Consider the following 126,699-nt stretch of genomic DNA (forward strand, 5'->3'; position numbering starts at 1 on the left):
TTTTCCTAAAGTTTGCTGAGATGAACTTAACTTAGACAGGTTCTTCACAGTTTTCCAGACTTTTCAGTAAGAAAGAAGTTATTCATTTCAGTAAGATAATTTGTATAGAGAAAATGCTTCAGAATGAATTAAAACTCACTGAGCTGTTGGTATCTTTTATTGTCCATTTGTGCATTGGGAGAGCAGTTGCAAACCAAGAAATAGCTGGTCCTCATTCCCCTGTGTCTATTGCAGGCATGTATCTACCTTTGGCTGACCGAAATCAAACTCAATCCTCTCCTTGCAATCTATTGGCTTATCAAAATAACCCAAACAATCAAAAAAACCCCACACTCCAACAACAAACAAACCACAGAAACAACAAACAAGCAAGCAAGCAAGCCAGCCACCCCAGCTACAATCTGAAAAATAGCCATTCAAATTCCTGTATGATTTAATGATTTAATTTAAGGCTGAAAATAACATATATCTACCCTTCAAAGGTGTATAATTTTAGCCAACATGACTATATCTGAATCATCTTGAAACATGGGTTGAAAGGACAAGAGAAGGTGCAGAAGTAAGAGTGTGTTATGGATATGGACCCTTGCACTGTGTCAAAATGCAGATCACAGAAAACACTGGCTTACACACTGCTAGGAAATAATAAGGATTAAGAAGGCTAATTAATGACAAGGATAGATACAGCATAGGCACATGTTCAGCTCTGGATAACCACAAAGGTAAGGAAGGGGTCACAGTTAATGGGATACTTGAAAACTCGTTGTCCATATTGGGGATAGTGCTAGACTGCAAGTGGAAGAAGCTGGAAGGACATTTGTCCTCCCTTTCCTATTTTGCATCCAGTAAGGACAGCCCTAGCACTGGGACACCACCATTTCACCCCTGTTTCTCAAGTCTCTCAGCATACACGTCTGCCAGACATTGGCAAATATGCTTGATCTCTGCCAACAATGAGACAGCCTCATTCAGGCCACAGCCCAAATACAAGAAGTCAGAATATTTCCTTCTCTCTTCCAACTCCATGTACTTAAAAAGAGACTGGCCTAGATTCTGGCTTGCACAGTCACTGCTTTGAACTACCCTGGCAGCACTAAAAGGCTCTAAGGCTGATGCCATTGCAAGGTCTCCACACTGGAGAGTAAATCTCCAGTGGCACCATGACTGTGAAGCATCTGCACTGCATTCCTCTTGGATGAGGAAGTGTGGATCCTCGCACTCTGCCAGTTCTTGTCTGCTGCACTGGATTCCTGCAAATATTATCAGACAAGCCTGAGCTGCAGCAATTTGTAGGACACCAACCTGCTACTCAGAGCATCAGGAGAGCTCACAGCTGTCACTGGTTGGGGCAGCACAGAGAGTAACGTTGGTGCAGTCTCCCCCCAGAGCTGTACCATCCTGCCTATGACCAATGCGTAGGATCCATAAATTAGAACTCCATAAAAACTGTTTCAAGTAAAAGCACCTCAGGAAAGCACTTCTGTGATGCCTTGGAGAGACAGCTGGGGGAGGAAAAACATGACTTGGCATTTCAACACCCTGGCATGTCTGAACTGCTGTGCAACTCTCAGAAATCTGAAGGACAGATTTGTAATGAAGCAAACAAAGCTGCACCAAGATCTTCTGAACCTGGACTGCAATATGTCCACACAGATTCTGGAAGAGCAGGAAAAGGTTTCAGCTCGGTACAGAATCATGTGGCTTGGCAGACACTGCAGAAACATTGCCTGGAAAAGTCTGGCAGAGCCAGAGGTTCTCAGCTCAGTTCCTAGACTGAAAATGACTGCTCTTCCTTCTGCTAGCGACTGATAATATCTTTATGGCAATAACAACCATTTTTTCTTACTGAGGCAACAAATTAAAAAACAAATTATAAATTTCAGCTTCTGTTAAGTCTAGAACAGCAGCAAACAAGAACAGCTCATTTTTAAAAGGACTACTAACAAGAAGTTTCAAAATTGCAGGTAGTCTGAGACTTTGGAAACCATTATTTTAGCTATCATCAGATCCCTGTATAGCATTCAACACATGGTCAAAGTTACCACAAGAAGAAGTTAAGAAATATAATGCCACTTTGCATTATATACTAATTAGCAATATGGTATTTACTTAATTTATAGATTTCTTAGTAAGTATATAATAATAAACTTCAATTGAAGTGCAACATGGTCACATTTTCTCTCCTAACAGAACAAAGCATCCCTGGAATGGAGGCAGTTTAATGCCTGATGATAACCCAGAAAGGGGGGTAATTTTCCTTTTTGCTGACTGTAACCTGCCATGACTATCAGTATCAGAACATGTTTATCTACACACAAATATAGCTATTATAATGTGTTTAGATGTATTTAGGTGTATTATAGTGTGTTTAGGTGTAGGCACATGTGTACATATGCAAGTAGTAAATTTATATAGTAAAGATCTGTGTGAAAAATACTTGATCCCTGACAGGTCTATAATGTGCTATAACATACACTTAAAGCACATCACACTGTACAACATATTACTCCAGAACCTGGAGCACCTGGGGACTGCAGACCATGATAAACTCGAACACCAGAATTCTCAAGTTCAAAATCACTGGTATGTGTTTTCATGGAAGAAAGCAAATTTAAGCAAGTACAATTCCTCTCTGGAGGGGAGGGAGGGAGCAAGAAACAACATTTTACGTATGAGGAAACAGAAGGTTATGAGAAATTGCTTTTCTGCCTGGGAACTGCATCTTTGTATTGTAACACAACATTAGTTCCCAAAATGAACTCAACCAGTTTGCGGAACATTTGGTACAGTAAACACGATGACAATAAACAACTTGCTTGAGATCACACAAAGCAAGTCAGCCATCCAGCTTCCTGAGTCCTACGACTCAGTCACGAAGTGTAGATCTGCACGGCACACTTGCTCCAGATGACTGGCTCTGCTGACTGAACACCAAGATTAATTAGCCTATGATTACGGCGCAGACATGCCTTAAACAGTTCCTAATCTTACAAAAAAACCCCCCAACCCTTAGTGCTACTGCCTTGTATTCAAAAGAGGGCTTTCATCTCAACAAAAAACAACTTGGAAAGATGATGAGGTTTGAGTGTTTGTGAAGCATTAAATTTTCACAGCAATGACTATTATAATTTTGTGTTCCCTACTTTTTTTGTTTCCAATTCCCTCTGTAAGTGATAACTTCAGTGAAGTGGCCAGTTCAGAGGTCTGTTTTTTCCAGGCCAGAGATGTTTTTACAGGATTTCTGAGGACTGTTCTTCACCTCTGCTTGCTGAGATGCCAGGCTCTTCAGAAGTTTTCTGCTGAGGGCTGAGCTGAACCAGAACCCAACATGTCTTCTAGGTTCTACTTGTCTTTCATACTTTTCTCTTCCTCTACAACTATCTCATCAAGCCATTTGTAATTAATAATTGAAACTGCTTTGGAAAAGACTGAACTGTTGGAAGTGTAGTTGCCTGTTTAGAAGTTTCTTGCCTACATACCTCTCACCTGCTCCTTAGAGCTCCCTTCCAAATCCTCTGAACACCCTTAGAGCACTGCATGAAGCACAGCACGAGGCACACGCTACCTGCCAGGGAACAGTATCTCCCTTTGGGCCCTACACAGCCTCTCATCAAACAGAGAACATAAGCAATGCTGCTAAATTCATGTTCTCTGATAAACAATCAAACAAACACAGCAATAAATCTCCCATACAAACAAGCTGCATTTCAAATATGTGAGAGAAGGGACCTAAGGGCCCCTGAATTGGCCAGTCTGCACACTCAGACTTCTGCTGGGGCAGCTGAGGCCCAGGATATTTCACACCAGGACAAGTGGGCTCAGCACTTGCTGCAGCATTACTGGGGAGCACTGGTGCTCCCCATGACTGAGAAGGGAGCCTGACGGACTAAATGAACACTGCAAATCCACAAATGCTTTGCAAATGGTAGGTGGCTTGAAATTACACAATATGTTCCATTTGGTTAGGTATTTGCTATTTATGCTATTTTCTCTGGGGTGAGAGCAGGGGATATGCTGCTTTTAAGGTCCTTTCCACAGAGCAATCAGGAAGCAGCTGCTGGAGCATAAAATTTGTTTACTCTGTGCTGAGCAAGCAGAACTTGCATGTAAAAGCAAAGCACAGACTCCATATATCCAAATGAGTTCAGCACAACACATCCTAAAGTGCAGAACTACGTACAAATAACCTTCTTACTTAGACTTAAACTAGGTAATAGTTCATGCCTGTAGAAATACATGCTTCTTATTTACTCCACTGCTTTTCTTCTCTCCTCCTTACCCATTCATCTCCCAAAAGACCTCCATTTCCAAAATAATCTGTGTTATACCAAAACTTTATCAGAGCTGTATTATGAAGACAAGTTTTCTTTCAAAAGAATGATACCAGTTGTATGAGGAGTTTTGGATTAAATGGGATCGACAAACTGTCACAATGCATCCACTGAAAAGAAGTTATTTAAAATCTCCATTATCTTCCATCTCCATTAAAATCTCCATTATCTTCCCCGTGCTAGGTAGGATAATAGGATCTAAGTACTAGTTCAGATTTTCTTCACTTCTATTGCATCTTAGGAAAAAAAATCAAAATAAAATTAAATCCAGTAAGATGTCCTGAATCTTCTTTAAGATGTCCACTGAGGACCTTTACAAGCAGAATTAGTAAAGCCTCCCTAAACAACTACAGTTACTTGTTTTTACAGAACAGCCTCAAGTGTCCCATGGAAACAGTGCAGAACATGGCTCAGGCAAGTAGAGCTGGCTGGGTAGCACTTCCTCAGTAAAGATTTGGGGCTCAGAGCCTCAGATTTGGCTTTCCAGGGGGTTGCTGCTGGTCCAGTGATAGGTGGAAGAAGAGGAATGAACATGGTCAGAGAGCTGGAGCCTCACCAGAGCAAACCAGTGGCACCTTTGCCCAAGGAGGACTCAGATGCCAGCATCAAGATAAGTGCTGCCTGCCCAGGATGCCCCCAACAGCCATGACAAGGAATAATGGGAACCAGTCACCTTGTGGGAGATTTAATCTAGCCTCTAAGAACATTTAATTTAAGATTTAATTTAGACCCTAAGAAAACGTGTCTAATGAATTCAGGCTGCTGAAGCAACAGAAGGTGAGAGCCTGGAGAGTCTCCCTCACTAAACACCATACAACCACAAGCAGTTTAGGGATGACTGAGACAGGCATTTGTATGTCTTGGGACACAAGGATGGACTAGAAGCTTTCAGGGTCCCTTCCAGCAGTACTTCTTCTCAATAACTATTTCCTGAATTTAATAATTTAAAATGAATTTAATTCCTGGGGTTTAACACTCAACCCATATATTTTGTTTTCTGGGAGATATAACTTACTGCAGTACTAACATCTGTTTAGTGACTTGATTGGGCCACACACCTCTAACTTCATTTCCTCACCGTGAAAATGGGAGTAGGGAACAAAAAACACCCTTAAAAACCATATTTCACTTCCTTGTAGAGCTAAACTTTCCACTCCCAGACCCCAGACCATGGGTTAAATTAGAACAAATGACACCAATTTTAAGACTGGGAGGCTTCAAGCAAAGAAAAATCTGCAGTTAATTTCCTGAAAGACACTAAAGATTCTTTCTTTCTCGGAAATTATAAGAGATAGGTAAAAACTCCAAATCCCAGAATTTACTGAAGGCAACATTAAAGCAGCTAACAAGAGAGGATAACAAAATGTAATCTATTTGCTAGGTCACACACACATCTAACTCTCATCACTGCAGAGCACCACTGATTCTATAATTTAAAAATTGAACCCTGCATCGATGTGAACCTCTTTACTTAATTGTTCTTTTAAAACATTAACCTGAGGCAACGGTGACTCAAAGCTTGGCAGATAATGCAATAAAGAGATCAAATGAAAAGGGATTATTTTTCTACTTGTTAATCTTACTTAAATCTTAGCTAATCAAACCACTGGATGACAAAGTTTTGTATAATACTATGTGTACTAGCTTCCAACTTCTGTTACATGCAATGGGTAAAACTCAATTTCTTAGCCAGTTCTACAGCATTACAGGTAGACAGGAAAAGACTTTCAGACAATCTTGACTGCAGACAAAACTGGGGAAGTGGGGTCCTTCTTCCCTCATGGGAATTACTACAAAACTCTTTCTTATTCACACCATTTTGCTAATTTTGTCTTCATCGGGTCCTGAAAAAAACCAATTATTTTTCTTTGATTGATAAATATAATAATTCCCAATGAAAATCTAATTTCAAGAACAAGCTGTTCACAACATAAAGGCATAGAGACCACAATTTTGCACGATGGCATATGCGAAGTCACACTTCATAGTGGCTTTTCTTCAGCTTCACTAAAAACTACACTACAATCTTCCCGTATTATTTTAAGGGGGCCCAACTATTGCATGGAAACTTTCCTTTTTAAGAAAACAGCAGCTATGAATTACACTTCAGTAAATTAATGGAAGAGATGCATACTAAGATGATGGGATAACACAGTTGTCTACAGCACAGATCCCTTCTGCAAATAGGTATTTTCACAGGAAAAGAAGTAGTAAATTTTCTAGAGGACTGAAATAGCACACCACTGAACCTAACTGCACTGAAACAAGCAGTTATTCTGGAAGAAAAAGAACAAACAAAATGGGTTTTTATAATCCAGCAAGTAGGCTTCAAATACTACTATTAAACAGGGTTGTTGCTGTTCCTGTTACCTACTAGATCTGGGTGCGTAATCCTACATTCCCTACTTTATTTAACGTAGAATGAGGAACACTGAACAATGATGAAGGAGAAAAAATTACATCTGAAAGCAACAGGTTAATACTGGGTGAATCGTGTTTCTTTTCGTATGTGCCTGTTCACTCAAGTGTTAAGTATTTTCTGAATTATAGAACACATTACCTAGCTTCAGCCCTTCTGGCAAGACAGGTACTAAATAATTTACTGGTTGAGTCGTCCACCAAGCCACTTACACAAAGTAATCTGCTATCTTGAAGCTTTCAGCAGACTTTTAAATGAGCTCAAAGAATTACTTTAGATAAAACTCAAAAACACAGGGGAGCTGCAGAAGTATACTGAAAAAAGTTCTACTTTATGGCTTATATTCTTTGAACAAGAAAACAAAATCAGGTTCTGCATTACATGTGTGTGGACAAAAGTCCATGCTACAGGGACTTGCTTGTAAAGAAAGTCAAAGCATAGAGCAAAATTGAGCAGACTGTTTAGAAGGGTCTTCTAAGGAAAAACAGACTCAAGCACTCAGCCTGAGCTTGAGGGTGTGGATTCTTCTGAAAACCTTGAAGCTACCAGAGAAGGATGACAGCAAGCTGTTGTATGGGGGGTGGAGATAGGCTTCTGTCAGTGTGCTGATGCAAGGGCTGCCTGAGGGAGCCTGAGGCACAGAGCACTAGCAGCAGCCCTGGGAAGTTTAGCAAAAGCCGACACAGAACACGGCAGCCGGAGCACAATAAACCCCTGGAGCAATACAGGGGGCACGTGTGTGTGTGTATGTGTTTGTATATCTATCTCTATCTCTACATACATAAACATTACAAGGCTGTGGGAGATGGTCATGCTGCTGTGGCAAGAGAATCATAGAAAAAAAACAGGAAACAGCCTCAAAATGGAAAGAGTGAGGCGATATATTCTTCCATCGCCTAGCTCAGAGTCAAAATTGATGTGCTCCCAATTTAGAAAGCAAAAGCAAACACAAAATTGAGTAGTGATGACAAGTGACAGTTCAGTGTAAGTAACAAAGGTGAGTGTGGCTAGAAAAAAGGCCTCATTTAAAAAGCCCAGAATGTAGAGCAGCTCTTTTCCCATGTTAATTGGATGTGCCTTTTCGTTTTTGAAACATATTTCATTGACAAACCCAATACAATCTTGTTATTCCCTATTCCTTGAAATTCATACAACCATGAGGAAAAAAATTCAGGGTTTTTTCACCACCAGAACAAGTTTCAATTTATCCACTCACTTGATCATACATACAACTGCATCTTTGTCATACCTGTAAATTCCTATGTTCACTGAGGAAACTAGGAAAGACCTACACAAGTGGGGAAGCCTCCCAGACACAAAGTCCTGTCTCAAACAGAGGACGTGACACTTGAGGCCCAGTGGAAGGCTACAGACCTCACCTGGCTCCAGTCTAAGAACTGAACATTTGAAACTCCATGTATAGCTGATCCCTCCTTGAAAGAGCTGCAACTAGAAATCAAAAGAGAAACACAGCTAAATGTTTCATTAAATTAAAGTTCCTAGTAGAACATCTTGTTCTAGAATCAAATCAGAAAAACAGAGCAGGACAGAAGAGTATCTACAAACCTAGAATAAGGAAGTGCAGGAGAAACTGCAGAGGTAAGTATGAAACTCATGTAGCAAAAATAAGCCTGAAAACATTTCCTGCTCCTTGTTTGGGGCAGAACTGTAGCCAGATGCATTAAACATTAGAAAAAGATTTACATTGAGCACTAAATAAAGCAGAACACTGCCTAAATCTGTGAGGACAGAAAAAAGCACGTCCGATCTACATGATAATAAATGTATTGGGAAAACACCAGGCTCTGTGGAATCAGCTAAACACCTTACCAAGACATCAAACATGGATATTTGTTTGATTTTTGATACGGGTTATATGATATTGAATATGACAGAACAGAGTATTAGAAAGCTGTGTTTAAAAAAATGTAAAATCAGACAGGCTTTCTACACTCAGGAATAGTACACTCATCTTCTAATCTTGCTCATAAAATGTGGCTCATTTAATTGCAAGGGTCTGCATGTCAAGAATATCATTACACGAATATAGTATCTGCCATTTATGTAACCCCTGAAATGATAAACCCAAACTAAATACAAAGTCTTTAATTATGTGGGGCTGCCTGAAGTAGGTCAGATATTTTGGCCTCTCAGCTGTATTTTTCTTTTGGAAATTCCACATCTTACCTAAACTTACGAGCACTCTCAAGACAAATATCCAAAACTGTGATTCCCACGAAGACATGCATGTGGTTATATTTCTAAATTATTTACAAATTGTAAAATTAATCTTAACAACTAATCATGTCACACTGCATGTCCTTTAATTCATGTTAGTGCTTCAAACATTTTGGTTATATAAAACTACCTAATTATAACCCTGGGGAACCATTTGTAAAGGTAGCTTCAGGAAAAATCAAGAAATTGATGTATTTTGAGATGGATTACCGACAGTGTGCTTTGGTAGAGAAATTTCAGTAAGAACAAACCGCTTCAGTGCAGATGTACAAGCACAGATAACATCAACAGCATGCCGGGTCAAGAGCCAGTCTCCAGACTAAGAGAGAAGTACTAACCAGTCGAAAACTTTAGGCCTGTATGTGTGCTTGATTTGCACACAGCCCTTGTGAATCATGTACCAGGCTGCATGCAGCATTCCCCACTCATTTTCCTTTAATGAAAAAGCAACTCATCTGTCACTGAACTGGTGCTATCAACAACTCATTTCTGTGTACCTCACTGGAAAGACATTGAATTAAAGACTTTAAGGCTGCCTCTACACATGCACGTTGCTTTCCCAAAAAATGTAGTGTGTGACCACAGACAAATACAAGTTTGTGTGAATGTGATACTGCTCAAATGAGACTAGATAAAATCCAACATGCTACGCCGTGTTTCTGTTTTCTCTAATGCAATTCAGTATTCTTTCCTTACAGTCAGTGGGAGAAATGCACCTCTTAAAGACTTTTTACGTATGTAATTTAATCAGTGCTCCTTAATTATCCAAGACATACGTGTCAGTAAAATTCTGTAGGATGCTACTGTCATTACAGCCAACAGAAGCATGTAGGAAGAAAATATGCAAGCATCAGTCTTAAAATATGAATCTATTCCTTAGGCATCAGGATCACTAATTACTATGTCAAAGATATATGCAACTGCCTATTGAGCAGAGAGCAGAGGCACAAATCTTGCCATAATTCAGCAATAACATAAATAGTTGAAATAATACATACTTTAAACTCTTCAAAAAGACTTGCATAAATTAAAACAAAGCAGAAGCTATCTCCTTACAATAATTCATGTTAAGGCTCACCAACTAACCAAACTGATATGCACCAGGAAACAGGCCACAAGGTTTCTAGACAACAGGTTGTCAGAGTGAATAGGCAGCTTGCAGAGGAATATGATTCTACTGAAAGCTCATCCTTGAAATGCATGTGTTAGTTTTGCATTTGACAAATTTCCAGGAGCATTTTTGGACACATTCTTCATGAAAGAATTCTTTTTTATATTTTAAAGAAAAACAACCTATGAATTCATAAAAGCCAATTTTGACAGATACTAGGATCATGTGGGGTTTTTTTTTTTTTTTTTTCCCCCCCCCTCCCTTCTCTCTCAGCTAAGAAAGAGCACAAATTCAGCATACAGACCACAGGAACAATACAAGTCAGTTGGAAAATCAATCTATGGTTGTATCTACTTTCACAAGCAGTGAGTTTATTATGCATAGATTTCTGCAGCAAGACATTTGGTGCTGTTCACCTCATGTCCATTTGTTTTGAGGACAGAAATTCTGGACCAGCTCCAGTCTGGTCCTGTGAACATTTGGATTGCATTAGGTATGCTGCTGGAACTTACCTTCTGGTTTATTTTCAATTTAAAAGAAACCTAGTTTGTTTCACAAGACTGCTCCATGGAATGAGTCTAAATGCCAAGCAGAGGTAAAAAGAAAACAAATTTCCAAAATGCATTAAAATACTTACGTGGATACATACTCAAACAAAAGCCAGAACAAACTCAGTCCCAGGCATTTATATCCAGAACATTCTGATTAAGTCTTCCTGCTCCCTCCTCACCCATATATTCCTTTCCCGTAACATATTTTAGGCTGTCAATGCAAATTTTTTTAGTTTTTTTTTTCAGTCTGGTTTCCCACATGTATGGGCCAGTATGTGGAATCCAGAGCAAGTCATCTCATATCAACTGCATGAATCTATTGCTATTGTAAAGTCTTGTGACAGAAGTAACAAAAAAATAGCATTCTGATTTTCCCCCCTGATTTGTGTAAACTGTTTTGAGTAGCCCTGGCTTATCCTATCAGAAATTCAGTAAATAATTAAAAAAACAAGGTACAATATGTTACAGAACATTCATTTACAGATGGAAGAAAATTTAAAATCTTTCACATAGAGACAAAAAAATATTCAAGAATAAGACAAGAATATTAGAAACAGCTACTACACATGTTATTATGGAATAAAGCATTTAACTTTGTTTTCTCCTTCACCTATAAGTGTAATAAAAGCGTGTACCTGTTCAGGGCAGAGGGGTTAGAACTGGATTATCTTTAACATCACTTCCAAACCATTTTATGACATTGTGAATACAAAAACAACAGAAGAACTTTGAGATGATTTTTTAATATTTCAATTTCATATATGTAATAAAATAAACACTAAACACCTACTGTTTATTTAAAAATCAAACACCATTTGTGTTCCAAAAGATTTTTCAATTGTAGTACCAAGAACCTTTGAAAACTTTTTTGAACTTTGTTTATCCTTTCAATTTAGGAAAACGAAGGTACATAAAAATATTACATACCTTCTGCATGCTTTTAATTTTCTGTGACCTACACAGAAGGAAACTTAACATTTCACGAAAAAAAGAAAGTTTTTCTAGCTGTGTCCTTCCCATTCCAGCCAATAACCACCATCAACTGCTCCACTACCACAAAGCAGGTAGCAGGGCAGACACATTAGAAATCCTGTAACCAATTTTCTGTTTATTGCAATGAAGCTGTGGTTTGCCTGCAAAACCATGACATCCTTGAATTACCAACTGTTTCCAGCACAAATCCAAAACATAGCCTCATACTAGCTACAATGAAGAACATGAAATAGAGACATGAGCTTTCCTGTGTGAACCCATTGTGCACTAGTACTCTCTCCTGACAGAAGACTCAGGAAGCAGGTCCCAGGACTTTACCACCTTTGCTACCAAACCCCTCATGCTTAATGACACATATGTGACAGGAATCGCTCACAGCCTTTACATGAACGCTGCTGTAACTGCGGTGCAACTGCCTCGGCTGAACTTCTCCCCGTTCTCCAAAGCTCATTCCCTAGCAAGTACAACCCTTAAGTAGTCCAGCTCACTCCCACCTCTGAGCTGGCAGTGCCCAGGGTACTTGGATCCCTGCAGATTGCCATGGACAGACTACAGAGCACAACCCCAAAGTGAGACACTTTTGATCCTGCTTTGCTTAATTGATGGTGCTTTTAAGAAGGGCTAAAGAAAGGCTACAAGAGTTCTCCTCACATCATAGATCATTCAGCCAAGTTGTTTTAAGGTGGCTTCTTCATGTCCTTTCTGTAACTACACCTAAATACACACAGATAAGTTCCAGTAGCTGTTACCAGCTTTGGGTTTGAGGACATTTAAATTAGGGGTGGATTAAACTTAGTTCTGTTTTGCCAGGTTTTCAGAAGTGGCAATGTAGCTGAAGTTGGGAAGCGCATAAAATACATCAAGATAACACTGTCATTAATGTTTTGCTGCCAGTGGAACTGACTTTGTTATATATTGCAAAGTAAACATATCTCTGTGGGACAGATCTTCCCAGTTTTCAAACAACAAATTCTATCTAGCCTGTAGTCTCAATTCCTGTTTGCACACTAGTCACAGAAACTGACTGAATTCCAGGCTTCATGTTAAATTGGTGAGACTACTGCTTAGGAAAACATTTCACTAAAGAGTGAGCAAATTTAATGAAGACATCACCAAGAAACACTAAACCATACTACACCATTCATTTTTCCAAGGCAATGGCACATCAGGTATGGAAACACACAATACTCAAATGATTAACAGTATAGAAATTCAAGCTGCTAAAGCAATTGCCATTTTTATCATAGTCAATGTCCTTATATTCCTGTCAACTTCTAAGAACCCAAGAAGTCACCTGTTTTCATATTTACAGATGTATTTTCAAAACAGAAATAGAAAAAGATGTTAAGGGAGAGGAGCTTGAGGGCAAACTAAGTTCTCTCATTTTCCTTACCATCTTCCTACAATTACTTTCTCTCAAAAGTCCAACCTTATTTTTTTTTTCCAGAATGACTTCTAAGAAATTTCTCAGAAAAAAAAAAAAAATTAATACCAATGAGTAATTGTTGATTTGGGTTTTTTAAAAATATCATTTGACCAATATTGACAGCTGTCCTCATTTTCTTTCCCATGAGGCTTCTTTGTTTATACCCCCTCCCTTTCCCTCCACAGCTTACAGGTAATTCTTCTTTTCCTCCATGTCACCTGATAATCTCTGTTCTGCTTTCACTCAGTCTTCTCCCTTTCATCTTCTTATTCCTGTCCTCTCCGACCTACCTTAGAAACAAACTCCTATTTAATCTCTTTAGAACACGCAAAACTTCTCCTCCCCAACTTGTCTTGTTTCCGGTGAACTTTCAAATTGTATGGTTGAACGTTAACAGACAGCTGCCTTCTGGTGATGGAACTGAATTGCTGCAATGACTCATAATTAATCTAGATATCCACAGGTTTAAATAGCTCACTTAATCTCATGAACCTTTTGGTAGCCCAGGCACTACACTCAAATGTCAAACTGCAACATCTTTGCTGGCAGGCAATCAAAATCAGGGAGCCCTGACCCAGATGAATCCTGAAAAACCAGGACAGTTCTAATTTAAGTGAGCTAAATCTACATGCAACTGTCTAAAACACATTTCATTCATATTTTAGGCCCAGGAGTATTTGGAACTGTGTTGAAGTATAATGCTTAATTTCATGTCACTCCCTAAAACAAGATCATTTGGGCAGCAACTGGCTTTTAAAACCAAGACTCAGAATGGCCCATGGTTGAACACACCATGTTCATTATCAGAGTACCACTGCTGATAAAGGTGGGAAGGGAGAGAAGGAATAAGATAACAAATACATGACAGTTCCCACTTCTAATTTAAACCAGAATATAATGAAAGTAAGGATTGGATCTCTCTTCAACATTGCTCAGTTGTTCCTCAAGCTATACTGAATTTGGGAACTAAAAGACAAATAGAAGCTCCATTTTGTTAGTTCTCCAGTGAAGCCCCTTTGTTTAGGATTTTGAACATTAGGCAACCATTTAATTACTGCGAACTGGTACAATCACTAAATAGACTGAAAAAAATCTGCATTACCACAAGTCGGTCATCAAATTTGTCTTACAAATTTGTCTTACTCATGTCATATGTCTTTGGCTTTATGAGATTCATCAGTTTGTTTCTTCTGGGAGCAGTCACTAGGATCAACTGCAAAACAGCTAATCTTCCACCTATAAGATTATTTTTCAGGAATGCAGAAATATATCTACCTGTATTGTGAGTTCACAGGAAGGGAAGAAAAGTTGCCAAAGGATGTACTATAATACAAAAATACAGTAAACCTTGGACATTTATTACATTAGTGTTTAACTGCTATGAATATAAAACTCCCTTTCAAGGTAGAAATGTCTTTGAGAAATCACAAAATTTAAAAAATTTTATGAAACATTGTATTTCATTCTACAGAGAAGATTATATAGACAACTAGATGGGAAAAATATTATTAAAAAACCCAAAGCAGAATAAATATTTTAAATTAGATAAACTAACCAGTTTTTACACATTCAAAGATTTTAGGCTTTAAGAAAAAAATATTTACTCTTCTGAAAATATCAATTTTTATTCTGGATTTATAAATCAAACATGGAAAGAGCTATTTAATAGTAGTATACTGTCACAGAAAAAAAAAAAAGGCAAAAACTTAGTGCAGTACTCACAAGGATTATAATTTTGGATCCTCAGTGTGCATGCTCTGTAATCATACTTCAAAATAAAATATCAACAGTCAAATCTGTAGCGAAGGTGATGAATAGTTACTTCGCTGACTCATTCCAGGTATATACACAAGTTTCAACGGAGGGAGTGCCCAGGACTGAAGACAGGTGTGATGGAGGTGAGGGGAAGGGACCAAAACCCCTGTCAGAGGTACCTTTATGATCAACCTGCTGCTGAATCACTGACTGCTGTCAGTCAAAGGCTGCAATTACCGATCCGGATGGGTTAGGACTTCATGCCGAAGCCTTCCAGCAGATGTCCTCGCAAGGCAGGCGTGTCTGGGAGGTTCAAGATGTCACCATTTAAAACAGATAGGGAGGAAACCAGACTTAAAATAGGCGTGATACAGATGTATAAACGAATTCAAAGAATACAGTGTATTCTCAAAGGCCAAATTTAAAAACATAGGCAGCACATTTAGAAAAAAGGAGTGACATCTTAAAAACTAAAAGAAAGTCACCTGAACAAGAACGTGTTTGAAGCAGCTGTTCCCACCAATGTTCCGTAATTTTTACACTTCACATGTAAACAAAACACAAGGTCCAAAAAAAGATGGCGAAAAGCACAAGCACAAGGCAAACAGCATAAAGACTAATCCTGTCCCCCTCCTTCCCCTTTCATGTTAAAACTGACACTAATTTTATTGTGCACAGAGCTTTCTTCACTACTCCCTAGTGGCAGTGACATACAAATGTCACAACGTTGGTATTCTTGGAAACATAAAATCGACCTGCTATTTCAGGGAAACTTAAAAAGAACAATTTCCTTAAAATAATCATCCTCATCATGACTCGTACAAATGGAAAGTTTTGATATCACATTAAAAATATTTGACTTGCCCTTCTAAGTAGTGAGTAATGCATGCACAGTTAACTACCCACAGACACCTATGAGAGAAGAGAATGATTCATCAAGTACTGGTCTACAGACTCAAAGCTGGGATTCTTTACCCAGGCCTATCACACCAGTATCTCCAGTCCTCACTCCACTGCCTGCTTTAATGCAGATGTTCATGGCTTCATACCCAAGAAGCTGTGTTGGGGAAAGGTGAAATCAAGAAGATGAGCATCACTGACTTCTTCAAGAGCAGACACAGAAGTGCTGAAACTCACGGCTTACTGGGAGACCAGCCAACTTGGGACATGTCAGTCACTACACTCCAGCTGGTGGAAAGAACTCCAGACTGCCCCAACTTCTAGAAAATGCTGGGAGGGTGGTTACAATAGCTGGGGTGGACTTGTCTACCAGAGCTTCTTCAGTGGCTCAAATAACTGGGACAGATTTGTCTGCCCAGTGGACCCATTACGGCACTTACAGACAGAAAGCATTGCTATGTTCTACACACTGAATTAGGTCCAAGCTAATGTCATCAATTTTAGAAACAGATTGCTCATGCAATCTTACAGGAGTAGGGATTTTGTCAGTATCTCGTCTGAATCTTCAGTGGCATGAGTGAATGCTTTTCTGCAGGCTGATTGTTCTCAATTTCAACAACAAAACTTAAAAAAGATTTTTAGCTTGGAGTTGGTGAATGACCATGGTCAACATTATAGAACCGTTACATTTCTTAACTGATGAATGCTCTCATGCCATAGAAACATCAGATAAAGCCCATTCTGCATGTAATTTGTCCTAGGAATATAAGAATCCAGGTTCCACACCCTGAACAGCAGGTAAATACAGTATTAAAGCTATTACAGTTTTTCAGCTTAACTAAGGCTCTCTCCAGCTGTCACAAAAAATACTTATAAAATTCTCTTTAACCTTTTAGTTGCACTTTACTTAAACAAGTAAACAAAAAGCACAGAAGAATTTCATGAAATCAAGATTTCCATTTAAAATATCAAAGGACAAATAGAAATGACAAACAATGGCTGGGAAAGAGCTACAGACTATTAATCATTTAAGATTACTTCACTAAGCTCTGTCTTTGTCTTGAATCTTAAGCCCTTCACCCTTCAACCACACTGAATTGCAGTGCAAGCAGAGGTTAATTCCACTGGTGCCAAATAAAGCCCTCCTATGGGAACAAACACGCATCTCAAACAAAACCATAAAAAATGGTGAAGCAATCCTAGTTGTAACCAGCTATTCCTCCACAGCTCTAGTTTTATCATGAACACATATTGCAGCCAAATCTTTACAAACTATGTCAGCAAGTCATGATTTCCCCCCTTTTCCCCATGAAAACTGTGCAAGGATAACTACACGTCCACGAAATAGAGGATGTCATTTTATTGGAGGTCCACAGGTAACTGTATCACATTAGGGAGTGGAAGAATCTTGTGGTATGGCACAACACAATACCTCACTTAAACATTTAAACAGAAGGTTAAATGATATGCAACATAATCAAATCAGTAATTCATCATCTTCTAGGCACCACTGATTAATTTAAAATAAAATTTAATAAATTCAAAAAATATAGTCCATTAATTTGTTTGTTGTACTGTCTTTAAACGAAACAGCACTTTGAAAGTCACAAATAAAAAAGCAGCACTTTCTCTTAATACCAACACCACTGTAACACATACTGTAGCGTGGCATGCAAATCCACATCTGCAGTCTTTTGTTTTGTATTAACAAATGGAATGGTAATTTTCTATCTCAAATATTGGTAGCATAACATGTAAGTGCAGATCATTCTGGCCACAGGTGTGGTAAGCCGTAACAAGTGTGTATTACAAGAGCATAGAACACAGAGCATGACACTTACATCCAAGAATCTCTCTCTTTTGTACTGTACATGGTGTTTGGTACAGGCTGACTTCCAACTTGCTGTACCCAAGCTTCAGGAAATGAGATTATTGACCTTTTCTGGTTTTATTTAAAAGTAAAATGCAGTCAGCATCAAAGCACAGCCATTAACAACCTGGTCAAAAAATGCCATAGCTCCATTGAAAAAAAAGAACTTGTCCTTTTAGTAGACTCCATTAAGTGATAAAGTTTCTATTACAGGCATGTTATGAAGCCTTACAGTGGTACTGCAGTGTCATTCCTGTTAAGCACAGATTTGTATAGACACCAGGAAATGGTGTGGTGTTCAGAAAAGCTGTTCAAACTGAGCTAAGCTTTACGAGACCACGCACCGAGTCTTCATGCAATGAGTCCTGGCTGGCTAGACTCAGGACGTGCATTGTATGGCTGTGTGTAATAGGACTTCCACTTGGCAGCATCCCAGGGGGTGATGGAGCTTCTTCAGGAGTGAGAAACTGATGGCCTTCGTGCTCCTCTTTTAATGGTATGATGTCTGTCAAACCTGAATCTGATGTGAGATTTGGCATAGAAGATGGTGGTGTCGGTTGCCCTAGAGTCAGAGTTGCACAAGGCCCACTGATAGAAGTCTTTCCTGGTAAAGGGAGCTCTTCACTAGTTATGCTTGGCTCACTCTGTAGGAGGGGGGTGGCAGCAGCCTGCAAAACGAATTTAGTGCTCTGAATGCACTGATCTTGGTCACACTGTAGAATGGAAGGGTGTCAAAATCATATAAGGCAAACAAAACAGAGAAAAAAAAAGGAGAATATGGATAAAACGGTGTGGAAAAGAATGGGATGTGAAGAGAAAAAGAAGAAAGCCATTAGTATCATTCCACGGTTAGCCACCCAAACATCCCATTGCATGCTGCCCAGGAAAAAAAAAGAAAGGCATGCATAACTGAGCCAATGTTTTGGATTATTATCAAAGTAAATCATGATATACATTTAGAGTGTTCATTCAAGGGTTCCTTAAAAAACACTAGGCAATTTTCTTCTTTTAACTGGTCTTCACATATAGGAATTAACCTACCACAGAGGTTCTCCAGAACAAGAATTCTTTTGACACAGATTTCTTACACAGTCAGTAATAAAGCTCTAGGAGTAAATTTTTTTCCCCTCACAATTTAATACATTATATATAAATTCTAGAGAATATCCTACACTACATTCCATACTCCAGAGGATGTGTAGAAACCAGGCAGCATTGCAGATGGATCAAGATCAACCTTAATTATTTTTCAGCCGTTTCTTGATTAATCCTGACAATGTGACGAATCAAGGTACAGACTACAAGTTTTCTGGCAAGCATGGTCTCAATAACAAGCCAAATTCAGAATTATATAAATCCAATGAAGCTCAGTGAGTGTTACAGAAATTTTATTTTAGCTCCACATGATTCCTAAGAACAGTTTATACAAAATTAGCCCTCATTCCTTGAGATGACAAGACAGGTATGTATTTCAGTAATGTCCAGCTAGATAAGTGGGTAGTATGGCTACTGCCAAATTAAGTTTCTTTAACTTGAATTGGCATGATTTTTGAGAGCTTCTAAGGAAAAAGATATTTAATTCATAGTGTGATCAGTTATAACATTGCAGCTTTTCAAAATCTTGTTAGATTCATTTGCCATAGTACTGTTCTGCTGGGTAAGAAAAACACTACAATCAGCAAATACAACAACAAATGCAATGAAGGAAATTTGGAGGCAAGCAAGCATAATAAAAGATATATCCAGAGGTAAGACATCCTATTCACTGTTGTTATTTCAAGTATTCTGTTAAAGCAGTATGTTATGCTCTATGACTGACCTCTTAGATTTTTATCAAATTACTACATAGCACAAATCCATCATCTGTTTAGATATTCCTGATCCTAACCATTGTTACTAACATTACAGCAATTCCCTAAAATGCCCATTTGAGTTTAGCTGTCACACACTCTCTGAAAACTTCTGGAAGACTTTTGCCTCCCTTATTGTATGATGAAAACCATGATTAACAATGCTTCCTCTGTTATTTTCAGGTTCCCTGATTTCAGCCACTGAATAGCTTAATGATGGAGGCACACACCTAACATTCAGCAAGTGTGCAAGCAGACTCCTTGGTCATAATAGATAGGTAGTATTTAAAACATATCTAAGTGGTTTAGGACTCCCAGACCAATTACTTTTGAGAGACAGAAGCTCAATCCTTACTCAGGTATGTACTTCCAAGACTTTTGCTTTCAGAAAGATAAATGGACTGACCTCCTGTTACATAAATTGAGTTCATACAAACTGCAAGCAATCCTCCCCCCACAAAATGATGAACAGCCCCAGCCAAACAACTGAAGTCGTTCCCTATCATTTCAGAGGAACTACCCACAGGCTTAAAGCCATAACCTTGCTTAAATACCTTACTAAGAAGAAAACTGTCAGCATCTTTTAAAGTCAAGCTTCCAATTAGTAATTCAATGTGAATAACTCATTCTTGATTAATATCCTGTTATTCACGCCTGCTTATTTAAATTAAAACTTCAACCAACCTTACTATGCAGATCTTAAAAATATGTTAACTGAATTTTCAAACTTCAAAAAGACCAAAAAACCTATTTTCTCCAAAAGGCAGTAGCCAAAGAACAAGTTAAATAACAAGGGAATGCGTATAACCACTGGGATACACTGAAAACAAATAATGTTAGCAGCTGACTTACTGCTTTAGTGAACCTTCAGCTCTGATCTTCAAAAGGAAATCATTAATGTGTTCCAGGCAATACAAGTACACAGCTTTGTATCAGGTGAAGATAATTTACCTGAACTCATTGTATAGTCTGAATTAATTTTCTTCTCATAGAACTCAACTGCATTTCAGTTAAATGAATATCAAAAAGATAAAGTAACCTCATAAAGCTCCATTAAATGGTGTTATAAACTTCAGGAGCTGTATATCTCTTCATTTTCCATGCACTTGTCACTTCCCTAATGGCTCTCCTTTCACTTAGAAAAGTTTCAGATTTTATTTTTCTTGTCTGTTCAACAGTGATCAGCATGAAATCCTTAGGAAAATATAGGCTGTAAAGAGCTTTCAAAAGGAAACTACTGCACGGTCCAAGCCAGAAAAAGTATGTGTGTTCTTTGAGGCTCTCAAAAACATCTGATAAAAACAACACAGAATATACAGGCAGACTATTCTTGAGTCTAAACAGCCAACACAAATCTAAAACAAGGAAATCAGATTTGTTATAGGCTTGGCGTGGTGGTTTTTCCTCGACTTCGTTATTTCACTCTTGACTGAATGAAATTTAGGGCAGGAAGTCTTAGCTGCTACTAATCACATGAATTATCCAACACCAGAATTTCAAATGAAACAAAAAAGCCTATGACTGTAAGAAAAAGGAAACTAAGCACTGAAATCTAAGTAACTAAAAATCTACTGCAAAAATTATTCCACCAGCATCTTCTTATTTCAGATATGCTGACTTTATTTTTCACTTAAAATTTCCACTGTTTCAGGGAAACAGCAGATTCTGAAAATAGGACAAGTTTAATAAGTTCTGCAAGTATGGAAGTTAAATATATGCACAGAAATTTTTAGATACTTATTTATTTCCACATAAAAAGGCACGAATTAAAGCAAATTGGACAAAACCTAGAACTCTGTGTTTATTTCACAAATAATAAATAGAAACAAATAAGAGAAATTATTTTTCTTTTTTTTCCAAAGAAAATCTGTTTTTTCTAAGCTAGAAAGAAAATACATGATAACACTGCACATGAAAATATATTTTTCACATTTCTAAATGTGATTATTTCAAAATAATCAGAATCATTTACCTTAAATATTAAATAAGCTTAGTTCAAAATTTCCTAAAAGCTAGTAATATTGAAAAATTGCTACAGTTCTCAGAAGATGGAGAAAAGCAGGTTGAATAGTCTCATAATCTTTGAATAAAGTACAAATAACACAGAGTTCAGAGGAGGCTTACAGTGGTATAAAGTTACAGGAAGGATGCTGAAATACCATATTCTGGGTACGAAGAATGGGTAAAGAGTGGAGGGATAGAACTGATGTGTGCCTGTTCCCAGTAGGTGTAGGATTTCACAACCAAAATCAGTGTACTGTGGATATTGTGCAACAACTGAGCCACAAACCCCACCAAGTCAATGGCTTCACTCTCAAGCAGTACAGTGCATGAGGAGTAGATCTATGAAGGGAAATGCTTCTGAAGCCAAACGGGAAACTACACTTGGCCCAGACACTTCAGATTGGAGACTGTTTGTTCTTATGGATTGAAAGTCTGAGAAGGCTTAGAGCAACTTGGGTGCATTCCAGGGGCATATCTTCTAAAATAAATCTAGTTCATGTGCTTTGACACCGCTCTGAGATGTGAATAAAATGCAGTAAAGATGCACTATCAAAAGAACTGCTCCTAAAACATATCTCAACCCAAAGCAAAATGCTGAAATTGACATACTTGCATGTGTCCGCAGCTCATTTTAAGTGTGAAGTAAAATGCATTAACGAAAAACCTCTATCAACCTTGACTCTGGTAATGTTGACTTGGTAAGAGTCCTGAGTTCTGTTTTGGGCATCTGGGAAGTACATCAGTAAATATACAAGGAAACACACTTGCAAAACTCCCAGCAAAATGGGGCTGCGGTCCTTGGCAATTCTGTTACTCTCATGATAGAAATACTCCTAATAAGGAAAATATGAAAAGCAAAGGAAAAAGTACCCTAGGATGATCAGAGAATGTTTCCCGAGTCAGCTGGATCTGTTTCCAGATCAGTAACAGAAATACTGAAGTGAACATGTGGGAGAGGATTTTCCTGCACATATCACTGGTAATAAATGTTGTGTGTGCACTACAGTTCCTACAAATTTCAGTAGTACATATACATAAAAAAAAACACTTTAAAGAATTTGCATCCAGGAAAGGAAACGGAGAATTAGAAACAAGGGAACTTGGTACACATGGAACTACTTACACACTGAAGAAGAGATGCCTAGGAATGTAGGAATATAAGGAAATTTCTTAAAAACAAGGAAATAAACCTGTCCTGACACAGAGTCAAACAGAAGCAAAGTCTATCACTTTATAATGCATTTGAGAATTCCTGGAGACTTCATAGTAAATATAAACCAAACTAATTCCTCTAAAAAACTTCATGGAGTAAGACAGATTCTGTGTTTCCTCCTAATGGATTACTAAAGAATGAAATACCCTATATCAAACTCCAAGAATGGATGCCAGCATTTAAGATCAAATTAAATACTACAGTGGTCCAGACTCAAGTAGCGGTGACTAACGGGTTTATGGGTAAATAAGAACTTTTTTCAGAACATAAAGAAAATAAACTTTAAAATGAAAGATAACAAATAAATTACAGAGAAAATTATGATTTCATAATGGGTGAGATACTGTGCTTCATACAAAAAAAATTCTTAAGAATAAGGAAAATACTTGGGTAATCAGACCAATGATGAGCTCATAAAAATAATCAGCAATAAAATGCAATAGGGAAATACTTTGGAAATTACCAGATCTACAGGGTATGATCACCAAGTGACCATGCTTTTCAAGTGGACAAGGATATTAAGAGGTTGGTTAATGAATTTACCAGACTAATTTCAAATTATATTGGCAAAGAAACTAAAAACACTGGGAATGCACCAGGAAAATAATTGTATGTGCTTCCAGACTTCATAGAAGTAAATATAGATTCAGCTATTAGTAAAACAAGGTAGATACTACAGAGAGAGAATGAGAAAAACCTCTTCTATAAAGATCTAGAAAAAACCCAAAATCACAGTATGGGTCCTTCAAGCACTGATTAGAGCTACGACTGACTTTCTGAGACTGGGACAAACTGGGTCACTACCACGAGTAGGGTAGATCCTGTACGAAACATTCAAAGTCTCAGAGGCAAAACTACCACAAAAACTGTTAAACACAGAAAGAGTGCCCCACAAATGGTATCCTGACTAAGAGGTAATGTATTGTGCTGAAAACCAGCGTCTGGCAAATTTACACTTAGTCTGATATTTATTTTGAACTTAACTGCAAAAATGAGGCTATGATAAAAGATTCATTAAAATAAATGAAAACAGAGTATTATACTAAGCAACCCACAGAGATTTAATGAGGAACAAGAGACTTGTTGGGTGAAGCACAAGAATACTATTTAGAAAGCCACAAGTCACTGACTCCTACAAGGAGCTGCTGAAGGAGCTGGGGTTGTTTAGCCTGAAGCTGAGGCTCAGAGGAGACCTCATTGCTCTCTACAGCTCCCTGAAAGGAGGTTTTAGACAGGTGAGGGTTGGTCTCTTCTCCCAGGTAACTAGTGACAGGACAAGAGGACATTGTCTTAAGCTGCGCCAGGGGAGGTTTAGGCTGGACATTGGGAAGAAGTTCTTCACAGATGGGGTGATTGAACATTGGAATGGGCTGCCCAGGGAGGTGGTGGAGTCGCCATCCCTGGAGGTGTTTAAGGAAAGACTGGATGTGGCATTTAGTGCCATGGTCTGTTTGACAAGGTGGTGTTTAGTCATAGGCTGAACTCGATTTCAAGGGTCTTTTTCAACCTAGCTCATTCTGTAAAAGATTTGAGGGAAGAAAGGAAAACAAAAGAGGGAAAGAATAAGAGAAGACAAGTGTGAGAGAATATGCTCATTTAAATCTTTATTTCATATCAATGGTGAGGAGAGGTATTTTAGCACACTGTGGATTAAGCAGGGTAACATCTAGACATGAAGACCTGATGTAATACATTCTGCAATAAAATCAAGAGAGACACACCACAAAGGTGCACTGAAACACACTTCAGACTTCTAATAATTTATTTCTTGTAATCAAAAGCATTAAGTTTGCTAAAACAGTATAAATATCTCTGATGATGTATGAACGGCCAAACTTCTGGCATTTGAAAACTACTATGGTCTACAGCTATGATCTACACATGCTCCTTAAAGTCAATGGATTTCACTTTGTCTGTCTTTATCTGAAATCAAAATAATACTGGCCCCAGTACCAGATATATCCCCTTCAACAGGGAAGGGAAAATAGTGTAGAGAGATGGGTAAACTAAGCTGGTCTTGAACAGTTTACAACAAAACTCAAGGGAGAAATTTTAATGCTGATAGCCAGCAGTCCTAAGAAACCAACTGGTCTTGGATACAGACCAAGAGAAAAGATGCCCCAAGAAAAATGGCATTACAGTCTTCAAAAATATTCCTTCAAACCAAACAAGATATCTTATATTTTTCAAGCTTTTTCTAAGAGGTCATTTTCAGGCATGAAATCTGCACATTTCCTAGTGACTCTGGTAACTTCTGAAGAACCCAGGCTTTTCCCAGCTCATGTGGTGTGGTGTTCTAGGATAAAAGAAGATACCTTTGAAGAATATGTGTAATTAGGGGTATTACACTATAAAATTGTAACAGCTATCTGTTGGACTTAAAGTAATACCATAACAGATTTTTCCATTTCTAGAGAGAAGCTTAGTCAATTTTCTACCAAACTGGCAAAGATTTTCTCATTAATATCTAGGAATAACGACAGTGTCTAAATTCTTGCAATGGTAAGACAATTTAATGCCATGGACACATTGTGGGTTTATGTTCCTCACACATAAGAAGCCTTGACAGTGTCAGAAAATTTGGGTAATCCCTGAAAGACCTCAGCCCATTTCTAATGTTTGCTTTCTCTCTTTTTTTTTTTTTTTTAAGCTTTCTTTTCTCTCTTCAGAGTTATCATATTTTGAGTAAAACTTACATAGAACATTACCTTGTTCTGCTCAACTGCACCTCAGAAGATTCAGACTTAAGACCGTGTCTCTAATACATTTTCTTATTAAGGAGACTAACAAATCTATTTAATCTACAAAACATTAAGTAAAACCAGCTTAGGAACTACAGCAAAATTTTTATATGAGTTTATCAGTGACACTAAAACTAATCTGTCTGGGAAGAGCTTGTATTTTCTTCTTTTGTTCAAAAGAAAGGCTGAACTATACCAGAAGGCCTCGCGGCTTCCTCTTTTTTGGCAGAGGGAGGGTATCCATAACTCATGACTTTTTTGACAAAGTATTAGAACCCATATACTGTGAAGGTATGTGGACAACAATTCAGAAATAGGCACATACGCAAGATGGTTGCCTTCAGAAAAAGATCTCCTTCCAGTTATTCTCTTCTTCTTGGCACTGGAAATCCTATCTTCCATTATGATAGCCAATGCTACCAGCAAAAACACAAAGTAAACACTATTGGCACAGTTTCAAAGACGTTTAAAAAACTTTTGTTGTAACAATCCAGTTGCCATTTTTTGTTCAGGTTCAGTGTCCTTCTGATCTTCAAAATATTTCTCCCCTAGAAACTCCTCTTTGTTCATCTTTGTTTTTTAAAATACATTACTCTATGCAAAACCGCAGTGTACAAGCAAAGAAGGAAATAGAGTATGAAGAAAGTGCCACACAAAATAACAATTAGCTAAAAAATGAGAAACCAGCGTAAGTCCGTGATACTTGAATATTCCAGTTCAAAACATAAGTAGGCGCCAACAGCAAAAGTCAAAATGCCAGTATATTCAATAAATCAACAGCGTAGAAAAGACCTTTTTTTTTTTAGCATCCATGAGCAATAACTATTACACTGTGTGAAACGTACATTAAAAAGAGCCTTGGATTTTGGGTTTTTTTTCTTTACTGTTATTAGACAACTCATTCCACCCAGTGTGTCAGCTGTATCCAGTTAGTTATTACTTGATTAGTTCACATGAAAGTGGAGAAGAAAAACATTCACAGGAATCTCGATGAACAACACTATGGGATGATTCCTACCATGTTGCTCTGAGATTGTGTGGCCCCGTACATGGTAATGCCATTTGATGGTCCTGCTAATTGCGGTGTGTCTGGCTGTATAAATCCTCTTCTGTCAATTAAGCTACAGAATAATCACAATAAAGGAAAAGTATTAGAGACATTGCTGATCAATAAAAAGAAAGAAAAAGTTTCTATCACACAACAGACCTTAATACCTCGCCAATACCTTCTAACACCCCCTTTTAGTCAAATGAAGTACTCCATGTTCTACTCATCAGTAAGGTACTTGTTCTTTGTGATACTGCCTGTATCACATGTACTGCATATAATCACATGTATTGCTACTTTTTTTTGATTTTTATCACAGACAATAGACTTAGAAGCTTACCAGCAGATACCACAAAACCAAAGAATTTTAAACCACAGGTGAAAAAACAAATGACAAAACTCACTTAGGGTACTCTGATTCAGTATCTCTTTCAAAAGTTCTTTTTTTTACCAGCTTCCACATCTAAATTGAAACTACTTAATCACAAAATTTAGCAAGAATGAAGAAAAGTTCATTTTTCTTTCTGACAGACAACTTAACTTGCCAGGTGTTTCACGACAACGACTTAACACTGCTTATAGTGCTCCACTGTGCTTACCAAAGTGATGCACTCATAAAATTTCTTATTTCTAGGAAAATGCTCTGTGGAGAAACTACTAAATTTAGGTACAAAAATCTGTGTAAGATTATAAAGAAATTACATAGAATGAAATAATGCAACCTAGTTAAAGATGCTTAAAGAAGTTATATAATTTGTTGCATCAGAATACTGGTTAGACCTATGGTGAGAGCCGAGGATCAAATTAAGATTTGAAAGTAACTGTTGAGGACATGTAAAATACATTCTGAATTTGCTAGCATAGGTTTAAAAACAATAAATGATCTTTGACAGGAGTGAGAAAAGTTTTGATTATTTACAGATGCTCTCTTCATCTGCATTCCATGCTCAAAGGCACTTGAACATTTCAAATTTTAACCTGGTAACCCACTGTTCCAGAATTTAAGGAACAAAACCAGTGACTTGGGACACAGCTGAGATTAAAAGAAGCAAACTTATAATTTACATGTTACAGTCAATAAATTTTTCCCCATGGTCACAAAATACTTCCCTGCAGAACCTCTATATATACATGTCAATGTCTTAAGTAAGTAATGCTGCTACATGGAATTTAAGAAAAAATGCACAGACTCTGCTAAAACACAGGAGCCAGTGCCAGTCTGGTCCAGCTGTGTGTTACTACTTTTATCAGCCTAATATTCTATTTCATATCCTGAGAAACATGATGTAGTTTTAATAAAGATTTCCATTTGGAGTCAAAAGAATTTGAAGAATGTCATTGAGCTTTTATGTCTCATACTTTTTATCAAACTCAAAATGGCAGAATTAAAAGGTTGGCTTCAGGCAACATCCATACAGGCAGGAAGCAGAGACAGCGCTATTCATTCTCACCAGTGGTAATCCCAAATGTGGAAATCTTTATTCTGTTTTTTCCTCTTCAGGAAAAGATGTCAGTCTCCCCTGCTGAACTTGGACTGCTTGTAGAAGAACCACCTCTGACATTCCTAACAGCAAAGCCAGAAATCTCACTCTAATTAAATACCTGAGCTACTGGACCATAAAATCATTTACTTTCTTTCTTTAATTTCTATCTTCAGATTCCTAACTTCACAATTCCAGGCAAAACAAAACATACCAACCAAGGAGTAGGCCACAAAATTATCTCCAGGCTTTTCCGCTCCTCTCTACACTGAAACTGGGCCTCTACTGTGTATATAGTACATGAACTGCCAAATCACTGAGCATTGGAGTAAGAAAAGAATTAGGTTTTTCTGGCTTATAGTGTTATTTCTCTAGTCTCAGCTCTGTATTACATTTTCCTCAAGCTGAAAAAATTTCTCCAACCTCAAATATGTAAATATTTCAGATTTCCAAAGGTGAAAATGTGTTCAGCAAAACATATTAAAGACCACCAAAATCAGTTTAATGTATATATGTCAACAGTATTAAGGTAAAAACCCTTGTTCATTTAAATACAACATTTCAGAGTGAAAAGACAAAAATCAACAATTATTTCCTCAACTCATGTCACATTTTTTAGGTATGTAAAAGTTTCATATACAGGTTGACCTTCATGCAACAGCTAACTATTAAAAATCTTTTATTGCTATAAGCTATTAACTGCAGTGGTGAAAGTTCAAACAACAAACCAGCTTATTTCCATTTCGGATGTAATTTTACAGGATTTGATCACTAACTTAGTTTAAACACAATTTACCAAGTTATCTCTTTACCACTGAAGAAAAACTTAGAGCTTCTAACGGGCATGAATCCAAAACTTTCATTTTGTTGAATAAACTCAAATGATCAAAAGAATATTTTTTCATGAATAATCACATGGTTTCATTTATGCTAACAATACTTTTGATACTCTTACCTTGGAGAGAGGGGCCCACAGAGAGCAGCACAGCAATTAGTAAAGATGTTGCCATAACTGTAGGGATTATAGTTTTCTTTACCTCTTTTATTTGACCATGATCCTTTAATCTGAAGAGATAGGAACAATATGCCTCATATGTAACACAATACAGAAAATGGCTGTGAGAAATTAAGTTTGCAATATGCTACTTGAAGAAGAGACCACAGAAAATCCATAATGACACTTTGGAAGCAATTTAAGAGTTTTGGGTGGTTATGAAGGCTGGACCCTACAAGCACATGCTTTACCCCCATACATGTCGACAACCCACAATCTCAAGAGATCAATATACTCAAAGAGGGAATTTCAGCATCTAAACATAAGGGTCCAAGATCAATTTTACAAATATTACAGCATTTTTTACAGAAGATGCTCAATTGCAAAATATGATTAAAGCCAGCAATAGAGCACTTATTTTCCATACTCCTGGGTAAGTTTTTCAAGCTGGGCAATATCACACAACATTATCTTCCCTAAAGTTCACAAATGGCTCTAAAGTATTGTAAAGCAAATGCAGACATTTCTACCTTTTACTGCATATTACATTTTCCCTTAGCTAGTTTGCTCTTCTGCTTGTGAAATACTTGAAAGCCTGGATAAAATGTCTTGCTGTATTCAATTGGGAATTTATGTTTTAAATTAAATTACTGAACAGTTTACTTGATATTCAGACATGTTCCACTGCTGCAGTTGCCTGCTATCTATCTTTCAACAATCCAGAAGAGACATTTATTTAAGGGAAGTGGGCGGAAGCACACCAAGTCCGTCTAGAGAGACAATCTTGGTGTAAACCTAACAACGGAGGAATAACCAAGTATCTCATTGGTCTTATTAACGATGTAGATTTCTTCCAAGTCAGGCTACTTGCTCTGATACTTGATGCTGAGGCACAATTCATTTTGACCCTGCTTGGGAAGTGTTTTTCTGGTTGACTGGTATTTACTGTAAAATTTGTAATTTTGACTGTGACCTTGAACAATAACAAAACATATTGGACAATACTAAAGATGCTACTTTTATATTTACCAGATACCTATAAAAAAGGTACAAAAAGAAAATTACAATGAAATAACTTAAAGCTTGCGGTGTTCTGTTAGATGACTTATTAAATTTCCAAAAGCTTTCTATACCGTTAGCTCCCTAGCTAATTTTATTTTCTCCTTCCATTCATTACACATTTCTCCTTTTAGTTAGAGAAGGACACATGAGGGCTCCACACACAGTTAAGCATAATTCAACACCAAAACAATGGAATCCTATATGCAAAATAGGCAGCTGTAGAAATGAGAAAGTGGACGTTTGAATTAATGATACATTCCTTGCCAGAGGTTTTGGACCTCAGAATGGCAAAGAGGTAAGAGAAAATAAAGGACAAAATTTTTGTTTAGAGAATTCAATACACTTTTCAAGTTTTACAGTAAGTAATTTTTGAATTAAAGAATATTTACAACTCCCAGTGAAAAGTAGCTACTGAAAAGTACTTATTAATTTCCTGCTGTATGAAATATACTTGTCTCCTCCCTCCTGTATTTTCCTATTTCAAGATAGAGATCCTATGTGTGTAAACCATAATAGACATCCTATGTATATAATGAATGCATCTTCAAACCATAACAAATACAGTCAAAAAGATTTCATCTGATCTTTTGAATCAAGCATGACCATATGACTTTCCTTCTTTCCTACTGACGTATTCACAAAATGATGCAGACATATCCGAGTTGAGAAAAACCTCCTCATTACTATTTGGATATACATATGTAGAAATTTACTACAAACTTACATCTTCATTTGTTGTTTGATTGGAGCTGATCAAATACGTATGAAAACCTGAGAGGCCAACAATGGACCATACTGAGAAAAAACACACCACAGCTTCTAGCACAGTAATTAAAAGTCAAGGAAATATATGCAAATGGGAAAAAAAAAATCCAACAACAAGTAGCTAAAATCACAAAATTCAGGGTAGTCCACAAGTCCTTTGAGATCTCTGGAGTACTTCAGAGAGGTCAGCAAAAAATAAACTCTAGGCATCTGCCTAGGCCAGGCACAGCACCACCGCTGCCAAGCACTGGGGAGTGTGTGCCCAGCCAGCAGACTGTTGGTATGAGGTGCAGTGTACAGGGCTGCACACCCCAGATACACGAATTGCAGCTCGCAGAGTGCTCTCATGTGTCACTTACAGGGAACAGCAAAGGGATACGCCCAGCGGGAGCTCCCTCACCTCCAAGGGAGCAGCAAAGGTGTGCACGCGCATGGACTGGTATACTAGGAAAACCAGTCAGCACGCAACATTGCATACTTATTATAGTTTTATATTCCTTTAAAGGAGTCGTAATTTCAGAAGTAAGACAAAGTTGCTTCTAAACTTTATAGAATCAAGCATAAAGAGGAACTTTCCAAACTTTCTATAGAAGGCTTCCTTCTATAGCTTTGGTTTTTTTATTTACACAAAATAGCTATAAACTCAGAATACATCTGCTTTGAGAATGGTATTTTCTATAATACTTAATTTTTTTTTTTTTTTAGGGAACACGAATCAACAGAAGAAAAGTCTTTGGTTTCTAGAAAAATACATAAAATTCATCACTAGGAACAAAACAATAAGAAAAGAATAGGATAAAAATAATCTGTATATTAACCATATCAACCTTTGGTGAAGTCAGTTTCCAAGACAACGTCAACTAAAAATTTTCCAGAACAAGGACACAGCCTTAGAACACAAGAAAAACACCCTTATCACTGAACCTATCAGCAGAAGAAAAATAGGACAGCTCCTCACCATTACACAGAGACACAGCCTGGAAACTGCATGGATGGAAATAAATACTTGCAATAAAAAATCCTAACATTAGTTAAACGTGAAGAGTTTTGTATCGTAGGGCTGCTCACCCCTAATAAACTGGGAGATACCTGAAGTGTCTGTATAATCTTCCCTAGGACCCGTTTCAATCAGAGTGGTTTAAAGCCAGAAAAGAGCCATTTGCATTCTGAGCAGATCTGCTCCAAAAGCAGCAGGATGACCAAAGGGCACTGCTGAGCAGCATGTTCACTACTCTCTGCCTCTCATTTCCTCCTCAGGCTGTGTGAAGTCAAACCAACACAAGACAGGAACTCTGACTCTCTGCAGCAGCCACAGCTAAAAGCAAGGAGTACGAGGGATAATGGCCAAGGAAACAGACTGCTGGCAGAGGGTTCCAAAGCAGGTAAAAGAAGGAAACAGCCCAAAACATCATGCACAATACAAACTGGGCTTTGAAAGAGTAAAAATAATAAGCAAGACAGCAGATGAGCACTGCTGGAAGGAGATTCACCAGGTAGAAAAGAATCTTAGAGGGAAAAGAGCTCCCTGCAACCTGAACATATCCCTAAAAGGATGTTCCTCACCACAATTACACTCAAAAGGGTACTGAAAAGTGAATTTCTCCCTCCACATGGTAATTCCTAATGGGAAAAAAAAAAAAAAATCCTTTCTGTTCAAGACCTCTTGGAGTTCCCCACAGGAAGGGACACACACTGACGCAAAACCAACCTGAGAACAGCAGGGGTAGTTTATGTCAAATTAAACAGAATCCACTAATTCAACCTACGTCCATTAACGGTAAAGCAAACACACAAAAGCAATTTATTCCCAATAAAATACAACCTTCTAGTGTATTATGGTATAGTATCTTACTAGAATCATGCAGCATAATTTTCCCTTAGTATCTCACACAGACAGAGTTCCTAGCAAGACTGAAATGGCCATGTTCTCTGCGCCTGAATTGACTGGTTCCAAAGAAGCATTCCCAATACTGTTTGGACAATTTACTTTTTTACTGTTACTAATTGTTATCAAGCTTTTAAATTGTCCAATGTAACACTATCAAGCCAGGCATTTCTGCAAGATGTGCTACTGAGTCTTTTAAAGCAGCACATCTCTGAATACAAATTACGAATTACCAGGCCATAGTTCCTGTACAAAAATCAAATGCATCAGCAATTACCTGTTGATTTAAAGACAACTGAAAGCTACTCTCAGTTTGAAAATAGTTTGAAAGAATTATCTTTAGTAAGAATTGACTGTAATTGTTTTAATTGGAAGCTACTGTTGCGCTACTTGGAACTGTTTGCTTGTGCTTTTTAAAATCATTTGTGAAAAAAAATCTGAACATGGCTTTGCCTAAAAAGGGAGTTTAAAGCTCAGTAATTCTACCTGATAAAGATAAGCACTCAAAAAAATGTATCTGCAGAATGTGACACTTGGGAAAATTACCTGGAAAGAGGTCCCTATGCACAAGTACAAATGACAGTTTTTTCTTCCTATTTTGTGTGCAAAAGTAAACTGTGTGAGGCACAATGGACAAATGGGAAAGAATTGTTTTTAGTGTCTTTGTGAGAGGTGTGACTGTTTATTCAGACAGGAACCATTCAAAACATATATATATATATATATATAAAAATATATATATATATATATATATATATAAGCAATGGGAAGCTTACTGTCTGTACAGAAACTAACAATTTTAAATGTCAGTTTCCCATTTTTTCATTATGCCAGCTGCTTTCTGACTCCATTCTCACTGAGTAGAAAATATACAGAAGTCTCCTATGAAGTGATAAAAAGTGCATGGAGCATTTACAGAACAGAACCACAGAATCGCTTGGTTTCCACGGGACCTTAAAGACAATATGCTTTCAACTCCTCTACCATGGGCAGGGACACCTTCCACTACACCAGGCTGCTCAGAGCACCATCCAGCCTGACCGTGAACATTTCCAGAGATGGGGCATTGACCAAATCACTGGGTAACCTGTTCACATGTCTCACCACTCTCATTGCAGAAACTTTGTTATGGCCAATCTATACCTGCTCTCTTACAGTTTAAAACCTTGTTCTGCCACTACAGGCCCTGCTAAGAAGTCTCTCTGTTTTTCTTATGAGACTTCCTTATATACTGACAGACCACAATGAGATCTCCCCACAGTCTTGTCTTTTTCAGGCTGAACAACAGTAGTCCCTGTGTATGCAATTCACTCACTGCTATGTAATTTAACACAAGTTGCTATTTGAAAATGACTTCTCTAAAAACAAAGAATAGTTTCAGGAATTGAAGTCTTCATAGAAAGCATGTTCTTTCTGCTGTTCCAAAATCTACTTTTTCTATCCCAAAAAGAATGAGCCATTTTGGATACCTTCAGTTGCAAAAGCAGAACAATTCTTGAATACTTTTAGTGAAACTACAGCATGTGTATAGTGCAAAATGTATTCATGAATTCCATCACAAAATATGAAGCATATTTCATGGACATGGAAACTACAGCTCTTTGTCAAGAGTACTGCTCTGCAAAACATGAAGAATAAAAACCACTCCAGGCTATATAGTCTCTTTCCTACCTCCAACATGTGGCAAGAAATCCTATTGTGCAGGAAATGATGAAATCATTAACTCATAAAGTCTAAAAGCACACATTCAACAATAGCAAGAAAACAAGCAAAACCATCTCAGATGTTATTTTGCAACAAAATCTACAACATGTTTCAGTGAAAGGATATCTTGCAGGACTGTCCTTCAGAGCATTGAGGAACCCTGTTTGTTGAGAACCTGTAGAAATAGAACCCAAAATTACCAGCCAAGTAAGAAACTGGACTATGGGCTGTTTTTACTATAGCTAAAACAATTCACATTTGAAGATAACCAAATAATCATAGAATAGATTTACTAATATGAATCTGAGAATATGTTGCTCAGCGGCAACAACATCAAAAAAGCCCTTGAGCTACTTATCAGGTTTAGCATCTGCAGGATATTTTCTCAGTCATACCAAATTGATGCACACATACTTTCCCATGAACAAGATTTCTGATTATCCCTGTTCTTTTCAGGCCTAATATGGAAACAAAAAATTATAACCTCCTGTTTCATTTTGAAATACTATTTTTCAACGTAACTTTTTCACTTGGAAATTTTATTCTATAAACTCAGATTCCCAACTTTCCATCCTTTGTTTTTGGAAGCAAAGCTCTCTTGATTAAAATTCTTCTCCTACTGTACCTACACAGAAGATTTTTCTAATAGGTTACTGCTGCCTCTGGGCAAATAAAAGACAATCTAGTAGCCGAAAAGAGTTCAAAAGAAGCATGAGCCCATCAACTAGAAATGCAGAAGCATGCAAAGTAAAAAAATACTTGGGTTCCATAGCCATGAGAGATTAATCAAAAAGGGTGATTTGACAATTTGCTGATTGCAACAAGTGAATTTGTTGTAGAAACTGACTTAATGTGAAATAGCTACAGGCACACAGTTTGAACTTTACTGTGTAACATAAATGATTTAAATGCATCAGGCTGAAAATTTTCCCCACAGTAAAAATTTTCCACTTAGCTAAATTCATCTGAAGATCTGTATGGAGAGAAGAATCTTATCTTGACAAGAATAAAGAAATATATTCATTATTCTCCAGACCTATCTGGTCAATTTTACTTTTTATTGTTACAAGTGGGAAGTTACTTACCTTGTATTTCTGAACCTTTCAGACAGGTTCTTAGTCTCAAGGTACAAGACTAATGGAACTTTCCCTGCCTTCTTACTATTTTTAGCATCCTTAATGGCAATGGCAGCAGATAGGTGTGACTTCTATACCCTACTTCTGGTCACACTCTTCCAAGCAGTGCCCAAAACATCAAAAGGGGAAGGCTGTCCACTGCAACCAACAGTTGAAATACTGATGCCTCGAACAGAGACAAGTAACTGTAAAGACAGGTACTACTACTGCAAATGTGTTCAACCTGGGGAGAGGGAGGAAAATCTTGCAAGACAGTACCTTTAGTAACTGATTTACAAATTAGTTTTGTTTTCTTCAATAATGTTATGTGCACATATTCTAAAACCTAGAAAGAACAAATTTCCCATGTATGCCTCAGAAGGCCACAGAAAACAAAAAGATGTATTTTATATCTCATCACCACTTAGGCCCACCAAAATTTATAAAATGCCAGCTTGCAAGGTGCATTATAAAAACAGACAAACTAAAATTTTGTCTAAATCAAGAGGCATTAAGATAAAATAATTTTGCCAGGACTTAAGTATGCCTTTGAAATATAGTAGGAAGTTCATAGTCTGAGGTCTAAAAACCAAGACTTCCTTCAGCCATGCTTACAAAAAGCAGACTGTGCCAAGAGGAAAGGCTCAGATTAAGTAACTGAGAATCCTGCTTAACAGTTAGAATCAGCTGAAGAACTGAAGAGCTACAAAACAGAACACAAATTGTTGAGTGGTAATTATTAGAAAGGTAGAAAGAAGGACTTGTAGAGGTATGGTAGGCACGGAGAGAGTGGAGTGACAAGAAAATCTTATTTGTAAAGAACTCTTTTTTGGACACTGTCAAGACTATAGCAGACAAATTTGAAAGCTAGGCTTGAAGCTCCAGTGTATCAATTAAACATCAAAGAACTAATCACATTTCATACCTGCTTCCATTGCCTTTGAGGACTGACCAATCTTTAGAGCTTAAGGATGGTTTTCTTGTCTCATTCTTGGTAGATAAACCTCCATGGCAAGAATATTTTGCAGCTGACAGGCAATTCAGCATTTAACATTTACTATACATAATCTAGAACACCTACACTATGCTTAAGTGCTTCTCAACAACACAGAGGCATAATTAATTACTCCACTCTTTGTCTAAATCATACTCCAGAGTTAGGTATGGACACTGTAAATTTAAAATCCACTAGATAAACCTACTTAATATACAAAATATGAAATACTGACATTATATTGATAACTCATATACTGAAAACTAAAGAAAAAGCACTGAAGTCCTTGTGAAATGAAGGTAGGTTAGTGTCAAAAAGAGCTTTACGTTGTCAGACTAGGAATGTTTTCAACTACTGAGGACTAGCAAAGATTGCAGAAAAAACCCATGTGTCTTTCTTTTTAAATGCAAAAGGTGTGTATGTATATACGCTCATGTATGCCCAGATAAATAACAAGCACTTAAGTATTAACGGCAAGTGTTCTTTATCCAACAATTTTCCTTTTCTAAACAATATATATATCTTATCTCTGCTTTTTTCAACTGGTATTAGAAAAGCTGTATCTTGTAGTGTGAACAAGCTGTTCATTTAGACTCCTTCAAAATTCCATATCCCAGTTCTAGCCTATGAACTAGATTTCAGAGCTATAGGAGAGTCTCTCCGTGCTGGCATCATAGTTTTGAGAAGAACAAGTAAGAGCAGGAATTCTGCCCCTTAAAATACAACTTTTCCCTGCATGTTGTAAACCATCTTGGAAATGGTTCCATTTTGGAGCACAATCTGACGCATTTTTTCCTTTAAAACATTCTCTGAATATTATCATTATCAAGTTAGCTTTATATGCTGAAATTATTATTTTTATCTGGTTTCTGTTGCAATACAAATACAGAATAAGGAATAAAAGATCACATTTCTAAAGTGGTTAAAGAAACACTCTTAAAGGCAATATCCTATATAATTAGTGAAAAATACAGGACACTCCTCTAGTGATAGTGGGTTAAAAAAACCCAACATAGAAAAGGTGTTTAAAGACAAGTCATCTAACCTGTCACCATAAACATCACCATCATCATCATATAGGAGCCAGCAAAATCAGTTAGGGGTATGGAAAACAAAAGACAGTACCCAAAAGAGTTTTGACCTCAAACACAACCCAGAATACAAATAAAAATCAGTCTCAAACTCATTAATATTTCTGATTCACTCTATTATGAATTGGTTATTCTCAGAATGTCTATGCAAAAGAAGATAATGTGTTAAAAATAGGGTTGAGAATGGTGTAAAGCTAAACAGTAAACTACAAAAAGCATAGCTCAAATCTATTTTCTAGTAATTTACCTCTTTGTCTGGATGGCAAATGACCCATACTCATAGTTAAAAAAGCACATGGAAGTTCTTTAGGTAAATGATACTACCTGTATACTTAAACAGACACTATATGTGATGCTTTTCCAATAGATCATCCACAAAACGACAAAAAAAATTAAAACAAAAAAATTAAGACTGCATTAAGGTAAAGTCAGTGCCAGGCCAATGACTACTGTGAGCAGTGCTTACTATAGACCAGAATGGGACTCATCGGGGATTGTGAAGCTTCAGAGAAAAGGCAAATAAACAAACAAATAAATAAATCCTGAATGATCAAAATATTAACTTAAAAAACTCAAGCAAATGGCTACATACGTAATCTGATTTCACCAGCATACTTACGAAGGATGACGTGGGTGATAACGAATGCAAATATAAAGACTGTCAGAAAGGACAGAGATAAAATAAACATATAAAAAAATCTGTAGTTTCTTTTCCCCACACAGTTGCCTACCCAGGGACAGTGGTGATCAAACCGTTCTGAAATGAGAGGCAGAAGAAAAAAAAATGGAAAACAATTAATAAAATGCTGTTTATTTGAAAAAATGCTCTCTGAATACTATATTAAAACTCATGATTTAACTGGCATTTGCAAAGTAGCCATAGAGAAGTTCTTACTTAGAAAAGAACAAAAAATAGAAAGGAAAAAAAGGAGTACTTGAATGAAACCTTACAGTTTTCAAAGAAATCAAAGCATGGCTGAGGTGAGTTCCTGTTAAAGTAACAGCCTTATTGTGACAAATTGTGCAGTCAGACCAGCAAGCATGTATTTATTCATTTTCACATGAAGCATTAGCAACTTAACTGTATTTGATTTTTTCAAAACAAGGTGGTATTTTTTCCCTTCAGTGCATCTTCTACTCAAAACTGGAAGTCCTGAGGTTCTTTCTTTTACATCTGTCATGATCACACCGCTGACTTATGCCTACTATCGTATCATCCATCCATTATGGAGCGTGAAATATTTACACCTTCCCACTTCCTTTTATTGCTTCACTCAAGATATTCTTCATTCTAGACCACCTATTTTTCCACTTGGAGTTGATGCTGTCATACAAGATCATTAAAAAGAGCAAGATCATTCACATCAAACATTTTTCAAATGTTAAAATTTAAACACATGGTATTAAAACTGGTAGATGTAATCTGCACGCGCTGTTACCCTTTGCACTACAGGCTCTGTCTCCTTTTTACCAAGCAAAACTCTTTCTCTTTACCTGCCTGAGAGAATACTCATGAAAGTTTACTCCCTGAGAGAAAACTTGTTCATGAGATAGGAGAAGGCCAGGGTGGATCAGAAACAAGTGTCTCCAACATGGGGGAAATGCCTCAGTGCTGGAAAGCAGCAGAGGAAATGGTTTACTCTGCTTCTCCCCAGGCAGCCAGGATCCACCCTCCGTGGCCCAGTACGCTGGGTAATGGAAACAGAGCTATTCCAAGGAAACAAACTTGCGTTTCCTAACTTTGGAGAGATTACACTGACAGAACTTTAAGGGTTTTTTTATCAAATCCAAGATCATAAGACAGATGCATTCACGCTGACTCTTTCTTTCACTCTCTGATCCTTGTCCAAATCCTGGCTTGTTTTCTGTGACTTTTATGCCTCCACTGACGTACTATCAAACTATTTGTAACTCCAGAGGAAAGGCGAGCTATAAATCTGAAGTCCTTTAAGCCCTGTATTAGAAAGGTACATCTGTGCAAGTACACCAGCTTATTTTAGTTATGGATTTACATTAAAGGCATACATTAGAGGTTTTCGTTGAAGGATGTATTTAGTATTATCTTAAAAAAAGTCAAAACAACATGTGCAACAGATTTCTGAGTTCACCAGACTTTCAGGGCTTTTTTTTTTAAAATGGTTTTGCATGACAGCTGTTTGGACCACATGTTTCTACCATTAATCTGTTTTAAATTCCAACAGGGCTATTCAAGGTGAAGTCACTGAAGTTTCTTAGGATAAGGCTTCAGAATACTTATGATTGAGTACTGCTAAGAATACCAAGAACTAAACTGGGTAGATGAAATCACTGGGTAGGTGATACTACCTTTTCTCAGTGCACTACAGTTGTATTCCCAAAATAAATTGATACTGCATTTTAAAAGCGCTTGTCTTTAAATCTGTGCTTCTGAATGTGCCCTCATATTCTGATAAATACTTTATTTAAATTCATTCATACGTACAACTCATAAGCAAACAACACCACAAAGACACAGAGCTACTGAGCCATTTTAAAAAGCAGAATCCTAGGGTATCTTTGTACCCTACTGCTAAAAAAACACATTACCTGTCTTGGAAGCTGAATTTTGTATACACAGATTCATTCTCTTCCATGCAGATACAGTAGGAAATTAATTATATTGACAGAAAGCTGTTTCCAGCCATGAAACAACATTCGGATATATGCAGACATCTATTTGATAGATTCAGATAAATGCAGACAAAACCACACACATACACACAACCCCTCTATCTATAAACTCACGTTCCTATACATACACATACACATACACATACACATACACATACACATACACATACACATACACATACACATACACATACACATACACATACACATACACATACACACTCCTTACTGAAGACTGACTCGGTGTTTTTAACCTAGCTGTCAGTCCTCTTCAATTTCCATCTTCAAACTTTCCTGGTGAACTGAAAGGCTCAGCTTTCTAAATAAATACTTTACTAACCATTGTGAAGCTAAGTAACTACTTAAGATATTTACAAAGGAGCAATGGACCAAAAATATTGGATACAAAAAACACTACTACAGTATTAAACTGGAATCAACTCTAATGAAAAAAGAGGCATATTAAAAGGTTTACATGAATCTTATGATAAATAAATTTGGTTTAATATTTCTCAGTCAGAAAACAGAAAAGCATGTGACATGTGCCACAAAACAGTATATTAAAAGGCAAGACATTATTCTACTCAGCAGAACATAAATATGTAAATGCAATTTAAAGATAACAGCCTTACAGCTTGTGAGCTGCTCTGCTTCGTTATTAATGCAGGAGAAAACTGCCAGCCCTGGCAAAATGAAGAGATAAATGCTGAGCAGAAACTTCTAATGCTGTTAAGAAATATAAATTCTATAAATCTGGAGCTGTTTCTTCTTCCTTAGAAAAAAACACAACCTAATAACTATTAATGAAGAAGTAACACAGCGTCTTAAGATTCTCCTCCAGCATTCCAGATTCCTGACAACTGAATGACCAATGATTTTGTAAAGGAAGCTCTATCTGACATCCATATTTGGACAATGTTGGCAGCAAAATTAAGATAACTTCACTGAGAAATGAAAAACTATTGATGCTGAGAAAAACTGGAATTCCAACCCTTATGAACTTAAAATGCAGAGCAAATAGAAATGCAATTTCTTGTGATGAACAGACTGTTAAGAGGTGACGACTGCAGTTCTGGCTAGTTAACATACTACTGTATTCAAAAAAACATTTGTGGCAAGGTTCATGTAAAAATATTTGAGGCAAACACAGACAATTAAAACATTGATAATATAAACTCTTGTTAATATAAGCGTATTAGAAGTCATAATGAGGGACGAAGAAAGCTGAAGCACTCTATGGATAGAAACATTGTGATATATAAACCTCCTACACTCAAGTTTAAACAAAAGCAGCAAGACATTTGCCTTCTTGATGTTACAGCTGCATCTTGTATCTACCCAATGAAGAACTACTGATAGAACAGATGGCCCCATTTCCACCATTTCAGCAGTTCCGTGAAGTCTTTTGCCTGTGTGTTGTTCATGGCTCTCCATTCTTAGGCCAAGCCTGATGTTCATTTTACCCTGCAGGGAGCAGGTTGACAGAACCAGATGAACCTAAAACTATGGCTTTCTTTTGCCTATCTCCTCAGATCACCTCATCAGACAACCACCAAAGCTGGCCCAAGTGAAGCACTGAGAACACACTGCCAGAGAAGGGACGAAATAACACCTTCAGAAGCAGCTACGTGTCAATTCAGCCTGGCTGTGACACAAACCTTACTAAAGGTTAGCAGTTACCACAACTGCAGGAAAAATCCATCCAAATTTGATTAATTTTTCCGGATCTGAGATCAAAACCTGAAGCAAATAAAAAGGGACTGGAAAAAATGCGTGAAGACTTTGTAAGGTAAAGCATCAACAAAAAGAGCAGATGAGTAAAGGGAGACTAAAAATACTGCTGTACAATACACAGAAAACCAAAGAGGTAAGAAATGTCAGGAACTGTCATTAACAGCAACAAAGACTATTTCATTACTCTTTCCCAAGTGATCAGCTTCTTTGAATTTAAATAATAACTTCTGAGGTGAGCCAGCACCTCCATAACCAAATCCAAAGGATGAGGCTTCACAAGATAATTGAGCCAATCTAAAACTTTAGTAGCAGCGAAAGAGATGGTCACATGCTGCCTTTCCTGCCACTTCATCCCACTTCCTTCTTTCACTGCGTAAGATGATGATGAATCAGGTCAGTTCAATGGACTGGCAGGAAAGAAAAAGAAGGGATTATTTTGCTCATTGATGAGTGGGAAAAACTGACTTACCAATGGGTGTGTGTTACCAAATGCTCCATGAACAGGAACAAAGAAGAGAATCATGAAAATGAGGAAAAAAACATAAAGAAGAGGATGACATTCAAATCCCTTTTGAAGCAGCAAATGACTGTCAGCATGACTCAGTGGTCTCATTAACACTCACCTAAGTGGTCTGATTAACACTCACCTAATAATCTATGCTAACTGGATGACAGAAAAACACTATACTTCAGACATCGCTCTTTTTTTACCTTCCCTGAAGCATTTATATTTAAAACTCACACAAGAAACATTAACTGTTGGATATCTCAGATAAAAACAAAATTGAGAACATTCCCCATTTTATCAAGCAATGTCTTATACATGCAGCGTTTCCTTCAGATGCCGCACCAAAGCATGTTCCTTGCTGTTCAGAACCAAAAAGTCAAATCTCTACTTTTCCACAGCACAGCATGTACACTCCTAAATACTTAAATGTTCTGCTTCCATTTTTCAATCACTACACTCCAGGAAACCATGCACAAAATGGCCCAAATGCTTTCCTTTCTTTTTCAAAACATTTAATGAAAACCTAATAATTTACAAGGAATGCAAAAGCATTTTTAAATGGAACATTTGTAGGCCAGCTTCGCCCTTCAGTTTGCAATATTTATTAACTGTTTCCTTTTTCTTTGCTCAACCGGATCACTGCACACCAGCCTACATTTTCTAAAGCTCAGCGTGAAGGTAGGACTCAAAGACGAGAAGTCGACAGGTGCAAAAATATCTAGGTCATGTTACTAGGAGATTCCAGTGAGCACAAGTTAGAATTCGTTTGGTAATTTTTCTACCCTGTGCAAGTAAAGCATTGTAGGGCAAAGGCACTCCCTCAATGCCACCATCTCTCTTGCAAACATGTATACCACGACTGGAAAGAGTCAAGATCCCCCACTATGCAAATCCTGCCTCAGCACAGAGTCACATTACAGCTCAACCAACTGGGCCAGGATTACTCAAAATTACTTTTGATAGTAGCAGTATACAACACAGGACTACAATGTCCATTGTCAAGGACTCACACTGAGTAATTATGTAGAGAGACTGACACATTGCATGTATTTATAATGATGACAATTAAAGCTTTTTGAAGGACTACGATGTTACGAAATGACCACATCTCTTCAGGCTTCTTTACATTTTGTATGATGAATAGTACTTTCAGAATTTGACTGCTCTTGAAAAGAAAACAAATGTGGTTTTTAGAAGTCCATATAAGAAATATGTTTTATTACAAAGAGTATTTTTTTACTTCTAAGATACAGCAGTCCAACCCCAACTGCTAAAATGATGCACACTTGCACAAAAGCAAATATAACCCTTACAATTAAGTCCTTCACAGTCAGTTCAAAATATCTGATAATTTAACAAAAAAATTTATATCCAATAATCATAGCATATTCATAAAAACTATCCTTAGCTCCGATGTTCAGTTTCACCGACTGAAATCATCCCTCCCAAGATGATTATTTATTTAATAATATTTAAAAAATCACCCCCACTGATGGGATTCGCCATCAACTGGCAACAGTAATCAAATACTTCAATCAATTTAACTTACACACCATACACCTGCCTGACAGTCATTCCCCTGACAATACCTTTGCTGTTACTTTTGTGGAATGAAATCTGAGTAGAAATTGAAATGAAAAAAGCAGTGAATAACAAAACATCAATTGCAAGTTACATTTATATGCACGCTGATGTTATTTTAGAACATCTGTTATGGACAATGCACAATGGATCCTTTCAATCACCAAGCTTCAGCACTTTCATACGCTGATTCCAAATCAAGACACCCCTCGAAAACCAAACAAAGCAAGCATCTTCTGGCCTCATGTTAACATCTGGGAAATACTCACCAAAAATTTACTCCAAATTACATTCTGGACAGTAATCTCTACAAGGTGATGCAAACTGAAACAGTAATGTGACACTGGGAAAGATGGGCCTCTATTAGTGAAATAAGTTAATAATGTGCATGGGTATCTACAACAAAAAGTCAATCAGAAAAACAACCACAAGGGCTACTTAACATATATTTCACTTTCATTACTGTTTAAACTGTTCCAGACAGCTAAGTTATTTGGGTGGGGTTTTGAGAAAATAGGTTGCAATGATAACTTTTTGCATGCCAATCAACTTCAATACTTGTGGACTATCGCTTTCACAAAAAGAAAATAAACATGCTTAATTTTAAAAATAATGATAGCAATTGATTTATTGGGAAAACATCCAGTCATTGCTCTAGGACAGCTCACAGTAATTAAAGTATATTGTCACATAGATCACTTCACTGCACCCTCCAATAATAAATGTTGACTAATTAAAAACCTCCTTTGACTGCATGCGCATTAATGGTGACATTTTCCAAGGCAGCAGCAGCAGTTTAGAACGGCTGCTCTTTGAGAGGTACAAAGAGTGCACAGTGAAGGACCTCACTGCTTAACAATCTCTCTTTACATACCCATTTGAGTACATACACCCTGGCATACCCAGACGAGTGCCTGACACACACCCTACTGAGGAGAAAGAGATTTTAAAACCCCAAATTCGTCCCTAGGGGAAGCATAGTATCCTTACCAAGTAACAGCATCCACAAAGTTTATGGATTCATCATTTACACAGTCAGATATTCTCTGCATCTCTGCATTTTTTCGTATGCAGACCAATGCATAAGCCACAACCTCTCTAAAGTAACCTATAATATGATTTTCTTTTTATAAGAGACTGACATATTTTGCAATCCACTGGCTTAGGATTTAGAAACCCTGACACACATGCCATACTCCCTGAATTTCCAAAGTACATCTAATTATACAAATGGCACAATCATAAATAATATATCCCTTCTGTGAGTGCTGGTGTGTACTCCATTTGGCAACTTATTGTTCTACCTTTTTGGGGCAGCCAAACAAAAAGAGTCCAAGTCATTTCTCACCTGTAAAACCTGAGAAAAATACATAAGAAAAGAAAGAAAAAAGAAAAGAATGGTCATAGCAGCCAAATTTGTGCTTTTAAGTGTTCAGCAAGAGTCATTTCAAGACAACCGGAGCTATGGTTTAACAGGTTCAAAATGAAGTGAAAATTGTACTCTATTCACTGCAGGACATGTAAGGAAAGAAATAAGCAAAGACCACGAAAAGGGAGCGAAGGCAAGAAAGAAAATAATAAGGTAATGAAGAAAGAGTGCTACAGAATAGAATTAAAACCAAGAAGCCAAAGTCCCAACACAGACATTGATTATAAAGGACTACAAAGTCCTGAGAAAACTATTCTCAGAAACATTGTGTTAGAAAAGCCAAACAGTTACAATGCCACCTCTCAGCCTGCTTTTGAAGTAATTGGGGTTCTTCAGGCTGGAAGTTGGTGGTATCTGGAGTAACTACAGGGAAAAGCCTGTCCCCAGAACACACTGGTAATTCTCACTCTGTCTTACATTGTCCGTGTTATGTGTGCTTTGGAAATTAATTTCCCATTTTGTTCAGATGTAGCCACCTGCTTCTTGCTCAGCTTTCATTATGGAAACTAAATTAAACAAAATAAAAATTACTTATTAAAACCAAACCAAACAAAAGGATATTACACAGTTGATGTTGCAATGACCAAAAAAAAAAAAAAAATAGAGCCGCCATTGGGTCATTTCAGAAGCAAGTCCAACCACTGCCTTCTTTCTAGTATTACACAGTGCCACCAAAGCCTCTCGTCAAAACACAGCAATAACTAGCTTGAGCTCGGAATTTGCCTGGTTACTTTTTTTTTTTTAAAGTCTTTACCTCTTGTTTTTAGATGCGTGTCATATTTAACTCATTTGTAATTCTTCAGCAACATAATAGTACACAAAACCCTTGAGGGGCTAACTTCCAACTGACATTCACAGAGGCAGTAAAGAAAGCAAATCAGGAATACACCCAAGGTATATGCTTCAGGGAACACTTATTCAACCAAATTTTTAAGGTATTGCATAAATGGAACAAAGTACATTTGTGTGAAAATAGAGATTTTTCTGGACACTGCTAGAAAAATACTGTAGAGATAAAGGAGTCTGAAGTATTACCATGGCTAGAACTCAAATTAGCTCTTTTCTTCTTTTTTTTTTTTTTCTTATTTTAAGCTATATGTTGTTATTTCTATCGACAAATACCACACAGACATTTATAATAAAATAGTGATGAAACAAAAATCAAACAAGGTCAAGTAACAGATATGCTTACTAAACAATTAGAAAAAAAGAGTAAGTTTTTGTAGGTACTTGCATATTTAAAATGCTGCAATAGATCCCTTACAGAATAAAAAACATTAATAACAAACACAGAATGAAAGAACCTCTCTTTCACACTGCATTTATTTGCCAAGTATCATAAGACACCTCTAGGTAAAAGTAGCACACTGTTTCTTCTGAGTAGCGAGGGCTGGCTGGAGGAGAGACTCCATTCCTGTACAACAAAGTCTCTGTAGCTGGTTTGTAACTGCAGCAAAATCTTTGGAAACTATGTGGTAAAAAAGGAATGCATGGCCATACTGGTAGTGAGCTGCTTAAATATCATATGTTCTGTTTAAATAGCATAAGTTACTTAAATGTCCATATGCCTGTAAAGTAGGACTACTTGTGCATAGGTTTAGTTAAATCACTAAGGAACTAACAAACAGTGGCACAAAAACACTCACTGCTATTAAGAGATTTATTTAGAAACTAAATAAAAGCATCAGCATATAGATAATAATAACTTAAGAGTGGTGGCAAACTGCATAACACACTCTGATTTAGTGCACACACTCAGACTGTTAGATTTCTACAGGTACATGAGCCATCCAATTTTCTTGACACCTATTTTTAATAGAAAATTAGTTGCAGGTTCTGGTAGATCTCACTTTTTGCATTCAGAACACCTGAATACTTACATGAATAACACCTACATCTAAGCAGGAAACAAAACAACTATACAGTGTACCCTGAAAAAGTCGATTTATTGTAATTCCCTTTATAAAAGCTGAGGAGAAAAACCACAGCAAATTCATTCAATTACTTTAAAACAACTCCAAATTAAAAAATGTGCAAGAGGAAATTACAATGATCATACCTATCTTATAAGCAGAAAAGACATCTCCATTATGTAAGTCATTTGCTCACTTTTTTCTGACATTTATCAGAAAAGAATATCAGAATATTTATTCATAATAATTCACATCTGTTTTTTCACCACAGCCATGATCAGAAGACTGTATAAGTTGTTTCCCTGCCATCACTAATTTTATGTTTTACAGAATAGGTTTTCCAGCTGTGGTATGAAAAGGACGCAGATTACAGAATAACCTATCGGAAAATCCTTCACACCAGTGTATTAAAAAATGAAATTTTATTTTCAAATAAGCTTCAGGTTGTACAGGGGAAACTCTTATTTTTGCTCTCTTGGTAAAGGCAACAGCTTTATGGCACTGGTCAACAACCGTATTTACAGATTATCCAGTTTGCTGAGCAATATCACAACACTGTAATGTTCACGTCACACATTTGCTAAAATACTTTTCTGAAAAATGTGCCAACTGCAATTCATAAACATCCCTATTTGCTCAATAAAAGCAAGCTCTATAGCTTTTGCAACACTTACAAAATTCTAACACATCAGAAAAATTTATTTACTGAAGGAACCATCTACAGATAGCAATCAATTATTTAGGGCTAAAAGGCTAATAAGCTTTTCAGTCCGATGTAAACGTACTCCCTTAAATGAGTATCATCTAAACATAAAACTCCAATTCTTCCAATGACTGCTTTATATCTAAAAATATCACTGCTGAATGCTGCAATTAAATCTCTCAGCTGGAGACATCATTCTACATTATTTTCTTGAATGCATAAGATCCAGGCTCAACAGTGTTTTAATCAACTGCACTAAACTGCAAATGTGAGCTAATTAACTGGAAACCACTCAGATTTGATTGGTAGGGGTTTTTTGGTTTGCTTTTAAATCCAAGCATATCTTAATCTTGTCTGACCTCCATAGAAAAGAGTAATGAAAAAGGACAAGATATTCAGAGAGAAAAAAACCCAACCCTATAATTATAAAATATGCTTAGGTCCTGACAACATGTACTTACTCTCAGAATAGCATGTTTGCCCAGTAATTTCTTGTGGATTCTGACATAAGTACTTCTAGTCATAAAACTGCTCAAAGGTAAGAACCACCTGCAGTGTGCATTTTGGTCACACAGCCCTAACCATTTGAACAGTGCCTTACAGTTAGCTACTAATGAACTGGAGAAGCAGCTCCTTGCCCTCAATTTAGTTTGGTGAAGAAAACAATTCTGAGACTCCCAAAAAGCCTGGAAAGGTCTTTGCACATTATATGTGGCCTTATTTAAGTTGGGTGCATTCTCTGTCATTAGGGCGGGTTAGGAAAGACGCAAGCATCAGAAAGTAAGTTCCCTTCTTAGACCAGCAACATCTGCTAGGCCAAGTCTCCTTTTCTACCTCCTCTAAAATTCTTAACATTTAACAGATCTTGTAGGAAAGGATGATGAACAGAGCAAGTCACCTCATGACTAATCTTGTCACTAACTCTTTTTTTCTGTCTCCTATGAAAAGTATTCATAACAATATATAAGCTACTAAATTGAACATATGCCATATCTTTTTTTTACTCACCTACGCAGTTATCACAAAGGCTGCAATGTGAGGCACGAGGTGGGCGGAAAATCTTGCAAGTAAAACAATATTTTAGTTTCACTGTCTGTCCATTGATGATCACTTCTTTTGTTCTGGGAGGGGGGCGATATCCTCCTGAACTGGAGCCATTTGCTATATCTAAATATGAAAAGACAAGATACGAAATGTTGCACATGAGCTATGATGTATGCACAAAAGTGTCCTTGTCAGCAATCTATAGCAAATTTCAAACTTGTATTTACACATTTAAAACAAACCATTTTTCCCCTTCTAATTCTTGAGTGATAAATAGCAAAGAGGTATTTCGATGCAAATAGCATCGAAAGCTGATGACCTTGATCAGAAAATTCTTAAGAGTTTCATACCCCCTAATAGTTCTTAGATAACATAGTAAAGACATGTTATCTGGTGTAGGACAGCAAAACCTGGCAGTGGCCTTTAGAATCTTCCTCTTTTTTTTTTTTTGCAGAATTCCTGTAATAACAAAAAATCTCCCTACAAGTGCTGCAGAAATTCTACAACCTAATAGAGAATCTGCATATCTACTACAGCAACAGCAGCTCTGTCATCTGAGCCTGGTGAATACTGAGATCTCTTACATATTATGATACAACAGAGCACATTCACAAAAGTATTTTACAGCTTTTGCTGTTTAGAAGTTTGAACACCCAACTCCCAGTGTTACTTCTACACACCTTGACGTTTGTTTGTTGCACAAAACCGGTTTCCAACTACCTCATTTGATAAAAGTGGTAGAGTTTTGGGTTTTATTTCTAAGCTTCCTTTTGTTTTGCTTAGGCTAAATCATTAAAGCTTGATTTTGTCCAAGCTGAGCTTTAATCTCAAAGTTCAACATATAAAAGTGGTGCCCTTTTCTAGGTTTATCTGCTCTTGTGTAATCACAATTGAATCAAACCATGGAGATGAAAAAAACCCCTAAATTTATTACACTTGGACAACAGAACAGCTAAGATAATAAATAGCAAAGTAAAATATTTTCCAATATGTGAACAAAAATACTTTTCAAAGTCACAGTCAAGTCACTTGAACAACTGTGTCTTAAGTTGTCCTTCTTTCATGTGGGGCTTGTTACTAAAAGACCTATGACTTTTATTTGAGCTCAAATTGTTAGAAATACCACCCACAATTTCAATTTCTGCCAATTACACGGTCTACAAATTATGTATTTTCCAAAAGGCCAACAAGAAAGTCTCCCACCTAGCAAGGTACTCAAACTGGCAACAACACAGCTGTGCTAGCAAAGGTGCAATTATACAACACGCTGATACAGCAGCAAATACAACTTAAAGAGTTCTCATCTGCAACATGCTCACCCATAAATATGATCCATAAATATGCATCAATAAAAGTCTTTTTGGGACACCACTGTAAACTTCACCATTAAAACAGCCAGACTTCAGCAAATGCTAATGGTGAAGCTGATGAAATGAAGGGAGCAATAGCTGAGATGGATGGGATCTGGGTATAAAGCCCCTAAACATCCATTATGAAAATGAAGTGGTGAATACTGAAGAAATAAGAGCTTAGAAACAGCCTTCTACACCCAGAAGAGGTATAGACATTCACGTGTGTTGGATACAAACCAACTCCTTCAATGGGCTTGTGATGCTTGGACAGGTCCTACAATCTGCACATGGAAGCAGGGATTATTGTGTGGTTATTGTGCGATTCCCATAACTTAGCAGTTATGCTGATTTTGACCTCAAGGCCAACACTACTTGACCAAGATTTTTGATTAAGGGATGCTACCCTTAAATTCAGTTTATTTCAGGGTATAAGCTGAAAAGATGTTCTTTGGAAGGCCCAGCACAACTGTGCTTACAGCATCTAAAGCTTTAGAGAGACATGGATATTACCTAAATCCAGAAGACAGGGAAGAATTTCTTACAATTCACATTATATTAAAACAGCTTCCGGTGACATTATAACCAATTGGCTTGTAATAGTCATGATCCTGCTAGAAATCTTTGCGCTTTACAAAACATGACATTACACCCTTTTCTGATCATATTTTGGTCAAGATAAGACTTAAACTGTGAACATAAATATAGGTCATCAGCCTTACTTAATTTTTTTTAATTGAATAAACCATTTAACACATGCTGGCATGGCATATTCATTAATAAACCAATTTCATTTGGTACTCAAATTTAGGTGCATAATTATAAAAAATACTACTAAAGCTTGAATTTCATCTAAGTGTAGCTTTGTATGCTAGAAATTCTGATGCATTGAATTTCCTAACGTAACAATAATATTTCAGATTTTTTTCTTTCACAAAATCTTATTATTCCTGAGTATGTACGTAATCATTGAAAGAATATCACTTAAACCAGTCAAGGGCAATTGTTTAGAGGAAAAATTCTCTTTTTCCTAAAGAAACATTTATTTTATAAAAGGCACATTGACTAAACCCAGTATTTCTCCCCCCCTTCAAGAAGTCATAAAATGCACCACAATTATTTCAAATGGGCTCTGACAGAATCTCAAAGAAAAATTCTGTCTTCTCTGGTGGAGAAGTGAGACTACTGTCCAGCCCATTTTATTTACAACACCAGTCTTCTAAGAGGATTTCCTCCCAAACATTTGCAGGGAAGTTCACAGAGACAGAAAATCCTAGCCCTCTGAGGCGAATTAATCTTAAAATCCAAGGGTGAAAGCTGATGCAAATGAAATCAATGTAAACATTCTTGCTGACTTTCCAAGGACTGAGAATTTTTCTCAAAATCCTAAATTGCATAATCAAACCTGAGTGTTCCAGTCTTTCTGTTTACTAACATCTTTTTCCTGGAAACAAGTTGCGAAGCAAGGTCAAATGTGCTTGGATTTAATAAGATTTATCTAACCTAAATGTGCTAAGCATGTTTTGGTCTCACTGTGAATTTTCAGACTGTAACTTGCCTTCACTTCAACTGCCCATACTTGGGGTACTAACACAGTTAATATATCTTTAATATATGAGGTCTCTTTAAGGAACAGAAAGATTAACCTTTAGGGAAACACTTTCCCCAAATACACTGTTTGACCACTACTACATTTTACTCATCCAATCTGTCGCTGATGTAGTAATGCAAGTTCTTTCATGAAAAGGTTAAAATTTACCCACTAATGGGATAGCCATCCATCCCCTGTTCTGACATATTTTGTAACTTCTGCAGCAGGATTAACTGTTCATGCACTAGATGGGGCTCCAGCATTTTTATTACCATAATTACATATGATATCCATATGTATGTCACCCATACATGCAATCCATGCCCTTGCAGGACCAAGAGACCTGAACTGCTCCAAGAAAAATATTTCAAGTATTTAATGGAGATACAGCACAACCTCGCAACCTTCTAACGGGACAACAAACTCCATTTAGATTTCTCAATTCATTATGCTACAAACAAATAAGCGGTGCTGATGAAAGACAGAAGCTGCAAGTTTGTATCACTAGGATTCCCCTTCTCAGTCAAGAGTTGGATTTTTTGGTCAATGTTCCTAAGAACCTGAGACAAACAGCCTCTAGAACGCAACCCTACATTGCTTCTATACAAGCTTCATAACCATAACATGCAATGTTTGTTGACAACTTGGCAAGAACACAATTTCAATCATCAAAAAATATTATTTGAGAAGTCAGTAAGCTGAAACAATTCTAATGTTTCCTGAGGACTAAATGAAAAAAGTAATGAAAAGAATCTTTATGTATAACCCATAACATCTGAAAAACAACAGAAAAAATCCCAACCAAAACAAAACAAAGCCTGTCAACAATGGATACCTTTAAGAAATGTCTTCCTCTGTATTTAACCACTTAAATTTAAGGTACCTGTTTAACAACAGTGCGCTACAATACGAAAGAGCAATTTATTTCTTGGAGGGAAGAGAACTTTAATAAAATGCTCTTGTTTCCAGACAGTAATCTCAGGGACAAACAATACTGGGAACCTGGTTTAGACTGAAACCAGCAGCTGCTAACCGCGTTCTTCACATCGTTCTTCATCTGATAGCCATCAAAAGGTATTGACCACATATTGCTCTGGATTTTAAGGACTTGCTGCTTTAGACTTGTCTGAAATAATGTATTATTTTCTTAAAAGTAGAGTTGCATGATGTTATTGAAGATGCCTAAAACTTCATGTGAAACTTATGCTCATTCCCAGAAAAAAAAAGTAATCTTTAGTGATTTGCTGAGGGAAAGAAGCATAGACAGCAAGCGCTTTCTAAGACTTACCTGACACACAAAGTAATTTCACTACATTTATTTTAAGAATGTTGTTTAAAGAGTGTAGTATCAGTTACAGCTATAAGCATAGGAAACTGGTGTCCCACCTTTGTAAAGAAAGTTAAACGTGATCATCACAAATGGTATGTATTTGTTCAGGCCATTGCCAGTTCTCTGAAATTCCTGTGCTGTGGCATGGATTTAATTTTATCAAATCGTGCATTTCAAAACGAATGACAGGCAAGGAACTGTGAAGGAGTCTCAAATGTGGTCTTGAGCATCAGCGTAAATTAGACAGCCAAGACATAAACGATATGCAGAGATGGTGTCCTGGTGTAAACTCATACACTGAGTACAGGGCTTGGAAAACACAAAAGCAAGTAAGCAAGCAGGAGGTGTCCTGTGGACTGGCCTGAGCTAGTTGTACAGATTAAATGAGAAAGATACATATAACTTAAGACAGTTACCCTGAAAAATCCAAAACATTTTAAGGCTGGAAGGATAAATTACCAGGACCATCTTTTCACTTATCCACATCATCAATCTGATGCAAACAAGACTGATATAGCGGAAGAACTGTTAAATTTGTACACATCAACTAAAAAATGTTTTCCCACCTACAAAACACATTCTCCTGGATTGGGTTATCCTTCTAAGCCTTCATATTCAGAACTTTCTAATTTTTCCACTAGAAGTGACTTAACACCGACCTAGCTACAAGAGACACATACCATAAATGCAAAGAGGCTACAAAATAAGCCTGCTCTTAGTATTTGTGTTTCCACAGGAAAAAAAGCCCCTCGCAAGATAATATTTTGTGTGACTGCAGAAGCCATGCTTATATGCACCATGACAATAATGCAATTACAGCTAGAGTACCCCTGGAAATAATTACTTTTCAATGTTAATGGAAGTTATAATTGAAGTACAAATACAACATCAGTAAGTTTAATGCTGCATTTAAAGAAAGAAAATATCCTGCTGCATTTCAGTGAAATTATAGCACTTTAATAGCAGATGAAGTTACCCTCAGTGATTTTACATTTTATAAGCTTCATACACCGAGCTGCTTTTGCTCTATTACATTGTATGAAAACCCCAGCAAACTAGAGTATTTTAAGACTTTTACTTCTCCTTTCTCTTAGGCCAAATGCATGTATGTATTAAACATCCTAACAGATTCTGTTTTCTAGACTTCTCAGTTTAGCTGCCTTCCTCTTGAGTTTCTACGTATGTTGTAGAAAACCAGATGGTGAACTGAGCCCTCATCACCACCGGGTATCCCAGAACGTCACTCCTTCTTAGTTCATGTCACCACTCTTCCTCTAACATGTCCCAAAAAGGATTTCCCCTTTTTGTCATATGACAAACATATTGAGTGCTAACTCAATCTCTTTGGAAGTAATACTCAAGTCTCCTCTTCCTGCACCCTTTCCATTAGTATTTGATTTCCACTTGTATTCATGCATTTTGTGTTTTCCCTAATGGTGCTCAAACTACTTAAAACATATTAAAAAAAAAATCAAACCCAGTGATTGCAAATTTCTCCATCTCAGCACCAACTTCAGAGTTAAGTGTATTTTATCTTGAAATTCTTTGTTGCTTGTTTTGAGACTTAAATAGCCACAAGCCCCAATCCTTTGACAGTCCCAATTCTTTTAATTTAATCATATAAATGATTAAATGTCTTTCCAGAGAACAGTTTCTAGTGATAGAATTGACAGATTTCTATTAAAGCGGAACAGTACATAAACCAATAAAGATACGGTATAGTAGATTAACAGACTTTTAAACTACAACCTACTTTCTTTCTTCTGACCTACTCTTTCTATCAGCTATCAAGAAGCATACAAGTTATCTTCTGAGAACAAAGCAGTGTTGAATCCTTCAGATTGTCCTCTGCTATTTCTCATTTCCCAATTACACAGCGTGCCTTCAGCTTTTCTTTCTTCCTGTGACCTCTAACACAACCTGTCCTGTTGTCTTCTGCTGTTACTTGCTGATTGTAACTGCCTTTATTCTCCTTTTGCCTTTTCCAGTACGCTTGTGCCATCTTTTCATACTGACCAGTTCTGACACTAGTATCTTTTTGACTACCATCAAATACAGTCAGAATGGCCTCTTAATACAGTTCTCAATCTTCCCCTGTATGAGGATAACTTGATGATCTGCATTAAATATAATATCTTTGAATAACAGAAGCTCCTTTTGGTTTTCGGACAATTTCCGGGGTTTTTTTCAGTTCTTTTCACTTTTTGTTTTTCTATGAACACAGCAAAGTCTCAAGAAATAACTGCCTTCCATTCCTGCACACAAGGGGTAGAAATAGCAGCATCACAGCTCTGTTAGTCCCCCATCTTCACCTGAAGAAGGCTGATAGCCTAGGTGGAAACATTTTTCTCTTTCAATATGACCACCCTATTTCCAGAAAGTCACCTGAAAGGACAGGAGTACTGACAGCTTCTTCAGAAGGTCTTATTTTGAGAACCATTCTTCCTAATCAGCTCATCCTATTCTATGCTTTCTAATGTTAAAAAAAAAAAAAAGTTTGATACATTTCAAGAGAACTTCAAAATAGCATTCTTAAATCATAATTCCTTGTCTTGAGACCCAACTGTTTCTCAGTGCATCTGTAATAATTTCTGGTAGGCTGCTTCCCAAAGAGACCAGTAGGACAGGGTAAGACTCAAATACCTCAAAATGATTTGAATAAAGTAAAAGCCACAGATAGGACAGGTTACAAAAACACATTTTAGAAAAGAAACTATTTGGAAAAGATGTTATTTTTAGGTGAGTTATCTGAAGAACTTCCTTGTCTAAAATAAATTACTGTTAACCTTGCACCCCATCTTTAGAAGGCACCTCAAGCTGAAAAGTACAGCAAGTTACAAGGCAATCCAGCCTGAATGACCATTTTCAAAAATCTAGTCCTCTTTTCAACTGCAGGAGCCATTCAGCTTTTCCTGCTGCTCGGATACCACTCCACTAGGATACAGCTTTTATGGGCACATTAAAAAAATATATATATATTGTAAGAGTAGAAAAATGTTTCCATTTCCATTGTTGAATCCAGAATCACCATTATAGGGCAGAATAATGTCTTATAGCTACCTAGCTTGTTCCTCTATTAGACTTGCCATAAGCCCTCATGCTTGGGAACTCCACATTTGCTGGCACTGTAATTCCTCACTTCAATACTCCACTGACCCTGCTAGGAAGAGTACTGTCTTTGCCACTGCTGAAGAAAAGACAATGGCTTTAATCAGCTCAGCAGCCTCAACTTGTGAACAAGTGTTGGGTTTGGTCTCCTCACCCGAGCTTAAAGATGGTAAAAAGTCTTTTTTCCCCTCTGAAAGCCCCGAGCCAGGTCGCAAGAAAGAAGCAGAGTCCTCAAGGTCTTGTTCTCTTGATATTTCGTGTTGTTTATTGTTTCATATCTTAAAATGTTCTCCGTGCCCAGCCGAGATCTGAACAGCAGCTAGGACACGAGGCGACTCCCTCCACAGTGGGACGTCGCAGTCCCTTTATGCAGAAGGTTACGTATCACCTGTTTATACTTACATTCCAATACCTATCACCTATACTAAAATGGTCAACTTTACTCTAATCCAAACCCCTTAAACTACTTTGTGCCACCGTCACCAAAAGATGGAGGCCAGGGGAGAAGAAGGAAGAACTAAGGGCAACACCCTAAACCCTCCATCTTGTCCCCCATGTACCTATATTCTAAAAACTCAAAACTACATCATTTCACATCCTATACCAAACTAAACTACCTTTTCCAAATCTCTGTGGTTTGTAATTCTTCCCTCAATGTTGGAAGCCGTTCCCATGGACAGAAGTCAAAGGCAGTGTCCTCCTGAGCTCCGTGCCAAGGTCTCCAAGCCCCCTGTACGGGTCCAAAACCCCCCTGTACAGATCTCAAACCCTCTTGCTCAGCTCTGTGGCCTCCCAGGGCATCCAGAGGAATGCCCTGGACTCCGACAAACAAGTATGTAATACCATTTCAAAAGAATCATTATTTGTAAAGACAAGTTCTGAAATTGTTGTACACGGGAACATTTTGACTGTCCTCTCTAGAATTCAGTTTGCATTTTTAGTTTTGTATTTTGCCAAAACTCTGACAGATGACAACATAACATTATTGATGTGAGCTGCTTATTTGAAATAATTTATTTCCTGACATAGATCAATGTTTCTGTGAACACAAGGCAAATAAGCAATTCTTTGAACAGGAACCTGTGCCTGTATTTTGGACTAAAGGTGGTACCTTATTCTAGGTAAAGAATTCCTTGAAGGAGATCAATAAAAGTAAACTATAACACTAGTTAGGAAAAGGTGCTAAATGAATGCTTCATTATATTTTTCCATGCTTTTATGCACCTCTGAAATTCAGATGAATAGCGAACGTTTTAATACTTGTACCATAGAAAGCTGAAGACTGCACTATAGTATAAAACATTAAGGATGCTGCAAGTATTTCTCTTGTGCTTGCACAGATCTGTTACCTGTCTGTTCAATTACATGAGCAAGAATTTCTCTGAAACTGCTTCAGAAAAATGGGATTTCCACTGACTTTCATATCAAAGCAGATATAGTAGCGTTTAGTCAGGTTGAGCAGTTTATTAAGCACACATACCCACTATTTATGAAGCAGCTCTGCAAACTCATCCTGTGTTTTCTTATCCAGGTGGCACATTTTAGCTATTCAGCATATTTGTACCTGTAGAAGTCCCACTTACAGAATTTAGTTAAGTGTCCTTGCAAAGTGAGGATGGTTAAAACCTAGCTCTCTAATTTTGCCGGCTTTACTCAAAAAAACCGAACATTTTTACTGTATAGTAACACAGAGACTTATCTGACTCTTTTGCAATATAAATAACATAATTAAATTCAGTTAAACTCTGAGGATACACTGTTTTAAAAATGCACAGTTGTAGATCTTTTGCAATGTCAGCTTCCTTGCCAGAAACACTTCAAAAAGTATTCTCTTATGTACCACGGAGAGATTTTTACCAGACTTGCTGAGAAGTATTTACAGTAATAACTATCACTCTAAAAGGCCAGGATTTTGTTTACTTTCCTGGTGAAGAACTGACCAATCATCTTTCCACAGGAATCCCCGCAACGCCATCAGACATTACAGTTGCAGAACAATCACTGAGGCAAGGTAGGAGTAACTCCTCCCACGAGCAGAGCAGCACACTGCCTTCACACAGCACATGCACCCTCGGGAGGAAAGCGAAGAGACAACAGACCTTCAGTGTTACCTATTTGTCTCTCTAGATCTGCTGCCTCATCTGGTGTTGCGCGGGGGAGGACACCAGGGTCACTGAAACTAGTACGCAGCAGGGTCCCCATCACGAAAAAGAAAAGAATCCCACCAATTGCAGGTATAGCAGGCGTAATCTTCTCTGACAAATATGGGCAACTGGAAAAAGAGAAAGAGTCAACAATCAACAACATGTAATGCAACTTCCTCTCAAAAACTGTTTCTCTCTATAAATGCACATGAAGAATTCAATTTCTCTTGATATCGTTACTTGCCTTTTATGGATATTTTATGAATATTTAAGGAAGCTGAAATTTCTGTATATGCATTCATCACACCTCTGGAATTTTTCACAGTATGCTCAATATGATAAAGTAGCATAACAATGACCTCACTAATATGCAACACTCGTTTACATAAGGAGATAAAATATTTTTATCACCAGATAATAAGCTTATATATTTCTTCACCTGCTGCCCAATTACATTAAAGTAAATTGGGCAGAGAGAGGAAAAGGGAAATAATCTGAAGAAGCCCGTAACATGAAGAAATAAGCCACACTGAAATTCATAATTAAGTCTATAAAACAGATGTATCATCCACCAGAAAGGTGGTGCTCAAGAACACGCAACACATTCCTTTAACAGTCTCAGTGTATATCAATATTGTAACACCTCTACTGATTCCTTTTCTTAACCCATTTCTTGTAACTTAGTAAACTTGTTTACTCATTTACAAGGTAGGAAGAATGCAAATGACAGTTCAACACACCAGGGAGCAAACAATCCAGGGACATGTCTATGGCAATATCAACAGCCCTTTGGCAGGGCAAAAATGGCTCTGTGTTTACCAGATTTACAATATATATGCATGGTTTAAGTCTGGATGGATTACAGATTTACCAAATTCTCCTCCTGCTTCACGCATGATTAAATCAAAATGGACAGAAACACTGGAATCCAACTAATACACAAATATAAGTATCTCTTTACAGCTCTGCAAAAGGAAGGGATATGAACTTAGACATTACAGAAGCACTGCAGCACCATCTTAGAAAACACACAGGCTGAAAACTCTCTCCCATAGCTCTTATATTAAGTAGGTGGGGGTAGAATACCAAGATGGCCTCATTTGCTTCTGACGTCTGTGTAAGAACTTATAAAATAAGCCTAAAAACAGAAGTCAAAAATCAACAAGTTCTAGGCCTTAGGGCTTCATCTAAAGTTTCTAGGTATCAATCAAGTTTAATTAACATTGTCTTCCCTATTTCTGCTGACTGCTTTAAATGATGATTCAGATGTGCAAGGTTTTGCACTGCAAGTCAGTTAACCTCAGTGGAATGTTAACTCTGAGCAAGCGATGACAATGTCAACTCCACTGTCCATCACTTCTGCCGACAGGATGGGGAGAGAATGAAAACACTTTTCATACCAGCTGCCATGTACAAAGCATTTATCTCCCTGCATAATCCTGTTAAAAATACTTGGCTGTTTCACCAAACCAAGAGGGTTTCATGGATGCAGTGAGTCCATGTGTATTACACGGTGCATAGCATAACAAGTGGAAATCATCTCTCCCTACACGAATGCAATAGTACAGGTACAACAAGTTACAAAAGATTAAAAAGACAACTGGATATTAAAAAACCACAAGGACCAAGAGATACTGTGGTTACACATAACAAATAGACTGTTGAAATACTAGAAAACATCCTTCAAATGCATGCTTTTAGGAAAATGTTCAGAGACCCACATTTACGAAAGCAGTACTAGCTAAAGGAAGCAGCAGCAAGATGTATGCCTTGGTAGCTAAAAGCCTTGCTCCCCTCATGTCAGGAGAAGCCAGTCAGAATGAACAGCCAAAGAGAAGCTTTCATACTGCATGTATGTCCTACTGCTCAATTTATTTCTTGCCACAAAGGACTACTGAAATCAAAACTACTGTAATTGGCTCAGACAAGATTACAAATAGGCCGCAAGAACATATATTTAAAAGGATTAGAAGGAACAGGTGCATTAATGAACACTAAATATAACACAGTCCTCTCACTCTTCTAGTGCATTATTCATTACACATACCCAAGAAATTGCAACTGTGCTGAAGTCTGTTGACCGAACAAGAGCTGTATGTGTGTGAAAGGTAACATGAGATAATCTCAGCGTAGCACAGTAGGCACAGTACAATTTCCATACTTGCCAACACAAAGCAGCAATGGCATTACATACACAAATTCTCATTGATACTCACAGGATGGAAACAAAGGGCCATCATGACTCTAACATGTTTCCTTTTAACAGTAGTTTCATATGAAATTGGTAGAAAGAACAAACTGATAGGCTGAAATACTAAGAAAGCCCAACACTGCTTAAAAGTGATGTTTTCAGTACAGTAAAAAAGCATGAAAAAAAATCTGTCTCTGCCCGGCTGAACCAAATCTACCTGCAGTGAAAAAATCCCCACTCTCAAAGCCCCGTACAATCTTCACAACAAGCAAGGTAATCTGCTTCACCTAAAGTTGTTTTCAAAGTTTAACAGAATGTATTTTACCAACACTGGAACCTGGAATTTGAAATTCAGAAAAGACTGAGGATGGCATCTTTGGGAATAATAACCAAGTAATATTCCATCAATTAAAAAATTATTTCAAGCTGAGAAACCAGTCCATGCATCTCCTTACAGAGATTCAGAGCAGGACCATTTAACAAAGTCCAATTTATGTACAGACTATGTAATATTACATGGGCTTGCAGAGAGGTCAATGACATCTCTCCATTAAAAACATCCAATTAATTTTTGAAATACTTGTGAGCTAAATTTAAGAAAAAACAAACCAAAAAAACCCCAAGCAGATACTGTTAGACCTTTTTTCTTCACATTTGTTTTTAAAAAAAAAAGGGGGGGGGGGGAAATCTTACTTCTCCTGACTTATTAAAAAATTCATTAAATGTGACTTTAAATTAAAAACATGGATCTTAGCTCAAGATGGTGAATAAATCTTTAGAAATACACTTGCATATTTATATATTTTATGTTTGCATTCTTATATAACAAATGCATTTGTACTGCTACATTAAGTCAATATTATTTTAAATACTTTTAGTGTTACTACTTTTAGGATTTTCAAATACTGAACACAGAAAAAAAATATCCTTCATGTTTGCTCAGACTCCCTAATTAATTTAATTGAGGATGTATCCCTTCAGGCAGCAGCTCAGATACTACAAGAAGTATCTTTTTTGGAGGGTATTTTCAGTGAGTTTTTAAAGCTAACATTAGTGGGTATTTCCTGACAGCAAATTTCAGAATTTTCCCTGCAGAGGGACTCCCTGTGCAGAGAGACCTGCCCACGGCCAGTAACACTTTGATAAACAGCAGAGAGCTCCAGGACAAAATCTCTGTCCTACTGAAGAGCAAGCAGTGACAAACCTTTTCCAATTGGCACTTGGTAACTACTAGATGTGAACTGACGTCCTCAGTTTACATCTTAGACAGGGTAAAACAGTTGGTTTTAATCTGTAAGGACAGCAAGTACTAACTAGGTCTATCCCAGAAAGCACATTTTTAGAAAATATTACTAGACCACAGACCCCGTTAGTAACTATTACTGTGAAAATAGCTTTTTCAGACAAAAATGTTTGGATCCGCATACTGCAAACTGTAACGTAACTTGAAGTTTTGAATTAATTGAGAACTTTGATACTTTTAGCCCTTCTTTTTGTTTGGCTTCTCAGCTGCTTTTTTTGAAGCATCATGTGAAAGTCTGCATGAGTGTAGGAGGGAAATAAAATCTGGTGGAAGACTAGTCTGTCACAGTTGGATAAAAATAAAAACACCCTGGCACAGAAGAGGTAATTATCAAGCATCACCCCTGCGAACAAAGGATGCAGAAGTACAAAAGCAACTCTTACACCCAGTAGCCCTTGTAACTGTGTAACCATGCTCCCTGTGGCTACCAAGATCAGCAGAAAAATACATATAGAAACTGCTGAGGAGCACGCAGTCAGTCTTACAACTTTCAAGCATTGTCATTAGAAAAGGGGAGGAAAGAAAAGAAGTCTCCTGAAGGCCTTTCCTGGAAAGATGAAGGCTTTCCTGAAAGGTTCATTGACAGTTATTCACTGACAGGGAGACTCAGTAAATGACAAATCTATCCAGTACGGGTATCTGAAGAGAGGCTGAGACTGTATTAAAAAAGAAGTGGTTTTATACATTGAAAATTTAAATTAATATTTCCTCATCTGGCAGGCAGAAAACAACAGAAGTCCAAATTTGATGCAAAGATGAAATAGCCATCTCACTTAATTACACTAATTAAAAACCAACCCTACAAGCTTGGCTCACAAGACTGTTAAGAGGATACTCTATGTCAAGCTGTTCATCAATATAAAACTCTGTCACACATATAAAATATATGTACTCTAGGAAAAATAGCAATAAAGTTGAGCAAAGTGACATAAGGAAATAAAATTATTGTTCCTTTTCCTACATCATCAACTTCATTTCTGTTTCTGCACGTACTGCCTGTTTATTATAGCAGTGGCTATTGGCATGCAGGTGATGTCCAACAGAAGAGAGAAGGCTGGCACTGTGCACCCTGGGTTCAGTTCCACGTGTTATAAGTTAACATTTGAATGAGACTGGGCTACTTTTTTTAAACTAGCCCAAGGGGTTTGTTGTTTCTCCTTCTACTCCAATTTATGGCTCCTCTCAGCTTACCCTTCCTTTCAACTCCAGTGCATCATTGCTCCAAGCCACTGTCCCAAACTTCTGCCCTTATGCCAACACAAATCTTCATCAGGTTCTTTTGTGATCACAGTTACTTCACTAAAATGTATGAAAATGACACCATTTTGTTGACTTCTCTTTCTGTCTCTCTAACAAACCAAAAATGCACTTGAAAAGGATATTGGCACAAAGCAAAGGAGACAGAAGCACACACAAAACTACAGGGAGAGGGGAAACTTGGACAGTGGGAGGAGACCTCAGTGTTAGCAGCTGTCAGTAAGGTTTTCATTCAGACCACAGCCTCTTGTGAAACCATGTTCTAACCTTGACCTCTTCCAATTTAGAGATGGCAACAGAATACCCATACATAGGCAGATTAAAGGCAAAGCAAGACTCTGGGCTAGAAGAACAAAAATAGCTTGTAACTTATTTTTCTAATGATAAGTTGCCAGTGCAAAGAAAGCAGCCAAGGACATGCATGAAGAGCAACACAGGCAGAGGAAGACATAAGGATGGGCAAAATGTGAGGGCACAGCAAAAACCTGGGAGGCTGCTGCCTGATAAAGAATTTATAAACAGGACAAAGACAATGATCAGAGTGAAATAATTTCGCTGTGGAGTTTCGCAATAATTCTGTTGTGGACTTTGGAGGGTTCCTTCTTTTACTTGGTTTTTTTCAGAGGCATGCTGCTGACACACAAAAAATGTGATATAATTTGAATATAGATTAGTCCAAGTAATGTTTACATGAAATTCCTAACAAGATTAGCTATGGAAGTTTTGCATTAGTTTCCTACATCTGTCTTATTCTTTTGCACAGCTTTTAAAATCCCTATTGGATTGTTTTAAGGGATATTAAGGAACACACAAATGAATTTCAATAGGATTCGAAATTTACTTTAAAAATTAATTTATTTCATTATCATTTTTTGTTTTGAACATTCTTTCTAAATCATACACTCTCTGATTTCACAATGGTAAAGCAGTTTCAAAAATTAACTTGATAAAATATAAGACAAAAATCACCCTTCTAAAAATCTGCTTCATTTCAAATTCAGGAAATCCGGAATGCTTGCAAGCATGTGAAGACTATGGAAATCAGAACAGTTGTCAGACAAAAGGCAGAATGACAACAGGAACAGAAGCAAAGCCAGAATACTACTTCCTCATCATCTTAATAATCTAAAATATTATGACCTAATTAGAAAGGCATCTTTATTGAATGGATTCAGATGAGAGGCATTTAAATATACAATCTAACCTTGCTTAAACCCTTTACCAGTTTATTCTCTACTTTACAGTATTAGATATATCTTATTTTTTCTATACTTGCTATATTTCTTGGGGCTACTCCATTTAAAATTAATTCTAATTGAAAATAATTTTTAAGTGGAAACACATATAAACTAATACTAATTCTAGTGTGTAGCTAAGTCTCCTAGCCTCTACCAGCACATAGAAATGATTACTTAAAACAAAGAAGATTAATATGATGAAATCACATAGATTACTGAACCAGCACGATCCTTAGACCTAATAAGGTAAGTGCTTTATAGGTAATCTCCAACCTATTACTAAATAAAATTAGCCTAACATTACCCTAAACGGCAAAAGCTCAACAAATGGTCTTCAAAGTTTCATGTAAAAACTGGATGCCGTTTGGTCTTTAAAGCCGTACAAACCCATGAGCAATTACTAAGAATGAGAGACTGCGGGGACCTCTCTCCTCTGGCTCAAACCTGCAAGCATTCAGTGGAACTCCTTGCAGCACTGACTCCATTAAATTGTAATGCATTACCATCGAAATAAGATTTACACCGGTTGGATTTGGATGCAAAAGTTTAGATGAAGCAAAGCAAGCACTGTTGATTATGACATTGTAGAGATAACCACAAACTCCTACAAGTGAAGATCTTAAGGGTTTAACACAGCAGATATACAACAATCAAAGTAATGGCTCTGCATGACCTCCCAATTTTTATTGCTACATGAATTAACTCTAATGATCTGCTGTCAAACTTCAAAGCTGGAATAAATAAAATGCCTAATTCAAAATTAACCTGTCTGTGAAACAGACGTGGTTACTGAAGCTCCTGCAAGGGCAATTATATTTTACTTTGTTCTAGAGATAAGGAACATCTTTGTTTTACAGAACACTATTTTAAAAATTTTGATTCCATCAACTGTTGGCCAGAAATTTCCAAGCAAGGTAGTAAGAAAATGGGGACTATCTACCAAACTGGTAGATACATCGAGTGCCTGACTCTTAGGACAAGTCAATGCAAGTATAACAGATCCTCAAAAGACAAACTAAGGAATGGCATAGCTTCCAAACATGCAGCAAATAGAAGTGTTACTTTATTGCTATTTCCATTCCCTGACTAATTACTTACTTGAAAAACTAAGAAATATATTTGTATTTAAAATTTCCAGTTTTGCATACAGCGCAAGATTTGGTTTTCATAGTGTAAGATTACCAATTAATGAATTCCACTAAATACATAAACCTGTAATTTCTTTTAAACAGCCCATATGGAACACTTTCTTTCCTGTTGTGCTTCATACTGCTTCCTTATTATTTCTTATTATTTCCTGTTATGTGATTTTATAACTAAACCATCAGGTTAATCCTGAGTACTAACGAACTGAAATGAAAACTGGGACAAAACAAGCGGAAACGCATTACGCCACAACTAAGTCCCTAAAGGAGCGTGAGCTTTGAGGCGATTTTTCACAGATCTGGAAAATGAAGCACACACAAATAAGCTGCTGCTAGTTACTGGACTCTGAGCTTTCAATGAGACATTGTTTGTTTTCACCCTCCCCAATCTGTAAGGTCTAAAGGCTAGATGTAAAGCCTAGCTCTTGCTAAAGGGTAAAGGCTTGTCAATGCAATCCCTACCTCTGGCCACATTCCACTGTCACTCTGTATAGCACAAATGAGCTGGCTAACACTGAGTTAAAACAGAAGAACTGCTCTTCATCTGTTTCTTTTTCCAAAAACACAAGAACAAAACAAAACACCAAACCAAAACCACCAAACCCAAAAAATGCCTCCAAACATTCATTTTCTGTTTGATCAGTTTCCTAAACAATTTAATTTACTGTGCAATTAATGAATGCCAGAGAACAGGTAGGAACACACAGAAGGCAGGATGAAGTTCAACTGTGATTTCTAGATCCACTCAGCTGCTATGCAGAACTCCCACCCATACTCAGTCTTAAAAATAGTGGATCCAGTATCTTATTGTCATGATTTAACCTGGCAGGTATCTAAACACCACACAGCTGCTCATTTATTTACTCTGGATTATTTTTTTACTCTTCTTTCGTCTGCAGTTCTCCACACCACAAGTCTTCTGTACAGAACACACAAATGAACTTTCATCTAAAATACAGGGAAAAATATTTACATCTTAACTTCTCAGTGAAAGCCACTATAATAAAAGCCTTTGAATATTCATGGAGAAGCAGATACAGCACTTCCTAGGGCTCCTTTACTTATAAAATTGGAGAACTGATAATCCTACCCACCCTACATAGCAAAAGTATGCATCACATTGTTATAAATAAATCAATTGGAAACATAAAGCAAGGAGGAGGATAAAACCAAGACAGTCTAATCTCCTCTTCCCCAAAAGAAGCAGAGCTGAGCAATTCAGCAACTTGATCATAAAAAGACTCGAGAAGCTTGTTTTTGTAGTAACTTCACAGCCACAGGTCTCCACAAGTGCTGGAGGAGTTTCACCTGAAATGGCATCCTTTGCTTTCTCCTGCTGCCTCCTCACAGTCTCATGTGAATTCTCATATCCCACACTAAGGGCTCACTGGAGAGGCAGACTGGCATACTGCAGGCTACTTCAGATTAAAAAACACCCCAACAACTAATTTGCACTCATGGTTCCAAAGCAGTGCCAGATCTCCATATCTAAAAATGGGTCAGTTTAAATATATCAACTTGCAAAGACCAGCTTGAGGCAAATAATTTATTTCATAGAAAAAATAAAGCACACAGTGCTTCATCTACACAGAGATTCATCACCGCTACAAATATTGGATCAGCAATATAATTGAAACAGCTAGGAATATAGCCTTTCACTGTTTTTCCTTGGAACTGAGATTTAGGTGCAAGTCACAGAAGTCCAGGCATGAAAAGTTTAAGAAATACCCTACAGCGAAAGATTGCTTCTGAATCACCAGAGTTTAGCAATGTCATAGCATTAAATTACCGTCAGGGATGCGTGCACAAAAGATTGCACTGTTTGAGCGACGCAACACACTTTTGTCTGAGCATTTCCTTTTTTTGGAAGACATTTAAATGCTCTTTATAGACTTCTATGTTAAATGCTTATCAAACCTAGATAAGCATGTTCAAATGAAAAATCAGTGACTTAATCCTATTATATTTTTCTCTGTACTTTCACAAACACATCACTGAGGGGCACTTTCCTCTTGGGAAAGGCCACTGACTGAAATTACTAGTTTTATATTCTCTTCCTGAATACTTCTATAATTCACCAAAATTTATTTCTACCATACATCACTCTATGATTTAAATCACCTGTTTAAATAAGAAAAAAACATATTCCAGCATATTTTCTCTTAAGCCAGCTACATCAAGAAATACATATCACAGAAAAATACAATGAAAGTTATCACAGAAATGTTACTTAAAAAATTAAAAACTAAGGATGAAAATCATCCCTGTTAATGGTTGAAAGTTGAGGGTATCACAGAAGATTCTGTAGCAAGCGCAACAACAAAACAATTTCCTCATTTAAAATAATTTTGTTCTTCACACAAATGTCAGTCACTTAAGAACTACAGTTACTTTATAGTTGTATGCTGTACAATAACCAAATATTTTGACTGCTAATGCATAAACTAGATCTGAATGTAAAATGAAGAAATGCCTAATTTTTACAGTTTCTTAAAAATATTTTATTCTATATTCCCACTCAGTTTTAATTTTTTGTCATATGCAAATTTCATTTTCTACTGTTTCATTGAGATTTTCAAGCCTCTTCCCAACTAATATACCATTTTGTCAAGTGATTATCACGACCCTTAATTTTAATGTAAACCAAAACAGGATTTCAGGTAGGTGAGATTTAATAAACACGGGGTGTTACTGCTATCCTTCTTTGAAAGTGTGATTTATTTCTTCAATTTAACGTTTGTCTATTTTTGTCAGACTGCCAAAACTGCTAAAAATTGTCACAAGAAGGCGAAGCAAAGAAAACATCTTTGTTATATCCACTGTGACTATAAATTTCAAATTCTTTTCTTCTTCTAACATTTCAATTATGCAACTTGTTAGCACCTGTACATGACATGATCCCCACTGAAAGAATACATTTTTTGCCAGTACTTACACAGACACCAGGAGACAGCTTTGCAAGTGGAATGATGTGAACTCTCTCCCTAAGGCAAACCAGCCATGAAAATCAGAGAAATGCTCAGTTACTTCACTGTTTCCAGAACATACTCTCTGGAATTGCAACATAAAATTTATTCTCTGTCTTTACACTGCCAAACATATTCTGCTGTCCACCTTCCAGTTTCAGATGCTGACATAAAAACAATTTCCACAGACACTCTCAACCATGCAAATACACACCAACTCTTGGTCTTCACTTTGCCACTTTTACATAAACAGGAAACCAGTGGGGCACAAAGCTAAATAGAAATGGAAATCTTCTGAATACCTAAAACAACTGCACAGAAGCTAAAATAAAACAAAGATTGCAATTGACTGCACAAAATGATATCACATTACAGCCTATTATCCCTGCAGTGCACCATCTCTAAATGTACATCAGCGATGTGCAACCTATTTCAGGGAGTCCTTCAAGCATTGATACCATGAGCTCCATCTTTAGCCCAGGTGCTTTCTGTCTTTAACCAATCCTTCAGACTGCTTTGGCCAATCCCTCAGACTGTCTCCTGAGAAGCTGCCTGGGCCCTTCTGCCAAATCTAAATGCAGCACCAGTGGGGAACTGCAGATTTTATAACACCAGACCATGGTCCCCATTTATCTGAGGATATTTGCGACTGAATTTAAAGAGAAGCTGCTCCCCTGGGTTAATCAGTGGCTTCATACACACCAACACAGACCACAGTCAGTAGGAAGATCCAGAGTTTGGTAACCTTCTACAGACTTCTTCGAACCTGTCTCTGATTGCATCTCTTCTCTGTGGCAAAGCATGCCTTTCAGGTTGGCAGAACATACTACAGCCAAGGAGATGAGCTGGCTACATGGAACTAAGAAGCATGCTGATCATGTCACTTCAAATAGCTACACTGCATAAAAGGATAAATGCCCAATGTGTTGCTCCTCCTTTCTGTGTCCCTTACATGACAACAAAGTTCAGGAGTTTTCAGGTTTGTGCCCAATTTCTGAATAGTTTTTCTATGAAAAGGTGCAACACAATGGGGATTTATAGCATTTTCTGTCTGCAAGTGTTCAGAAAGGAGCGACCTTGGTGCATCTTGCTCCTAGCTCTAAAAATTACACTAAAGCTCAAAGCGGATAAATGACAAAGCAAAGTGTACATTCAACATTGCAGCAGAGTAAGCAACTTCTATTTACAAGTAAAAGACAGACCAGGGGCACAAGCTTATGTTTCTTCACAGGTATACAAAACCCCTTTTTCCTAGACCACTTCCATTCTTTTTTCATATCGGACAGTTTGTCAGACACATATCTATTCTGTCCATGAAGTCAAAGCTTACAAGGATACAGAAGATTCTAATGAGATTTTGCTGAATGGATAAAAAAAGGACTGAAGATCTTATAAAAACCAGACATTATCCTAAACCACACTCTAACCTAGAGAGAAACTTTTATTTCAAATTTATGTTAATTAAAATGCTAAACATTACATTTTTGTCCTGAACTGCAATATAGCATTAATATCCTCTATGTCCCAAATACATACTAACAACCTTGCTTAAAACATGCAGAAAATACTAGGGCTGGAAGGAAATAAACATGCAAGAGCTACGAGTGCAATTACTCTATTCAGAAAAGCTACAAACCTTAAAATAGCACGCAACATGGCAAATACCAAGTTGCCAGTGCAGCTGTATTAATTCTCCCAGATTTTTAATGCAACTGCTCTTGAATTAAAATTCATAGCCACAAATGCAAATGAGCGCTATTATTGGTGTCTGAATCCTCACCAACACTGAGAAATATTAAGATAAGAGCTCTCTGCAAATTTTCAGTCTGTTAGAACAGTAGAGAGACATTAAAATGTAACAGTCCACATCTGCCAACCCAGAACAATTGCCAGGCTTGTATTTCAGGCTCATGTACTACGCAGAGTATGATCATCTCACTGTGAGCATCATCAGGACAGCACAAATCTCTCTCTTTGAACATGAACACATTCTGCTGCTTCTCAACAGCAGTGATAATTATTCATAGCATCTTCAGCTGTATTTTGTTCTGTAACCTTAAAAAAAAAAAGTAGACTAAAAGTCTTTGTTCTAAAAGTCTGTCCTACCCCAGGGTGAGGTCCAAGGGAAAAGACAGTATTTAGGAACATAATTAACACTGAGGGTAATAGAACCTAGTGCCAATATGAATCCAGTCTTTGAGAAAGTTTCATTAATTCTTAATTCATTTATTAACCCCTTCTCTGTTTATGGAAATATACATACAACTCATGAAAATAATTAAAACATCTGTAGGCACACCGCTCTTGACAGAAGCCTCTCAAGGTACTTCTCATATGGTACTGAAGAACTAAATTAAGTATTAAATCTCTATGCCAAGGAAATCAGCAAAATTAAGTAAAGGGCAAACAAAGGCCCTGGTAGCATTACTGGACAGCAGCAGTCTATTAGAGTCAAACTGGTATAAGGAAGTGTCTAGACGACTAAATAAGTACTGAAAATACTTTTGAAATATATGGTGTAAATCTCTCAGTTGTTAATATGCTACATTACAACTCTACAGTTCAATCATCTCTGATTTGTATATGATGTTATAATGTACATGCTAAAATTAGCTAGAACTATATATACACATTTCAAAACAACAAAGAAACATCCCTTATTTTTTTAATTACTCTGCAGTCAGATGCTTGTAGCTTAGCCAACCCTCTGCAGCTGCTTCGACACCATGCCAATGCCTTCACTTCCTCAGCCTTTCCATCCTTAGGAAACAATCTCCGGAGACCTAAAGAGTATTGCACAAACAATACTGTATCCTCCAACTGTTGCTAAATGCAAAATCCATCTTGGCTCCTTTTGTTTCTTTTGAAGGACACTGAACCTGTGCACTGGACTTCATTTTTGGTTGATGAAACAGTATTTATTTTCTTTCAAAAAGGGACAGATCAACCTAAGAGAGGCCGATTACAATAGAGGTCAGAAACAGGTCAGTGGATGGGGCAGGAGACCAGGAATCAGTAAAGCAGGCTTCCTGGATCAGCCAGCATTCTGTTGGGTGACCTTGTGCAAAGGTAATTCACCACACTATGATCCCTCTTCTTTTTTGGAGCATCCACCTATCCAGGACACATTCAAGACCAAATTACATGCCAAATCCTGTATGACTATAAAATTTCCCCATGTAATTTATTTTTATTGGGGGATTTTTTTTGCTGCCAGTGAACCCTGATGATGGTCTTGGGCACTACTGTTCAAAAAAACTGTTTTGCAAATCAGCTGGAATCTCTAGGTAATACTGAAATACAAATAATTACTAACAGGAAACACTGCTTGGCTTCACAATACAATAGGGGAAGAAAAAGGAGGAGGACTTAAAATAGTAACCTCAAATGTTACTAAGCTGATTATTAGTTGTCTCGTTAAAAAATACTATAGTTAGAAAAAAAAATAAAGAAAATTTATCAATCCAAAAGTGTTCCAGCTTCTCCTGAAGAGACAAGGTGTTTGTCCTTTATACATTTTTATATTGCCTTATAAAATTATACAATTCAGCTTCAAAGAAGAACTTTACTGGTTTTCAAATATACTTAATAGGAACCTGATGCTGACAGACACATTAGGGAGTTTCTTTACAAAGTATAGTCAGCACATCTTTGTCAATATTTTAGACAATAATTCTAAAGAAATTATTCCAAAGTTCTGGGGGGTAAAAAGTTTCTAGAGACACCTGAATTCTCCTTTTTTTCTGTGAAGTGAATGATATTGAGAAACAAGCATGTTCCAAGAAAGTAATTTCATTTAAAAAAAAGCCCAAGACTTTCTGAATTTCAGGATCTGAGCCTTGAAGCAATCAGATATTACCTATTTGCCACTGTCAGGAATAACAGTAGTCCATACAGACCTAATTAATCTCCTCCATCACTAACATGCTGAGAGTAACTTTTTGTTGAGAGTTCAAATGAAGCTACTCTTCCTCTCGGCCAGCTTTGTCATTTCCACTCCTGCCTTGTGCTGACACAAATGATCCAGGGGGTAAGTGCTAGAGTGAGAAGTGAGGTGGTTGTTTGTTTGTTTTTAAACTTACTTTCAAATGAAAATTGGTTTTCACTGTTAAGGTTTGTCTGTGACTTATTGTTGATTGTTAATAAATAGATGATCACCAATTTTCAAAGATCTGAAATAATATTCAGTCAAACTGTAAACACAACTACAAGAGAGAAACGCTTTGAAATATTTTTAGGGAAAAAGCAGATGTCTCCATTTAATTTGAGGCACAGCATAGGACTGACTCCAGTACAGTAAGTACTATGTAGTAACACTGAACTTTGAAGGAAAGCAAAAGACATTCACAGATAATATGAATAGGTGCTATTAAGCAATACTTGCAGCCCATTATAATTGAGATGACTGATTAAAGAAACAAGCCAAAGCACATAAAAACCCCTAGCCCTTCCACATTTTGCTCTTGAACTCCACAGAATTTTACTGGCAAAACATTTTTTGAAACGGAAATCCCAATTTCACTCAGCCTCTTCAAAATACTTGTCTAAGTTAAAATAGGTCATCATCTGCACACATATGAACTACATTTACAAAGCAAATTCTACCATTACCATCATAACAACAAGGGAAATTTGACTTTGCTCCTTTCTTTGGTTGTTGGTTTTGTTATATAGCAGTTCTCTGAATCCTACATAATGAAAAGAGTGTTGGTATTATATGAGAGTTACTGCTACTTGATATAAGATTTGTTTAATTTGTAACTTCCTCTTGTGTCAAGCAAAAATATTTGCTGTATGATTTTACTTAGTAGGAATCTTCTTTGGATAGAACAACAGCTAAATTGTTAGCGTTGATATATATTCTCCATACTACAACATATCATTAGTGATAATACTTCAATAATTTTATGATTTCTAGGTTTAAGTAAATTGTAAAATAATCCTATGATTCCATGGGTAAAAAAACTTCCTACATTGTCAGACTTCCCCTGTTTTTCATTTTTTTTTCTTTAAATCTTGAATACGAGCAGGCGTTTCTCACCTTCTACATGCAAGAAAAGCACATCTCCCCATCAGTCTCTCTGGCATTTACTGTTAGAAATCTCTGCTTAAGAAACTGGGCAAGTCTGTATTTGTTCCCAATGCCTTTATGAGTTGATTAAATCAACTCCATCAAACACAGAATGAATCACATGAGCCTAATCCAAAAGCCAAATGCCCAGTGCCATCTCTTAAGATGACAACAAACACCTCTAAATTGGGAAACGATTAACACTGGCATGGGACTACAAATGGACTAAGTAGTGAAGCTTACTGACCATTTGAGCTGGGAAGCACCAAAACACCTTCCTTCAAAACTAATAGCTTTCCTTAGTTCACAGCCCCATGCTGTGAACAGATGACTCCCTGTGGTCAGTACTGAAGTGCCCTGAGTGCTGGTTGTCCTTCCACCCACCATGCGCATTAGCCATGAGACACGGAGAGCAGCCATAAAACAGCACCTTGTGTTCACAGTGAAATTAAACTTTCAGAAGACAGCTGTCCAGGGAAGCATCCTGATAAACAGCTCCTATAAATAAAAATGCAACCAATTTTTTTATTCCTACTTAGGTAACAAGACTATCTCAGCACCTGACAATTCCCCAACACTGCAGACTCCAGACAGAGGACAATTCCCTCTTCTCAGCAGTGAAACAACTACAGAGACTACACCTGGGAGCCTCTTTATACAGAAGGATGTTGTAACTCGGTAGTTTCAATTATCTCAAACTGGCAGGAAAGAGCTATATTCCAGTGTTATAAACCTCTAATAAAAGAGAAAAGAATCATTTTGGGGGGAAAGGCATTTTCAATGCAGCACTGACTGAATAGCTTCATTTTTGTTCCTTTCAGCACCGCTTCCTTTCCAACAAAAGCAAATTTTGAGTGACAGGAAAGTACATTTCCCTCTCTGCCCTGCAGCTCACTCTGTGACTGTGCAATCAATGGCAAAGTCTGAAATGGGAAAAAAGAAATCCACCAAAATCCAACAGTGCAGTGAATGATGAATGCCATACAAAAATATATGTCCTTGCATGGCCTGGAGCTTCAGAAAAGAAAAGAAAGATCCCTCAAGAAATGCAAACATCCAAGAGACAGACAATCCTTAATCTACAAGATTTTTTCTTCGAAGTATTTGTACTAACTACCTGCACACCACCACTACTGTTTTGTTAAGGGATATGATATTGAGTAAATTGGGTCAACACCATGGCAATGACCAGCAGGTGCCATCTTGCTGACAAAGTACAAAAATACACTTCATAAAAATCCTCATAGTCAGACTTTTATATGTTATACAGGTGACACATAAGACTTGATTTGTGTATTATTTCAACCAGCAACACTTCTTCTGGCACTTTTTTTTTTCACTTGGTCTAACAAAGCAGAATGGAAAGACACTATCAACGGCACTTCGAATTTAACCATGTCTCATTCGCACTCAGAGTTGCATCACCTTAATTAAAGGCAGGACTGTAAGCAAGTTGAAGCATCTTTAGACTTTATAGGTAAATCACCCAATCCACTTTAGGTTAATTTATGTGTAACCTTACTCACCAAAGCAAAAACGTCTTAACAGAGGCAAAAGGAAGGAAATACGAAAACTCCCTGTGTGTACAAGCTTTAACTTAAACTTGGTTTTGCATGAAGTCAGTACCCAGATTTCAGATCGTGGAGTCCCAAAGAGTAATAGTAGAATTTTGGTTTCCCACACCCATGTGAAAGCTGGATACACAGACACAGCATCGGGTTAAAGAATTCCCCAGCTCTAAGGGCAGCAGAAGAACCAATATGGATGAGAACTGTAGTCACTACAGCAAAGCTCATGAAAGAACTGAACCTGAACTGACTCTTTCAGGAGAGAAGTGCAGTAACAAACATTTACATCTGAATATACAAAGCCTGAAGATACAATGTGAAAAGTTAGAAGCAATGGTAATGATAATCCAGAAAACTGAAGAAAGCAGCATATTAAAGCACAAATTAAGTAGGAAGTTTTTGTAACAAGTCTAAGAAAATAGTTATATGTTACCATATAACAAGTAACAAATAGCAAGTAACAAATACTTGCATTTCTGAAACCAGTTCTGACAAATTAAGATCTCTGAATTTGTTGTAAGGACCATAAAAAGATAAAAAAGTGCCTTAGAGCACACCTTGAAAGGCCAAACTGAAGAAATACAAAGTAAGCAATGACAAAATACAACGAAAATCTCATCTCCCACTATTATTCCTTCCATGTTTACTCATCAACTGAGGTGAACTAATGATACTTAAAAAGAGATTCCTGCCTCTTGTCCTATCCAGACTCACATTACCTAATTCGAGGTCCCACACTCTTCACAAAAACACCTGCACAGTGTCCCAAACCCTTATTCTACTCCAGACTGCCAAAAACCTCTACCTCATCTAAATCATAACAGGAGCTCACAAAAGCAGAAGAACCTATTAATGTAAAAGACAAAGAATCGAGAGGAATTTCTGAAGAACATAATCCATTGCATTTGCCAACACAATCGCATTTTTACCACAGTTGCTTTAGCAATTTAGATTTTCCACATGCAAGTCAAAAAGCCAATATGAAGTGCTTGACCCTCTATTTGACAACCTGCTTCAATGACTTTTTTTTCAAATCAGTACATTTTTAAAAAAGCAGGTTACTGATCCTAGATTACTACTACACTAAACAACCCTCATTTATTAACAGGGCTGTTAAGAAGCAACTTTGCTTTAAGCAAACATATAAATTATCTTCACTGAAAACAGCTGTTTAAATCTAATTTTATACAGAAGAAAAATATAAATTAAGTCATACACAAGATAAACCAAGGCACATGTAATATTAAACTGATCTACCGATTAGAGAAAGTGATGGATCCCGTAAATCACCCCCAAGCAAACAACTACAAAAGTCTGTATCTTTGATAGAAAGCAAATAAAGTGACTTAGAGAAAGTCTAGACTTGATTACAGTTATTCAAATTTAACATTTTTTGCTAAGAGATAGAAATATATTCTGGATGAACTCCTGGAAACCTGGAAAAAGCTCACTTACATTAAATAATCATCTTCTTAATAATGATTAACTTGCATAAAAATAGTAAAATTCTGCATGTAAGAAACTTTCAATAATAATGTTAAAGCTGCACATTTAAAGACTTTTAGCCAAAAGAATTATCCCCATCTAAATTGTTTAATTTATAGGAAACGAATACTAATCCCTAGATTAAGAGAGGCATATGATTAAAAAAAAAAGATCAACCAGGAGCTGAGGCAGAAAATTATGCTAACATTTTGTACTGAAAGCTTCACAAGAAAGGATTTGTGCAGCTTGCAAGAAACTCATTCTGACTATTTATAAGTCACAATAGGCATATTGATAAGATATTATGCAAAATACGAAGGCTAAAAAATCCGACCTCAGTAAAAAGAATTTTAAGTCACTGAAATGTTCAAGTTGGAAAAGATACGTTTAAAAGGTGAGGTCTGAAACCTGCAAGTCCTAAAAAAAACCCCACGAGGCAGAGATCAGGGAAATTTGATCTCCTGCAGAGCAGCTTTGGTAGGGCAGACCAGCAATACGGTTTTGAAGTGTGCAAAATTAGAACTTTAATGTAGGGCGTATTTGGAAAACGACTGCTCTGTGGCATGAAAAGGCAGATTACAGCCAAAGGTAGGACTCCACGTGACAGAAGGAATTCATCAGCCCTGCTCTGCGCTCACCCCCGGCCCAGCCCGTGCCAGCCCCGCTCCCTCTCCAGCACAGGGCAGGGAAAGGGCGCTTTCAGCTGCGGCAGCACTGCAGGAAATCGAATCACCGCCTCGCCCGCGCGGCACCGCAACCGGAGCGCGGCACGGACAAGGGCCGCACCCACAGCTGCGGGAGCGCACCAGAAAGATCATCGCTCTCTGCTGGTGACAGCAACCTAACATCGGATTGTCTCAGCTGAAGAAACTGCTGCCTCACTCTTGGAGACAAAGACTTGTATTTCTCCCGAAGTTTACCATTCTTTCAATACCTATTTTCATATTCAATCTTTGCCAAGGCTTTGCAAGGGTTTTTACAGTCACTCATTTTGATATTTTCTGGCTGAGCGTGGAATTCATCCCCAGTAGACAGCCAACACAAACAGCATTTAAGGTCTTTTTTTCTAGTACTACATTTGCTGTCTCACTCCTACTTGAAAAAATCCTGCTGTAATAGCAGCCACTATTGTAAAGCAGTAAGCCATTAAGTCATCATTTTGCCTCAATATTTCATTTTGCTTCCTCAAAAGCACTTCAAAATGTTATTTTTACTCATGGTATTGCTAAATACAACTACTAAAAGCTTAGAAAAAAAATGTTCATTACAAATAACACTAATTTCACTTTCAGCACAACATTACATCATGCTGCTACCAAAGCAATCAGAAAAGCTGGCAGTCAGACCAGATACAGTAACAGGATACATCAAATAGGATGCAACAGGATACTCCACAACATATCATGCTAAATATCATCCACACTTGAAGAGTTTTTTAGCTACAGAAACTCTAAGATTAGTCTTCTATTAAAGCTTCCAGAGGTGATAGCCAAGGTTGCAGGACTTCCAACTGATATTAGATACCTGAATTGTATATATGAAATTAGAAGCATCTTGATTCCTTGCCATAATAGGCAGCTTCCTTGGCAAAACAGGGATTTAAAGATGTTTCGCACTAAAACCCATCCCCTCATGCAGAGTCACAGAATTTATACAATCTCTAAACTCTTCCAAAATAGCTGCAGGTGTCAATCTCACAAGCCCCTAGGAATTTGCTAGACTTCTCTTCACGTGTCCTGAACAAAACTCAGAATGTAATATCATATACAAGTCTGTACAGATACATATATCCTTATACACATGAGTGCACAAACACATATGTACACGTATACTCTGACCCTGGTGGTCCCAAGGGCCTTTGAAGTGCTTCCAGTGTAACCGTATCTAGCTACGGAGCAATCCAAAATCTAATTTGCAGTTTTATCTCTGAAGAAGAAAGACAGGTGACACAGGCATTAGCTAGTGCAGGGGAATTTGAGAAATCTGAGGAAGGAAAATGAAAAAAGGTTCAAAGCAAAGGCTTAGCGCTAGCAATGCCAGAGTCATGCTTTTTTTTAAACAAACTGTAAAAAGCTGACCTAAACCTCTACTAAAGGGGAATGTAACAATACACTGAAAAAATAATATATTAAAAGTCAGTATAAAAAACCTTTCCATTTCTAACATTTCTAGCTGTAAGTCTGTACATCAGTGGGAGTCCATTCTGACAAGAGAGCTTTACAGCCACATCTTCACACTATGGTACTACTAATCATAATTTATATGGTACCCTAAGGAATAAAAATATATTTGGCCCGAGCAAAGCTGGAAATTCTCTTCTCTCCCAGGACATCTGACAAAGCAAGCTCATAAGAAATATTTCTGACATTTTTTTCTCTCATCAAAACGAACTATTCCAATTCAGCAATTGGTTTTAAACCAGCAAGTCTGTTGCAGAGAAGCATTAAAACATGTAAGAGGAGGTAAAACTGACAAGGTAAAACTCCACAAGTTGTAACAGCCATATTATTCTTTGGCCTTAAAAATCCATCAAAAAGAAAATGTTCTACCATAAGGTAAGCCCATCTTCAAAAAAGAATAAAATAAAACTTAGAATTGAGTTACTAAAACAACCCAAATGTACAAAAAAAAATCGGATTAGCATTTAAACTCATTTTAACTTTGCAACAGGTGTGATGCATTCCAGAACAAACCTCTCGATTTCTTTGACCATTTCTCAAAACAACACCAGGTCGTAAAGTAAAACTTTTTTTTCTTGGCTAAAAAATGTGCTATGAATCATCAAGAAAATCATTACACAGCGCATCCTGAGCTCTGCTAATTCCTTTCAGACAAAGAACAGCAGTTTTCATCCTTTCTGGAGCCACCTTCAATAGGGTCAAGGCACTTCAAAACATCATTACAATAAAACCTGTCCTCTGTATACACTTATACAGCATTAGCATATGAGTGTAAATTCACAACTCCTCTGTAAAGCAATTTTCAAGAAAAGGCTTTGCTAAATTTGTGCCAATCTTTTACTACAAGTATCAGCACTATACAGAAAGAACAAAATAGCCAGGCTGCTCTTTAGATTATGAAAAACAGAAAGGGAAAAATGGCACAGAATATCACACAGAAGATGACACTGTATGCAGATAGATGAAATGGTTACAAAACAAGCAAAATTTAAAACACTAATGCAACACCAGGCATTACTGAAAAACCAAATAGAAGCCACACTTTAATCTTTATAGAAAAACGAAATTTTTCTTCTATGTGATCTTAAGCCTCAAAATGCTTGAAACGAAGTTTTTTACTGTTAAATCCACTCTCTTTTCTGCAAGCTTCACATTTTTGTATGAACTGTATTAACAGCCTTAGATCAAGGATGAGAGAACATTCCAAAAGCCTTGCTACATGCTGGCTCTGCTCAAACAGTGAGAACAGTAAGGGAAGAAGCTAAAATGTTCCTGAATGGCCTCTGTTCTCTGTCTGGATTTTTTTAGAGGAAATTTCTTTTAGATTTTTTTTTTTTTTAATTTTTGGCAATAGTGCCTGTTGCAAGATTGATATTAGCCTACCAATTATGTAGCAAGTGTTCCTTTATCTGACAACACACACTTCTTACTCCATGGCTGATGCTCCATCCTTGGAAGCGTTCCTGGTCGGCTGCACAGAGCTTTGAGCAACCTTCTCTAGTGGAACAGGGCTGGGAACAGATGATCTTTAAGTTCTCTTCCAGTCCAAACAATTCCATGATTTTGTGAACTTTTTGTGTATTAGAAGCCAGATACTTTGCTTTAAATGAAAATAAAATTTATTCCTGTTACTTTTCCTTTAGAAAGCATATATTCTTTGCCACTACCTGTATCAATACTGATCAGAGATAATGAAACTCTTGGGGGAGTAGAGAAAAAACTGAGCAAAAAGAGAATAATATTGATTCTTCATAATAATCTCTTTGAAAATAGAATTTTCCAAGAGTGCTTCACAGACACAATATGCAACCAAATATTTTGGATCTTGACATACCTAATCCAGGAAAAACGTCTCTGAAATACATTTCCTTTTCCTATGTGCAATCACAAGACGTTAACAAGTTTAAGAGCTGGAACTTGAAAAACAATATACTAGGAAAACCATTCTGACACAGAGTGTGCTTAAAAATAAGGACAGGAAAGAGATATGACAAAACTGAGGAGAGGTAGAAAACATTTGAATAGAAAAAATATTAACAAACAGGCAGATAAATACATTGCATATTCTGACATTTTTGTAATGTAGAGCCTTCACTGAGAGCACAGCATGTTACAGCAGGAGGCCCTGTATGAGAGCTCCAGTATAAATCCTCCCAACTCAAAAAATCTCCTGCTGGGAGATTTTTATCTGAAGAACTTAATTAACAGCAAGTTTAATATAGGGTCTCTAAAGTATACTCTTGGTTTTCATACAGAATAGCAAAATCAAAACAAGACAGACATAAGCAGCAAAGGGAATGAATTCTGTTTGTCTCACAAAATGTGAGACAAATCTCCCCCTTCCTTCCCACAGAGTGGAAGGGAGAGGTATGAGAAAACATACAGCCCTGCTGTACAGAACATCCATCACATAGAGCTGACCCACCCTGCTGCAGGATGGTATCAGATACATTAGGTTCTTTCCTAAATACTCAAGTTTCTTTTTGGATGCCAAAGGGGTTATTTCTGGAATTATGAAAATTTTACAAATCTCTTCCCATGACCTTTCTGACATTCAAACTTTGATGAATAGCGCCCACACTAGATTGCTCATTCTGAGAAGAAAATTTCATGTTCCTTTTCCTGAGTAGCAGATAAATTATAGATTGTCCACAGCAATGATTAAGCACAGTTTACAAATACACTGGCATATCAGACATTTGTTCTTAACCCCAAAATGCCTGACCTTTTTTCTGGCATGGTATTTTTCTTTTCAACTTTACAATGGCCCTTGTCAAAAATCAACTTTTAGAAGCTGTTCCGTCCCATATCTCGCTCGTGTCATAGGTTCCGCAGGCTATTCCTAGTTACACAGCTAGGACAGACACCAGGCCTACAGGCAAATCAAGCTGCAAAATCAAGCACTCCAAAGTCAGCAAATGTCAAAGTCATTGCCAGAAGCAATGGGCAAGATGCCTGGGAGACTTGATCTGCCCTTGCCCCATGTGCATGCATTATGGAGAGTTTTTATTTATAGAATTGCATCCTACCACCACCCACAAGGCTGCTCCCTGATTCAGTTAAAAAGAAGAATCAACACCCATTTGCTGAGCAACTACTCAGTACTTTGTTTTCTCCTCAGCATTTGAAATACCATTTGAGACGTTCTCTGCTGAGCACTACTCAAGTTTTTGTAAAAAGGTGGACTCCTCAGTTTCCTGGCGTGGCTCATAATTGTATCAACTAAGCATCTTACAAAACATTGTCCTGAAAATACGTCCCTAAAACCTATAAAGCATTACCTCAAAATTTGAGATGGAAGAATTCAGGCACAGAAAGGCAAAAAGCACTCAGGGTTTGGGTGTCAAACTGAAACACTCAGCAGCACATCTTCCAGACTAGGTGCACTTGCATAGTACTTTTATTATATATATAAGTAGAATTTTGTATTTACCTGACAGAAAATTACCATTAATTCAATTGCACATGAGAGAGCACTTTTCTTAGTTAAATTCAAGATTCTTAAGTCAAACCAAAAAAAATCCCACAAGTATGACTACAGAAATTCCAATTTTATGAGAATCACCAAAAGAAACCTGGGAAAGGGGGAAAGGTAGGAATATTGTCCAGATCTCAACACAACACTGACCTCTTCTCCATAACTAAGTTCCAAAATAAAGTCAACAATATGGCTAGCAGCCCCAAGCTTCTCAAATATATATACTTGGCTGAAAAAGGTAGGTCACCATGCTAAAAATAAGAGGATTACCTATGAGAGGCCAAAACTTTGTTACAGGGTAGGGGGAGGACATACAACAGGACCAAAAGCAAACCGTACAAGACAGAAAACCATGCTAATGTCTACCAAAACATACATACTGAAAGCAATTTTGCACTTTAATGCAGTAGCATGCCAGACAGCAACACAATCAAGGGAATGGAAAATAACACCATATTTCAAGGTCTATTAATACTATGTGGGTCAGATTCTAATAACCCAAAACTTGTCTGAAAAGAACCCTCTCACAGGAGTCTACAAAGCCATTAGGGATTTTGTCCACTGCCAAAATGCTTTTTCAGTCCCCATACAGTGTGGGAATTGATGAATACATGATGAACATGAACACCCAAGACAAAAAAATAAATATAAAAATACAACTTTTGTAGAATATTGTGAAAAAAGAAGTTAGAAGAATTATAGATCTAACTAGCACATGGTCAAAAATAAATATGAGAAGCTATTAAAGTCTATGGCAGATGTTTGTGCAATCCCGTTCTGATGATGCTGTTTAATGAAAGCACAAATACAGAGCAAAGATAATTAATAAAAAGCTGAAATAATTGTAACTATTAATTAATTTACAGAACTGTTTTAAAATGTTTGTAGTAGATAAAACTACAATAAATACACTTAGCTCAAATGAATTTGTTATTTTTGTACTATATTCATATATTATATGTAAAAGACAAAGGGCATAGCAGAATTTCCAAACCAAAAGATCTATTAAATAGAATTAGGACAGAGTGTATAGACCTATATATTTATTGTGTGCATATGTGCATTCCTATAGTACAGACAGAGCTGTTAAACATGTTATCAACCTGGAAAGTCAGGATCAATTTTAAATCACTACCATAATGAAGAAGTACATTTTTTTCCCTACAAACAACAAAGTGAAACAATCACGAGAGCAAAACTAGCGCAAAAGTAGTGCCTTCTCAATCCCTTCATCTTTAAATGAAGGATGAATATCCGTCTGGCAAATGCATTTTAGCCAAGCACGAACCGAAACTGCATTTTGGTCAGTTGAATCAAAAGGTTCATTATCAGGAGACCCGAATGAAAGACAAGGTCTTGTTGTATGTAAAGGATGCCAGACCTGGCAATTTATTGGTCCCTTCTAGCCACAAACACCATGAAGAACTCTACCAAGGAAAACCATATAATAAATGCATCATTACAACCAATTTAATCAAGAACGCACTCATTAACCTAAAAGTCCATCACTATCCTCTTTGCCAGAGGTAAGGATCTCCTTCAGGGGTGTTATCCATGAGGCAGAATAGCAAAATGAATCCAGTACACATCCTCCTTCCTTATATCCAAATTCAATTTGCTATGTACTTGATCATATCCACTTCTCCATCTTCATCTCCCTCACACACACGGATGTTCTTTTTTAAAGAAGGTTAAATAAATTAGGAGAGCAGCTCTGGGTTGTTGTTGTTGTCTTGTTTAGCTTTTTTTCTTTTTAATTACATTCTCAATTAAAATAATTTCTGTCAGCAGGCAGCTTAATATAATATTCAAACCATGGCTATTTACCAAAGCAGTAACTGTCTCTCACAGCTCCTAAAGCAAAGTCAAGTTACCCTTAAAGGACAGAACTGCACAACACTTTGGCAGCAAGGAAAAAACTTTTGCTTGTATATATAACCTACATAACATTTTTTGAAATATGGTTATTTTTGCTGTGATACATAGCTATCATATCAATATCTCTTGCAAGAGAAACTTACAGTTCTAAACAATAAAGTAATCACTTTAAAGAAGAGTTCACCCAGTGATCACTCTACACAGCTATCATTAGGCTAAAAAGCATTAAAACTACCTGTGGCCAGGTTCCAAAATGTATTTCAGGTGTTTTTCTGAATTTCCACTGATTCCATTTCAGAAGCCAGGTATCTGAACATCTCTGTGCATTCGAGTCCCCTTGTACAATAATCCCATATAAATCAATTTTATTATGAGAAAGATGTAACAGTTTATTTTTGCTGTTATATAAAAGTAAAATAAACAGCAGCATGATTTAAATTTATTAAGCATTTTTTTTTCAAATAAAAAAACCTCATTAATACATCACAAACAGGAGTTCACCTATCTGAAGTTACCAGAAAGACAGTCAACTATGCTAAAAATATATACAAGCATCCTGTTTAGGCCAAGTGTACGACATGGATTTGCTGAAAACAAACTTGCTAATTCCTCTGTCCTCTACAGAGCTCAATACCATTAAACCTAAGCAGCAGTGAAAAACGAGCAGAAAAATCTGTATGGCTTAGCTAACCTTTAAATCAAATTTTAACTACATGTTACACACGCAAGTTCAGAGGGTTCGCAAACTAAAAATGTGGCAGCTGAGAGGCATCTGTCTCAGTCAGACAAACGTGAAATAAAGCACACCAGGATGCCAAAGCATGGCCCGTCTCTGAACTCCTATACAAGGAAACGACAGGTAACAGTAAAAATTCCAAAGAAACATTCTGTGCCAATCAGCAGCAATAGTTACTCTCTCCAGTTTTAGATCCACCCTTTGCAACTGCCACAGAATGCCTTGGCCAAGCAGGACAAACAATTACAGAACTCTCTCACGCATCTTCTAATAATTTAAGAGTATACACAAAAGAACATCCAAAAGCAAACAGAGATTTTTCGACAAAGTCGCAGATATAAACTATTATATGGCTTATTGCTGAGATTTTAACCAATAGCCTTAAAGTATTTCAGTGAAAAAAAGAAAAAAAAAAGATTTTGGGAAAAGACATGATGAAGTCCCCAAACTGTTGCATTTGGCATGTTGTTTTCATAAGAGAAAACTAGAGTATATCCAAGACAGTACCACTCTTTCACTAGTATTACATTTCACTGTGCATGATCTGCACTTCCAGGATTTTGTGCACATTCTCCTTTTACTCAGGCTGTGATTATAGTCCTAAATTGAGGGAGCATGCCATCTCAGCTCCAAGTTTTCAAAAAAATTTTAAAGTTTCAACTGTTTACTTCTGATTAAAATAATTCAAGAGAGAAAGTAAGGGAAACATACAAAAGCACATTAATTACATTTTACATTAAATATAATTTGAGTATTTTCACCTCACTTTAAAACACGGTGGACAGTATGTACATGTATACAACAAGCACTCAAAATTCTCTGCTGGCCATTCCACCACAGAAGGAAGGTGAAGAACTGAAATGAAGCTCAACCATTTTACTGTCATTTTAGTCATTATAAGGACCAGAGTGCACACAATCACGTTGTCCATCTACTCTCTCTTTTCCAGCTTTTTTTCCGTAACTTCCAAAAGACTGAGACAAACCTTCCACACAATTTTGAGAAAGTACAAAGAACTAAAGAATATCTAACAACATGCTTGCTCTAATTAAAATCAAAATGTAGAGGTGACAAAGAAATTAGTACTCCACTACGTATCTTTTATATTGGAGATACAGTGAGAGGAGGGTAAGAGGGTGCTGGGGGCAGGTATTATATCTGAGGGTTTTCCATGGCATTTTCATGGAGAGGAGAAGCAGTTATTTTAAAGAGATTTTACAGATTTAAAAAAGCAGCTTCACTACTTCTCCCTTATAAAGATACACTTTTAAACAAATACGCCCTTTTCCAAGTGTACATGTTAGGAACAATGAAAACACAGGTTGAAAAGTTTAAATAAAAGAGTTTATTAAATAGATAAAGGAAAAATAATTGTGGCTATTGTGAAACAGGGTAAAAATAAGACTGTATTTTCTGCTGCATTTCTGTTAAGTATGATGTAACGTAATTCCTTGCCTGCAAGGAAGGAGGAAACCAATTTTGATAACAAGGCTAAATTTATGAAGTAAGAAACTGCCAAAACAGGCCACTCTTTACTTACTCTGTAGAATGACTGACACACACAAAATAATAATTTGGAGTAACTCTTACTTTGAGGGGGGTTGCTCACATTTCTGCTGACTGTAACAAAGGAAAACATTTGCTTTCCCCTGTAAGCAACTATACAAGAGCAGATTTTTAGTAATTACAGTATTCAGAAGAATCACTGGATTTGGACTCCTGCTCTCTGAAAAGCAGCACTAAAACACGGTCAGTTTATAAAAACTACAACTGGTCCACAAAATCACTCTAACCACCTCTTCATCTTTAAGTAGACTTACTTCAATATCTTTCAGTCTTCTGACTGTGTATTACTGATTAATTCAGGACAGGACTCCACAACCAGATGTCAGGTCTGGTTGTGGAGTCCTGTCAGCCAGCCATGAAATAAAATAGCCTCAAATTAGTTTTCCTTCATGTTTAAAGGTAGGCTTTACACCCTTTCAGCCAAACCCTGAACACCATAGCATCCTCTATAAACATTTCTAAAAATATAAAGCATGTCATCTCTAACAGTATTTCCTGTATACCTTTCCGTGAGTTTACAGTGGACATTTTATAAATCTTTCTTCCTCTGTAAATGTCTAAATCCCAACAAACGTCTGGCAGGACACCAAAAGTAAACCACTGTGCAAGTAGCAGGCTGCACATACAAAGTACTGGAGTATTAGAGTATTTCCCACTGCCTACACACAAGACCAAAACCTCCTGCTGTAACTGCCATCACAAGGCATTTCACTTGTTATCATTGAGCGGTGGCCACTGGACATTTGATGACCCAAATGGATTTCCCTAACTTGCCCTTTCTGATAGCAAGTTAGGGGAATCCATTTGGGTCATCAAATATCCAGTGACCACCACTCAATAATAACAAGCCATAAAATCTATAGGAAGTACATCTACTGCTGCTACTGATGAAAGATGTGGAAAGAGAAGGTTGTTTTCTTTTAGTCTTGCTAAACCTGAGTTGTCAGATACTTGCAGTAAGATGTCATTGAAAGAGGCTGAGAGATCAAAACTTGCACAGTCAGATGGATCCAAGCTGCCAACACAAAGACGGCAATGGGCTTTATGCTAGTCTGTGTCTTCCATGATTATATTTGTTTCTAGTCATCTCCAACTCAACAAGGTACATCAATAGTTCTGTTGAGGTTTAGAAATGAACTGTCCTTGTAGTCCTGTATCACCCTGCCCTTATCTTTGGGTAATCTCATCCATAAACAAAAACTGAAACAGCCTGGCCTCTTTCCAGAAACTTTTTTAAGAGAGGCATGGCAGGAATGAAACAATATTTCCAAGTATACTGCTTATATTGTAAATAGTTTGCATCAAAAAATAAATCACTGTGAGAAGTCAGCCTATTTTTCCACTGAGAAGGAAGTCAGACTGGGTCATTTGCAAAGGAGATTTTACAGCTGATTTAATATAATCTTCATTATCTACTAGAAAGGAAGACCCAGATCTATTTACACAAAATCCATACAACATAATCTTGGCTCAGCTAGCCAAAGTACAAGATCTACTCAAACCCCAACTACAGCACATACAAGACACAATAACAATCCATATTCCAAGAGATACCAAAAGCAAACTTCGATTTAGACTGCCAGAATACCCTGCAGATATCCATACTGATTAATTTCCAAGTCTTTCAGATCACTCTTGAGTGTACAAAAGAAAAGAGAGTCATACAAAAGAAATTAATTGAACTCTCTGGCATCTTGCTGCATTAAATCAGCAACAAATTAGCAAACAAAACTCCAAAGAAAAACTTGGAAGAAAGCTTTACTTCACACTTGCATTCCTTAACTTACGAAAATCAGAAAGAAAATTCATGAACTCTGCAGCAGCATTTTATTAAATTAGGAAAATTATCAGAAGGTAATTTCAATTTGCACTTTTCAGATATTGAGAGAGGATTGTACTACAGACAAAAATCAGGGAAAAAATTGCATTAAAAAATCCTTTATAAGATACAGAAGTGTAGAATAAAGCAAAATATTTAAAGTTAGAAAATACCCACACAGAATTTCAAAAAAAGGCAAGAACAGGCAGCATGGGATGAATAATGAAATTTCTCATGAAAAAGTTTATGTATCTGTCTTGACTATGCCAGCAATCACTCAGTGTAAACATAATGAAAACCATAAAGTTGCAATGGTAAATTAAAAAAAAAAAAAACCCTCAACTCGCACATATAATGACCTTTTCGTCTTATATCAAAGGAGCTTGCATTGCCTCTTTGCAAAATTCTGCAATTGACAGTACTCACAGAAATATTAGTATCTTTCAATGGTAATGAAATTAGCTATTATTCAAGTGATGCCCTACTTTCTCTTTCCCAAGAACTATAAGAATTTTTTTTAAATCAATGCTTTTGGAAACACAAAACAATCTAGTCTACTGACTTCCCAGAATCAAACTCTGTGGTGTTGGTAAACCTCACATACAAAATCCAAGTATGTTAAGGGCTGCCAAACCAGGAAGATAAGTACTCTGGTGACTACATTTTTGATTTTGGTTTAAAGGCACTGAGATAACTAGGTCTCTTTAACACAAAGCTTTCATCTAATCTGAAGTTACACACCTGAAAATACCCACTGAGAATAAAGACTACTACATGATTTTGGGTTGATCTCAATGAAGTATTATAAATTAGAGAGGATTCAATCTACTTAATGGGTGATTTTTTTCAAGTATTCCTAACAGTTACAAGTAGATCAATTTTTTTCAATCTATGACTAAATATTCCTAGAATCACAGAAAACTGAAGTGCTTTCTGTCAAAAATTTAACATGATAAAATATATTCAAGTAGTTAATAGAAAAAATAGAACATTATGTTTTTGATAAGCACACACAAACTTTATGCAAGCATAACTATGAATTTAGAACCATACCATTACAAGTATTGTATCTTTATTCCACAGGTTACACTGTTTTCTAATCTTTGAGATACAAATAATTTTTTGTCAGTTAATATTAAAGGTTTAAAAAATGTGTATTTATCAGTCAATGGAAGCAGAAGAAAGATGGCAGGAGGCCCTATCCCTTCCATTGGTAATTCTCAAACATATCCAAGCGGTAATTACAGTACCAATTTCAATTCCATTTCTCGCAAAACATTATGAACTTCTCAGAAGGACCAAATGAAATGGGTTAGGGCAACACCAAGCCCTTCCTGATTTGTCTAGCAACACCCAAAGCAATATGTTCTTATTTCTACACATTACCTTGGTAAAGTCCACAATCAATTAAACTACCATATCTGAAAACAGAAAATAGGTAACACTATTTACCTTAAATCTGTCTTTGCCACAGTACATCAGACTTTGAAAAAAAAAAGGAAGAAACAGGACAAATATTAAACTAGTTGCTAAGTCCCACTGCCAGAAAACAAGGCAGGGCTACAAAGAAACTCATTTAGAGTTTTCATACAGTGAAGAAGATGCCTCAAAAGCAGTATTTTTAACAGGAATGCAGGGGGGAGGAATATATTTGAACTTACAATCTACAGATAGCCTTTTTCCCTCCTCAGACGGATGCACAATTAATACGATACCAGGCAGTTATGAACCATTCCTATCCCACAGATTTTTAACATTCAACTGTGAAAGCTTTACTGTTCCCATATAGATACTTTAAGTATTTTTTTTATAACATAAAACATTACAATCACAAAATAACAGAAGCAAACACAAAGTAAAATAGTTTGGCATCCACTCCTAAGAAACCTTTTCTCTCTTCTTTTTAATGCACCATCACAGCCGTGGTCACAGATAGAGTAGCAGGAGGACAGGATCCCACACCTTGGGAAACAAGTTACCTCTAATAAACAGACCAGGTTAGCTGTTTGCTTACTGAGTGCTGTAGAGACTATCAGCAGCAGTGAGAACACCTAGCTACAGCACACAAACCAGATGTCAAAGATCTGCAAAACAACTGGTTCAGAGGTGGTTGTTACCTATTCAAATTACTTATTTGAACATTCAAATTAAGCAGAGTAATTACAGCCATGCTGCAAGATCTGGGTGTTTTCTCACTGTCAAATTGGTCTCACACATAGTTAAGAGATTATTGCCATAAAAAGCCTGAGTATTTGTCCCACATGTTTTTCAACAGTGCAAGAGAAGCAAACTACCCTCCACGTGCCATTGTGGGCCAGTCTGTTGACCTGCCAGTCAACTCAAAATCAGTCCTGCAATTTGTTTGCCTATGCTTCCACCACCTGTCTTTGTCTAGCTCTAAGTTACCTGGTTAAATTGAGGTTTTCGTTACTCATTCTGATTCCAAAGCTAACACAGGACAGGTAAACCTGCTAAGATAATCCTAAATACTAGCTCATAAAAATGTAGGTGTTTAGTAATGCAAACATTAAGAACAGATTGCATTAAGCATTTATTTTAGGCAGTCCAAACCAAATAAATTTTCACACACTTTTTTTTTAATGTATCTCTTGTCAGTGCTACTGAAACTCACTTAAAGGTCGTAACACATACTACAATTTTGAAATTCACATATTTAGAGCTCAATAAATCACATGGAAGCCCTTTGGAAGTTTTGTAAGTTTCATCCTACCTTTGATCTTAGTTCAATAAATTTAGAATACTGGACCACACAGTCTCTAATGAGGTAACTGTATAAGCTTCCCCAGTGGCAGAATATGGCTGCAGGCACTTCCCCCTTCCATGCTGCACATCAAGAGAGCTGATAAGCGTACATATACTCAAGGCATCAGACAGGCAGAGCTAAACACCACTCCTAATTACTTGGTCCAGCCTGCCTCTGGCCAGCAAAGAAGCTGTGGGCATCACCAAGCTCTTCTCATCTGCCATTATTCTTCCAGGGGGAATAAAGGGGCCCAACTCTTCCCTATTACAACGAAATACGTATCATAGGTGACATCTGAAAAAAAATATGCCCAGGACCACAGTATCATCTGTTTCAAAAACCCCACTGGCTTTGCAAGATACAGACTAATGAATCACTTTAATGGGCAATAAGTATGTTGTATGTATACTAGGTGGGGTGTGGTTTTTTTCTACTGACAAGAAAATACATTTACAACTAGCCAATTAATATGAACAAACAAAACGATAATGCTTTACAATAAAATGATTCTTTTTAATGTAGTAAGACTGGGAAATACCATCTAATCAATTTGGTAACCTACGAAATTTTTTATGTCAAACTTTATTAATTACCTAAGACATCAGTGAATATTTACAGTGATTTCTTCAGACATAAATAGTCTACTATGATTACTCTAAACTCTAGATTGTAGGTTCCTTTTAAAACTCTTACGTGAGTCACAATAACATCCTTGGTTTTGAAAGCTCACTTTCTAATATCACCTCTTGGTAGTCGGAGTTGCAATGCATTAAGTAACTGAAATAATTATATTCTACTCAATATACAGCACACTCCTTCTCTCAAGCCACAGCTATGCTGCATTATTAATAAAGTCATGAAAAACAACAGTTTCAGATAAAATCCGTCTAGAATTTCATAGATATATTCATGAATAATGGCAGTGGAACTGTCTTTGGAAGTTATACTTCTTCAAGAAAGACCATAAATCACTTCAGATTTACCACACCTTGCAAACAACTTCTAGTGATGACAATTCCAAAATCTTCCTCTAGGAAATTTATTTCAGTTCTCATCCATACTTTTTCTTGGAAAAGGTTCTTTTCTCCTAATGTCTAACTAACCTCTAACCTGAATTCTTCCTCCTGTAACTTAAAAGTCAAAATGTCCTGTCACATCCTAAACAATGTGGAGAACCATTTTTATCATACTTCTACATAACCAAAGGAGTACCTGTAACTCTCTCAGCCTCATCCTCTCTGACTAAAGTAAACCCCAATCTTTTTTAAGGTATCTGGGGTCATGAGAAGGAAGGCGAAGAGAGGGAAGAAATTCTTGTGATAGAAAACTGCCAGTTTAGTGATGAGTTCTCTATTTTTGAGAGAAATAAAACGGAAGGCATTCAAGAAATTGAAACAAAAATACTCAAAACATTTCTCAATTTAACAACCTAACCTATGCATTGTTAGGAAAGCAATACCCAAGGGAATACAGCATCTTTCATTATAGTGCCTGTATCACACAATGCACCACGAGGACTACCAGGAAGGAGAGTGATTTCTCCAGAAAAAGCAACATGCTCAAGTAATTAAATACATGCCACTTCTGATCTACAGTAACAGTTTACACTGACATTAACAGGGTTTAACAATTTTTGTACACATCAGAAATATCGCCCGTGATGTCTTCCAAATTTGTGAAGATTTCACTTCACAGAAATCATCATTCAAATCTGAGAAGAATAATCTGATCTAATCTGGTTTCTGAATGGATTCTTAAAGCCCTATTTGTCATAGTTCAGTGCCCCTTATTAACAGCAGGTTTCTTTTTACAAATTTTTGCATTGCTGTTTTGCACAACACAAAGCACACAATTTGTTGAAATGCTATCCTGCATCTAACCAAGCAATGCTGCAAGGAGAAATGAACTATTCTGAAGGGTTTGATTTGACTATTTTAGTCCTACTGGCTGAATACAAACTGAAAACAGAGATTCTGAAGAACAGTTTTAAGTAAAAGCATGTGAAAAAAAGAGAAGGCTGTAGAAAAAAAACCTGGGAAGATACCTTCTTAAAATACAGTGCTTTCCAAAAGGTATTTCTGGTTGTAATAAACAAGACCTTAGAGCTGGCCTTCAATTTGGAGCGTGAATTGTGCTAAACACCACATTTCTAGAACACAACTACATGTCAGATACTTCTTAGTAAAGGACGTAGTTTGTCCCCAGTCAAAAAACAAAACAAAACCCCAACCCCCCCCCCCCCCCAAAAAACCCCTCTCCTAGCAGACAGCCTCATGTATCACAGTCACAAACACCAGTAAAATTTAGTCAATGTCTTCTCAGAAGAAAAAGACGCCCCCTTTAAAACTCTGCAGTCAACAAATAAAGAAAAAGGTTCGTTTGTGGATTAATTTTTGCTTAAAGAAAATTCCAGAATTCCAGTGGAACCTGCCTATACAAGAATCCATTGCAATCAGCTACTTTACCAGGACATTCATTTGCACCACTGCTGAAATACCTCCAGTGTCCTGTGGGCCCTTGCTTTAAATGAGGGCAGTCAGTGGCACGATATTATATATGAAGGGTCAGTAGTTCTGAAATGCATTCACTCCCATTGCTCAGAAAGACAGCTGGACATAGTGACCTTCAGAACAAAGTTCAACTTTTTTCCCAGGCTTTCTGCAAAAAAAAATAAACTCAAAATGGCAGGGAGCCTTGATAACTAGCTGAGGAAGCAGCCAGTGCCAATCTTACTGCAAAAAAAAACTATCTCAAGTCATAGTGGAATAATAAGTAAGAACAAACCGCAAAGCAAAAGTAGTTTAGCTTTTCCATCCTGACAGCTGTTTAGTATTAACTAGGTTTTGTGCCTGCTGATCAACAGCTGAGAAAAATCTCTACTGGTGCAAAAATTTTCATCCAGCATGTCTGTCACACACATGCACACACCTCTGAGTTGCCTGTAGTCTGATCAACACCCGACCCTCTTACAACTACCACTTATAGGTAAACACTACTCAGATGTATTTATTCTTTTTTCATCCATACTAGACCAATGCTGTCACTGGAGAACCAAGCTGATCTCCTCAGTTTCCTCCACTGGTAAATGAACTTTAGTCCACTTCAGTCAACAGAAGCTATCAAAAGGTAGAGTCATCTTACAAACCGAAAATAAATTTAGAATTATGATACATGACCAAAGCTGAAGCAGTAAGTTTTTTGCACCTTCAAAACAAACAAACAAAAAATTAATATTTAATGCTGATATATAAAAACGCAAATAAAAGGTGATTGCCAGAATCAGAACACAAGAATGTTGTTGGAAGTAATGACAAAAAAATGATAGCAAACAAGAAGGTTCTGAAGCACCTGAAGATGAAAATCAAAACCAGTCAATATAGGGCTGGTGTGACTAATTATCAAACTATCTGCATTACATTACCTTGTGAAGAATTGTGTCTTAAGCATATAAAATGGCCACAAAATGAAAAGTGTATACACTAAAAACCATTACATCATGGACTTTGCTAACCTACATTTGCTATGAACTCCATGTCATCAAGACCTAGGCAGTTTCACCGGTCACTTTGGTACACCATGTGTTTCATTGCTGATGTGTACTTTGAAATCAAACAGCTGCACTTATGCAACTTGCTTAGAACTTTGGCTGAAAAGCAGTATCAGTATTTAGGGTTACAAAGTGGAGGGTTTATATTTTTATACCTATACAAGCAGCATTTAGCCACACTTGACAAATATTCTGTACAATGCATTAGGCAGCATGTCAGAAACAGGTGATGCATCAAGCCACCTTGTTTCATACAGCAGAGCAGCAGCCTCCTGTGCAGAACATCCAATTCTATTCATTCACAAATGTACTCTGCTGCCTGCAAAGAGCATCTCCGAACCTCTTCCAGTTTTTTTCCAATAACTACATTGTGAGAACTATGAAAGGCAACAGCAGCAAATAAGTGCCATCTGAACAGCCAAATGCCTCCAAACTACAAAGCACAGCAACTCTCCTTTTATAGTACTCTCATTATCTATAGTGTTTCCCTCCTCACTTAGAGGAGCACTGAAAAACAAAAGAACTTTGACTTACTTGGAGGACTTGCAAAAAAGAGGTAAAAATATGCAAGACTACAACATCACTACAAAATTAATGAAGCCCTTGTCTTTACCTTTCCTATCACTGAAACAGGTTCAAAAGCTGTCTTGAGCGGAAAAGGCAGTGCTGCGCCTTTCATGGCTCTCTGAAAAGACCCAGAGGAAGAAGGATCAATCCATAGAACATAACAGTAAAGAGCAAGCATATGCAAGGTGTGGGGAAGAGGAAAAAACGAACAGCAATAGGGCCTGTTTGGGAACTTACTGGTCTAATAATTACACACAGAAAAGCTATTCTAAAACAAACTGTAAGATTGCTACATTCAAGACTGCCAAAATGAAACAAAATGCCAGCATGCCTGTAGAAGTTAAATTTGATACTCATCTGCCAGGCTCCTCGTCCTCTGTCATCTGCCTTTTAGTTTTAAGACCTCCACCTCAAATCCCCCCAGAGAATCCTGCTTTCCTTACAGCTTTGGGTGGGACAGTTCTGGAGATGAACTGAAGTTTATATGCAAAGATGACTTCTGCATAATAACACCACACAAAACTCAGGATTGCAGAAACCGGAAGACAAGTGGTGAATGAAGCAATTTAAAGAGTTTCTTCATTTATGCTGCCTACAGCCACATGTGAAAGCAGGCCCATAGAGCAGAGCTTAATTCCCAAAACCAGCTGTGCTACCAAACTCATGGTTAGGTTGGCATTGCTCAAAACTCTAATTTCAGTGAAGGAGTTCTGCCTTGCCCTCAGAGAGGCATGTCCAGCATAGGCACAGGTATCAGATTTTACTTGTATAAAATCAAGTTCTTGGCAAATGTCAGTACTTTTATGAAGACAACACAACACACATCTTTGATAGACCACCACACTTGCAGACTCCTGCCCATGTATAACCAAGAGTCAGAATAACCCACTATCTCTTCTATATGTAACCTGCAAGCCAGTCTCCCAGGTCTTTCTCTCACCATTACCATACTGGAAGTCAAAAAAAAGAACCGTGCTGGTCAAAGCTACAGAGCTTTCCTGTCGTGAAAGATTAGTATAAGAGAAATCAAGAACAGCAAGAAAAGGGAGGGGTATTTCTGAACTCAAAAAAAAAAAAAAAAAACAAAAAACCCAAAAACAAAACAAAAAACCCCACAGAATTTGAAACCTTAAAGTACTACCAGTATAACTGTCCACTACAGCTCTCTTTCCTGACCCCCTCTTTAAACAAATACATAAAAAAACAAACTCCAAAGGAGTCAAATAACAAGGTTCTATGCCCCATGCTGTCATTCCCAGCATTCTTAACTCTGCATTGATGAAGCAGGACTGTCAGTGTTTCATCACAAGTCTTGTCTACATTTTGTATCTATTCGCACCTATTTTTCATATGCTTATTTCTTACTTCCAGGTTCTGAAGTGAGTGGGATGTTGATAGGACACAACATACATAAGCAACTTAAAGAGTACAGCCCAACTATGTGTACAGTACTGGATGCAGTAACAACTGAAAACTCCAGCATGTGTACCCAAAGTCCCCTTGAGTTGAATTTCCCTCGAAATTTATTTCCAGAAGCAAATACTACAGCAGTTCAGCTCTTCTTCATTCCTTGCTCCCTCTCAACCCCCAACCCTTCTGCATGTACTGCAGAACCTTCAGAAACTGTCCATCTTTCCATCAGAATATGAAGACAAGTATAGCTGGCCTAGGGTTGCACTCATTCTGAATGAATAACAGAACTGTGCAACACTCATCTGCAGGCATCAACTTCAGTAACAAATTATACACTCCCTAAATCTTTGACCTTCACTGTGCAGTCAGAAATAATACTTGCAATAAAGGTGAAATTAAAATACTATTAGTGATAGTATTATTTCAATAAAATGACACTTCTTTTGTATTGGACTAAGGAAAAACAAACTTCTGATCTCCTTTTGCAAATGGCATTTCTTTGTTGCAACAGCAAGAACTAGTGCCAACAACTGTTCATAGTGAAGTTTCAGAACAGAAAATAAACTTACTTTCATCAAGAACAGTCAACCACTGGGTAATTGCACATTCAGACTATCATTAAGCAACTTGAACTATTGGTTAAAGTTTCCTAGGATGCAATAATAGAAAGGTATGTGCATTGGGAAGGGCATGTTTGCCTTTCAATTGAGCTGGATACCAGCCCATAACAGTTTCACTTACTGGGACTAAAGTATGTCAGTTGTTTTTCACATATCAGACTGTTTGGATTTTCACATTCATAGTCAATTGCCTGTTTCTGAAACTCTTCTCAAGTATGACCTGAGTGAAAAGGCAAAATTACTTTACTCCACCCAGTCCTCATAGGCTTTCCTCTGAAATGTCCCTCTGCCCTCCAGCACACTACTTTTGATATACTCAAGTACTGGAAATGAGATTCCAGCTTTCAGAGGCTTGTATTAAAAAACAATGCACAGTGCAGCTTGATCCTAAAAGAGACTGTGGAGGAAAAAAATCCATATTCTACTCTAAAGATGAACACTGATCTCACAGTGATGAGAGGTCTCAAAGCCTCCCCACCTCAAGGGTGAAGAGAGCCTTCTGAGCTTTGCATCCTGTAGAAGAATGATTACTCTTTCAAGGTCTTATATTGAATGAGATTAATCTCTGTCGGATTTCAGTCCACAACTTCTTCCCCGTCTTCTGCTCTACAGACAATTCCTTCTGCTCTAATTAGCTTTAGGTGTCTTATTTAACAAAATCATTTTAAAGGCCATTTTTTAATCGCACTGAGAATAGAGACATACACTCCAACAGTCTCTTTCTTGCACGTGGACAGTTCAGATTTCCATTAACTGCTTTATCGTGCTTACTTCAACCTCCTAAGCTGAAAGTTTCAACACTTACAATAGCAAACAAACCAACAAAACAAAAACCCCACCCAAGCAGGCAACTAAATGAGACTGTGAAGAAATACGCTATTTCCCTGTGTTGTTTGCTATCTCAGCTGAAGCTGGGAGAAATGGCAAGGATTGACAATACTCCCTTCCTGCTTCTGTTTAGCATATTTTGAGCTAGCTCAGCTGTTTTTATAAAGACTAAAGTTAAGAAGCATTCATGGAGCATCCACAGTCTCTGCTATCAAATACAATACAAAACATTGGCTCTGCAGTCTGGAAATGGGGAATACAGACTACCCAAGAAATGATGCAAGAAGAAACACTGCTTCAGTTACTGCCCCTATGCTGTGTTACAAATGGGATGTGTTTAAAAAGAAAAAAAATCAGAAAAACTCTAAGACATGACCAACAAAGGGGTGCTATCTGAAAGATGCCGAAGTTCAAGTTCTACAAACTACAACCCAGTTACTTCAGAAATAAAGTACGGTTAAAAAGTCAGAACTCTGTTGATTTTCTTTAAGCAACTAAGATGTTCAGTTTGCACCCTCACAGATGCCTAAGAGCCAAGACTACTTAACAAGTTTCCAAAAGTTAGGATACAGTTCCAAATCACTGCAAAGATGATCTGACAACCTCCTGCCTCCCACTAGTAGTAACATTTTTTTCTGAATTTTTAGGGATTCAGCTCAGTGATCTAAAGCAGCAGAGAGTTTTTCTTTGTGTGGGCAGAAGGGAAGGATAGGCTTTGTGCAGGAAGGGAACTCCCTGAAGTGGCTCACCACTGGGTGGGGAAAACAGCAGAGCAAGACAAAAGAAGTGACATCTGAGGCCTGGAGAAGGGAAGAGGTGGGTCCATCCTTTTCAGCACCCTACAACCGTAAGATTCATCTTCCTTCAATGGAGACTTGTAAACAGAAAGGAAACTGGGATGCTCCTATAAAAAACTCTAGAGTTTTGTTTGAATTCCAGAATGTCAACTTCTGGCCTCCCAAACAAAGCAGGCAGGTCTACAGACATGAAGTTCACTCTAAAATAACAGTGCTTTGGATATGTGGTATGGGAAGATGCCTCTCTTGGCTTTCACCAGCCTTGGAGAAACTTAATTCTGACAGCTAGTATGGGCCATAGATTTTTTTTTTTTCTTCAATAAAATACACTGTGTATCATTTAAGCTTTCTTCTCTTATTATTTCCTTTCCAGTTTTTAATCCAGAACTGGACACCTGCCTTGCTGGAATTATCTATACATTTAATTTTTTTAAGCAAATCACCTTTTAAAGAGAGCTTTGACTAATCTGACATATTTAGGGTGTTTACTGCTCCCCAAAGACAATTAATCCAGCTTTAGCAGCTTTTCAGACACGCCATTTCATTCAGATCCAGGAGTTCAGAAGCCAGAACACACTATCATTTAAGGTACAGATGCTGATCTGAAGCTGGTTTTGTCAAGTAGCAGGCTCAAGGAGGAAGCTGAACCTGCAGGGCCCGAAGAACTTTTTGATGTAGCTCAAGTGCTAGGAGACAGACCCCATGATTTCACGCATCTGCATAATGATATGGGCAAACAATGCAGATTACAGGACAAAAAAAAAAAAAAGATACATTCATTTTTTATGACGATGGAAAAGGAAAAGTTAAGTCTTTCAACCTCACTTTCCTGCCTTCACATCCCTTCTACAGCAACAGTGATCTTAGCCTATTTAAAGTGGACAAGTGTCTAGGAATATTGATGGAAGGAGAGAAAAGTTTACAAAAGCAAGACAAGGACAACCTGATGAACATATAACACTGCTGGAACAACTGGACACAGAGACATTCTTCTGTATGAAATCTATTAAAACTTAATGCTGTTATTTATAAGAAAAGAAAATATTAACAATAATTCAGCAAAAGCCAGATAAACAGTAGAGGGCAAAGCCTGGTGAGGAACAGTAGAAAAAAAACAGGAAAAGAACCTCCAAAAACTGTTGGGAAATGCACTTTGAACTAAGAAAGCCACATTCAAATGCGAGAAAAGAGAGGGTCAGAAAGAACAGCTATGACTTTCACTTGGAAATTTTAAGTTTTGTTAGAGTGAGACTTTAGGTTCACTTTTTACAACTAGATAAAATTGAAGTTCTCATAAAGTAAGCAGGTGATAAATGAGTCATCAAACCAAGACGAAAATTATCTTGCTAGATTAAAAACATCTTGTTTTGCTTTGTTATGATAAGCTCTCTGATTTTGACACATAACACAGAGCAGCTGAGGTAGGATAGGACCTCTAAAAATTCAGTCGAACTACTCCAGATCAAAGCAGCGTCAGCTAGAGAAGACTGCTCAGGTCTACAGCTGGCGGATATTCAGTACGTCCATAGTCTCACTGGGCAACCTATGCCCATGTCAAATCAGTCTCACAGCAAAAAAAAAAAAAACCCATAAATCAAAACAAACAGGCAAGCAGACTAAAAAATTAAAAAAGGAAAAAACAAAAACCCCGACCTTTTTTCTCCTGTTCTAATGGCAATTTATTTAGTGTCTTGTCATTAAACACAACAGAGAAGGGTCCAAGGCTCTTTTTTCTCATTCCCTCTCCCCAGTCAGGTACTAATTAAACAGAATTCCCCCATGAGTTTTCTCTTCTCCAAACTAATGCACCAAAGCAAATCAGAAGTGAATATGCTTTTAACAGGGCACTCCAACCTTTGGTATGACACCATGCAGTACACTTAATGAACCCATCTACCCTGACTAATGGTAGAGTTTACTTGCGGTTCCCATTCCCAGTGCCTCTCAGCCCTGGAACGAGTTCAAATCCTGTTATACAATAAAAGTATCTTAAAATTTTTATTTTTTCCTCATATAGAAGCACTTCGAGCTTCAGCTTCAGCTCTAAGAAAACCACACTCACAAGAAGCAAGCTTATTAATGAGTTGCGACGCTGATGAGGGACAAGTCACAGCTATTCTAGCTTTTACTTTTCTTTGTAGTACTTTTAACTGCTCCACACAGTTCCAAATAAGGAACAATTATAACTCTTCCATATGCTAACTGAACGCTAGAAAATCCTTTTTGCTAACAAAAATGTTTACTAAGGAACATGCATAGATGTGCCATGAAAAACCACACCCTGTGCACAAACAAGCACGCCAGCAAAATTTAGGAACAGGCTGGTCTGACGCTTCTATGCCCAGAATCATGGCATTCATAACCAGTGGGGTATCTCATAAGTGTAATGGACACGCAAGACCAGGACTGCAAGTTCCTGATATACAGCTCAAAAAAGAGAGGATACAAAATTTATCAAAATCATGGAAATTTTGTATTGGTACTCCTTTTGCAAGGTGGGCAGAAGAGGAAGCTTCCACCTGCTGACCATGTTTTCGATCTACATTCATAATGTGTAGTATTATGCTAAGTATTTACGTTAAAATACTAACAAATTCTAATCTGTTCCTTGCTCTTAAGAGCTGATATATATTGATCACATGTACAAGAAATGCATACTAAAGCCTTCAAACTAATTTCATAGATCCATTCAACAGAGACAGTGTAAAAATGTTATCTTGCACATAAACTATAACAAGAAATTTACAAACTTCAGATTTTATGTACATCAGCTTCTGAGTTCTCTGTTTTCAATTTGATTTCCAGTATTCTATTTGATATGTTTCATAATTTTTTTAAATAAGAGTAAAATTTATAGAAGCAGCTGAACTGACTGCGTATGTACCAAAACAAATGCACACTGCCAGTATTTATTGCAGTAAGCAACTTCAGGGGACAGCAGGGGTGGAAAAACATAAAACAAAACCAGCTGTGATCTCATTAGCCAAGCTCATTATGTGAGACCTCATTAGGCACCAACCCACAATAATGAGAATAAACCCTATGGATACTGGTGAAATGGAAGTGATCATAAACAGAATTGTATAATCATATACAATCATATAGCACTACAGCACACTGTCAACCTACTAGTTGAAGTTCTAGGATCCATTTGGGTAAGAGTTCCACTGATGCACACTGCAGAAAGCTCATGGTCAGGCTTTGCAAATGCAATGCTCCCTTTGCCTATTCACTGCAGTATGAACAAGAGCTCAAATACAAACAGAAACAACAGACAGGGCGTGTGTTGCCCAAAAATGAAACCTAGAAACAAACCTGAGCATCCTTCCTTATGTTTTACGTTAGTATCATTTAGTACTTCTACAACATGAGAAATATAAACAGAATTTTATTTGGGGCTATTACATATAAGCTTCATCTTGATGTCTAGATTTATCTCTTTCTTTGATTTGTAAAAAATTTATTCACTTTACGGTTTTGTATCAAGTTCTGAAAAACAAATGGGCTGTAATTATATGAAGTTTAATAAACTTTTGGTACTTTCAGCTAACTTCAGGGGATTTTCCTGCTTTCTCCATCAACTTTGTAACATGAAAGATAAACTGCCCTGCTATGTGCAAACATTTACCAGCAGCCTGGACCTGGAGTGATCATCAGCTACAACAACCTCACTCGCAAGAATCACCTATCAGGGTAAGAAAAATTTCCTAGATAAAACTGTTCAACTTTTTAAGCATTTTTTCAAAATGTTGAAGTATTTTAAGTTAGTGTTGTAGGGTTTTTTGACTGAGCCATTTTGAAACACACATGCAGCTTAGAAAATTAAAAATATTCCCAGTTTTCTCCTCTTCTGCAGCAATTTTCACTTTCTCAGTAATTAGTGTTTGAGTGCTACAGTCAGCAGCGCAATGCTGCACTAAAACGTAGAGACCTCTTCCATTAGAAACTTTATTTTGCTGGGGTTTTTAACTATTAGAAAGAAAACTTAGGTGTTAAAATCTATAAAAAACCCACATACTTTTTAATGCAGTATTTTTTTACAGCCTTCTCCCTGCCAACACCCAGAAGATAATTTCTTGGTCAGCCAGATCCACTGAGATACTTTGTTTTGTATGAAATGCCATTTACAAAACAATAATGCAACACGACAGCTATGACAGAAATTAAATCATGTATCAAGAAAGGTATTTTTTGCATAATTAGTCCAATTTTCAACATGAATGAAAAGAATACTTTACATGAACCTAAACATATAAAATGATTTCTGACAAACTAACTTGAAAAAACAGCTGAAAAAGACCATCTTTCCTTTAAAACACAAATGAAAATTTCTGTAGAGTTGATACAAGAAGACTTTCAGATAGTCACATGACAATACCAGTCTTCCAAGAAAAACAGATAGAGATTTCAATAGCGTAAAGTTATTTAACATTTAACATAATAATTATTTACACCAGTCTCCAAAAATGCATTTTATACCTTTAACACACATTCATTCATTCAAAGGGACAAGAGCACCTGCGCAGGGAGGGACAAAATAAAACAGGCATAATATGCAGATATCCACCACAGAAACCTCAAACTCTTGAGTGATAAATTAAGATAAGATTTTATCAAACAACTCTCACAAGACTACAACTCAAAATTACTATTCTGGAGATTCAAGATATAGAGAAGTATTAGCCATCAGCATTTGCAAACATTTGAAGATACATACATATATACACGCGCATACATAGATATGTAAGTACAACTAAATTATTAAAGTTACATTTTTTCTCCCTTCTCTTGAATGAATATAAAATATTCCAGGTAAGGATTTACACCTATCTGTAACACTTATGGTGAGCCTAGAAATCACTCACCAGCCAGCAGTGATGGAATTTCCTAAGGGTTGGGGTGGCATCAGGCAAAGTTGACTGCTCATGTTTGCATTTCACTCTGAAGATGCATATGTATTCATGATCCAAAGCTACACAATGATTTCCTCAAGGTCCCCAAATGACATAGTATCTGAGAAGCCAATATCCCAGGAGCTGACAATCCATTATATCACTATAGTCCCTAATTTCATTTCCCTGCACCTCCACAAAGAAAAGACAGAAACATAACTACAAAAATTTAAAAAAGAGTTCAAAACTTCTCCATGCCACAGGAGATAGACCATCAACTAAGCTGAATACAAAATAAAAAAAAAAAAAATCCCCAGCCAAAACAAAACCAAAACAAAACCACCAAAACCCAACAAGCCAAACACCCTCATAAAGAAAGAAAAAAAGCCGTTTAACAGCTGTTTTGGAAGTTCGAAAGCAGGTTAGTGCTACAAAACCATTAAAAGCTTCTGCAGTTTCAGAGGAAGTAGAAAGACACAACTTCTAAAAACACGAGAGGTTATCCTTCCGTTATCCTCACAGAATTTTACTCTGAAAAATGAAACATTTAATCACTGTCCATTTCCATGACCTAGCCTTGAAAAACAGAAGTGCATGACCTAATAACAAATGCCATTAGTTAATTTCTGGGCAGAAGGATTTCCATTTATATAATTCATTCAAAGCAGGTTTACAAATTTATACTGACATACCTGCTCAGAGACATGCTACCTTTGAGATACAGTAGTACAGAACTACTCTCTTTTGGCCAGGGGGAAACTTCAGCAAACATACTTGCTCAGATCACTGAGAATCTTAGGAGATTAAGCAAACTCTCTTGTAATGAAGGAAAGTCCCTCATCGAGAAAAAAGTATTAGACATATTTAGTACATGAGTGATATTTGATTCTGACAGCTAACATTTTCAAGGCAATTAAATGCAAAGAAAAAACATTCTGCTTGGAATGCATACGGTCCCTTAGAAATTGGCAGTATCATCTGCTCAATACAAAGTGCAAACCCTAAGGATTAGACTTACTGTATTCCATGTCTTTTTCACTAAGTTATCAGAGATGCATAATATGACAAAATAAGGAACAGAAATATTCCTCTGGTTTAATTTTAATGACAGGTTTAAAAAAACCCAAAAAGCAACAAGGAAAAATGGAGAAAAGTACACCTACTCAACACTGCACTCACCTATGTCACCATGCACAATTAGCAGTGACTGCCTTCCACGTAGAACAGGATGCAGTTCTCTCGTTGAATAATAATTTTAGTTTATGTATGATTTTTGCTTTAAAATCCATTTTGACATCTTCAAATGGAAATGCTCTGTAAGTTTAGAGCAGCCTTTAACAGTTGGATTGGTTGCACTTTCTTCTAAGGAACTAATAGTTTAAGGACATGGGTCATCAAGAGACACAAGTAACTTACTTAAGAGCAGAGGAACAAAGATAAAGGTTATTAGATGAACATTCCACCTACTTGGCATACCATCTATCTAAGAAACCACCTCTCGCAAGAGCAGAAAACACTTGCCATAAGATGAGAAGGGTTGTTGATACCACAGTGCAAATGCCCAGCTTACTGACATCAGTGTTTACACACAGAGGTTTGCTGCAGTGAGCAGCAAGTCACACCACTTCGCCACAGAGGTTCAATATTGAACAATCCCCACACAGCACCAGAAAGTGTGACTCATGAATGTCCTCCAGTCACACTGGTTTTCAGAGTGGCAGGCACAGAGCAGGTTGCCAGCAACTGCGAGAGCATAGAAATCAATGGTTTGTACACACGTACACACATAAACAGCCTCTGTTTAAATAATTTTCCAGCATACATCTTTTGCAATTACACAAATGCTCACAAAAAAAAAAAAAATTAAAAAAAATCAAGTGTTAGCTCAAAACAAACAAACTAAAAAACCCTACAGCTTGCTGAATCAGTGCAAGCGTCAAATGGTATCAGAAGTGATAGGGCTCTGATTCACATTTACAGAGAAAAAAGCTGCACTGCTTCAGCCCTTCCAGCATCCTACCATCTGCTTCAACCTTCTCCCAGAGCCACTCACCCTGCAAATAAGTTGACAGAAGAAAACATGACTGTGCCTGAGTCGATTCAGTTCAGTCGAAATCTTTGCTTAAACTTCAGTCGGAATCTTTGCTTAAACCCAGTTTTATGGGAAGTTTAATTTGCCTGCCTGAGCCGAAGCAGCTCAGGTGCAGACATGTTCCTTCCTGCCACCTGCCCAGCGAGGCCCGAGAGCAAAGGGAGCACTCAGAGGCAACTCACAGCAGCAACGAAGCCGGGGTCATCAGCCACCATTCTGGAACTCGTGATCTTGTGCATCCACATGAGATTTGCCATTTAACAACAATACGTTTGTTTCACAAATCCTACTGTGTTAAATATGTCATTCAGCCTCCATTTTGCCTTCCTGTAACCTACAGAAGCAGAACCCCAAACGACCATGAGCATAAAGGGCTCTTATTTCTTTGGAATATGTATACTTAGCTAAGTGCAGTAAGTATGAAGAATATTAGTTCTGCCTCTATTGCACAAATAGAGGACTTCACATACATAAAATACAATGGTTCAACTGGCTACACACAGCAACATATTGGCCCTACAGTCACAGATGTTATCTTTGCTCTGTGGAGAGAAATCTGTTTTCTACGCTTTAAATGCAGCTACCTTGATAAATGAGTGCTAATTAGTTTGGATAAATATACACGTTTGTGTACCGGTGCAAGGCAAAGGTTTCTTCCAAAATGCAACACAAGGCCAAATTTACAAGAAAAAAAGATAAAAACACCTAAATAACTCAGTATCAGGGTTATAAAAAAGTTTCAAGGTAAAGTAACATACCCAAATTTCAAGGACAAATACAGTAATTTGTGGTGTCTCATCTTGAGCAATTTAAAATAGGTAGTTTTTAAGAACAACTCAGCACAGCATCCCTCTTAGGACCCAAAAGTGCTTTCAATGATTCATGTTACATTTAATAAACAAGTTACAGAAATAAAACTGCCTGTTATTTGCATTCTCTTCCATTGGAAAGGGAGGGAAGCAAGACTTCTTATAAATATTTTACCTGCTTGAAAACTCATGGTTTGTTGTTTTTCTTTTAAGCAAATTCTGGCTTATCTCTTTGAAAATGAAAAAGAACAGTGAAATGATAAAAGGAAGAAGGGGTGATGCACTTCGAGTACATAAGAGATAAAAGTCAACATAGAGAAAGGAATAAAACCAGCTGAAAGGAGGAGCTGGAGAAAGTAGGAAGGAAAAAAAGTACAGAAGCATAAATATAAAGAAACAAAGATCACAAAGGCATGACTCAATGTCAAAAGCTATACAGGTCAAGATGCGTGACATATGTTTGCTTTTGGAGACATAGGATTTGTTGACTCCAAGAAATGCATTTCTTCCCTGGAGAGTATTCCAAAGCACATGAGATACACTTCTGGATGTATGGATGTCAAGAGTAAAACAGAAGGGAGGGAAATTACACTGAAGGAACAAACAAAGCCAAAGTATAAAGGACAACTGTTTGTGTTAGCATGATGCTTTCCAAGGAATTAGTCGTCAAATAATCTTTCCTACTCCCCTCCTTCCCAGTCTGTAACCAGGGAATCACTTGAACCATGAGAACCCATTTTCAAGTTTCCAAAACCAAAGGGAACAAAAGAATTTATTTCCATTGTAGCAAAAAAGAACAAATACTTCCAAGAACATACAGGGTACCTTCCACTCCAATGGCAGTCTGACCTTACATTTCAGACACATAAGGCACATGTTCATTTAAAAACCACTTTTCTCCACAGGTACACAAAGGATTGAAAGCCATTTCTGTCATAGTCAATAAATAGCTGGTTAATGAGGAACACCATAATCAAACCAGCCAATAATGGGAGCGACACTCAAGATGCTCTCACTGATAAATAGTAACTTCCCACTACTAGGACCAGACACAAGCAGAAACTGCTAGAAACTCCCTTCAATAAGAGACTCCCCTCTTTTCTAACATTAACAATCCTCTGCAGTTTAACCATTACAGAGGTACTGAACATCATTCTCACAGTCTCAGGATCTGGGTTTTATTAGCCTTCAGAGGATGAGTAGTAATTTTTCGATGCAAGTGCTTTCTAAAGACTAAAATCTATCTTATCATTATAAAAATTAAATACTATTGCCACCCTCTTCTTTGATTTTCCTTAGAAGAGTGCAAGTGATACAAGAATGACTCAAGACCAGTACACACACACAGAATTTATACAGTTCTATTATATAAAGCCCAAGATTCCTCCCTGCTTCAAGAATGTCAGTAAGAATAAGCACCAACTATATATGAAAATCCTTGACTAAAAATCTTGTCAATCACATATGGTTAGACTGCAAATATTCTCAAAGACATGATGAAAGTTGCAGAATTCAACTCTGGTAGAGCATGTAGCTCACAGTAGTGATGAAATCAGAAGGTGATGAGCAGCTAGCAGCTCATCCTCCTTTAGCAGCTCTGAATCATGCAGTTGCAAAGAAAATTTATCTCTGAAAGATCAAAGTGTTAAAACATATAAATAAATTGCAAGTAGTGGGTTAATAAATCAGTTTTACAATCCTGATTATAAAACATTATACTTTCAACCCTACATTTACATTCCAGCCTCTGCAGGAAGTCCAGCAGGCTTCAGAGGCTGTGCTGAAGGTGATGAGACTGCACACAGATAAAAGTGTCAGCCCACATTGAAAAGCTTTCCAAAAGCTTAATCATGGCAAACAGAATAGAGTAGCACCCAGTCCTAATGCAATACTATCAGGTTACACCTTTAATACCAGTTTAAAACCAAGAAAGTAAACACACTTGCAGTGTTATTTCAACTACTCAAATGATACTCAAGCAGCTTCATAATGCCTGCAGAAGATTTACATTTAATAAACCCCTCTAAAGTAACCGGGAGCTCACTAATGACAATTCATCTACTGAGCTCACACTTAGCCACTGGTTAAGCACCTGCTGAGCATTTTTACTTTCTTTACTGCTACCACTATTGTTAAGATGATCTGCATTTAACAGGTACAATTTAGGGTTTGTTGATGTCCCTATCTTCTTGCTTGAAGACACCAAGTAATGAACGACCTTTGGTTTTCAACTCTACTGCTTAGCAAAACAATTTCTGGAGGCAGCATTGAAGATTGGTTATAAATAACAGTTCTTATTGCAGAAAAAAAGTAATTTGAAGATATTTTCCTGCCACAAGTCAAACTACAGTAATTCAGAGCAGGTAAAGGAGCATCAACCCTTTAAGATAACTCAATTATTCTTATAGGAAGTGTTTTAGCAGTGTAAACTTCTTTGTACTTGGTTCCTAAATAAAAGTAAGTAAATAAAAGTTACACTATATTGCTCACATCATGCACCTAATTATTTACTGCCATGCTACAACAGAAGTGCAAAAATCAGTATATTTGATTTGCTGTCACTGTGTGTTCACTTTATACAGATGAAAAGGACTCCAGAGTTACACAGAAAAAGGCCCTAGAAGGATGCCAGAAGCTTACTTAAAAAAAATACAGTCCAAACCTCCAAGGCAAATGTAGCTTAAACTAAGACTGAACTCGCATACAATTTATCACAAAGAGAAAGTAATGCTGTTACCTAGTGGTGGAAAGCTAGGTACATGCAAAAATGTACAGCTTTTTTCTCCTCACTTCGAACTCTCAACTACAAGCCATTAAAACGATATCAAGAGAAAAAAAAAAAAGCCTGATCCATAAACTAATGAAAAAATACTGCTTTTCTTGCACTCAGTTCTGTGACAAAGAGTCAGTATTTTTGCATGGGCCAGTTTTGATTCTCAGAGTAATTGACAGACGAGGAGCTTCATCATTTCCTGGTCACCCCAAACCTGCTGCTTTACACTCCTCTTTCAATACCAGCAAGAGCTGGAAACCTGTGGTATAAAAGCAACTTCAACCTTCATTCTCATTAGTTTTCCACAGAGTATGACAACCCAAACTACTGTAATGTGAACCCCTCAGCATCTTATCAGATCATATTTTCAATTACATAAATCAACATTAGTGGAGTTCAGTCAGCCTTCTCTCCTAAATAAAAATGTGAATTTTGCTTTCAGCCAGAAAATAAATAACTAGAGGAAGAGCAGAAATATATGAAGACTTTAAAGTCACTTACTCAAATGCAAAAAAGAGTCCACTGGTGACCAAGATGAGAACAAGAGTCAGGTAGAAGACTCCAGTCTGTCGTGCCATCATGATCCTCCCATTGCAGAAGAATTTGTTTCTTCCAGGAAAAACCTCCCATTTTCTCTTGGGAACTGATTTCTTTTTCTTATGGGGAGACTCCATGGGAGACGAAGAGCTGTGTGTGCTGATCTGACTGTATTCACAGTCTTTCATGGGCCCACTACCACCTCCAGGAGTCATCAAGAAAGAGTAAAATGTGGGGAGAACCCCACCAAAAATATATACAAATATATATGTGCAAATATTCTTCTGGCCAAGAGAGCCCTCTCCACCAGCCCCAGTTAATAAAAAAAGCAAATAAAACGATGAAAACTCTGCTACCAGATTAGCAATAGGTGTATCATGCAAACACCACTTAACTCTTCAGAAACCAAAGCTGTCATATCAGAAACGCTTGAGAGGAATCCTTCCTTCCTCCACCAGTTACAAAATAACCACGTAGGACAATCCTTTTAAAAACAACTTATCACAAAACAGGACAAAAAGAAAAAAAAAAAAAGTCATTACAAATCAGCTAGGCTCTCAAAAAAAAAAAATCAAGTCTTTTTTTATCAAGTTTATTTTCAAATGGGAAGGTTTTTTCCTTCCCACGCACACCCTGAGAGTTTTCTCCGAGGGTCAGAAGGTTGGCCAAGGCAAGGTTTAGCAATCGAGTCTATCATTCATAGAGATTTGTTATAATCCTCCTTTGCGCAGCAGATTCCACTGCTAAAAATGACCATTCCTAAGACGTTCCCTCGAGAGACACGCGAAACAAATCATTAAGGGGGAGGGGAGGAAAAAAAAAAAGAAAAAAAAAAGAAAAAGAAAAAAGGCAAGTAAGGAACCAGGCTGCAACTCCAGCTTCCGAAGAACACTTGAAGCTCTCCTCTTCCTGAAGCCACAGTCCAGCGGGAAGCGGCCGCCGCTCCGCGCAGACCCCGGGGCGCAGGGCTCCCCTGTCACCACTCCACAGGAAGGGATTCTCCCGAGCCCGCGGCAGCCCGGGGCACGGCCGGTCGCCGACAGACACCAGCGCCTCGGAAGCGGCTCCTCCTCATCCTCCCTGCCCGCGCCTCTCCCTACACAACAGGTCCCCGCCGCCGCCTCATGCTCCCCAGCGCCTCGGCCCCGCGGGAGGGAGGTTGGGACGCAGGGGACGGGGAGGCTTCGCCGCCGCTAGATCTGTGCCAGGACTTCTCCCTCCCCGCACCATCCTCGCCGCCCGGCTCAGCGCCGCCGCGGCCGCTCGCACCCCGCCCCGCCGCAGGCTCTCGCCCACGGCCCGCGGCGGTGCCGGGGCCCCCCCCGCATCCCGCCCCCTCCCCCGGCGCACGGGAGCGGCTCCCCGCCGGCGTCCCTGGCTTCGCTGTGCTCTGGCCCCGGAGCAAGGGGAGAAAAACGCCCGGCTTCCCCCTTCGCGAACCAGAGAGCAGCGAGTTTCTCTTCACCCTTCTTTACGAGCCTCTATCCAGCTTTCCCCCCGGCAGCCAGACCCCGAAGCAGCAGCTGCCACCACCTCTTCATTTTCAGGGGGAGGCGGTAACCACCGCAGCGCCGGCCGCCCGCCCGCCCGCCCGCCCGCGGGAGGAGCCGGCGGGGGACGGGACCACACAGGCGCGCACCCTCCGCCGCCCTCGGCCGGTCGGTCACTCAGCCGCTTCTCGGCGACAGGGCAGCAGGTCCCACGCACCAGCCCGCCCGGCCCGGCCCTCTCCCCGGCCACTGGAGCGCGGTGACTGCACTAACTCCGCTCCATCGCTACCTCCCCGCAGGCAGCCGCCCGCCGGCCGGGCTGGAAGCGGCAGGGCAGCGAGGCGGGCAGCGGCTGTCCGCGCTGGAGCCCCGCTCCCACTGCCGCCGCCTCCCGCTCAGCCGAGCCGTCCCCGACCCACGCTCCGCTGAATCGCGAGCGGTGCGTGCCGCCAGCCCCGGGCGGCAGCCGCGTCCTGCCCCGCTCCCGCTGCCGGGCCGAGCGAGTCCCGCCAGCGGACGATGAGCACGGAGAAGCCCCACCCGCGCGGCCCGACCTAGCAGGACTCGTCCCCGCCCCGTGCGGTCTCGGACACGGCGCTCGAGACACGCCCCTCCGCCCGCCGGGAGTTGTAGTTTCGCTCAGTTGTAGTTTTGCAGCCGGAGGCGGAACGGCTTCGCGAGGGACTACAAGCCCCAGCATGCCTTCCGAGCCGCCCTGGCGCGGCGGGGCCGGGCCGGGCCGGGCCGGGCTGCCCCAGCGGCTCTCGGCGGGCGGAGACTCTGCCCGGCCTGGCCTTGCCGTGCCCCGCGTCCGTGGCCCGATGCACGGCCTCGGTTTCCCCGGGCAGCCCTACGTGCCCTCCTCCACGGCGGAGGACTGTGTCCGGGTTTGTCTTTCAGTCCGGCCGGAAAGACGGCGCTGGAACCCCTGATCCATCCCGTCGGGAGCCACGCGGCCCCCCGCGTTCGTGGTCACCCGGTATACCTTAGGGGTGGTTCCTGTCCCACCTGCCCAAAGTGCTCGACTGTAGCGGTGCTGGGCCAGCGCGGGGCTGTCCCTGCTTCTCCTGCATGCCGGTGCTTCACTGCTCCACCGGCGGCATCCACATGCTCTGTTATGCTGCTGGAATCACAGAGTCAGCTAGGTGGGAAAAGACCTTTGAGATAATCGCGTCCAAACTATGAAATAACACCATCTCGTCAACTAGACTATGGCACTAAGTGCCACATCCAGTCTTACCTTAAAAACGCTTCTAGGGATGTTGACTCTACCACCTCCGTGGGCAGCCCATTCCAATGTTCAGTCACCCTTTCTGTGAAGAGCTTCTTCTCAATGTCCAACCTAAACTCCCCTTGGGGCAGCTTAAGACAGTGTCCTCGTATCCTATTGCTGGTTGCCTGAGAGGAGAGACCAACCTCCATCTGTCTAGGACCTCCTTTCAGTTGTAGAGAGTGATACGGTCTCCCCTGAGCCTCCTGTTTTCAGGCTAAACAACTCTAGCTCCCTCAGCCACAACTCCTAGGACTAGTGTTCCAGACCCTTCCCCTGCCTTGTTGCCCTTATCCAGACACACTCCTGAATCTCAGCATCCTTCCTAAACTGGGGGGCCCAGGACGGGACACAGCATTCAAGTGTGTGTACACCCCCCAGTGCCAAGTACAAGGGAAGAATGACCTCCCTGGTGCTGCTGGCCACACTGTTCCTGATATAGGCCAGGATGGCCACTGGCGTTCTTTTCCATGTAGGCACATTGCTGGAAGTACAATGTTTGTCCACCAACACCAACATGTTCATACAGACCTTCACTGTGTCCTGACTGCACATCCCAGAAAGGTATGAGCCATAAAGGGAGAGTTTTCCTATAAATGCCATCCTGCACCAAGCCCTTCTCACGTGGGCACTGGTGGCAGGGGTGCTTGCAGAAAGCACAGGGAGGCTTCCCACAGTTAAGGCAGAACCATTCTCAGAGCTGCTTGCTGTTGTTTCTGCCTAGTACCTTCTCCATATGCATCCAAAGAAGAGCTATGAAGGTGGTGACAGGTCTGGAGCACCTTATGACGAGCAATTGAAGGAGCTGGAATTGTTTAGCCTGGAGAAAAGGGGGCCTGGGGAGAGTTCACTGCTCTCTATAACTACCTGAAAGGAGGTTGTAGCCAGGTGGGGTCAGTCTTTTCTCCTAAATAACGAGAAACAGGACAAAAGGAAATGGCCTCAAGTTGTGCTGGGGAAGGTTTAGATTGGATAATAGGAAAAATTTCTACACTAGAAGTATAGTCAAGCATTGGAACAGGCTGCCCAGGGAAGTGATGGAATCACTACCCCTGGAGATATTTAAGACTTTAGATGTGGTGCTCTGGGACACGGCGGATTTGGCCATGTCAGGTTTACAGTTAAACTCAGTGATCTTAAAGGTCTTTTCCAAACTAAATGATTCTATAATTTTATGATCTGCAATGGGTAAGCAGGCATAAATCAGTGCTAACAAAGATTCATTTTGATTCATCTTTAACAGTTTTGCAATTTACTAGCACAGCTGTGTAAGCTATAGAGAATGGACTAGTTTGGGACATGCAGTAGGAATCAATACAGTTCAGAAAAGCCAAAAGCAAACCAGCAAACTTTTAAAAGAGTTGAGAAAAAAAAATTGATTACAATCGCCTGCATCTCTCATGGCTGAATGTTGTCCTAGGAGAGACAGCAAAAACACGTAGGAATGCAGCTGAGTTCTCAGGCAATGTGTTTTCTGTTTCCATAATTTCATTTTGAAATGGAATATTTATCCCTTTAATACAATAAGCTAATTCTTTATCCATAAACAGTGCCTGATAACAAAGGGACGGTGGAACAGTCTGACCAGCGCTGGAAAACTTCCCCTTCCTTGGAGGAAATGAATTACTTTGGTAACCAAATTACACAGAGTAGCCTGGTAGACACTCTCCTGGTGATTCTACAATCCATTTTATTGATACACAGAAATAATTTTGGCATGATACATGGGAAAAATATGGGGGGGTGTCTTCCTCTCCAAGGTGTAAAGAAGTGCTGCATCCTTTTGCAGCAGGATGTAAAAATAGTTTCTGATATCATCTCTCATGAAAATGCATTGGCATCCTTTTTCCACACATGTAATAGATGCTGCCACATTATTCCTTCCCATCTCCTCCTCCTCTTGTAGTGCCTGTTGTCAACAGTTCGCCTGCAATCTCATAACTTAGATATCACAGCGTTTTTTATTCTTTGAAATGGTCTTTATAAACAGCTAATAACTTTTCCTTTCTTTCTAAATGAATACAGTGCCTATGTATTCAGAAGGCTGCTGACAGATTTTTTTGGTTCACTGACAAGCATTTTTAGTCTTCATCAGGTTTCTATTAGCATATTGCTGGAGCTCTGTTTTCAGTGCTTTGACAATATTAATGACTGTATCATGTCAAATGGCACTGTTCTCTCCTGAGATTATGGAATATTTTAGACATTCACAAATAGAGCAAATGGTTTCTGCAAAACAGTCATTGTTGGCTTATCTTCACAGGTAGCACTCAGGCTAATTTCAGAAACACTCTTCAAAAGCAAAACACTTGTAAACAATACCAGCGCCTCATTCAAGCCGCTGTCTTATGCCACTGTCTTTCCTTGGGTTTTGAGATGCTGTAGTTGAGAAGTGAACCTCAGGCATACAAACTGAGAGAAATACATAAAAGAATTTGAGGAGTGCTGGGAAAAATAATTCTAAAAGTCAAACTCAGAGAAGAAACACACTTCTATTTTCAATAGTGAATCTATTTTGATCCTACCGGGATCATCCAGTCCTACACATTGTACTTTTCACAATAGCCTATTTTAGTCCCTAATCAGTACTAGTATTGCATTGGAATTTAAAGTATTAAAACTATCTTTTATATTAGTACCTCTTGAAGTTTTTTTCAAAACAATTTGAAAACTCCCCTACAAAAAGCACTAAATATAGTAATATTTCACACAATTCAATATTACTCAAAGTATTTATTGTTTATTCACATTAATGAAAATTGGTTTGAGGCACTAAATAGTTGAAATCTTACAGCAGGTAGGACAGATATTCTCCTTTCATAAAACTTTGCAGGTTCGTGTGTTGCAGTATGTACTCTTCTGATTTCTTAGTTGTGACTCAGGTTGATTTCATGCAAAAGTTGAATATGATGCAGCAATGTCACCTAGCTTAAAAAAAACCAAGAGAGACTAGCTTTCTCTTGGGCAAATGCTAATGAAAAAGCTCTTGCTGCTGAAAATTCCTGTCTCTTACTCTGTCTACAGGGCGGAGGTGTCACAAGGGCAAGTCTTGAAACAACAGGGAAGCTAATTTGCTCTGATGACACGTCACCTTACATATGTAGAATATCTGTTACCATACTTCATAACAGAATCTGCTTCAATGTGTTGGAAGCAGTATCAGGAAAAGTGTTTAAGTGGTTAAATGAACACAAACTAGCAAACTGCAGCATTTTGGACATAAGGTCTCTGTACACCATATATCCAATACCGCCAAATTTCTTTTTGCTTCCAATCAAAAATGGGGGATTATATAAACAAATATCTAAAATACTTGAAGTGTCAAATATTGAACTGGAAGTCCTGTTATTCTTACAGATGGAAATAAGTTAGGCACTGCTGTGGACACATTTTCTAGGCACATTTTAGACACTTTTCACAATTAATTTTGAAACATAAATGAAAAAAATTCAAACAAAGTAGTGGTAATACCACTGCCATGCAAGACACTGACAGTGTCTTACACATTCCATACTTGCTGAATGCTGCAGTACATCATACATGCCAGTTTACAATGTTAAGTGCAAATAATCCCAAGAGTTTTCTATAATATACCTGTTTTTTTGACCAAATATTTCTCTCCTTTTTCTGTGCTGTTTTTCAGAAGTCATCTCTTCCTGCCATCATTTTAGAGTTTTACCAACTATTCATTTTGTGAAAATGCTTAATTTCCTTGAAAAAGGTTTTGTGCAAACTAGAAATATTATTTTTCATAGGAGTTGGCAGGAACCGAGAGTGAGAATGCACACCACAATCTTTCTAAAGAATAAAAAAATAGGATTTTTTCTTCAACAATGTGATCAACTGAAAAAGGTCCAAAAAGTTAAGTATCTCTTAAATCTTGCTTTTGAAAGACCAAGATGACTGTAGTTTATTGTCCAGCCTTCTAACAAAATGTAACATATATTGCTTCTTTGCAGTGGGTGAGTTTAGAAGGCAAGATGAGCTTTTGCATGGTGAGAGCTTTTTCATGACAAGTTCTGGGGACCAGAATCAAATTTGTATTTACATTTGTCCACTTCATGTTGAAACCAAATCTCTTGTTCGTGGTGGCTTTTTTTAATCCTGTTTTGAAGCATTAGAAACACAGTTGTTTGTAAGTTAAAAATATGAAATTGCCTAATCATATAAAGTCTGGAATATTTTGGTGGTTTTTCAACTTCTGACTTTGGCCTTCTACCATACAAGTTGGTATCAACTGATTTCTATCAAAAACATCATCATTGATCATAGAAATCAGAATCTATGGATATTTAAATTTATTTCAGCAGAGTAAAATGAGAACTCTCCTTAAAATGCAGTTAAAATCCAGAAGTTTTTGGAATTGGCCATGCTTCCCTGATCAGTGACTGTGTCCAAAGATGAAGGTAGACTGCCTCCAAATCTTACAGTTTCAATTGAAAAAATAAAGATGAGCATTGTTTGAAGTTATCAGCATTAGGCCTATTGAACATTTTGTCTTGTTCTAAATTGACTGAAGGAAAAAAAAATCTTTCATTCTGTGAAGCTGACACTGAACATGAGTCAGCCAAAAGAAAGGGCCAAGAAAGTACAGTTACATGAGGAAAACCCCCACATTTTCTGGTGTTACCAGTCACATCAAAAGTTCCCTCACTGGGGCCAGGAAATAATTTTCCTTAGTCTTCCATCCTGTGTTAGTAGAGTACACTGCACAAAGGGAGGACTGAATTACAGTTTGTTTGATGCTTTGCTTCCCCATGAAGAGCCCTGTAGATACAGAACAGCATTATTTAATAAGTCAATACTATACAGAAATTTCTAATATCCTAATTCCACTTCATCAAACTAGTTGTTTTTCTTCAGTGGACTTCCTTTTAAAAATGTATATGTATTTTTGAAGGAATATGTATGGGAAATAAACGTAGCACTTCAGAGAAATAAACGAATGATGGTGGGTCATACCTATATCTGTACTTTTTACCTTTTAAGTTTCTGGGTGTTTTCTGGCTGCTTTCAACTCCCTACTGTTGAGCCAGGTCTCATTCTTTGCGTTCTGCATGATTAATATAAAGACAAGTGTCAGTGTGGGCAGTGGCTGAAGCAAGCTGGATTTCATCTCCCCATCACAGCCACCTCGCTGTGCCCCGTGATCCACGTGACGCTCCCAACGTGACGCCAGCACCACGCACTGTGGCCAAGGGGAGGCTGCCCACAGGCTGACCAGGGGCCAGCTGGCTGCCACCACAGACCGAAAGTGAAGTGACAAAAGATGGGCAAGTGCTGAGCAGAGCTCACAGCTCACCAGCACTGAGGCAGGAAGGCCTCTCTTGCTCCACATTTCCTTGCACCTGAACCAGCCGTGAAGGGTGGCTGTTAACTCTGTCCTCTCCTCAGATCCTTCCACCCTCTCCCTTGCAGTCTCACCACAGCTTATTGGATGATTTGCAGAGCTGTCTTGGTACAAGAATATCAGCAGAAATAAAAAAAAAAACCAACCCATGCACTTATTTCTTTTTCAGCAAGTTAATTTTCTGCTGCTTTAGCATGCTGAAATGACTTGGCAAAGGACATGACAAAGCATGACAAAGGACTGCAACAAGGGAGGGGCAGGAATAGAATGCTCAAGGAAAGGGAAGTGAAAGAGGAAAGAGCTTTCCTCTTAAAAAAATATCTATTATATAAACTTGAATGTATATGAAGTAACGGGGCAGAGAGTAGGACTGTAGACAGCACTTGGATTGGTCTAGGCTGCCACTGAATTTCAGGCTCAACCTGATGTGCTCATGGAGGCACTCCATAGGATGCAAGAGCTGGCAAAACATGAGAGGACACAAGATGCAACTTAAAGGTAGAAAAGGAAGGGAGAGCAGGACCTTTAAATCCCGAATTCCATAGTGATGGCCTGTTAGATAGGCCAGCTCATCCTGACGTGCCCAGAGTGGTAGCATGTCATGCCCAAGTACTTCAAAAAGCGTTGGCATCAATTTGTCTTTCCTTCATTGATTTTCTAGAAATTTTTAAAAAATATAGTTAAACTTGAAGTCTCTACTCCCTTTCCCATTCAGCTGAGCAAGTTTCTACTTATTCTCTGTGAAGAGAAGTCCAACTGTCACTTTAAACAATTGCCTAAGTCTGTTCCCGTAGGAAACAAAACAAAGAACAATAAAATACACACCTACAAAGGGTCATGCAATTAAAGGGATGCTGTCAACTACAATTATTTTAATTAACCAGTTAACGTAGTAAAAATGTTTTGATAGTGTCATTTAACTAGTATTTCCTGTTTAAAAAGATATCCCTTTTACAGGTTTTCTTCTTCCTTCCTGTTTCCTGCTTGAGGCTATAGAAGGAACTTTACTTCTGGTTGACAAAACAATAACTGCAAATATGTTCTGGTTTATCTCATATATAACTTTTTTTGCCCCCCTCTGTGTGTATTTCCTTGTGCCTCTTCCTTCTCTTCTCTGCTGCCTCAGTAAACACCCACTCACAGTACTGTGGGAAAGTAGGAATTTATGCTTTGCTGTGGAGTGCAAGAAAGTGACTCCTTCCAGCTTATGTGGGAGCATGACACTCATTTTGAGAAAAGCCTTCTTCATAATATAGTTGTGGGCTGTTTCACTGTTTTGGACTACACATTTTGAGCATTTACAGAAGAACCATCCATTGCTGTCAGTGGAACACATCCATCATGTGTGCCTATATGCATTAACACAAAACACATAAAAGTTTTCCAGGAGGAATCAGGCAATTAGAGATTTCTATGAATCCCAGAGTGGGGCTACCTGCATCATTAAACACTGAACTAGGCCATCTCAAAATGGAGCTAACTGCTTTTGAAAATCTCCCCATTGTCACATTCAGGATTATTAATGGGGAGGATTTAGAATTACATCATTGCTTTTCTCTTGAGCCTTTCTTTTCTTTCCCTGCCTTCCACTTGGTTTTGTGTCTACCCTAGACCTGCCCTCCCTCACTGCATATACTTTATCTCAGCAAACAGCAATGTTGGTCTTGGGTTTCATACCAATCCCTCTTTCCCACCTTCCTAACATAAAACAATGAGTAAAAAGAATAAGGGAGAACAGGTCATTTTACTCCTCTCAGAGCTATTGTTTTCAGGACAGTAAGCCAGGACTGCTGCTCAGGGGTGCAGCACTGCAATGATTGAATTAATTTAAAATTTGGAAAGCCTGGATTCCTTCCCTTCCCCATCAGCAAACAGGATAAAAAAAAAAAAAGTTCAGTTACTTGGTAATTTATACTCTGTGGAATCTGAATATTCAATGAGCTCTGTATACAAAAGACTAGATATGACTCATGAATCATATGGCTGACAACACTGCAGTAGAGAAAGGAAGTCTGACAATCAACAGAAATGTGATACTGATCATACACAAATGTGGTCAGAGGCATAAAACAAAAACATTTTTTCTGATATTTTTGTTCATGTATTTACTCTAGTGATCATTCTTATATTTCTGTGAACACTTAAATGGATGGACTTTGCTCAGAAGTGTGTGCCCAACTAGGTATATGTTTATGGAAGCAGAGTTTTAGCAATTACTTCTGCTACTAGTACAACGTCTTCTGATGGAAATCTGATTTTCACTTAATAAATGCATATTCCATGTTGAAATCAACATAATGGCTCGCTTTTAAGTGTTCTCAGAGGTTTGTCTTCTTCAAATATATCCATGTGGGTGTCACTATATCTATTTCTATTTTTTCCTGTAAGATTTATTACAGGTTACCTTATTTTAAGCAATAATTATTCTTAAAAAAAATTCAAGAACTGCTTATAGGAAAAGCTATGGGATTATTTGTATGGTCAATAGAATGTTTTGACCAAAGTTCTGAGAATTATTTAAATATTTTAAATATTTTTAAATATTTTAAATTATTTCAATATTTTAGAACATACGCTTTTTACACCATAATAGGAAAATGAGTTTATAAATCTGATTTTTTACAGAGTTAGTTTAACCTAACTCTAGAGCAAATCTATTAGCATTCATATAAACTAATTCTGTTGATCAAATGGCAGTCTGGAGTATAATCACATTTTAAACCAATAAAACTGTTACCAGCAAATCGAGGAAAACTATTCAGAATTCTAAAGAAAATTATTCATGCAATAAATAATATGCAAAGATTAGTCTTGGAGGCATTCTGAATTGCTATGTTTTATTTGATTAAGAGGAGTGTAGATACAGAATACCAGAGGGAATAAAACAGGAAAAAAAATTAACTTCGAGATACAAACATAAATATTTATATGCAAAAATTTATTAAGTGGGATTTCATATAGAAGAATGAAGTCTTCCATGAGGTGCGTGATTCCTTCATGCAAACACCATCAGCCTTGATGCCTCAGAGATGGTGAATACTTGGTAAAGTTGATGGCTGAATCTTCAGGTGGCTACTCAGAGCTGAGGGCTAGGGACAGAGGACATCCACAGAGAGAAACTGCAGGTGGATTTTTAGGGACACCATACTCAGAAGAAACAGCTTGTGAGGGGAAATAATCTGTAAAAACTTGCGCTTTTTTCCCACTTCTGAAGGTAACTGCAATTAGGAAGATTTCTTCCACAGAGAAATTCTAACAAAAAGCAAATTACTGGTGGCATGAAGGGACAGCTCACAGGGATTTATGAGAACCCAATTTAACTTCCTTTTTTTTTGTGATTTTCTTCATCCAAGCCATCTGGCGCAGACTAGCTTTTGGCACACAGGTCAAAGCTAGGGCTTTCCTAGCGGACTGGCTCCATCCTTTCTTCACATTCACAGAGCATATTTCAGTGCAAAATCCATCCCACGCTGTTTGTATCTGCATGCCACAGCCCTGCCTGTCATGCATTATGCACAATGCTCAGCAATTGTCTGCTCTAACCACCGTCCCTAACCACAGCACGTTGCTCAGAATGAGCCCAGCACACATCCGTCACCTTTGTGCAGCCTACACTACAAACACACCCCACCTCCTGTTATTTGGCTTTGCTTGCTGGCTGCCACTCTACCTGTTCCTTGTGAAACAGCTCAAGAAATCATGATAGCATTTTAGGCCTCTCCTGAGCCTGCCTGAGCCAGGTAAGCCAGCTCTAGATATCACATCTCAATACCTTGCAAGAACTTGTAGACGTACATATAATACATTTTTTCAATAACTTCATAACTTATGAGGTTTTGCATCCTGAAGACTAAAATTCCCTGTGGCACCATGTTATGGTCTGTATTTGGAACAAGCAGAAGATAATCAAAAGCTCTCTGCGTGCCAGATGCCTGTCTCAGAGTTAGCACCTGCCATTCAGCACAAATTGGCATTCTGGGCAGCCATGCATATTCAGGAGTATGGTACATCATCTAGTACAGATGAGCTTCAGCAAATCCAAGGTGGGTCTGCTTTCAGTAAAGATCTTCAAAGCAATTCTCCACAGCTTATATCCCTACATAATCTTCAGCAACACTGAAAATATTCATAGCTCTTTGCCCAGCGTGGACTCCTCCATTGCTGGGAACAAAAGACAGGATTCACATTCCCACAGGATGTGTTTATGCAGTTCTTAAAACTACACTGAAGAGAAAAAATGTCAGTCATTGTCAACTCTGTACTCTTCCAGAGTAGGTAGCTGGCACTCTGTCCCCCACTGCAGAACCTCAGTTTCTGCAAAGCTGGAGAACTTGCATTTATTTCAGGCATTGATGTTTTTTTACCTTGGATGAAGTGTTTGTACCCAGCCAAGCTGCACACATGCTGTGTTCTGAAGGGCTATGCACTCAGCTTGTTGACCACATGAACTGCCAGGATTCAAGGAACGTCAATTTTCCAAGTTCTGTGAGAATCCCTATGACTGGATACATCCCACACCATCTCTCTATGCAGGGTTTGGTGAACCCTTCAGTATGGAATAGCCTGGTAAAATTGTGTCTTTCCTTCTGTCTGTATCTATCTCAGCAGTGCTGCTGCCTCTAGACAATTCTGAGCCTTGGGATGGTAGGCAAATATGTATTAGCAACAACATAGCTGCACATGCACCACCTGTGTCTGTAGGGCAAGAAAGGCATTACTTTAATGAATGCTCATTCCAACCACTGCTTACAGGGTGTAATTGTTCTCTTCATTCATCTCTGAAAAAAAAGGTACTAATTTCTTTCCTTCCTTTGCACCTCCTCAAGAAGACAAACGCAAGTTGCAAAAAAAAAAAAAAAAAAAAAAAAAAAAAAAAAAAAAAAAAAAAAAAATCAACCCTCCCACTTCTTCCTTTTCCCACCTCCTTCCAAACTCATGAAAAACACCAGCTTCTCTCTTCTTTCCACCAACCTACCTGAAGGGTACAGCTCTACATCTTCTTATACTTTGTAAGATTAGCTCCTCCCCTGCCTCTGAGGAGTTAAAATGCTCTTTTTTGAAGGTCAGTGATCAAGCCTGTATCTTGAAGGGCTCACACAAAAACAAAAACCAAACTTTTTTGGGCTGATCAACTGTATCTCACTGCTTTGTTCCTGCTCCATATCCCTGCCAGATGGAGGCAGCCCACATTCCCTACTATTCCTCTCCAGGAGGCCAGCCATAGATCTGAGATGAAGGAAGAAAACACCTGCCTTCAAACACCTCACTCAAAATAAAAGGCAAGCAGAAAACTTTAAATAAAAATATGTTGTACAGTACGTGTAGATCTAAGTACTTCTCACAAGTAGAAGAGTTCATTGTAATTAACCCCCTTGAATTAAATAAACCCAAGTACTTACGTGTTAAGTCTCCATCTAGTGTTGCTATGCAGAGACCACTTCAGAAAAGAAACACTGGATTTGGCCACCATAGATAAGGGATGCTAAGGCTGAAAGCACCTTGGGCTAGTTCTGTTGCTTGATGGGCTGACAGAACCCCTGTGGCTCCTCCCTGGATGGGGTTTTAACAGGGTGAAAGTTGCTATTAAAAGGGGAAGGTGCCAGAACAGGTTTTGAAGAAAGGGTCCATTGTATATGACTAGCAATCAAAGCCACCAGCAGTGCAGAAGCAAGTCCTCTATAGACACTCAAATTTCTTACACCAGGAGTGAGAGGACATAACTACTGCATGGCTTGAAGACAGAAATACAGCTGTGGGGGAAATAACTCTCTCATGCTAGGTGAGGATTCAAACCAAGTTTTAATTACAATGGCATAGATTTTCCTTTTTTGAAGAAAAGGAAATTTTCACATTTCCTTCAAGAGAGGAAGGAATTCACTGAGTGACAAAAGGATGTTGTCCAGATCTTGCAAAATGCATTTAAAATTAAAAAATCAAAGAGAAATGTTGTGATGTCTAAAAATAATGAAAATAAGAATACTCTTTTTGAAAATGCTCTCTTTGAGAGAGCATACTCCTTTTTCAGTAATAATTAGAATGGGAATACTAATTTTTAATGGTAAGGTTTTTGAATTTTGAATATTAACACACTCTTTTGAGCTTTAATTAAAAAGTTGCTACAATTTATAATTTTGCAATTAAAAAAAGCAAAGTTCCTTCCATCCTTCGGAATGATATTTCACCGTATTATTCTTTATATAACAAACTATTTAAAATTAATTCTTTCAGCGGAACATACTACATTGTTGTTCTAACATTTGGGAAAGCAAAATGAATTGTATTGACCAACAAAGATCTCCTTAAAATCTGAGACAACTTGGCTCACTGGAAGAACACTGAGGAATTGTGCTTGTAGCTGCCACTGTTTTGGAAGGCCTGCTGGATCCAGTGGTAGTGATATACTGCTTGGAACAAAGAAAAATTAGATCACAACATACATCACAGGGGCCCATCATCTGCATGGCCAAGTGCCACTTTTATGCCCTCCAAAAACATTTGCTGTCAGATCATTTTGTCACCAGTTTGTCCACCCAGAGCAATACATGTAACAACCCTAGCATTTATGAAGTTCAGAATTATACTTTTATTTTCTGTCAAAGATGAAACTAGGAAGGCTCTCTTCAGTTGCCACTTTCTTGTCTGCTTCATATCAGACAGGGATACCCTTTTCTGTCAGTTCAAGGGATCACAATTCTTCACCCACCTGAAGAGGAAAGGAGGAAAGAAAGGAGGAAGCGAAGTAGCTTTCCTCCACACCTGTAAGTTTCTGTGGCTTCTTCTGAGCTGAAAGCATTTTAAATGTAAGATGTTAATCAGAAACTCTAGGCTGCTTAGTAGCATCTGTGCCTCCTGGTTCTACCAAGTTGATTTTCCAGGTTCAGTTGATACTCGTGTCCTCCAAGGGCTCACATACCCTGTAACAGGGCAAACCATTCATGTTTCCCCACTGGGACATTAGATTTAATAAAATCTGTGTGACAAACATCCACGCAACATACGTGCACTTGTACAAACTTCACATCCCCCTGCACAGACATATAGAGCAATGACCTCATCTGACCTTCCAACCTGTCAGCTTTTCATGGGGCTGATAAAACACTCTTGTGAGCTATCTCCTGACCCAAGGGTTTATTATAAGATCAGAGCTGTAGTTTAAACCATAGTTAAAACCAGGTATCAATCCTGACATAAGCAAGAATACTCTACTTTCAGTTCAGTGAATGTGACAATGTGTTCTTAAATGCAGTATTCCCATTTCTTTCTCTAGTCCTCCCATTTCTAGAAAACCAAAAGCACCATCCAATGAACACAAAAGAAGATAAGAAGTTAGCTTGAAGTTCTATTTTGGCTCTAAAATCAAAGGCCTCTTTAAAGCCTAATAGAATTAGAGACTCAAGTCTACCATTAATAGCATGCATGGCGCCAGTGCAATAAAAAATGGAAATTCATTGTCCAAGAATGATTTATGAAGTCCAGTAATTCATGTCAGAGTTTCCACACCGTAGTGATTCTCAAAAAAATCTCAGGTCCAACTAACTCACAGTGTTCAGTTAGACATTGATCTTTTAATGAATGCGTGCACTTTACTGATTTTATTTTGGCAAAGTTGCAAGTATGGAAGCAAGAGAGAAAGAGAGAGAAAGAAAAAGTGCAGTAAAATATTCAATGATATTTCTAATCTGCTTTTTTAAGATATTAATTTCATCTTTCCATCCTCTCTGTTGAATGACTATTGAACATGTAAATTTCTGAAAAAGTGCACAATTTTTAATATTGAGTTCAGAAGATTATATAAAAATAGATATAAAGAAGCAAAGATCAGATTTAAGGATCATTTTAATAACAGGCTTTATTTCAGATCTATAATATACATAATCTATTAAAATAATGCATTAAAAATATTAGTAAGACTATTTTTGACCACCTGTGTCTCTGTAGTGCTATTCCAAGTGAGCTTACTGATTTTTTTTTTAACAGTGTACATTTAGTTTTAATGGTTCAGCTCTTCTTCAGTCATCAATAGGGAGCCTTGTTACCATGGTGACAGACAGATGGATTAATGCAATGTTTAGGGAGATGCAGTAGTGCCAAATTTTGATATATATATGGTAAGCTGTAATGTACTGCATACACCAGAGGACATACATGCAGAAAATTTTAGGAATGGTCTTCCATATACAGAGTGTCTTGACACAATATTCCCACTATCTTCTGCCAGAAAGTGGCCATCCATCTCCCACTTCATGCTCTTGAAAAATATCCTGTTGGAGTCACAGACTCCAGTTGCTCTGGAAACTTAAACAGAATGTCTGATGAGGCCTGTTGGAAAGGTCTGCATTCAACACCTGACATGTTGGCTGCATGCACTAGGTCATGAAGCTGCTGGTCATCGGGGAGTGACTGTCTATAATCCATTCCTTGAAATGCAGCCTGACATCTTCAGCT

At 37.9% G+C, this 126,699-nt stretch overlaps 1 protein-coding gene across 4 annotated transcripts; it reads right to left on the bottom strand.

Annotated features, from left to right (window-relative positions):
• Nucleotides 1-17,069: 17,069 nt before the first annotated feature.
• Nucleotides 17,070-111,454, bottom strand: ZDHHC14 (zinc finger DHHC-type palmitoyltransferase 14). 4 transcript variants are annotated; one of them, XM_066179037.1, is made up of 9 exons: nt 110,109-111,454; nt 58,580-58,752; nt 49,067-49,225; nt 38,161-38,298; nt 34,468-34,516; nt 30,712-30,814; nt 28,887-28,996; nt 26,421-26,523; nt 17,070-18,262 (listed from the first exon to the last, which is right to left on the bottom strand). In XM_066179037.1, the coding sequence occupies exons 1-9, from the start codon at nt 110,357-110,359 to the stop codon at nt 17,906-17,908; spliced, it is 1,443 nt and encodes a 480-aa protein (XP_066035134.1). In that variant the 5' UTR covers nt 110,360-111,454; the 3' UTR covers nt 17,070-17,905. The 4 variants fall into 4 exon arrangements, with proteins under 4 accessions (XP_066035134.1, XP_066035136.1, XP_066035132.1 ...); XM_066179039.1 differs by having other exon boundaries at nt 58,592-58,752; nt 110,109-111,453; XM_066179035.1 differs by having other exon boundaries at nt 17,070-18,307; nt 110,109-111,452.
• Nucleotides 111,455-126,699: the final 15,245 nt, after the last annotated feature.

The sequence above is a fragment of the Chamaea fasciata genome, unplaced genomic scaffold, assembly GCF_029207755.1.
Source record: "Chamaea fasciata isolate MVZ Bird 193981 ecotype frontalis unplaced genomic scaffold, bChaFas1.0.hap1 SCAF_3, whole genome shotgun sequence".
In the NCBI taxonomy this organism is placed as follows: domain Eukaryota; kingdom Metazoa; phylum Chordata; class Aves; order Passeriformes; family Sylviidae; genus Chamaea; species Chamaea fasciata.

Coding starts and splice junctions, on each gene's coding strand:
- ZDHHC14 (XM_066179035.1), bottom strand. CDS start 110,359: ATGACTCCTGGAGGTGGTAGTGGGCCCATGAAAGACTGTGAATACAGT. Junction 38,299..49,066: donor CCTTTGTGATAACTGCGTAG/GTGAGTAAAAAA, acceptor CTCTCATTTCAG/AACGGTTTGATCACCACTGT. Junction 30,815..34,467: donor CTGAAGGACAGTCCTGCAAG/ATATCCTTTCAC, acceptor ACTTTTAATTAC/TGTGCTAGAAGCTGTGGTGT.